Source organism: Gorilla gorilla, chromosome 1, assembly GCF_029281585.2.
Source record: "Gorilla gorilla gorilla isolate KB3781 chromosome 1, NHGRI_mGorGor1-v2.1_pri, whole genome shotgun sequence".
NCBI classification, from domain to species: domain Eukaryota; kingdom Metazoa; phylum Chordata; class Mammalia; order Primates; family Hominidae; genus Gorilla; species Gorilla gorilla.
Window position 1 is genome coordinate 130,441,149 of NC_073224.2, and position 112,875 is coordinate 130,554,023.

General features: G+C 45.2%; 4 protein-coding genes and 2 non-coding genes across 13 annotated transcripts; 2 read left to right on the forward strand and 4 right to left on the reverse strand.

Annotated features, from left to right (window-relative positions):
• Positions 1-8,176: 8,176 nt before the first annotated feature.
• Positions 8,177-20,459, reverse strand: AMPD2 (adenosine monophosphate deaminase 2). Of its 4 annotated transcripts, none has more exons than XM_055353791.2 (18): positions 19,991-20,459; positions 14,837-14,967; positions 14,479-14,609; positions 14,044-14,112; positions 13,845-13,953; positions 13,360-13,546; positions 12,956-13,097; positions 12,754-12,843; positions 12,369-12,498; positions 11,995-12,189; positions 11,777-11,908; positions 11,466-11,629; positions 11,037-11,163; positions 10,782-10,945; positions 10,355-10,475; positions 9,865-10,038; positions 9,436-9,546; positions 8,177-9,285 (listed from the first exon to the last, which is right to left on the reverse strand). In XM_055353791.2, the coding sequence occupies exons 1-18, from the start codon at positions 19,998-20,000 to the stop codon at positions 9,076-9,078; spliced, it is 2,397 nt and encodes a 798-aa protein (XP_055209766.1). In that variant the 5' UTR covers positions 20,001-20,459; the 3' UTR covers positions 8,177-9,075. The 4 variants fall into 4 exon arrangements, with proteins under 4 accessions (XP_055209766.1, XP_004026322.1, XP_063552275.1 ...); XM_004026273.5 differs by lacking the exon at positions 19,991-20,459 and adding an exon at positions 19,003-19,955; XM_063696205.1 differs by lacking the exon at positions 19,991-20,459 and adding an exon at positions 17,917-18,792.
• Positions 20,357-37,596, forward strand: GNAT2 (G protein subunit alpha transducin 2). Of its 2 annotated transcripts, none has more exons than XM_004026275.5 (9): positions 20,357-20,785; positions 27,645-27,815; positions 30,033-30,075; positions 30,359-30,500; positions 31,757-31,914; positions 34,123-34,251; positions 34,460-34,589; positions 36,458-36,611; positions 37,018-37,596. In XM_004026275.5, the coding sequence occupies exons 2-9, from the start codon at positions 27,698-27,700 to the stop codon at positions 37,206-37,208; spliced, it is 1,065 nt and encodes a 354-aa protein (XP_004026324.1). In that variant the 5' UTR covers positions 20,357-20,785; positions 27,645-27,697; the 3' UTR covers positions 37,209-37,596. The 2 variants fall into 2 exon arrangements, with proteins under 2 accessions (XP_004026324.1, XP_055209960.1); XM_055353985.2 differs by having other exon boundaries at positions 20,357-20,693.
• A 4,009-nt stretch (positions 37,597-41,605) lies between these two features.
• MIR197 (microRNA mir-197) lies at positions 41,606-41,715 on the reverse strand. The gene has a single exon (NR_106393.1). It is a non-coding gene; the product is annotated as a microRNA mir-197 (primary transcript).
• A 5,377-nt stretch (positions 41,716-47,092) lies between these two features.
• On the reverse strand, positions 47,093-93,457 carry GNAI3 (G protein subunit alpha i3). Its single transcript, XM_004026271.5, has 9 exons — positions 91,750-93,457; positions 66,809-66,851; positions 66,551-66,692; positions 61,265-61,422; positions 58,066-58,194; positions 54,260-54,389; positions 53,722-53,875; positions 48,346-48,558; positions 47,093-48,256 (listed from the first exon to the last, which is right to left on the reverse strand). The coding sequence occupies exons 1-8, from the start codon at positions 91,865-91,867 to the stop codon at positions 48,368-48,370; spliced, it is 1,065 nt and encodes a 354-aa protein (XP_004026320.1). The 5' UTR covers positions 91,868-93,457; the 3' UTR covers positions 47,093-48,256; positions 48,346-48,367.
• Positions 48,962-49,068, forward strand: LOC115932125 (U6 spliceosomal RNA). Its single transcript, XR_004068454.1, has one exon. It is a non-coding gene; the product is annotated as a U6 spliceosomal RNA (small nuclear RNA).
• Positions 93,325-100,713, reverse strand: GPR61 (G protein-coupled receptor 61). 4 transcript variants are annotated; one of them, XR_008669241.2, is made up of 4 exons: positions 100,632-100,713; positions 95,943-98,160; positions 95,213-95,275; positions 93,325-93,858 (listed from the first exon to the last, which is right to left on the reverse strand). XR_008669241.2 is itself a non-coding variant. In XM_063696206.1 (1 exon), exon 1 carries the CDS (start codon positions 97,557-97,559, stop codon positions 96,204-96,206), a length of 1,356 nt encoding a protein of 451 aa, XP_063552276.1. In that variant the 5' UTR covers positions 97,560-98,127; the 3' UTR covers positions 95,271-96,203. The 4 variants fall into 4 exon arrangements, 1 of the variants encoding a protein (XP_063552276.1); XR_010130131.1 differs by lacking the exon at positions 100,632-100,713 and adding an exon at positions 100,518-100,623 and having other exon boundaries at positions 93,327-93,858; positions 95,197-95,275; XR_010130132.1 differs by having other exon boundaries at positions 93,328-93,858; positions 94,906-95,275; positions 100,518-100,713.
• Between the last annotated feature and the right edge of the window lie 12,162 nt (positions 100,714-112,875).

The following is a 112,875-nucleotide window of genomic DNA, read 5'->3' on the forward strand; positions in this document are numbered from 1 at the left end:
AAGGCTCACCTTTTCCTAACTCACACAAAGGTGGCATGAGGGTGTTTCAGCTCTGGGTTTGTGCATGACCCCCGGGCTCAAGCAGCCCAGCAGGGTATCTGGTGCACAGGGAGAGGATGTGACAGAGGGAAAGGAGAGAGCCGTGCACTGGGCTTCTTCAGGGTGGGGCTCTGGCCGGCCACTCTGGGGACACTGAGGCATGAATATGCACACTCCCATGGCAACCCGAGGTGATTGGCAGCTCTGTGGGCACTGAGAAGTATTCAGCTGCAGGACACAACTGGGTGGAGTGGGGGCTGCTGGAGCTTCAGTTGATTTACAGACTCATGTAGGATGCTGTCTGGAACGTTCAGACCTGGATAGGTGACATCCTCCAAGAGTAGGCACAAGAACTAGTGGCATCAGTGAGAATGCAGCTACACGTGCACCCTCAGGCTGTGGGAGCTCCAGAGACCCCCAGCCAGGCTGACACAGATGTCAGGTGGGTTACATGCTGCGCGAGAGCCTCTGGGTGATCAGAGACTGCAAGCCAGCCTGTGCTCTGCTGGCCAAGCTGTGCTCCCCATCAGGAGGCTGTGTCTACCCAAGGAAGGGGCATCTTTTTCTAAACCCACAAAGGCACTTTCTGAGCAGAAGGGCTCTGCTCAAGTGCACATGGGTGCAGAGGAGAAGGAGGCCCAGGGCTGACCCAGACTCTTCAAAACCCTGGTTCCAATATATTGCTCATCAAGCCACTTCTGGTTGACTTTTTAAAAAAATCCTGTGCTTGTTGTTTTGAGTCTTTATTGTAAGCTGATAAGTAGCTTATCAGCTCCTGTGTGCTGGGTTAGAGGGAGTTGGTTTCTATGGGCAGTCACATTTGCATGAGGGAACGGAGTGAGGGCCTGACCAGTGGCCTCCTGAACACCAGCTGCTGGTCCATCTTGCATATGTCCACCCAGGGCCTTCGATGAACACCATGGAGCAGCCTCTCCTCCTCTCGCCCCTCCTCCTTCCACCTCGCCCCAGCACCTGCTTCTCTCCCAACCAACTTCCATCCTGACTCCAGGCTCTGAGGAAAGAGCTGCAAGGAAAGGCGAGGCACCTGCAGCAGGTATTGGCCTCCTGGCCAGCTGGGGAGAAGGAAGAGGTGGGTAGAGAGAGGGAGGCAGCGAGGAAGCCATCAGGAAGGCAGGAGGACCAGCTAGGAGCAGGCTCACCCACGCTATGAGGCAAGGAATATTCCCCAACAAGGGAGCAGTTGGTGGGCCGCTGGATATTGTCCCAGGTTCCCCTGCTACCCTGTGACAAAACCCGAAGGCCACTCATCTCAGCCGTATCCTGGCTGGATGTCGCTGTGTCTCAGCTGATGTGAGATTCAGATGCTCTGAGACAGCCTGGTCATGCAGGATTCTGGAGGTTGCCAGTCCACTGGAGAAGATATGCCATAATGGCTCCGCTTGGAATCTGGAGTCAGATGGGCCTGGGGCTGAGTCCTGGCTCTACCTGATGCCCGCTGAGTGACCAGAGCTGATTACTTAATTTCTTTGTGCATTAGGATAACCATCTGTGAAATATGGATAATGCTAATACATACTGCACAGTGCTGCTGTGAGAGTTTAAAAAGAACAGTTATTCAGGGAAAGAAATGAGATAAATGGGAGTTAGCTGATGGGGCCAGGAGCAGAAGAGCAGGAGCAGGTGCGAAAGAGCCTGAGATGAGGGTGGGGCGCCGAGCCTCCACAGCTGCCCAGGAGGTGCACTGGGATTCAGAGCCAGCAGGGGCTCTCCCAGAGGGTGCGCAGGCCCAAGGTGGTAGGAGAAGTGAGAGGGAGCTCAGCGGAGTTAAACAGACACACATGGGGCCAGGCGCAGTGGCTCATGCCTGTAATCCCAGCACTTCGGGAGGCCAAGGCGGGCGAATCACCTGAGGTCAGGAGTTCGAGACCAGCCTGGCCAACATGATGAAACCCCATCTCTACTAAAAATACAAAAATTAGCCAAGCGTGGTGGTGGGCACCTGTAATCCCAGCTACTTTGGGAGGCTGAAGCAGGAGAATCGCTTGAACCCGGGAGGCAGAGGTTGCAGTGAGCCGAGATCATGCCACCGCACTCCAGCCTGGGCGACAAGAGCGAGACTCCGTCTCAAAAAATTAAAACATAAATAAATAAATAAACAAACAAACAAACACATGGGCACTTGCCTTTGAAAGTCTTGGCCAGGCACGGTGGCTCACGCCTGTAATCCCAGCACTTTGGGAGGCTGAGGCAGGCAGATCACCTGAGGTTGGGAGTTCGAGACCAGCCTGACCAACATGGAGAAACCCCGTGTCTACTAAAAATACAAAATTAACTGAGCGTGGTGGCACATGCCTGTAATCCCAGCTACTTGGGAGGCTGAGGCAGGAGAATTGCTTGAACCCGGGAGCAGAGGTTGCAGTGAGCAGAGATCGTGCCATTGCCCTCCAGCCTGGGCAACAAGAGTAAAACTCTATCTCAAAAATAAATAAATAAATAAATAAATAAAAAACCAGTCTTAGTGACCCCATCAAGGCCCAGACCTCACACCCTGTTCCACCCTCGCCATCCCCACCTCAGCTTCACGGTCACCTGGAGCCATCCTCCCACCCCCAATTAACCCCCTGGCCAGGCTCTGACTCAAATCTCCAGCAGGTCCCAAAGGGAGCTCAAAATAAGAGCACTGGGCTGGGAGTCCAGCACCAGGTCCTCACTCCACTCTCCACCTCCTATCCCTGTGACCAGGCAAAGTATGGGACTCTCTGACTTTCAGTACCATTATCCATTATGGACTTGTAACATTTTATAACTTTTGTTTAGCTCACACCTGGTTCCAAAAGGATTTGAGGCTGCTAGGAGGAATAATCACACTCTTGACCAACTCAAAAGGCTGTTGCAAAAACTAAATGTGGAAAATTATAAAGCACAAAGCAAGCATGGTATTATTGCTATTTTCTCCAAAAAGGAATTAGCCCACCCTTCTCTGTCCCCCCAGTGGAGTTTCTGACCTAGCTCCATAGTTGTTCAAGTCCCCTGTCCTTGAACTCTGCCTTATAAACAGCATTTAATCTCCATAGCAAACCAATACACGTGGACCCCGATATCCTCATTTGATAGATCAGAGAACTAAAGCTCAGAGTTCCTAGAAATTTTCAGGATCTTATGGCTAATAAGTGACAGCTGTGCCGTGGGATAGAGCCCGGGGATCACAAACCCAGTACCTCTCTGGCAGTCTATGGACTGTGATGGGTATAAGGTAACCGGGAGGGGTCAGGCTAGTGGCCGCCTCAGAGCATTCACATTCTCGATCTCATATCAGGCTGTGCCAGCCAATCACAATCCTGTGGCCACCTCTGCCACCTCTGTCTTAACTACTGGTCTTAGCAGCCTCCCCACAAAAGCTCCTCTCCACCCACACTGCCACCAGCCAGGTCCTTGTCAATCACACCCGGGATGTGGCAGGAGCCTCCTCCATGACCCTTCTGCCTCTAGACTCACCCACACTGATCCGTCTGCTCATCAGAGCCTGACCCTGTCCCTTCCCTGAGCACCCCACTCCTAGAGGGACCCCCTCAACCAGACACATACCCCAGGGACCATGATAGAGTAGGAGGAACAAAGACTTTGCAGCCTGACAGTTCTGGGGTCAAATCCCAGCTCTGGCACTCATTAGCTGAGTCATCCTGGATAAGTTACATAACCTCCCGAACCTCATTCTTCCTGTTGACGCGAGGGAATATGGTGATAGATATCATGCAGAGTTCTAGGAGCTGGAAGTACATTCACACTTACAAAGAGTTCAGCCCAATGCCAGGTGCTCATAGGTATTTTACCCCACCATGGCAAATGCATAGTAGACACACCAGCATACCCCAGCAGTAGCTTGGGACCCTGGCTGGGAATGGATTGGTAGCCACTCCCCTTTGCATATCTCCTCCAGGCCTGGGAAGTCAGGGAGGAGGGCTGACTTGCCCAGCTAATAAACAGAACACTCAGGTTTAAACCCAGGTCAGTCTCTCATCTGCAAAGGGGAGACAGAAATTCCAGCTGTGCGTATCTGTTGCACAGATTCAGAGAAGATGCCAGTGGCAGCAGTAGCTGCTCCAAATCTGCCCAGACTATTTAGGGAGGCAGGAGAGTTGAAGGTGACGGCAAGACCAATATCTGAGCCAACCCCCCTGGCCCAGAGTGGGACTGCGGGGCTGAGCCATTTTAAGTAAGTCCTTTACAGACCCTGCATCTGATTCTTGGAGGCCCCACCCTCAGCTGCATTTAAAATGCACCCACACCCCCTCATTAAATATAACTGCTTTGCTTTAAAGGGGTTTTTATAAATTTGCTTTTGAAATTACTTGACTATGAGTAACTCATTTAATTTACTATTGGCTATGATTTCTCTTTAATCATATTGCATATTCTGGAACTCTTGTCAAAAATCCAACTTACAAATTGTTTTCAAATATAATGGCATGTGACTTAACAAATATTGAAGTTGACATGCTACTTTCTGAAGGCATTTCATTAAACATTTGTCAATTTCAACTTTTTTTTTCCATATTTTGCAGCCCTCAAAGGTTTTCTTTCAGCTCTCCCATGTTGCCAGGGGGTGGGGGTGACATTGAGGATCTGCCAGGAGAAGACAGGTATGCGCACAAAATCAACGCACTTGGATCGCCCCCATTTCTAGACTTGCAGGCTGCCTGCTTCAGGTCCAGCTGCGGAAACCACCCACCCCAGATTGCCCCGGGCATCCTAATTTGGGCAATTTCACTCTCATTTTGAAAATAAAGTGATTTCTCAAACATTGGATTAAATCTGAGTTAAGGCTTAAGCCTTTATTGGAATTTCATATGAATACATTCATAAGTGAGGCAGTACTTTGATAGGGTAAATGTTCTGATGTAGGGTTTAGAAATCAGGATTATTGTCACCCTAACCAAACACCCTTAACCCATCCTCTACCCCAGCCTGGGGGCCCAGAAAGCTCCCCACTTGCTCCCCTCCACTCCCCCAGGAGTGGACACGGAGAGGTGACCCCGCGCAGGGCATGTGAGATGTGGCCTGGCACACAGCCCTCATACTTCCCAGTCTGAAAGCTTTAGGGACAGATGAGGGACAGTCCCCCAGGGTCGACTTCACTCAGGACAGGTCCCAAATATTGGAAGGAGACAGGTTGGGTTGCCTATTTTATTTACTCCCTCTGCCACCCACCCTCCTTCCCCCTCACCCCCCATTCCATGTAAGATCTGGCCCCTGACCAGGAAGAAGATGCAGGCTCCTTCACACACGCAGGCACACACAGCAGGTCGAGAGGAAGGGCAGGGGGTGGGGCTCCAAAAGAGGAGAGGAGGTGGCGGGCTGGCATGGAAGGTGCAGGCAAGGTCGAGGGCAAGGAAATGACTTTATTTCTGCTCACATACTTTGATTCATTTCTATCAAGAACAGTAAAAAAAAATTCTACCTTGGACCTGGTGATTTAACTCAGGGCATCTAGACTAAGGGAATAATCTGGAGAGATTTAGGCAAAGATAATAATAGCTAATATTTACTGAGTTCTTGCTTAGTGCTTTATATCCAGTGGCTGAATGAATTCAAAATCAACCCGTGAGAAAAGTGCTATTATTATCCCCATGAAATGGGTGAGGACCTGGAGGCACAGCGAGGGGAAGTAACTTGCCTAAGGTCACACAGCCTGAAAGTGGTGGAAACAAAAGTCAAACCCAGAGTGCACACTGTTGGTCACATTAGGCCACAGTTATTCTTAACAGAGGAGAGCTGTAATCATAAACCATGGGAGGCTCACCAGGGGGTGGTGCACAGTAGTTCACATTCATATTTGCAGAGTATTTTAATGACATGTGGAAAGACGTATGTTAAAATAATTTTTAAAATAGGCCGGGGTCAGGCACGGTGGCTCACACCTGTAATCCCAGCACTTTGGGAGGCTGACGTGGATCACCTGAGGTCAGGAGTTCGAGACCAGCCTGACCAACATGGTGAAACCCCGTCTCTACTAAAAATACAAAAAATTAGCCAGGTGTGGTGTCACGCACCTGTAATTCCAGCTACTTGGGAAGCTGAGGCAGAAGAATCACTTGAATCCAGGAGGCAAAAGTTACAGTGAGCCAAGACTGCACCACTGCACTCCAGCCTGGGCGACACAGTGAGACTCCGTCTCAAAAATAATAATAATAATAAAAAATTTTAAAAAGCCTAAATCATTCTTGTGATCTCAACTTAAAAATAGCATTTTAAAAAGAACTGAAAAGAATACATAAATATGCACAGATATATATTAAAATATCTACATATATCTCAGGCATGCAGCAAATATTTGGTGAAACTGGTAGATTATGAGTGGGCTTTTACTTCTTCCTATTTTTCTATATTTTCCAAACTTTTTTTTAATGAAAATGATTTTCTTTTCAAATAGGAAGAAGTATTAAGGGCTTTTAAGATTATTTTCTCTTGATAAATATTTGAAAGAGAAATTTCTGAGAAACTAAGAAACCAGAGGCAAGTTGTTTAAAAAATAAATTGTGGGTTGGGTGCGGTGGCTCACGCCTGTAATCCCAGCACTTTGAACCCAGGAGTTCAGGACCAGCCTGCACAGCATGGTGAAACCCCGTCTACAGGTGGCACGTGCCTGTAGTCCCAGCTACTCATGAGGCTGGGGTGGGAGGATCACTTGAGCCCAGGAGGTCACTGCAGCCTGGACAATAGAGCAAGACCTCGTTTCAAAAATAAACCGTGAAGAGGCTGCTAAGGAACTTTAAATTAGTAATATTCTTAGAGCTAAGCCTCAACACACACTAAGAAAAACAGGAGACAAGAAAGTGAACTGAAGGATTCTATTAAATGACAAATTCAACAAGTAAATATGGAGTCCTAAGTGCTGGCAGACAGGACAGGCAGTTCTTGCCTCCAAAAGACCTTCTAGAAAGATCTTTTAATCCTGCTTCCTTGTTAAAACAAAGACAAGACACAGCTCACTTGTGTTATTAAATTATTCACCTACTTGAAAAGTGAGTTCCCCTCACCCTTCTAAGGGGGATCCTTGGGCAGCCGAGGCCCAGCATGGGTGAAGGAGCCCTGGACTCACCACCTCCCACCCTCATCGGGCTCCAATGTTCAATTCTGTGACATGTAAGTGGCCAGGATGAATTGGCAAGGGGTGTCTTCTGAACTGAAGGGCCTTGGGTCTTGACCAGGAGAGGGCTTGGCCAATGGGAAGTGGAGAGGGATGAGAGCTTCTTCCCGGGGCACCCACTGGGAGACCCAGGGCCAGGTGCAGACCTGCTTGCTGAAAGAGGCTGGGGTGGGGGAGAGCAGTTGACAAGAAGGGAGGAGGAAGCCAGCGGCCTCCCAGCCTCCCCCTCCTGCTCCAGCTGCTCTGGCTCTGGGCAGGCCCTCAATTAAACAGGCTCATGCTGTTCCAGGGCTAATTGCTTCTGAGGCAGCCAGCCAGGGGAGGACAGGCCTCCCCAGCCAGCAGCAGGGGCAGCGACAGGCTTCTCTCTGCCCACCCAGGACCCTGCACAGCCCAGGGCACATTCCACTTTCCTTCTTTACCTGGGGAACAGACTCCAGCAACCTCTGTGCCAGGGAGGTGCTCCAGAAATTGTGTATTAAACATGGGACAGAGGCTGAGGTGGGATTGGGGCGGCGGGGGGGCGGCTGGAATCTGAATGCACAGGCTTGTTCCAACCTCTTGCAATACAATCTGCCCAAGAGTTTGCAGATATCTGTGCCACACCTTCTGCCTATTGAATCAGAATCTCTGAGAGTATGGCCTGGAGAGGGCCATCTAAACAAGACCCCCCCAGAAGACCCTGGTCTCAGGTTTGTCTGTAGGTGCATATTTCCCATCTACCAGGCCATCCCCTCAGAGGCTGGAAGAGGGGAGGTAGTACAAGGTGGGAAACAGACACCAGCCCCCAAGCTGGTGTGACAGGGATGTGCCACAGACCCGGGGCTAGGTATTCCCCTCACAGGGGACAGGCTGGATGAGGGTTGGATGGGCATCTCCTCTCTCCCACAGCTTCTTTTGTCAGTTTCCACATGCACAACATACACATCACCCAAGCCTAGTCCCTCCCCTCAGAATGCACGGTGCCTCCATCCACAGCCACCTCCCGCCACGGCGTTCCCTCTCCCAACAGAAACCCCACCTGCCTCATTACTTAAATAATCTTTATTTCTCATGCACTAGGAAAGATGGGTCGTATGAAACACTGCAGTTCACAGCAAAGGCCTCAGTCCAGAACACAACATAGGGGCCAGCTGGGATCACGATCTGGTCAAAGCTCTGGGAGCCACACTGGGAACACCACTCCTGGGGTTGAGTGGCAGATCCAGGACCTTGCAGCAACCGCGGCCCCAGACATAACACAAGGCAGCTGCCCTCTCCCACAGAGGCACAGGAAGCTGACACCCAAGGAGCACGTGGGCTGGGGACAGGACGGAGAAGGCTGCTGGGCAGTGACTTGGCGGAGATGTGGTCCAGCACCTCTGCCGCCTGCGTCTACCCACTCAGGCCAGGAAGCCCAGGGCTGTGACTGAGCTCTAGGCCCAGCTCTACCCAGTGCGGAGCTGCTGGAGTTCCACAGACCCTCAGCAGCCCCGTGCCCACAGCAGAGGTGTAGAGGTCCCCCGCCTGCCCCTCGGCTACATGAACAAGACAGGGGCCTAAACTTCGGCCCTGGCCAACGCTTAGATTTGCCCAGGAAGGACCTGAAAGGCTAGAGGGGCCAGCCCCCCACAACCATCCCAAGCCCCTGTGGACACTGGAGAAGCCCATAGGACAGTCAGACTTCTGAGGATCCCAGGACAGGGCCACCAGCAGAGGAGGCCCTCAATACCTGGGCCATCAGGCTCAATACCTGAGCCCAAACAACAATGAGCAGATTCCCAGGCTTTGCTTTCACTGGGTGGCCCAGGGACAGTGACATGGTCGGAGACATGCAAGACAGAGACAGAGAAGAATGGAGACATGCAGAGACCACACAGCATGGGAGGGGTCTGAGGACAAAACGTGGTAAAAGTGCTGCGATGTGGTGGGCACTTCATGGACCAGGCTCACTGAGGCCCCGGGCTCATGGCGATACCCGCCTCCTCTGGAATGGTCTCCAGCATCTCACTCTGGACTGCCTGCGTGATGAGCGCCAGCTCCTGGCACAGGGTCTCGTAGCGGTAGCCCACGCGGATGTCTGGCACATTGGTCCGGCGGATGTCATTCCCCTCAGGGCCTTCCTTGGTATAGTTGGGTCCCAGCCAGTGGCTCTTTACCTGCAAGGAGCAGGGGTAATGGGCAGGGCTGCAGCCAGTGCTGAGGGGTCATGCCCCACCCCAAGCCATCCCAGGGACAGGTCAGGACCCCAAATGCAGAGGAGGGGAGGAGTGATGCCATGCCAAGGTCCAGGCAGGCGCTGTTAGTACCTTGTGCGAGAAGCCGCTCATGAGCACGCTGTTGCGGGCCAGCTCACACATATCGCAGGAGCTGAGCTTCCACACCTGGGTGGCGATGCTGTACTCCTCCATCAGCGGCTCCTGCACGGGCCAGGTTCCCTCAGACGAGTGCGTCCTGGCCAGCTGCCACTGCCTCCCTTCCGCAGCCTCCTCCGTCGCTCTCCCCACCCCCGCCCCCCCATCCCCCCAACCCCCCAATCGCCCAACCCCTCAACTCCATAAGACTTGCCAATTGGCCAGCTATGCTCTACCAGCAGGGGGCAGCACCAACCCGAGAGACACCCCCCCCCGCCCCACCCCCGCCTCCGCCTCCGCCTCCACCAACCCGCCCCCCACCCAACCCGAAAGACCCCAGCGTCCTGGGACGCCCGCCCGCCTGGCTGCCTGCTGGGCTCTGACCTTGGTGAAGTGGAACTGCAAGGGATCATCAGTGGACAGGGAGACCATGAGGCCGCGGGACAGGTACTCCGGTAGCGGATTCCGGTGATAGCTGAGGAAGAGGCTGTTGTTGCTGAGCGGGGACATGGCGATGCCGATCTGGGCCAGGTAGTACAGGTACTGCAGGACGGGGGCCTGGGCAGGCAACAGGGAGGGAGGGCCTGTCAGGTGGCCCCGAGGCTGGGCAGGGCACAGTGGTTCTGGGGGTCCAGGCCACAGCAGAGGGCAGGGGGAGGGGAATCCAGGCTTGGCCTGATGTGCAAAGGGTGAATTAGTCAAAATCCAAGTTGGGGCCCCAGGCTGAAGGCTGGGGTGGGGAAGGGTAGTTACATTGGGAAGGCAGAATCCAGTCTGAGGGCTGGGTGGGAGGAGGATCGGTTGCTGAAGGGGCCCGAATGGTTCAGAGGAAGGTGAACAATTGGGAGGGAAGGCTAGGGGTGCAGATCCTGACCTTGCGCAGAAGGAGCCCGTGGGAAATGTTCTCAGCCAGCATGAAGGCTGACACCAGGTGGTGGATGGGCCCAGCCTCCCCACAGTGTGGCCTCAGCACAAACGTGTGGAAGCCCCTCTGCCTGGGGGACATGAAGACAGTGTCAGCTCCTGAGCCTGGGATCACCTGGGCTCACCGGAGCCCCTGACCCCCCACCCAGCACGCATATGTCCTCCAGCCAATAACTATGCAGGCCTGGGATAAGGGGGACAGGGGTAGGTTACTGGCTGTGAGGGGTGACAGATGTAGCTCCAAGGGCAGAGAAAGAACCCATCCAGTCCAGGCAACAGGTGGGTCAGAGGTCTAGTGGCCCTGGCCCAAGGTGCCAAGAGTGAGGTTTGTTGGGCAAGAGATGGCATAGCAAGCAGACACAGGGTGGTGCAGGCACCTGCGCAGGTGGTTCAACATGGCCATGTTGGCAAAGGTGTAGTACAGGTAGTAGGCATAGGGTGGGTTGTCCTCCTCCACCCATGCCTCAGGCAGGGGGCTCTCCAGGTTGAAGACATGGTTTTCAGGCTTGGACTCATCATCCACGCTGTCAAAACCATCCACCTAATACAGAACTCTGGGGTCAGAACCAGAGCTGCAGCTGGATGTGAAGCCGGCTGCCCTCCCCATACCCAGCTCTGTGCTGCCTGCTCACGTGCTCTAAGAAGAGATGCAGTTCCGGGTGGCTGGCAGGGTGCACAGTGGCCTCGAACAGTGGCAGGAAGATGTTCTCCAGCATCTCCTGGAAGTTGGCCAGCTGGCCCTTGGTACGGTACACATCACTGCAGGTGAGACAACATGCAGGTATGTGCAAGTCAGGGCCAGTGGGAGGAAACCCAGCGGGCCAGCAAGGGTCAGAGCTTGGCCCAAGAGCGCAGGGGCGCATCTGAACCATACTGGGAAAGCAAGGATACCCAGGTGGGCCAGGCTGGACAGACCATGGATGGGACCAGGAAGCCCTTCCTTGCACTCAGAGGGGTTGGCAGGGACAAGGGAAGCTCAGCCATCCTAGGAGGGCAGGAGGCAGGCCCTGACCCCTTGAATATGACCCCGCAGGTTCCCCTCCCACTCCAGGGACACTCACAAGAGGCGGGGCACCTGCACCAGCCAGCGCACGTTGGGGGAGTGCACGCGGTGCATGACGGCCCAGCGCGCCAGCTTGTCCCACTCATCCCTCGAGCGCCCGTAAATGGAGAGCCGCAGCTCTGCATTCTGGTATTTGCTCTCCTCCAGGTCTGACATCACCTCCTAGACATGAGGTGAGCTGAGTCAGACATGAGGTGAGCTGAGTCAGAGCTCTTCAGGGGGTCATCTGCCCACCCTCCTTGAGTCTCACCCCCTAAAAGCCCCCAGATCCTCAGGCTCGAGGCTTGGCAGGGAAGGCTGCCTCCTTACCTTGATGATGTGAGCAAAGTACTTCCCAGATACCCTGTTGTCCGTCTTGATGAAGATCTCTCGGAGGACGGACTCCCCAATAGGGTTGTATTTGGCATTAAACTTGTCAAAGCGATGGAAAGTGTTCCTGTCCTGGGGGACATGGGAAGGCTCAGGTCACCCGTGACTCCTGGTCCCCTGACTGACTCAGTCCCACAGCCCACGCCACTGGCACAGACCGCATGCACATCCAGCGTGTCCACACTCAGGTCGTAGGCCGTGAGATTCATGCTCTCAAAGACCTCCCGCAGCGTCTGTTCACGGCCCTGCTCCACGTGCACGATCTCCTCCAGGTGCCGCTTCATTGCCCGCTTGATGAAGCGCAGCAGATGCTTCTGGTTCATGCAGGACGAGGCATGGATGTGGGTGTCCACCTGGAATGGAACAGGGCACTGCTGATCCACCAGAGGCCAGGAAGGTCTGGGGCCTGGGGCAGTGCAATGGGAAAGGACCCTCTGTACTGGATGCTGTGTAGGGGGCCTGGCCCTTGAAGGGGAGGCTGGGCAGAGGTGTGGGATGAGGACATGCAGACGGCCACGGGGTGAGGGCCCACCTTACGGATGTTGTAGAAATCTCGGTGTGGCACTTTCTTCTGGGCGGCCAGCTCCTTCATCTCATTGAGTAGCACGTGCATCTGGAACTTGGAGCTCAGGTACTGCAGCCGGCGGTAGCAGAATGACTTTCTGGGCATGAGGAGAACAAGGCAGGGACTAAGGCCCTGAAGGGAGGCACCTGGGGAGGGCTTGGGTAGCAGATCAGAGGGAGCAGGTGGGAGGGTAAGGATGGAGGCTGCCAAGAGGGAAGTAGACTGCGGGGAAGTCGAGGGCTCAGCAACTAGGAAGGGCAAGACACCAGGTGATGGGAGTCTGGGGCAGAACTGGGGCTGGAGAATCTGGGCTGGGAGGCAAGCTAAGTGTCTGGGATGGCAGGGGACTCACATGGGGCCATTGATAATCAGGGCCATCAGCACATTGACGTCAGCTACAAATTCCTGCAGGTCAGGGTATGGCAGCTCCACCTCTGAGCAACTGGCATGGAGGGGAGCTTGGGTGAGGAGAGCAAGCCGAGCCCTGTGGCCTCTCCCAAGCCAATGCAACCTCCCACGCTGCATCCCCCCAACACGCACCACACCCCTCTTACTGCTCGTCGGGTTCCCTGCGGGTGTAGACGTGCACCACACCCCGCACCATGCGCAGACCCAAGCCCAGGTCCCCAGGCATGGTGCTTGGCTCACAGTGCTCATACGGGTGCTGCTCCAGCGCAGGGGGGTGCACCGGGGCATCTGCAGGGGTGAGGAGGGTAAAGTCAGAGCAGGGCTCTTCCAAGCCACCCACTGCCCAACCCAAAGGCCCCACAGAGGGCAAGAGATGTTGAAGACCCAGTAGGTCAGACAGCTGCTGCCCAACCTCCACCCCTGTACACCAAGAGGTTGGAATGAGCCTGGGTTGTAGGGAGAGGCAGGCAGGGCAGAGGTGCCCAGGCACCAGGCTGAGAAGCCCAGGAGGCTAGGGCACATGGCATGGGGCAGAGATGGGGAGTCCCACCAGCAGACACAGGGGTGTCGGGGCCCTGTTCATAGGTCCGGGTCTCCAGAGGCTTTTCAGCCAGCTGCTGCAGGTAGCGGCGGGTGGTGGGGCAGAAGCTCTGCAGGGACAGGGCCATGTACTTCTCCCGGATGAAGAGCGCCCGCACCACACTCTTGGCTGCATCCAGCAGGTCTGTGAATGGCACCTGGAGATGAGGATATGCGATCACTCTCCTCAGTCTTGGACTCAGAGACCTCCTCCCTAAGGCCTTATCTTAGAACCCAAACTATCCCCACCTCCCACAGGCCCTGACCCCCAGGAACACTCAGATCACCCTGGTCCAGCACATCAAGTGGCTCCCAGGCAGCCCCTCTGCCCCTCCGCCCCTCCAGCTGCTGGAAAGAGAAACGCCCTTTCCAGCCCCCACCCCCAGCTCTCCAGGCTGGGGGAACCCACTAAGACATAGGTGATGGCGACTCACCCAACATACACCCCATACTTACCCCACACTTCTCCTCCCCAGAGATGGTGACCCGCTGAAACTCCCGTTCCAGCACATCACGCTCCCGCAGGCTCCGGTCACCCTGCCCCTCACCCTGTTCCTTGTAGAGCCTGCAGGGGGTGCATTCAAGGGAGGGGTTTAGAGGCGGCAGAAGGGCAGGCTCCAGCTCCGCATCCCCTGTGCCCCTCTGCCCTCCTCACTGTAGGTCCGAGTCACTGTCCGTCTTCAGGAAATCTTGCTTGGCCCGAAGCAGGATGTCTGGCTCCAGCCTAGAGGCAAGAGGGGTGAGAAGTCAGGCAGATCCCGAGGGACGGCCCTTGCTCCCAGGTCCCAGCACCGCACTAGGTGCTGTGCACATGTTGTCACATGTGATCCTCAAAGGCAGAGCTGCAGAACCCTGTGCTGTTCTCACTCACTTTAGAGATGAGAAAGCACACCCATAAGTTAAGCAACATGACCCAGCCACACCGGCGGCTAGAAGACAGAACAGAACCCAGCAGCCCGACTCCAAAGCCCACTCTATGCTCCCTGTGCAGACCTCCAAGTCAGGGTGTGAGGGAAAGAGGCAGAAAAGGGGCTCTGAAAGGGTCTGGAAGGGTATGGAGGGAGACTAAGCAGCTGCCTGCCGGGCTCACTTGACATCCTGGCTGATCTGCCGCTCCAGCCGCTGCCGCCGCTCCTCCAGCTGTTCAATGGGGCTCTCCTCGGGGAACTCATACGGGGCACTACGGAGCTCGCTCTCAGCCAGTGAGCGGGTGAACAGCTCCTGCGGGGAGGGAAGGAAGGTCAGCATGGCTGGCCCTCCGCCCTCGGGCACTCTCCTACAGAGTCTGGGGATGGGGTGAGGGCAGCAGGACCAGGGGTACCTGGGAGAGGCTGAGGATCAGGAGACAGCCAAGCGTGAGGTGAGGGGACAGCTGAGGTGAGGGGTGTGGGGAGCAGAGGCAGGGCATGGAGACACGGGGTGAGGGTGCGGGTGGTGCCAGGTGATACCTCGGCGATCTCCTTGCATTTGCCATCCATAGACGTGCGCAGGTCGAGCGGGAAGTGCTTGAGGCAGGGGGCGGGGCCCGGCAGGGATCGGGCAGACTGCAGCGGAGGGGCCCCCAGACCACCCCGAGCCTCTGCAGAGACAGTGATGCCAGGGTCAAAGGGTGGAGGGGCAGCCCCTGAAAGCCCTGGGCCCCTGCCCTGCCTAGGCCAGCTCCCGAGAGAGCCCAGGGTTGGGAAAGAGGGCAGTCCCTCCTCAGTAGCTGAGGAGTAGGCCTGTGTGTGTGGCTCCCAAAGGGCTCACCCTCACCTCTAATGCAGGGACCCCTCACCCATTCCAGGCTCGGGGTGGGGATTCTGAGTCTGCCCCTAGAACAAGTAGATTCATTACCTCCACAAATGAGACTAGAGCCTGATCCCTCAGGCCATGAGAATCTCCACGTGACTACCTCCCAGAGGCAGGTGCACGTGTGTACATGTGCGCACACATGCACGTACGCACACAGACACCCTCAGAGACACACACCAGGTGCTTGGTAAGGACCAGGCGGCCACACCAGGGACCCCCAGCCTGCAGCTCCCAGGGCAGGCAACCCAGGATCAGACCCGCCCCTGGACTAGCAGATTCTCCACTCAAAGGGGCAGGGCCCTGTGCCTGACATCCTAGACCTGTGCAGCACAAGAGAAGCCGCAGCTGCTGCTCAGCTCTGACCTAGGGACGAGCCCTCAAGGGAAGAGGAGAGGAAGTGGAGGACCTGGTTGGCAAGGGAACCCTACCTCCTCCCTGGAGGCCTGCCCTGTCCCCCAGGGCCCCAGGGCTGCCAAAATGTGGCCTGGCCTCAGCCTGCCCCTCCAAAAGGAGCTGCCACAAACAGTCTATGCCACTCAGGCCCCAGGATCTGGACTGGGGGCACCACAGAGGGCCCTGGGGAAGGGAGTGTCAGAAGCCAGGGGTCTTTCTTCATCAAGACTAGACTTTCCATCTGTACCACGAGGAGGCTGGCATCAGAGGGCCGTGAAGCTGCTGGTCTATGGGGGCTGCCAAGGCTTCCAGCCTACCCCGAAGGACCCTCCCTGGGCTCAGCAGCCCCAGCTCCTCAGTGAGAAGCTTTCCACACCCAAACTGCCTCTCTCAGCCGGCCGTAAGGAGTGCTCCCCTCCAGCACCCTCCACCCTGGCTTAGGGAAGGATTACAGGATCTGCCTAGGTAGCCGGCCTTAAAGTCTCTGCGCCCATTTCCCAATACTCCAGGACTGGTCCCAAAGCTGGACAAAGGGAAGAGGGAGGGGCCTGCCCCAGATCCAGGACCCCGTCCCCTGCGCACCCTGGGCCCTGCCTGAACCCTACCTGCAGAGTGCAGGCAGCTCCGGCCAGCAGCCCTGTGCCCCTTGCCCGCCTGTTTGCCAGTGAAGCTGCAGCCGGTCCCTCAGGGGCTGGCACAGGCTGTACCAAGTGCAGCTGCAAGCAGGGGAGACCCTGAGATGGCCGTGAGCACAGAGCTAGGGGAGTTCAAGGGAGCCCAGAAACCAAGGGAAGGAGCATCAGAGTTGGGAGATAAGACGAACTCCAGAACTGAAGAGGGCCTCCACCTCTACAGTGCTAGGGAAGACCCAGCCAGATGTGAGGCTCCTAAGGGGGAGCAGCAGGGTAGGCTGACTTGGGCAGGGCAGGCCGACAGGGAGGAGCCAAGCCTCCTTAAAATCCACTGCCCTAGGGGACAGTGAGTGGGCAGGGCCTGGCTGGCCAAAGAGTAAGAGGGGAGAAAAAGGAGGGGAATAGCGCTCTTCATCACACCCACAGCCCCAGGTTGGCCTCTTCTGGCAGTGGCCTTGTTGCTCACCACTGTCCTCTGGGTCCTGATTATGGCGTCCCTCAGGAAAGACAGGGCCTTTGCTGCGGTAGGAGCTGGCTGGCAGCTGGGGAAATGGCCCAGTCTAGGTAGGGGCCAGTCACTGAGGCTTCCCCGCTGCCCAGCTGCTCAGGGGGCTGGTTCGTAGGCCCCTAGACCTGCAACCCCTGATCCAAGCCTATCATCAGGGACAGGACAAACTGTCCAGAATAAGTTTGGGAGAAAGGGGGCTAGAATTTGGAGGACATGGATCTGATTCTGTTCCTGCTTCCGGGCATGTCTCTACCTACCTCTGGGAGGCTTTGGGTCCTCATCTACAAGTGGGGCGATAAGTGGTCCCTTCCCTGCCTAGCCACAACTGCCATAAGGCTCACAGAGATAATGGCTCTGCAAGTGTTCTGCAAAACACCAGGCTCTGTGTTGAGGCAAGGCCTGCAATTATGAACTCCTGGGACCCTCAAAATACATTCTACTTGTAGCCCCGCCCATTGAGGACAGTGGGAGGTTCCCTGGGCCCAGTGCAGGGCAAAGGCAATAGACCAGTAAAGGGCAGTGAAGTGAACTTGGCAGGAGTGGAGATGGGGTGACTCTATCTCTTACTTGGAAAAGGACAAAGTAGGAAGAGGAAGAAAAGAGGGGAACCTGCCTCACCCCTAGAGTGTAAGATCTTTTCTTGCCCTAGAACCCTGATTTTACAAACCTCCTCCCTACATATGGCCCCAGACCACTTCTAACTCCATCTAGGGGAGGCCGACCACAGACCTCCATGGCTGGTTCATACTGGGTCAGCAGGAGTTGAGTCAAAGGCTCAAATCTCAACCCCCTCTCCTAGCAGGGGGGTCTCAGGCTCCACAGCAATCCTGGGGTGAGCAGGACAGATTCCAACAGCCAGCGCCATCCCCCCAGCCTGCCAGGCCACTCTCCAGGGCTGCCGCAGGCTCACTGAAGGTGACACACGGGCAGTAACCTCTACGTTCTCAGAGGCCAGGCCTAGAAGACTCAGCTGCCTACTGGTCCTTTCTCTAGGGGCCAGCACCACACACATACACCCACACTTACGGAGAAGTCAAGCAAAAGCCAGAGTGGGCTGCTCCAGAGCCACTCCCACCAACTCTGAGATTCTGAGCACCCCATCTCCCCTCTCGACCGGGAGCCCCTCACACACTGCCACGACTGCCTCAGTAGGCACAGGGGTGTCCACGGCTTTGACCCCACAAGTATCAGATGCTCTTACCATCTGACCACCGAAGGGTCTCCAGCTCTGGGCTAGATCCGTATCAGTTGCCCTATTGCTGAACCAAACAGGGCCAGGAAGGGCCCCACCAAGGGGACACCCTTTCTGGATGGCACAGACCTGGGCACGAGAACACCCTCAGGACAGTAGAGACCTTGCACCAGTCATCTTCAATGAAACAAGAAAATATAGGAGGTTGATACTTGGGCTATAGCTACAGACAGCTGCAAGGGTGGGGGCAGTCAGCATGATCTGGTCATCAAAATCAGGGTGGGTCTTTCCTTAGCCACAAGGCCTGGGAGCAGACAGCAGGCAGACATCCCTCTGCAAGCACAGAGCCAGGCAGCCAAGCTCTCACTGAGACAGGCGCTGCCGCACCTCACTGCCTGCTCCAAATGATGCAGAGATGCTTACTAGAGTGAGAGACGAACCAAAGGGTGCAGAAGCACACTCAGTGCGGGCAGCAGCCCCAGCCTGAACCCTGCACAGACCTGACCAAGGACACCCCATACTCCTAAGGAGGCTCACAATATAGACCAGGAATGAGCAAATAGCAAACGATAGATACAGTCAAGCCCCCAGTTGTGGGATGCCAGCCAGCAATGGTTGTGCCCAGATGTCAGACCCCCAGTGAGGGGGATCTAGATGTGGGGTCCTAAAAAGTGGAACTAGCCACAGAACAGCCTAAGCCTGCCTGGTAAAGGCACAGGCGCCAGTCAGAGTGGCCAGTCCACAAAACAGTCAGTCCCACACACCCCCACTCCATTCACACATGCTTCACACGCAGTCTTAGCACATGCACACGCTGACACGTGTGCATACACACCTCTTGCTGCACCCACACCATGCCCACTCCTTGTGACAGAGGACAGCATCCCTGGCACAGATATCTCAGATCCACCCCCCACCCCCCACCACCCCTCACCCCACCTTCCAAGCCGGCTGTCCCTGGGACTGAGGTTGAGGGGCACCACCACAGAGAGGATGCCGGAGGAGATGGCCCCCTCTGAGGGGACCAGCAGCTTGGGCGAGAGGTGGCAAGACAGAGCCCAGCATCTATCCTGAGGCCAGGAAGCACACACTCACCTGGAGCTGCAGTGGAGGCCTGCAGGCTGGCCCGCTTCTTAAAGGGATATTTGGCCTTGGGCTTGCCAGAGCCAGGTGGATAGGATGCCATGGCTGGGACCACGGCGGCGACAGCGGGGGAGTCTGAGCGGCACCGGCTGGGGCCTGGCTCTGCCACATCCAACCCCTTCCTCCGCCCCGCCCCCAGCGGGAGTGACTGATGCAGGAAGCAGCGGCTCCGCAGGCGGAAGAGGCCCTGGCCACGATTTCTCATGTTGTCTAGGCAACCTCGGGGAGTGGGGCCTGCATCTCTGCCCCTTATCCCTCCCCTGCCTCCTCAGTCCCAGGAGTGACGTGACTGATGGTGGCTGGGCCTGGCGGGGGGCGGGGAGGGGGTGGGTAGAAAAGAAGATGGGGAAGGGCCAGACCCCAGCTCTCCACTAACCCACCAAGAGCCCTCACCCCATCATGCCAGGGCTCCCGGGCAAAGAAGCCAAAGTCCAGGCTAGCTGGTCCTTCCAGCTAGCTTGGAAGAAAAAAGAATAACAAACAGGAATTCAGCAGCGAGCGAGTCCAAGCTCAAACACAGTCCTCCCGGGGCAGGGCAGGCATACTCCGTGAAAACCCAGCACCCACTTTCCTTCCACATCTGACCCTCAGCTCCCGGGGTAGCCCAGCTCTGGGAGGAGGGGGAAGAACCGAGAATCCCAGCCCAGGAGGGAGGGGCCTGTCCTGGGAAAATTCCACCGTCGCCAAATAGCTACCTCCCAGGAAGGCAGGAAGGCCAGGAGACTCCCTTGTCTGGGGGTCTGGGACAGAGACCCTAGCCTCTTCGGATTTTTCCTCTGTCTCTACACACTCTGGCTCTGCTCCCCAGGCCCTCCTGGGAGGAGCTGACCGCCTTCCCTAGGTCCTGCTGCTGTGCTGTGACTCCCACCCTCTTGTCACCCTGGCCACAGCACTTCTCTGTCCCAGAGACTCTCCCTCCAACACACGTACACACACTCACCTGAGGCCATGATGCCCGAGTTCCGAGGGGAGGCTGCCCACGAGGGTCTGTACCGCAGAAAGCCCGGGTCCTGAGGGACGGCAGGGGGATCGGGCCACAGACCCCAGCCAAGTCACTCCAAGGGCCCCTGCCCTGGCACTGAGATGGGGAAAGTAAGGCAGTCTTTCAAAATTGCCAGCTGGCCGGAGGTGGACTCCCGCAGACCTCGGCAGCCGGACTGGCCTCAAGGCGACCCCGGTGTCGCGACCACCCAACCCCGCAATCGAGAGGCTGGTAGGCCACGTGCTCTCAAGGGAGCGGGACCCGAAACTCGTCCAGATTTCTCTCAACACTCCCTGGGCATTCAGGGTCGGACTCCCGCGGCCGGACGGTGGGGGAGTCACGCAACAGGTGCGACCCCACCAAAATCTCGCCGGCTCCGCGCCAGGCTCTGCGGCCCTTGGCCCCGCCCCCGCCTGGCCCCGCCTCCGCCTGCCGACCCCGCCTCGCCATTTTTTTCTCTTCCTGGGCGCCACGTGGGCAGCCACCACACCGCGGTAGGGCTGGCCTGAGCCGACCCTGGGTCTTGGGCCAGTTCCGTGCGTCAGCTTCCTCATCAGTAAGATGGGGTAATGACAGTACCTCACTCAAAGGGGTTACTGTGAAGATTAAACGTAAAGTCCCTTTACACAGTGCCTGGCACGAAGTGAGGGCCCAGTGAAAGGTAGCTGTTATTATTGTCCCAGGATTCATTTTAAGCAGAAGTCCTGCCCCTGCAATCTCACTTGGTCGTCTATTTTCTTCCGGCCGGCGTAGGTAGGAGGCTGTGCCCTGCAATTCTGGCTCCCCTTCCCACATTTCTGTATTTGGTGGTTAAGAGCTTTAACTCTAGCCAGAATGCCTGGGTTCAAATCCAGATTTCACCTACTTCCTGACTGATACTGGGCAAGTTACCTAACCTCTCTGTGCTTCTATTTCGTCTGTAAAATGAGTGTAAGAGTACCTGCTTTATATGGTGGTTAAGATAAATGAGTTAATATAAGTTAACTGCTTAGAACTGTGCCTGGCCTGTCGTTAGTACTCAATATTCATGTATTACCATTGCTTTAGCCTTGGCCTTGGTTCTCTATTGACACTCACAGGTTGATTCACTTGCAGCCGTTCTGGGGTCTATCTAACAAGCATCCCCACTGCCAAGGGGTAGATAATCCGACCTAAAGGGAACTTGTGGAGGGAAGTCCCTAAGACTTCACTGAATATAATTAAATGCATTAGCAGGAATTAATCTCTTCCCTATTTTCCCTCTTGTGGGAGGCCTTTGCCCCCCACACCCAGTTATTCTAATGCTGTTTGTCTGGCTCCTCCCAGTTCTTACCACTCCCACAGCAGAGATCCTTCCCAAACTCTGCCTCCCTCTTCTCTCCCCACGCTGGATTCTGGACCCTGAACCCTTTTCTCCACCTGCATCTGGTGCCACTTCCATTGATCCCTGGCTACTGTTCCCTGAACAAACTTAAAAAAAACTTGGCCTCTTCACCTCACACAGAATCCATAAAACTAAAAAGAGAACAGAGATAACCAGGTTTACCTAATCAAAATAGAAAAGACTAAAAAACAAAAAACCAAAAAATAAACGCTAATGCAGGTTGGCAAGGGTATAGTGAGATGGGAGACACACACACATGTACATGTGCACAAACACATTACTGGTGGCCTTGAACACTGATACAATCTTTCTGAAAGCCATCTGGTAATATAGAATCAAAATTTTCAAAAAGTTCTTATTATTTGACCCAGTAATCAACTTTCTGGAAGTTGTTTTTCTAAAAAGAGCTGCCAGAAAAATATGTATGCAAAAATTTGTTCAGCACCACAATGTGTATTGCATAGAAAAGTTAGATACTTTAAATGTCGAACAATAGGGGAATGTTTATGTAATATTCATACCATGAAATACAGCCATTAAAAATTGTTCTTGGAGAAATGTTTAATGATGTGGAAATGTTTACAATATAAAGTTAGGTAAAAGAATGGATGCAAAACACTATACACAGTATGGTCCTACTTATGTGATATACATGGGTAGAAAAACACACCAACAAGTTTACCAATGATTATCTGTAGTGATGGAATTATGGGTTATATTTATTTTCTTTATATTTATTTGCATTTTAGAAATTATAATACATACCCATAACTTTTATAATCAAGGGGATAGAAATCAACAAAAATCTGTAAAAATCTGTAATTGCCTCCACAGTCCCCCCAACCCAGCCTTCCCTGGGTCTTAACCCCAGACTTAAGCTATTCTGTTGACATTTATGGCCCACTGAATTGGTCTTGGGGCGCTTAGGGATTTTGAGGCTGATGGACTCTCAAGAATGAATAAAATGAATCTCAAAAATCAAGCACCATGTAACTACATAGAATGTCATGTATCTTCTGATAAGATGCAAATGTTGACATAGTTTTAAAGATAGTATCTTGCATTGGGCCAGGTCTCTTGAGCATCCTGCTTAATGCAGACCTACCTACCTCAGCAGCCAATAGGTGGCAATCCTTGCCCTCCACCCAGCCCAGGCAAACCAGTTCATTAGTCCCTTTATGCTAGTCCCCTAGTCCCATCTGCAACACACCCTTCACTCTACAACCCTCCCCTATTTCCAGGTCATCTGGTGTATTGTTGCTGCTAGGAAGTCGGCCCTGATTATAGTTAGGCATCAATCCCTCCACCCACTCCATACCAGCAAGAATCTCAGTGAGGTTTCATTGTCTATGCAGAACAGAGCTTGGGAAATAAAGGAGTGAGTCATCCTATGGCCTGGGCTTTTTTCACACTGAGGCCTTAACATTCATTGCCTTTGAGCCTCTGAGATCTTCCCTAGCTCCAAACACAGCTTCCTCCCCTCCTAGCCTGTTCCCCACATGGCTCCTTAACTGGCCCTCCTGGAATCCCAGCTCCCTAAAGACAGTGCACTCCTGTTTCTCTGAAGAAGTGCTTTTCTTTGCTTCTGGACTTCAGCTCACTTGTGATGTCCGCCTCCCTAGCTAGGCCAGAACAATCTTCACAGATACTAAACTTGGGAGAGAATATCTGCAGCTCCAAAAAGGTCCTTGGCCAAGGCAATTTCCCAAACCATACCTTATGCCTAGGCCCTTCTAGAAACAAGCTGTTCAGCTCTGGTTTCTCAGCTTCTCCCAGCAGCCAGCTCCCTCTCCCCCTCACCTCAGTCACCCAGCATTGTGTTTATAGCACCATACAGCCGTTTCCATCTATACTTGTTTATAAGACCCCAGTGGATTTTAGTCAAACCCCTTGCCATTGCAGGCGCTTCACTGGCTGGCTCCAATTTCCCTTTCTTGTCTTCATCTTCACCTCCCAACCCTCCACTCCATGCACCTTTCACTCCAGTCCAGTCACATCAAAGTCCCAGTCTTCTCTGAGCACACCTTGTACCTTGTGCCTCTACCTCTTTTTTCATGCTCTTTTCTTTCCCCAAAATGCGTATCTCCCACTTCCACTGTTATTCTGCTTCTCTGTGGAAAGTCTATTCATTTCACAATCACCCTTTTCTTTCTTCTGCCGTAGAACTTTGTCAGTCTGACAGTCAGATGTGTGTTTGATTGCCTTTTCTACCAGGGGTGAATGCTAGGTCTTAAACAGCTCTGAATTTCCCAGCACTACTGCAGTATCCCTTTAACTCATTTGGTTTTCTGTGAATTTCCCCCACCTCTGCCTGTGGACTGGAAGGTCCTGAAAGTAGTTCCTCATCCTTCATGTCCTCCCACTCCATCTGGGACAAGTCTTTACCCACAATTCACTTAAGACAAGGCTTACCACGGATGTCAGACAGATCCGTTAACTCAGGAAACATGCCCAAATCACTAAGAAACAGTGATTTACTTTTCATTCAAAATGATAATGGTTATAAAGGGCTGTGAATCAAAACACCTGAGCTCTGACTTGGCTTCTGATACCAACTTGCTTATTAATGTGAGGATCACTTTTCTGTACTTCAGTTCACTCACCTCCAAAATGGAACTAGCACTACATACCTTATTTACTTCATCAGGAAACTGTCCGTAAATGTGATCATAAAGTGGGACAGCCAGAGGAAAGGCACAGGAACTGACGATAGAGGCAGAGGCAGGAGGTCACAGACATTAGGATGATGTATGCACAGTAATGGATCTGTACTCTCAGGCCAGGCGAGGGCTAGCAGTTCCCTCTCTCAGCTTAGCAGTGAGAATGGGGAACTTCGATCCAGTAAGTTAGGGAACAAAGCAGAAGCAGCACAGAAGTTTGCAGAGGTAGTAGCAGAAAAAGGAACAAGCCCACTTTCCCTGTGTGTGAAACAACTTAGTGGTTCCTTTAACAAGGGCTGCTGTTATCGAGTTCATGCATTTGTCCATGCTTTATCTCTCTGGCTACTTATGTGGAAGTAATAGAAAGAAGGATCACCGGTTTGTCTGTTTACTAGGCCATATAACTTTGTTTTTTTGTTTTTGAAACAGAGTCTCACTCTGTCACCCAGGTTGGAGTGCAGTGGCGCAATCTCGGCTTACTGCAACCTCCACCTCCCGGGTTCAAGCGATTCTCATGCCTCTGTCTCCCAAGTAGCTGGGTGCATGCCACCATGCTGGGCTTTTTCTTTTCTTTTCTTTTTTTTTTGAGACGGAATCTTGCTGTGTTGCCCAGGCTGGAGTGCAGTGCCTCCCGGGTTCAAGTGATTCTCCTGCCTCAGCCTCCCAAGTAGCTGGGATTACAGGTGCCTGCCACCATGCCTGGCTAATTTTTGTATTTTTTTTAAGTAGAGACAGGGTTTCACCATGTTGACCAGGCTGTCTCGAACTCCTGACATCAGATGATCTGCCCATTTTGGCCTCCCAAAGTGTTGGGATTACAGGCGTGAGCCACCACGCCCGGCCTAATTTTTGTATTTTTAGTGGATACGGGATTTCTCCATGTTGGCCAGGAACTCCTGACCTCAGGTGATCCACTCACCTCAGCCTCCCAAAGTGCTGGGATTACAGGCATGCGCCACTGTGCCCAGCTGACTTTAAATGAGTTACTTAACTCTCAAGTCTCAGTTAATCTAGTCTGTAAATTGGGGACAATAGCAGTTATTGTGATAATTAACTGGTATGAGCCACTTACATTGTTCAGCAGTTATTAATTATAATAACATAATAATAATAATAATTATTATTATTATTATTTTTTTTTTTTGAGACGGAGTCTCGCTTTGTCACCCAGGCTGGAGTGCAGTGGCGCAATCTCGGCTCACTGCAAGCTCCGCCTCCCAGGTTCACGCCATTCTCCTGCCTCAGCCTCCCGAGTAGCTGGGACTACAGGCGCCCGCCACCACGCCCGGCTAATTTTTTGTATTTTTAGTAGAGACGGGGTTTCACCGTGTTAGCCAGGATGGTCTCGATCTCTTGACCTCGTGATCCGCCCGCCTCGGCCTCCCAAAGTGCTGGGATTACAGGCGTGAGCCACCGCGCCCGGCCACATAATAATTATTAATAGTTCCGGGCAGCCCCTTGAACAGTGTAGCCTTCAGCATGGCTCTGGCCTCAGTGTGAGTTACCAGTATTGTGAGTACACTAGAGCAGGGCTAGCAGTGGGGTATAATTACTGAAACCTTATAACCAAGATTCCAAGATAGTCACAATTTCAAAGAGACTCTCCTGTTTTCCCTTAAGTCAATAAGGACTTGCCAATTTGATTGGGAAAACATGGCTACCATGGAAAGCACCTCAGCAGCTGCATATTTCTCCATCAGCCCCTACAGTCACCGAAAGGTGGTGAGAAGGAGGAAGATAATTAGCTACGGCTCAGGGTACCTGATAGGCGGGGAGACCTAGATTCTACTCCTGACCTTCCCAGTCCCAACTGGCCACTGCTGCACAAGTCCAGCTCTAAAATGAAAGAGCAAATTACATCCTTCGACCTCAGTAGTTCTCCACCTTGGCTGTACACTAGAATCAGCTGGGGACGTTTTTAAATCCTTGTGCCTGGACTGCACTCCAGACCAATTAAATCAGTATTTTTTAAAAAGCTCTCCAGGTAAATGCCACTGTACACTAAAAGTTGAGAACTGTTTCAGGCCAGGGTTTTTCAAACTTCACAGACGTGATAACTACCTGTATTAGCTTAAAATATTTTCTCTGGCTCTGGAGTTTGATTCTAACATACCATTTAAAAACATACACTATTTTAACATCTCGGAAAGCAGGGTAATCTTCTAGTCAGTGGCACCTAAGACTTGAGGAAACACAGAAACCAGCAACCCAGGTGATTCTTAGGATTAGGCAAGTTTAGCGGAAAACAGGTCCCTAGGGCAGTGCTTCCCAATCTTTAATGTCTTTAGAGTCACCTGAGATCTTGTTAAACTGCGGATTCTGAATCAGAAGTTCTGGATTAAAGCCTGAGATTCTGCATGTCTAATGAGCTTCCGGGTGATCTGATGTTGCTGGCTCTTGATCCACATTTTGGGCAACAAAATTCTAAAACATTTCCACCTGAGGAGGCTCCACCAGCAACACTCATTTAAGTAAACTGAAATAATTGGCATAGAGGAGTACAACCTGTGGAGTCCTAAATGTCTGTGAGGCAGTTGCTAGACTGCACCCTCATTTTTCCCCCAGGAAAGGGCAGCTGGGATGAGAGCCAGAAGGAGAGAGAGCTGCCCCAACCTTTGAGAAGCCAGAGTCTGGAGTCCAATTTCCCAAAGAAGCAGAGTTTGTTGTGTGAGGCAGCACAAACCCCACACTGAATACCAGCAAAGTTCATTTATGAAGTGAAGTTGGGACTCAGCTGGCTTTAGTGGGCCAAAGGGAAGCAACCCCATTCTCTTCACCATACACCCTTTTCCTGCATTTATTCATTCACCAAACCTTTTGATCCACAAATAAACTACAAGTTCTGAGAGGTTCAAAGATGAGTCAGATTTGGTCCGTTGAGCTCCAGGGGGAGAAATGCAGTGAGGGAAAAGATTTGTAAAACGACGTACAATATGAAGTGATAAGTGCTAATAACAGAAGTACAAAGAGAGGGGCCAATGCAAAGGAACAATGCTAGTAGCTTCCTGGAGCAGCAGTCACTGCGGGAGCTGAAACATTCCTAATCTTCCCAAGGAAGGGCACCACCCAAAACAAATTTCCTGGCCAGGACCAGCCTATGGTAAACGAGTATGCTTTGATACCCTGAAGCCCTTGAAACCAAGACCTTATAATCTGGAGGCTCAACATAAGGAATGCTTTCTCCATATGTGCCCGTAATCTCTAGCTCTATGATGCAAATAAATCTAAGGAAGCAAGAGACTTTCAGGGGATGAACCCCTTAAAGGATGGAAGTAGTCGTGCATCCTATCCTTCCGTCAGAACCCAGCAGATCATTTCCCTAGTTATAGAAACATTTTAGTCCTTACCCCTTGCCATATTGACAAAGCTCTTAATTGGCTTGACCTATCACATTGCTAGATATAAAGGCTACAATCCCTAGACTAAGAAGTAGGTCTCCAGCTGAAGTAGGGAGTCTCAGTCAATGTAGGCAGAGTACAAGACCCTACAGCCTGCTCTCTCACCTGGCATCGTACAGACCAGCTTTTAGGGGAGCCAAGTTGGGATACTCAATCCCAACTTTTTTCCTTCTCTTCCATCTCACATACAGGAAACCTTACGAGAGAGGATTAGGGGCCTGAAAAAGCTGACAAGACGGCAAATATGGGAAGTGGAGCCAGTGCTGAGGACAAAGAACTGGCCAAGAGGTCCAAGGAGCTAGAAAAGAAGCTGCAGGAGGATGCTGATAGGGAAGCCAAGACTGTCAAGCTGCTACTGCTGGGTGAGTGAGATGGGAAGATGAGCCAGAGAAGGCAGGGGTCCTTCCTGCTTTCCTGAAGGGTTGGTGGGTTCTACCTCTCCCCATGGGAAGGAAGGGTGGCAGGTCATTTTTCGTCTCCTCTACACAGTCTGGCTAGGGGATCAGGAGATCTAGAGCTGAGTTAATATGGGGCCTAAACAGCCACCCCAAGGGGATCCAGAATGCCAAGGCTATTCCAGAGTTTTTCTACTCTTGAGCGAGGAATAGTGCAAGGGCCACCATGAACCCACCCATTTCCAAATCTAACCAAACCTAACACATCCTTTTGGCTTCAAGGACCCTGGACTTGCAGACTGTACCCAATCTGCAGAGAACTCTAAGCCAAGAAATCAGAAGAGAACAGGACCTTCCCTCACCAACAGGCTCACAAGTCCCACCATACAGTCAGTGCCAACAGTCCCAGAGATAGTCCCACTGGTTTTTGCCAAGTATAGTGGTTCCTTCTTGCTTTCAGTAAAAATTTTGGAAGTAGGGGGCCCTGAGGAAGGAGGAATGGTGTCTTTATATACAGCAGTCCCTTCCTGGCTCTCTATTCAATAGCTGCCTGCAAAGCCCCTGCCAGATGGAAGGTTCATCAACTTGATGAGCTCCTAAGCAGATCACTGGTCTGTGCTGAGAAAATAAAAGCACCTCAGTTTGTCAGGGAAATTGATCACGGCTGTAAATAAAACCAAGACAAGAACATTTGAGACACCTGGCTTAGGAAAACAAACCACTGGTACCACAGAAGTAGGGTAGCTGGAGCAGGTAGGGTCTACGTAGCAGAAGATTAGATGCCTGAGATGGGTTTCCAAGCCCCCATAAGGGATCTGGGAGCTGACGCACTAGGCTAAGGCGCCTTCTTTTCCCCCAGCTGATCTGTGGCACAGTCGTAAGGACACACTAAAGGAGCATATCTTTGTAAGCTGGACCAGACTCTAAGGAGCCCATGAGGTTACGCAGGGGGAAACAGAGATGGTGGGGCCACTGAGAGATCTTTTAAGCCTAAGCAGATTTCTTCTAGATTCACGATAAGCTGCTTAGAGGGAACAAGCACAAGCGAAACAGGAGGAGGTCGAGGCATTAGGGTAGTATAAACTCAGTACTAGAAGGTATGAGTTTTTGATGGGGAGAGCAGAGTGTGAATGAGGACATTAGGACACGTTAGTCAATAAAGGGAACCCACTTAGCCCCATCCAAGACCAGGTTGAGCAACATGGTGAAAACCTGCCTCTACGGGGTGGGGGGAAATGGCCGGATGCAGTGGTGCACGCCTGTAATCCCAGTGCTTTGGGAGGCCAAGACGGGTGGATCTACCTGAGGTCAGGAGTTTGAGACCAGCCTGGCCAACATAGTGAAACCCAGTCAGGCATGGTGGCATGCGCCTGTAGAGTCCCAGCTACTCAGGAGGCTGAGGCAGAAGAATTGCTTAAAACCCAGGAGGCAGAGGTTGCAGTGAGCCAAGATAGCAACACTGCACTCCAGCCTGGGAGACAGAGCCAGACTGTCTCAAAAAAAAAAAAAAAAAAAGTAGTCGGGCATGATGTCGCACACCTGGAATCCCAACTACTCAGGAGACTGAGGTGGGAGGATCACTTGAGCCTGGGAAGTCAAGGCTGCAGTAAGCCGAGATCGTGCCATTACACTCCAGCCTGGGCTACAAACCTGAGACCCTGTCTCAAAAAAAAAAAAAGGGAACCAGCAAGGTGATGAAAATATAGTTATTTTGGTGAAATGATCCAGCTCTCTCCAATCCTACCCCAAGATCACTCTCCTGAGTCAAAAATAGGCAGAGAGGAGAAATGTTAAAGGACTCCCCCTGAATGTTAGTGGTTTTCAACAGGAAGATTTTGACTGCCAGTGGTCATTTGGAAATGTCTGGAGACACTTTTGGTTGTCATAACTAGGGAAGTGGGATGCTATTGGCCTCTAGTGGGTAGAGGCCAGGAATGCTGCTGAACATCCTACCATGCATGAGACAGCCCAAACTAAATAGTACTGAAGTTAAGAAACTGCTCTAAATCCAGGTTGAATGGCCTGAGCTCAAGCCTGCCAGAAATTGAGGGCAGCAGTCATCCCTATGTGTTCTCCCCTAACAAGACCCCCAAGCAAGCAGTGGCTCTGACTTCTCCCAGGCCATCTCCTGGAAGGCTGAGGAGAACTGGTGGAAATCGAAAGCATAAGCATTTTTCCTTCCAGGTGCTGGGGAGTCAGGAAAGAGCACCATCGTCAAACAGATGAAGTGAGTAGAAACAAAGCCCCAAAAGACGAGATAGGGTGAAGAAGTCAGTACAGCCAGTGGAGGTATTCAAAGTGAAAGGCTCTTTAGCCTCAAGGAGCCCAGGTATAAAGGATCTGATTCCAATGCCCCTCATCTGTACCCCTTGTCCCTCACCCTCCACTTTGAGAAAGCAGTAGCAACAGAGAGATAGGATTCTTATGATCCTTTAAATACCCCCAAATTCCTAATCCCTTAGGTCTGGTTACTCAGGTCCAGCTAAAGACAGAGTGTCTGCCCCTTGCAGGATCATTCACCAGGATGGCTATTCACCAGAAGAATGCCTGGAGTTCAAGGCTATCATCTATGGAAATGTGCTGCAGTCCATCCTGGCTATCATCCGGGCCATGACCACACTGGGCATCGATTATGCTGAACCAAGCTGTGCGGTATGTGATTACTATTATGTGGTTAAGGGTGGAAGCAGAAAGGCTAGCAAGAAGAAACATACCAGAGGCCAACAAACTATATGGAAAGATGGGTAAGAAAAATAGTAACTAAAATCCCACCTGCTGGGTGGGATCTCACTGCTAGGTGTACTGTGTATACCATCTCAAGGCCCTTTACCCATCTACGCAGTAAGACCTTAAGGTGGACGGTACCTTTCTAATTAGCCTCATTTTACACATGGAAAAACTGAAGTTCAGAGAAGTTAATTAACTGCCCAAGGTCATGTAGATAAATAGCAGAGACTGCATTTGCATTGGGCTGCTTGACTACAAAGCTGAATATTTTTCATAATACACCACAATTATGCAGTCCTGGAGAAGTAAGCAACATCCACCCTTATTTTTACTGGGACAGAGTCTTCCTCTCTTACCCAGGCTGGAATGCAGTGGTGTGATCATGGCTCACTGCAATCTCACCCTCCCAGGCTTAAGTGATTCTCCCACCTCAGCCCCAGTAGGTGGGACCACAGGTGTGCACCACCACACCCAGCTATTTTTTAAAATTTTTTTGTAGAGAAGGGGTCTTGCCATCTTGTCTAGGCTGGTGTCAAACTCCTGGCCTTAAGCAATCCTCCTGCCTCAGACTCCCAAAGTGTTGAGATTACAGGTGTGAGCCACCGTGCCTGTCCTCAAGCCCTACTTTATAACAAATATTTACAAAATAAAGCTGCTCACAGCTTCCTCTGCTTTTTTACTTTATTTTGCCATTTAAATTGCTACCCTTGGGTTCCTGGCCATGGAACTTTTGTAAGTGAAATCCCTACTTCTAGTACTGGACTTTTTCTAGCTTTCGATCGCTGAAGAACAAAGGTGATGGGTCCCTGTCTTCTATCTTGTCTATTTCATGGTCAATCTGGCCTTTACATTTTCAGTCTCTCTGCAGCAGAGGACCCACGTTTTGTGGCGGTAAACTTTCAGACTAAGGATGGAAGCCAGAAATTCCAGAGAGGAAATACCTAGGACCCCTGCCCCGCTTTAGACACACCCCAGGGCTGGGTATAGTGCCACCCTCTGCATCTGGGGAGCATACTCAAAAATTCAACAGTATGTTTTCTTACATAGAATCTTCACTGGATACTGCTTCCATCTTAGGTCTTCGTAGTAATGTAAAATGATTTCCATTCAGCAGTATTCCCAGAAGCCTCCTGGAAAGCTATTACTCCTGTGAAGTTCTTAACCAGGTTTCTGCATTACAGGATGACGGGCGACAGCTCAACAACCTGGCTGACTCCATTGAGGAGGGAACCATGCCTCCTGAGCTTGTGGAGGTCATTAGGAGGTTGTGGAAGGATGGTGGGGTGCAAGCCTGCTTCGAGAGAGCTGCAGAATACCAGCTTAATGACTCCGCATCTTAGTAAGACTCTGACTGGGGAGAGGGTGGGTTGATGCTTAAGCAATCTTCTAGCCAGTCTTCTCTCTGGTTGGGAGAAATCTCACCCAACCCAAAATTTCAGGCATTGAAAGCTGGAGACCCAGACTGAATTCAGCCTGTGGATCTGTTTTGTTAGGCTTCAGCAATGTTTTGAATTTAATGCTATGGGGAGATCTGCCACAGTTGTCATGATTTTATATTGCTTTACACTGGCTCACTACAGCCTACAAGGCTGAAGATGCAAAATTCAAAAGACGTGTTCTGCCTAGTAGCCCTCAGCCCTGTTCTCTTAATTGAGGTGTACACTAAGCCTCTCCTTCCAGAACCCTAAGATAGCCCTGCAGTTCTGTCATACACTCTCGCAGGAGTAATGTGATTCATGATGGCTCTTTCAGGGCAGAATTTTCTATCTGGTAATCTAGGATCTACTTAGGCCACTAAGCAGAAATGAGTCTCCTACACCTAGAGCATCTTATGTCACGATGCCAAGGCAGGGGACACAAACTACAAGGGCAAACCAAGGGAAGGTGGTCAGGAATTAGTACCATCATTGCAAAGCTGCTTCCAAAAAGCTAAGGGACATAATTTATCAATCCTACCTCAGACAGTATGGGATCATAGACAAGTATGGGCTTCAAAGTCAAACCTGAGTTTATTTAACCTAACCATCTGTCTCCTAATCTTGTAATAATGCTATCACTTACTGTTCCCGGAGCACTCAAAGCCCAGTCACTGCTAGGTGTACTGTGTATACCATCTCAAGGCCCTTTACCCATTTACGCAGTAAGACCTTAAGGTAGACGGTACCTTTCTAATTAGCCTCATTTTACACATGGAAAAACTGAAGTTCAGAGAAGTTAATTAACTGCCCAAGGTCATGTAGATAAATAGCAGAGACTGCATTTGCATTGGGCTGCTTGACTACAAAGCTGAATATTTTTCATAATACACCACAATTTTTCTTGACCCTAGCCAAGTATTTAACTCTTCTGAATTTCTCCATCTGTAAAATGGGGATATGAAACTTGATGGCTTAGGAGTTTAAGCGAGAATCTGAACATTAAAATGCCTGGCATACAATAGGCACTTGTGTTACTTGTACTTCCCTCCTCCTCTCAGTCATCTCAGTTCACATCTGCCTTCCTCTTGCCTTTTTTTTTTTTTTTTTTTGGAGACGGAGTCTCGCCTTGTCACCTAGGCTGGAGTGCAGTGGCGCGATCTCGGCTGCCAGCTTTGCCTCCTGGGTTCACGCCATTCTCCTGCCTCAGCCTCCCCAGTAGCTGGGGATACTGGCGCCCGCCACCATGCCCAGCTAATTTTTTGTATTTTTAGTAGAGACGGGGTTTCACCGTGTTAGCCAGGATGGTTTCGATCTCCTGACCTTGTGATCTGCCCGCCTCGGCCTCCCAAAGTGCTGGGATTATAGGCGCGAGCCACCGTGCCCGGCCACCTTTTTTTTAAAAAAAAAAAATAACTTTTTCTTTTTTAAGGTAACTTTCAAACATACAAAAGTAGAAATAATACAATGAATTACCTTCAACAGTTATCAACTCATGGCCAATCTTACTTCTTTTTACCTCCATTCCCTACTGGATTATTTTGAAGCAAATTCCAGGTATCATTTCATCCTAAAAATGTCATTATGGATCTCTAAAATATTGACCCTTTTTATAAAAAGAATATAATCACACCCAAATAGTTAACAATTCCTTAATAGCATCAAATATCACCAAGTCGGTGTTCAAATTTCCCCAGTTATCTCAAATGTTTCCTCCACAGTTTGATTCAGGGTATAAACAAAGTCCATGTGTTGCATTGGTTCATGTCTTTAAAGTCTCTTTCAATTTACTGCCTCTTGATGGAACTTTTAGCACCCATTGAAACCACTAAATCTCATTCAAAAATCTACAAAAGCTTGCAGTCAGGGCAAACCCAAGGAAAACTTATCTAACTTGATTTAAATGCGCTGGAACTCCAGCCTCAAATGGGCTTGTCCCTCAGTCCATCCCCCATTTCCTCTAGTTAATGACATATGAAGGTTTAAAGGAAAGAATCCTAAATTTAACAATATGGCTTCTAGTCCTGATTTCTATCACCAAATTAGCTGTGTGACTTTGGGTAAGATACCTTTTACGTCTCTTAGCCTCGTCTGTGGAAAATTTGTCATTGATGCTAATCACTTTTCTCTAGCTACCTGAACCAATTAGAACGAATTACAGACCCTGAGTACCTCCCTAGTGAGCAAGATGTGCTCCGATCCAGAGTCAAAACCACGGGCATCATTGAAACCAAGTTTTCCGTCAAAGACTTGAATTTCAGGTAAGTGCATGGTTCCCTAGGGCATCTTGGATACACGTGTGGAATCCTGAAAAGGGGCACAGGCAGGCTTCTTGGCCTTTGGTGAAGCCTAATCTAAATTACTGTTCTGCTTCTCCCCCTTTTCCTCTCCCACTTCACGGGGTGACCATCAAAGGCATATAGGTCGTATGTTGGGCATACCTATGAAAATAGCTGCTTCTTCCCTCAGGATGTTTGATGTGGGAGGGCAGAGATCCGAGAGAAAGAAGTGGATCCACTGCTTCGAGGGAGTCACCTGCATCATTTTCTGTGCAGCCCTCAGTGCCTATGATATGGTGCTGGTGGAAGATGACGAAGTGGTGAGTGGCCTTTGCATCAAGCAGCTTTGGTAGAACAAGTTCTCCCCATGACCCTTTCTCTAAGCCTTGTGTCACTCTACTGCCCCAACTTAGGTAATTTCAGTCTAGCAGCCCTCCAGCAGACCAATCAATGTCTCATGCAAATAATTCTAAAAAACAACTTCTTCTGCAGGTTCTAGATTAGCATTTTAGAGCTCCAAATTTACTGAGAGTGAGCTCGGTCTCAAATTAGACATCTGAGTATCACTTGGACATCACAAAGCTCATAAGAGGAATTGAGTGCAAAGAGATAAGGGACCATCAACTAGGCAAAGCAAAGGAGTTACACTTAGTACTCTCCCAAACTGCCTAAGGAAGGAGATGAAAATGACTGAACAGAGAAAATAACATATGATATGAATCTTCATTGCAACATAATAGAAGGGTTGAACTAGTAACCCCACTTAGGAGGCTAAAAATGTACTGTCCATAGGAGTAAGGAGAGACTGGCAGACCAGCTTTCTCTCATGCCAATTAAATTGGCAGCTGGAAGACTACCCAAGAGTGGTTCTCTTTAGCCTGTAGAATTCTGTAGGACAGGAGTTCTATAGGACAAGTGTTAGAGCCCAGCCAGTTTCTGAATTTGGGAAAGGTTAGAGGTGAGAAAAACGTTAATTTCACCCAAGCATCTGCTTTCTGAATTTGGGAAAAGTTAGAGGCATGAAAAACGTTAATTTCACCCAAGCATCTGCTCACAAATGGAGGTCCACACCTTGCTGATGACCTCTGAATTTGGGAAAGGTTAGAGGCGTGAAAAATGTTAATTTCACCCAAGCATCTGCTTATAAATGGAGGTCCACAGCTTGCTGATGAAAGGGATACTCCTATCCCTTGCCACAGCTTGTTCTCTTCCTTTCCCTTTGGTAGTTTTAACTTCACATTAGAGCACTCTGAATATCGTCTAATCAAAATGTCTTACAGAGCTATTCACTTCCCATCTTTAAGCCTAAAGATTACAGTCTCTGAGACTTTCCATCTTTAACCCTAAAGTCTATGAGTCTATGAGGTTTATTAAAGTCTATGAGACATTAATAAAACAAGTCTATGAGACCTTAAAGGGTTGTACAGGAGTATTATGGGGAAAAAGCCACAAATGGGATTGTTCTTGCTTTATTAGATAAGTAGACTGAACGCAAGTCAGCTGATAGTATACTTCAAAACCCTAAAGACCTGCTCCCTAAAAGCAAGCCGGGCTGGGGCAATGGGCAGCCTCTGCAGATATGCAGCACGACTTCTCGCTAAGTAGCAATCAGAGAAGGAAATGAGAGAGCAGAAATGCTTGTGGTATGGCACTGGGAAATTCTCTAACCCTCACTATGTGGCAGCAGGACCAAAGTAGCCCAAACTGAGATCCGGGACCCCATGAAAGAAGCCTATCAAAATCATCCTGGAGATGCATATGGGCACATGCTAACTTGGGCCTGTTTCAACCCATTATCAGCACTACTTATAAAATGTCAAGTTCTCAGTTGCATCCTGGCTGCTAAAGATCTGCATAACATATTATAGACCTATATGCCAGCCACTATCATGGACAATATACATACACAATCTCATTTAGCTTTCACTATAACCCTATAAGATAGGAAAACAGACTCAGAAAAAGCTCAGTAATTTTCCACAAGTCACACAGCTATTAGAAAGATAGGGAACTAGAATGATCCCACATCTCTCTGGCTTTACTCTGGTACATTAAAAAGAGATAAGCTGTTCTCTGTCTTGCTTTTTACATTTGGAGCACTGGTCTCTCCAAGGGGAACAAGAGCAGGAAGTAGGTAGATATTCTATAAGCCAAATCTGATATTTCCAATGGTGTTTCCTCTTACTAGAATCGTATGCATGAGTCTTTGCATCTGTTCAACAGCATATGTAACCACAAATTCTTTGCGGCTACTTCCATTGTCCTCTTTCTCAACAAGAAGGACCTCTTTGAGGAAAAAATCAAGAAAGTCCATCTCAGCATTTGTTTTCCAGAGTATGATGGTAAGTGTCAGGGGCTGGAAATAATAATAATGCCTTTTAGTAGAGACTGGCAATTGTCTCATTTTTTAGGCCAAGGTGACACAAAGGAACTTAAGGGAGAACCTTGGGCACAGTTACAGGGTTTAAATTCAGATACTCTGGAATACAGCAGGCATTAGATGCAGGAGAGCCACTGACTTCATATGATACCTACTGAAAACCAAAGGTGGAGAGACACCTCTCCTCAATTTCTTTTCAACTAAAGTGAGAAACACTGGAGTGCAATAGAGAATCTTCCCTCCAAAAATAGGCCCCCAACTGCTGTTGTCTAACAACATTTCAAGGATCAAGTCAATCACCTAAAGTGAGTCAGCAACTAACAAGGGTTCATTTATTCTACTTTTTCACTATTTTTCTGGAAAACCAGGTAACAACTCCTATGATGATGCGGGGAATTACATAAAGAGCCAGTTCCTTGACCTCAATATGCGAAAAGATGTCAAAGAAATCTACAGTCACATGACCTGTGCTACAGATACACAGAATGTCAAATTTGTGTTCGATGCAGTTACAGATATTATCATCAAAGAAAACCTCAAGGACTGCGGCCTCTTCTAATCCTCACCATTCCTCAGGTATAAGTTCTATAAACAGGCTTGGAATCTGGGTAATTAAAAACAGAAAATTATAGTCAATATACCATGACATGAAGAATGAATCCATTCTTTGGAGATGGAGTATACATGACTGCAACTGTATTTCATACATTCTTTTCAAAGTGGGATAGCTATTGCAGCTTAAAGAGCACAGGCCAGTAGTTAGAAGACCCCCCCCAGGTTCCAGTACTGGTTTTCCAACTTAATACAAAACTGTGAATACTTTATTTCTGAGTCTTGAGTCTTTCAACTGTAAAATGAAGATGACTTCCCTACCTACTTTACAGGGTTATTCTGAGGAGCACGAACATAACTGAAGGGAAGGCACATAAAAACTGCTTGTGCAGGCCGGGCACAGTGGCTCACGTTTGTAATCCCAGCACTTTGGGAGGCCGAGGTGGGCAGATCACGAGATCAGGAATTTGAGACCAGCCTGGCCAACACAGTGAAACCCTGTCTCTACCAAAAATACAAAAATTAGCTGGGCATGGTGGCGGGCGCCTGTAATCCCAGCTGCTCGGGAGGCTGAGGCAAGAGAATCGCTTGAACCCGGGAGGCAGAGGTTGTAGTGAGCCAAGATCACGCCACTGCACTCTAACCTGGGCAACAGAACTGTCTCAAAAAAAAAAAAAAAAAAAAAAAAAAAGCCTGCTTGTGCTTAGGGTCACAGAAATAAATCCTATATAAAAGCTGCCATATATTAAATTCAACACCTGGTTTTTTAGAATAAACTATTGCAACAAACTATTCCAAGCAAAATAGCAAGGCTTCCTATAGTCTGTAAAAAACTAGTATTAACCAAACCTAAATAAACCTGCCATTCCCTTTTTACTAACAGACCTCTATGTGCCTTAGCTCAGAGATCTGGATCACTGGATAGGAGATGCGAGTTTGTTAGTTTCTAAGGCACATCCCAAAACGATCATCTTTATTAAGCAAACATTATCCCTCTGCCCCCAGGCCATCAAACAGACCTTTATCTCTACAAATGTTTCTTAGCTACATAAGATACTTCCTGAATAAACTTAGAGGACATCAAATACTCTCATTTAGAGTATTAATGAATGTATTGCTGCCGCTTCTCTATCATAGAATTTGGAACAAGTGAACAATTCTAAACTTTTCAACTGCTACATGTTTCAGAAGAACCAAGACAGGTGAGCTTGTTTTAGGCACTGAAAATCTTTGCAGTTGGGTCCATGTGATGGTGGATGAAAACAACATCTCCCCAAACACGCCAACAAGTTTTCCTTTGAACTCCTTTGAGGGGAAATGAAGTTTGCATTTATCTTGACAGAAGGGGATGAAGTTAAGTATATAGATTTAGCATTTACAACTACCAGTGAGGAAAGCTCTTGGCATCCAAGATTTAGTACATAGAAGAAAATGTCAATTAAAATGGAAATTGCTCCTTGCCAGAAACACCCACTCACACTTAGGCTGCTACTAGCAATATTAATACTAGAGAGCCATATGAGCTTGAAATACACTTAAGAATAAATGTGTAGCTATAAAAGTTAAACTCATTTAATAGTCTTTCTGATTCCCTAAAAAGAAAGCAGCTTGGGAGAATTATCCGAGAAACTACTCTGGCTACTGCTGATGAAAAAACTCAAGCCAAAGAACAAACCTGGCTGGGCACGGTGGCTCACACCTGTAATCCTAGCACTTTGGGAGGCCGAGGCAGGTGGATCACCTGAGGTCAGGGGTTTGAGACCAGCCTGGCCAACAGGGCAAAACCCCGTCTCTACTAAAAATACAAAAATTAGCCAGGCGTTGTGGTGCCTGCCTGTAATCCCAGCTATTCAGGAGGCTGAGGCAGGAGAATCACCTGAACCCAGGAGGCGTTTGCAGTGAGCCAAGATCATGCCACTGCACTTCCAGCCTGGGCAACAGAGTGAGATTCCATCTCAAACAAAACAAAACAAAACAAAACAAAAAACCTGGGAAAGACTTCTCATATTCAAGAGCTGTTCAGGAACTACTCTGAATATCATGCTCCAACCATTACTAACCTGTTCACTTTAACTCAACATACAGGAGTTCTGAATCTGTTTTGTATCATGGATCCTTCCGGCAGTCTGATGAAACCATGTACCTCTTTTCATCATCATATTTTTAAACACATAAAATTAAATTCAGAGAAATACAAAGAAAACTAGCGTATCAAATAGTCTCTCTGTAGACTCTCTGGAGCTCTGAAAACCCAGGTTAAGAACCCTTACTATACAAGCTATGATCTTGTCTATTCAGGCCCCAAACATAATTTATCCCATTTATTCCATCTCCGTATAGGATAGCCCTACTTTCCCTCAAATAGTACCAGATTGTTGATTATTTTATTAACTTTTCCTTGGTCTTTCAATCTAGGTATAAATTGGTTACTGACCAAACTATAAGTCTAACTCAGGATCCTTGGTTATTAATGTTCACACAGAACCTGCCTTATAGTACTAGTACAGAAGCAGAGCCAGTGGGATAGGTCTTCTGACAGGTCTTATGTCAGAACACAAGCCTCTAGCAGACTAAAACATGGTTGTATTTAGTCCTCTTCTTTTGGGATAGCTGGGGGATATCCCAACTTTTAACTGGTTTATAAACAAACTCACACAAGCCACCTTGTACAAACATTATGTAAAGTGTTCATCTTGGAGGATAGAGCAACATTCTATAGCTGTTTTTTTACTGAGGTTGGGATCTGCCTATATTCATCTTATGATGTTTTCAAGCTAAAACTCTTCTGGCAAGTCTACATGAAATGCAACAGGGGCCCTTGAGCACCCATTCACCTATTACCTTAGAACAAAGTCAAAATAATTTTCTGAAACTCTTGGTCCAGAATGGGCTCTCCCATGATTAAAGGTAAGAGGACTTCACCTCGATGCTCTTGATAGGCTTCCAGAAAAGGCATTCACCCTTACCCTAGCTCAACTGTTTGTCAGGCCCAACAACTGTTCCCAAACCTTACATGTTAGAGCTGCAGAAAAAGTGCATTTGTACTTTTCCTGCACAATTAGCTTATTTTTATCTCATGGACATTTTGATTGTATTCATGAAAAGTTCTTATATAAAACAGCTATAAGAAAGATTAAAATAAAAATTAAGTCATATATTCTGCTGTCATTATCTTTCTTTTGCCTCACTTTAAATTTACACCGTACTGTTGAATTTTTATTTACTTTAAGCCATCAAGTTTTTTTTTTTTTTGTAACCAGATCAGAAACAAATATTTAACCCTATTTTCTGGCACTGCAACCTTAATTCTTAAGACTGCTAAAGTTAGAACAAACTTAAAAATAGTCCAGCCCCATCACTAGCAATTTATAGATCAAAAACTGAAGCCCAGGAAGGAAGAGTATCTTCATCAAGATCACAGCACTAGGCAGTAGCAGAACTAGAACTCCAAAACAGTTCTTCTCAATCCAAAGCCTGTGATGATGTCCAGCTACCAACAGACCACCATACACTATAAAATCAAAGCCAATTTCTTGTTCTTCTAAGCTCCTCCCATTCCCAACCAAATTCTTGGTCATTTTTTCATTATGCCATCTCTAAATCATGGACATTTAACAAAACCACCTCCAAGCTAAGACAAATAGATCTCAAAATAGAATATGAAAATAGCATACAATCACAAAAATATAACTAAGTTTGCTTGTTTGTTGAAGGTAAAATTTCCTCTTCATATTCTTAGAGGGAGAGACCATAATGTACTTCCCTAGCATAGCATGATTAAAGAGACATTACTAACAATAAATCAAATGTAAATTACGTTACATTTCACATACATCTGATAGTTTTCCTTTTTTAGACAAAAATACAATATGATTGACACAAAAGGACAAATACTATGATTCCACTTATATGAGGTATCTAAAATAGTCAAATTCATAGAGACAAAGGAAAATGCTGGTTACCAGGGGCTGAAAGAAGGTGGGGCATGGGGAGTTACTGTTTAACAGGTACAGAGTTTCAGTTCAGGAAGATGAAAACAAGTTCTGGAAATGGATGGTGGTGATGGCTGTGCAACAGTGTGAATGTACTTAATGCCACTGAACTGTACACTTAAGATGGCAAATTTTGTTATATATGCTTTATCACAATTTTAAAAATAGAAAAAATATACTATAATTAGAAATTTGTATTTCTGTGGATAAAAGGAAGAATGGATAAAAGCGGCAAAAAAGTTGTCTTAAAAGCAACATAAAAGACACATTAACTTGAAACAGTTCCTACTCTGATAATAAAATCCACTCACATGTACCTCCAAATAGTCCAAAACAGAGTATTCCTTCCCATCCCCACGGTGAGACATAACAGCATTCAAAACCCACTCTATACTTGGAGATGTGCCGTAGACCAAAGTGTGCCGGCCATGCTGGGTGGAGAAGGTGGTGAAGGGTGAAGAGCTCTTACCTCCCACTGCCCTCTCTACCCGGCACAGCCCCCAGAGCACAGATTCCAGCAGGATTTCGGTGTTGGGCCAGGGACTGCAAGTGTGACAGAGCCTCTGGTGGTCCTGCTAGGTAAAAGCATGAAGACATTTCTGTGAGGTCAGAAGACAATGGAGACTGCAGAAGGGAACTTTTCTGTCTTTTTGCCATGAAAAAGCACTAGTATAAGCAGAAAATAGACAGCTGGATTTCAATGTAAAACAAAGCAAAGACCTTTTCACCCTGCTTCACGAATTTTAGAGCAATTTATATAGTTCAACTTCATTTCAGGTCTTCAAAATGAATATGGGCAAAGTAATGCTGTAAAAGACCACCCACTACGTTGAATACCTTTGTTGGTGCTGCCTTAGGATTTTTTTTTTTTTCTGTGCAGTATAATCCTGAGTATCATAACATTTACAAAGCATTTTCAAATATGTTATTTCTATCTGATGAGAACCACAGAATATCACAGCAGGAAGGAATAATTTAGTCCATCTTTAGATAACAGATGAGTAATTTAAGACTGAAAGAATACACAAGATTCCATAGCTAGTTGGAAGCAGAGACAAGACCAGAACCCAGCATTCCAAACAACTCTCCAACCTCGTAAGATTCTGAGAGGTCTCAGGACCTTTATCCTACATGAGCAAGAATAAACAGAACAGGTAATTTCTTGTGTTTTGTTATATCTACTGGAAATCTCTCTTACATGTAAATAAGCATCTTAGTAAAAATGTCTGGATAACCTAAGGAGAATTTTGGGGGTAGGGAGAGGTAAAAGATAAGAGGAGACAGATAAACCAGGTTGTTCATAATTTAATATTCCTGCTGTCAAAGATTTTATAGCTTAGTGAATGCTGGTACACTGAGATACTTCTATCCCGGCAGTGTATTAATATTTATTAATATTTGATTATTTCTGGTACCTTGTGATTCTCACTAGATTTCAGGAAAACACTAGCACTGGGCATACAAAGGTATTACATGTGACTCAATCATTCCCCTTATATACCCCCGTACCGATTTCAAAATGACTTTCATTCTAGTTTAGAGCTAGCTAGCTTTGCTTTCTCTACCAAGTGTAAATAAATATTCATGTTATTACATATACTGTTATCTGTCACAGGGTTTTATCTTTAATTTGGTGTATCTTTCAATTTTCACTGCATAAATAAATGCAGTAAAATAAATGAAATTAATGTTTGGACATCCTAGGTTTCTTGTTGTCTTAATTTTGTATAAAACTAAATACTCTGTATCCAAAATGTAGGAATGTTATGTGACCCAACAGTTTTCAATAATTTTCTTGGTGGAAGGCACTTTAAGTCATGTACAAATGGTACTTCTTATTGGCAAAAAATAGATCACTCACTAGTGATTTTGAGCTTATTTGTGCACTGAAGTTGCTTATTTTCAATGTTTGTGTTGACTTAAAAAAAAAAAAAAAACAGTCTCACCGTCGCCCAGGCTGGAATTCAGTGGTGCGATCTCGGCTCACTGCAACCTCCGCCTCCCAGGTTCAAGCGATTCTCCTGCCTCAGCCTCCCAAGTAGCTAGGATTACAGGCACCCACCACCATGTCTGGCTAATTTTTGTATTTTTAGTAAAGACGGGGTTTCACCATGTTGGCCAAGCTGGTCTCAAACTCCTGACCTCAAGTGATCTGCTTACCTCGGCCTCCCAAAGTGCTGGGATTACAGACATGAGCCACTGTGCTCAGCCTGTGTTGATCTTTAATATAGACTGAGCATTTCAAATCTGAAAATCCAAAATCTAAAATGCTCCAAAATCAAAAGCTTTTTGGGTAACAACATAACACTCAAAGGAAGCACACACTGGGGCATTTTGGATTTCAGATTTTTGGATTTGGAATCCCGAACCAATAAGTATATAATGCAAATATTTCAAAACCTCACAAAAATCTGAACTCTCAAACACTTCTGGTCCCAAGAGATTTGGATAAGGGCTATTCAACCTGTATTAGGTCCTACTCAGTTGTCCCCAAATGTTGGCCCAGATTGGCTACATCAAAATCACCTGAGGAATGTATTAAAAACATGTATATTCCCATGACCTGGCTCAGACATTTTAATTTAGTAGGGTTTAGCCAAAGAATCTGCTAAATCAAATTAACCATGTACCCCAGGTAACTACTGCTGTTTAACATTCCTTCTTACTTCTTATTCCTGAGAAGATTTGAGTCAGCCCAGGCCAAGGCCTGATATGGTATCAGAAAAAAAATTAACCTGAGCGGGTGGAGTGGTTCACATCTGTAATCTCAGCACTTTGGGAGGCCAAGGCAGGCAAATCACTTGAGGTCAGGAGTTTGAGACCAGCCTGGCTAACGTGGTGAAACCCTGTCTCTACTAGAAATACAAAAGTTAGCCAGGTGTGGTGGCACATGCCTGTAATCACAGCTACTTGGGAGGCTGAGGCACAAGAATCGCTTGAACCTAAGAGGCAAAGGTTGCAGTGAGCAGCGATCGTGCCACTGTACTCCAGCCTGGGCAACAGAGCAAGACTGTCTCAAAAAAAGAAAAAAGAAAAACAAGAAAAAACTGCCCTATCCTGACATGTTCTGAAATACGTTGTTCTCAGCAGAACTAACTCAAAAATGTTGAGAAAACTGGGGGGAAAGGAGGGAGAGAAATGATCTTAAAAACTAAAAGATAAAGGCATAAAGACCTTGATCATCATTAAAGTTAGTTCTCCAGTGCCTGAAAAAGGCTTTCTTTTACTCCCTGATAGTTGTCAGCAAAATCAACTTTCAACTTGAGGTCTCTAGGAAGCCTGCCTTTTTCTCTTGTGCTTGTTGGGAGCAATACAACAAAGTATGATGATCATAAAGCTATGTAAAGAGCTGAGGCTGATCCAGGTCAGATCCCTGATTTGCACTACGAAGCCTAAAGTAGAACACACTAATTACCTGGCACTGGCAAACTAAGATCATTGCTCTTAAAATCAGTATTACACATGAAAAGGAAAGATCCCACAAGTACTAACGCTCAAGGAAAACAGTGACGTTTTAGGTTTATACAAATGAGTAGAGGGTTGCTGATTTTTTTTTTTTTTGAACATGTAAAAAGGGAAAATAATCAATGGTAGGTTTTTAATAGGAACAAGAGACTGACTTTACCTTATATATGACTGCAATACAGCAAGGAGTTCTGCAACAGGAAATTCCAGAACTATGTCACACATGCTAAGCAAATAAATAAATTATATTAAGTAACTAATCAGGCCAGGCAAGCAATGTCCAAAAAATGTCACAGCTATAAATGAGAGAATAATGAGCAGAATATAAGAATATAGGGTGAATGAATGAATTACAAAAACCAGCTGTTATTTTAAAATAGTCTAATGTGTATATAAACAAATAGAATATATATGAAAATTAAAAAAACAAGGCAAGAAATTTTTAAAAAAATTTTGGTCCATCTAGTCTTACATTGTAAGAATGTAGTACCTTGTGAAAAATAACGATCCATCAGTAAAAATTTAAAAAACGATTCACTATGAACTAGAGATTTAGAATTCAAACTGTCCAAGATGAAAATGTCATCTCAAGATCCACTTACGAATAATTGTTAAAGTTTTTGGAATTTTCATGCTAGGAGGTGAAATCTGTTGCAAAGCTGAATTTATAAGGTTAGGGGGGACTGTCCATTAAGAATACTTCTTCTTTACACAGAGACTAATGGCTTCTTAGATGGTCCAAAGCATAGGCACCTGAATTCTGAAACATTATACATCACAAATCTCCAGCATTCTTCAGAGGAAACACACAAGGCAACTTTCAGCTTCTTTGATTACAAATGCCAAAGTTTTTTTTCAGGCCAGTAGATTTAATGTTTCATCCCACATTTTAGCCCTGCTACAAGAAAATATCTTTTATTTCAATACAAACCAGTGATTTGCAAGCCTGGCTGGTAATCAGAATCACCTTTTAAAAATTATAAATTGCCAGCCAGGTGCGGTGGCTCACGCCTGTAATCCCAGCACTTTGGGAGGCTGAGGCAGGCGGATCACGAGGTCAGGGGATCAAGACCATCCTGGCTAACACGGTGACACCCTGTCTCTACTAAAACATACAAAAAAATTAGCTGGGCGTGGTGGCAGGCACCTGGTAGTCCCAGCAGGAGAATAGCATAAACCCGGGAGGCAGAGCTTACAATAAGCCGAGATCGTGCCACTGCACTCCAGCCTGGGCAACAGAGCGAGACTCCGTCTCAATTAAAAAAAAAAAAAAAAAAAAAAAAAAATTATCAATTGCCAGCCCACCAGCCAAAAGTCAATCCCTTAGATGGGTCCAAGTGATTTTTACTTAAGTCATATTAAAAACTACTGACTTAAATTGTCTCCCTGTGTCCTCAAGGAATGTGCATTTAGATAAGTTATTTGGGATGGTGAAATAAGAGTGATCTTCATGTTAACAAACAGAGAGCAAATGTAAATGGTACAGAGGCAGAAAAATGGGGACCTGCTATTTTTCTTTAACAGAAGGGCTAAAAATTTAACATATCAGATAGATATTCAAATGAAAATACAAATTCAAAGTAAAATGAACTTTTTTGGATTATTGGTTATTTTAGATTATCAACAACACCATTTCATTAGTCCACAGTATAGAAAGACTACAGTTGAAAATAATATTCCACCAGGTCTCATTTCCAGATGATCCTATATTACAGAATACAGTAAGGAAAAGGTATATTCAAAATGAGTAAGAACTACCAACCCTGTTTACATTGTGGGCACTGAATCAATCGCCAATTGAAGCTGATAATTTTCTTTCAGATCAAGTTTTCCCACACCTAAAGAAAATTTCATTATATATAATACAGTTATACCATCTGTAAGCTATGATTTTCCAAAAAGAATCACAAAAAAAGTTAAAAACTACCAACAAAGGCACTGAACTGCTATGACTTGCTTTTTTTGTTGACCACCAACCTTTTTTTTGTAGACTAGTGAAAGGTCACATCAAAAGATGAAATAGAATCCAATCCAAAAAGATTGGACCCCAAAAGGCACTGCCCAAACTACTGATTTGAAATGCTCAAAATGCATTCTCTTCATTTGTCTTCCCCCAATAGAGCATTCAATATTTAATGACATTTGCTGTACATTATACAAAAGGGTCTGTAGGTTGAAGTGAATGTAACTTTCCACACAAGCAAAATGTAAATCTGCAAAATGAATCTTGATCACATATCACTCATATGCAGATATAACATAAAACCTAAGGTTCAACAATACTATTACACCAAAAGACTAGACCTTCAGGAAACCCTTCTACCTAAACCCATTCTCAGACAAAGGCTAAATAAAGCACATTCTGCAAAGGCAAAAGGAAACAGAAGACAGTATTTCCAGAAAAGACTAGTTACAAACAGGAGCAAACCTGGGCTCTTTACTCACCATTTTAATACTGCCGCCAACTATAACAGATTAAAAATGTACACATGACAAAGTGGAAAAAAGTCCCAAAATGCAACAGTTTCAGCAAAAGAACATACTGACTAAGGATTACTACAGTTAACATCGGTACAGTAAAAACGATGGCAAACAGGGATTTGGCACCACATTTACAAAGTAAAAGCATGCACTGTTAATACACTTTAGATGTTTCTCAACAGAAAAGGCCATGAAGATGGAAAACAAGAGGCACCGTGTACAAAACTCCCTATAACTGAGACAAACAAGCAAGAATCAAAGTGGTCAATTTAGTAAATATGTAGCAGCAAAGTCACTGGTTCTGTTTGGAATTTAGCAATTTGCATTTCTGATTGGCAGCTGCCCTGGGTATGTCTGCATCCAAGAAGCTGACTTTATCATACTACATCAGCAGTAATTTGGTAATCTGCACAAACAAGGTTAACCTTCAACCATAAGCTTAAAGAAAAGAGAGAACTAGAATCTTATTGCAGAACTTTCCAATGTAATTACCATGTGGAAACCATAATGGTACTTTGAGCAGGATAATAACATAAATTTCATTTAAAAAGTTGTATTTATAGCCCCAGTAACTGGAAAGAATTATAAGTAATTATGGAAGTATTATATTCTGACCATACCAAGAGTTAAAAACAAAGAGTTCCTACTAAAGAGGAATATTTTCAAGATGATCTGGTCACATCATGTGCATAGTTAAGATTGTTTGTGTTTTAATAAAGATTCTTTTGCAAATAAAGAAATAAAATTTAGTAAAGTTATTCTCTTGATGAAAAAACCTTAAAAATGAACCACTGGTGGTTTAAGAAGGGGGGAAAAAAAGAGTAAGCTACATATTGAAGTTCTAGAATGCAGCACCTCAACTTCACATCTTCCATAAGCATTTAAGATTAAGAAATCCAAGTGATGTCTTGACGATCGAATCACACTTTATAGTTCTTCCAATTCCAATGTCTGACTTTAGCATCTCATGTCAATTAAAAGTTCCCTAATACAAAATATTGTGCTAAAGAGTGCTAAGATTCTGCATGCTGCTGCCATTCCCTGGTCCCGTTCATGCTTGTAGCTGCCCCATGAGACAGCAAAAGGTGTCTGGTCTCAACACTCCACACTGTAGTAACTAGAAGAGAAGAATATTCTTAATTAGAAAAAGTTTAAAAACCAAGAGACATCACTGTAGCACTATAACTACCTTGTAAGAAACTTTACCTTTCACTAACATCCATGCTTTTCAATAAAGTCCACATTCCTTTAAGTTGTTTTTAATGATGACATCTGTAACAGCATCAAAAACAAACTGCACATTCTTCGTGTCTGTGGCACAGGTGAAGTGAGTATAGATCTCCTTGGTATCTTTTCTTCTGTTCAGATCTTCAAACTGGCACTGAATATAGGCAGCTGCCTCTTCATATGTATTGGAACCTAAAACGGACACCCAGTCCTCTCAGTTCAAATTGTAACAGCTGCCTGAACTCAACTAAGTCAGACCATTACCATTTACTTATGGAGAGGGAACATAACCCAATTAAATATGAGTAGAATTCTCTATTTCTATAATCATTAGGTGTTTCTATAATTAGGTTCTTCGTGAGAGTGGACTCTCATGGTAACAAAAATAAAATCATCAAACACAAAGATTGAGGAAAACATAACGTTTAATTTCTCTTTACCTTTTCATTTAGACTTTTCAGCTAAAAAAATCTAGAAAGTATAAAAGGAAACTAGGAAAGTAGGAAGTTGCATTTCTAGGGAACACAATTGCTTAAAAGGTCTGAGAGAGGCTGTGTTCCTTGGAGTGATCTTGGGATAAAAATTCAACAGGGTAGTGCTTGCTTTGGTAGCACATGTACTAAAATTGGAACAATACAGAGAAGATTAGCATGGTCCCCGCGCAAGGATGACACGCAAATTCGTGAAGCGTTCCATATTTTTTAAAACAACTGGGTCGGATCATGCTAAAAGGAGATAATATTACTCTGCTACAAAGTGTCTCCAACTAGAAAGGATCAATGAAGTGAGAAATTGTTGAGAAGGATACAGTTTGCTTTTAGATGTCCTTTTTCCAATATGAACATTCATTCATAGTGTTTTGATTACCCTTATGTTACTACAAGATGGCAATAAACGCTATGGGATTGTTTGTATTAAAACAAACAAAAAAAAAGGAATTCAACAACGTAAATTGTTCTTTTCAAAATCATTCCACAGTTTTAAAGAGGTTTAGCTTCAAAGCCTTAAGGTAATAATTTAAATAAGGAAAAGCAATACACTTTAAAAGAGTGAATTTTAGGGTTTCCCAATTATATCTCAATGAAGCTCTTATTTTTTACAAAAAGAAAGGTGACAGGAACCAAAAGTAAAGCCTGTCTCAACAATATTTGTAATTAATACCCTTAAATCACCTGCTTTTTACACCATCTTGCCTACTTATAGAACCTTTAGAGTAGCCTTAGAAACTGGCTATAAAGCCAGGGAAACGCAACAAAGACAATTCATTATTCCAATAAACTACAGGCTATTTTCAGTAACGTGAAGCATAACAAAAATATCAATAACAAAGATATAAAGAAGACCAGATAACAAAATGGAGCTTAAGAAAAAAGGAGCTGGGTGCGGTGGCTCACATCTGTAATCCCTGCACTTTGGGGGCCGCAGCAGGTGGATCGCTTGAGGTCAGGAGTTCAACACCAGCCTGGCTAACATAGTGAAACCCCATCTCTACTAAAAATCAAAAAATCATTAGCTAGGCCTGGTGGTGGGCACCTGTAGTAGAGCTGAGGCACAAGAAGCACTTGAATCTGGGAGGTGGAGGTTGCAGTGAGCCGAGATCATGCCACTGCATTTCTGTCTGGGAGACAGAGCAAGACACTGTCTCAAAAAAAAAAAAAAAAAAAAAGGAAAGGAAAAGAATATTAATTAAAATATTTAAAGAACTGAAGGAAAACAGCTTTGTAGGTGCTTGAAGCAGGTTCTTAAAATCTGGAAAACAACCTCTGTAAATTAAAGGAGGCAGATGAGTGAAAAGTGAATTTTGTCTGCTAGGAACAAATAATAGCTGGCAAATAAGGACTAAGAATCTGTACACAGAATGAAGACAATGGAGGATAGGCTTGGAAGTTAACAACAACAAAGAAAATGGAAATGATATTAAAGGTTCTTTGCTTTGTGTGAAGACTCTAAGCTGGGCCTTCAACATTAATGTCAATTCTTTTACTTGTCTTACATATCTCTCCCCCAATCCTAAAACTTGGTTGCTTTCTATAAACTCACCTTATTCTCACCTCCCTCTGTTCTTTACTCTGAACAGGTAACCACATTTCCAACTTCCTTGAGAAAACAGAGGCCATGAGGATTAAACTACATCTCAACTTTTTGGCCTACCACCTCACTCAAAATGTTACATATCTGCACTTATTTGTACTTCTGGTCTTAGAGGTGTCTTACTTCTTGCTCAAAAATCAATTGCTCTATAGACCTATACTCTTTTAAAAAAATTATTGAGGAAAATTAACATAATAGATATTTAACCATTTTAAAGTGTACAATTCTGTGGCACTTAGTGTATTCACAATGTTATGCAATCACCACCTCTCTCTAGTGACAAAACTTTTTCAACACCCTATTCCCATTAAGTAATCACTCCCTTTTCTTCCCATTCTCCCAGTTCTCATAACCACTAATATGCTTTCTGTCTCTATGGACAGAAAGTGGCCTATTTTGGATATATCATATAATAGAAGTATTGGCCTCTTTTACTTAGCACAGCGTTTTGAGTTTCATACAAGTTGCACCATCTATTATTATTCCTTTTCTTGGGTAAGTAATATTCATTGTATGTATATAACACAATTTGTTTATCCATTTATCCTACCTAGACTCTTAATTCCTTTTTTCCCACCTGCTTGCAAATCTTGCTCCTTCAATTACATCTGTTTTTTAATGTATCTCTTTTGCTTATAGGATCTTAGCCCTCAGCCTATAAACATTCTTAAATCTCTCCTTTCCCTTTAAACCCACGTTGCTCAAGAGTAGTCTACACTTGTCTTCTTTCTTCACTTTCCATTCTGTAACTCACTGTACTCAACTTTCCACTGACACTGCTCTCAACAGCAGGTCAACGACCTCCTAACTGTTAACTCCAAAGGCTCTTTTTCAGTATGTATCTTACTTATCTGCAGATAACACTGTTGGCTGAAATATTTAATCAACTCACTTTTTAACCTCTCCTTTTGGTTATGATATCTTTCTTCCTCTCCTGCCAATAGAGGCTGCTATTCTCTCTCATTCTACCTGTGGTCCTTTTTTTCTCCTCATTCTATAATATTATCTCCATAGGTCATTTCACCCATTTCCATGTTTTCATTACTGATGATCTCAAACCCCAACCTCTCCTCAACCTCGAATATAACTGTCCATGAGATATTATTTCAATGTTCTATAAATAATTAAAAATCAACATTCCTATACATGAATTCAGGTCACAGCACCAGCATCCAAGACAGAAACCTGGGAGTACCTCTGACTCTTTCCACTTCCTTACCCTTGCTTTACCCCTTCACTTTATTGATTGATTGACTGATTGATGGAGTCTCACTCTGTCACCAGGCTGGAGTGCAGTGGTGCGATCTCGGCTCACTGCAACCTCCGCCTCCCGGGTTCAAGTGATTCTCCTGCCTCAGCCTCCCGAGTAGCTGGGATTACAGGCGCACACCACCATGCCCAGCTAATTTTTCTATTTTTAGTAGAGACAGGGTTTCACCATGTTGGTCAGGATGGTCTCGATCTCTTGACCTCATGATCCACCTGCCACGGCCTCCCAAAGTGCTGGGATTACAGGCATGAGCCACTGCACCCAGCCTCCTTTATTATAGAAAGCATTTACAGTGTCTCTGCTAATAAGAGTTCCCCTTCTCTGGAAATACCTGATTCTGATCTATAAGTTTCATAGTGATCCATCCCTGGCAGTTACATTTGTGCCCCTGACCTCAACTGATTGGCCTACAGATATTTCTGCCTGACTTAACTACGGCCAGAATCTCTCTCCTTGGAATTTGAAACCAAGGCCAAGCAATCCCAGTCTAGTCTGATCTTTTTTCTTCTTTGCTCAGTCGCCCAGGCTGGAGTACAGTGGCGCAATCTCGGCTCACTGCAAGCTCTGCCTCCTGGGTTCATGCCATTCTCCTGCCTCAGCCTCCTGAGTAGCTGGGACTACAGGCGCCTGCCACCAAGCCCAACTAATTTTTTTTGTATTTTTAGTAGAGACGGGGTTTCACTGTGTTAGCCAGGATGGTCTCGATCTCCTAACTTCATGATTCACCCGCCTCGGCCTCCCAAAGTGCTGGGATTACAGGCGTGAGCCACTGCGCCCAGCCTAGTCTGATGTTTTTACCAGAGATACAGAAACTGTGACTAGGCTGTTATCACATAAACTGAATAGCAGAGAAAGCTGGTAAGGAAAGAAAGAATAATAAAAAAGATACACAGAGAGGAGAGAAAAAAGATGGGGATAAAGAGTGCTTCCAGGGTTCCTGACAATTATTTCCTAGTTCTAATTCCATTCTAAGACCTGTCCATTCTTGCCCTTGGGTTCTATGATATATCCCTTAATCCCCATCAAAAGTTTTTATTTCCATCCTGAGTTCTTACTAATTCAAATCCCCTACTATCTTTATTATTTATTGCATAATCTTTCTAAAGCACAGTTTCTTCTATATCATGTACCCCATGATATGGATCATGGTAGGATATTAAACCTTTAACTGATCATCGTCTCAGCATGAGATATAAGGCCCTCCATGAGTTGATCTCTGACCGTCTCTCCAACCACTTCTTCCCTGCCACTGTAAACTCTAGTAATACCAAATTCCTTCTGGGTTCCACAACTGGTCATACCATTTTCCTACCTCCATATTCTCATATATGCAATTCCTCTTTTCTAAAATGCTTTTATTCCCCTGTCTGCCTGATGATTTCTATTTCATCCTCTTAGTAGCTCTAGAAAAAGACTACAATGACCCCATCAGAAGTAACCACTTCTATTTCACTTCTATTAATGCATATTTTACACTACAATAAAATTATTTATGTGCAATTAAACACTATAATAAAATTATTTATGTCTCTCTGCAACTACATGTCAGTCTCTTGGGCACAATGATTAAAATTTACCCTTGTATTTTCTTCAACATATACCAAATTTTACTTTATTTTTTGTGAGGCAGGGGGGTGTCACTATGTTGCCTAGACTGATCTCAAACTCTTGGGCTCAAATGATCCTCCTGCCTCAACCTTCCAAGTAGCTGGAATTATAGCCACCATGCCCAGCTCCCAAATTTACTTTTTCTCCTTTTTTATTTTCCTCAAAAAATGAAGATAGAAATTTAAAATAAACACAAAACTCAATTGTGTCTGATATGGCACTCTTGACTTAGGGGGTTTTAATCACAGGCTTAATGCCAATGCCACTACCACTGAATACTCTCCCAATCAATCATTTAAAAAAAAAAAGGCAGTTTTATGAATGCCACCAAAGTGTTGATCTAAGTAAGATGTGTACCTCCAATAAAATCTTTCAAAACCCCTTACCTGTGTATTCTGGATAACAGATAGTTAACGGACTCCTCTTTATTTTTTCCTCAAAAAGGTCTTTCTTGTTAAGGAAGAGAATGATTGAAGTTTCTGTAAACCATTTGTTATTACAAATGCTGTCAAACAGTTTCATGCTTTCATGCATTCGGTTCTGAAAAAGAAATAAAGGATGATAGGTCAGTAGCAAATAGTAAAAGTGGATTAAGTTAATGAAAAAGACAAACCAACAAGTTTTGCAGCACTAAATGGCATTCACGGAAATAAGTCAAACACCAATAAAGATAAAGTTGAGTGTCAGTTCTCATTTTTGTAATTTTTGGGGGAGAGGAGGTAGGAGGAAGGGCTGGCTAACATCCTTTCCACATACACAAGGTGGCTATAACATCTTTTTTAGAGTAATAGGGCACAGATCAAAAAAATTAAAGATACTAAGTTTTGGTTGAATGAGGAAATGGATGCAGACAATCTTCCTAATAAGTTATTTTCCATTTCCTGGCTACATTAGACAGGCTTTTTACCAGAAGCTCCAACATACCATCTCCTCGTCCTCAGCCAGAACAAGGTCATAATCACTGAGGGCCACACAGAAGATAATTGCTGTCACTCCCTCAAAACAGTGAATCCACTTTTTTCGTTCCGATCTTTGGCCACCTACATCAAACATCCTGCGCAAGGGGAAAGAAAGCAAATTCAGCAAGGTCACACATACACCTTTCCCTAAACTGAAATGATTAGGAAACTTCCCACTATTACATATTCAAAACTTCATTTATAATAGAATAAAAAGAATAGATTAAATGCAGTCAAAATAATTATCCTGGCTAAAAGTACAAGACAACAACATGAGAAAATAAAATTTGTGAATAATCTAGATTCTCATTTTAGATAGTTGATCCTCCTCTCTATCAAAGCTTGTACCAGATGTGTGAAAAGTCAGCAGAATAAGCACTGAAATGGATTAAAGGAAGGAGGGGAAAAGACAGGAAAAGCAAAGAGCTAAATAATACAGTTTGAGATAATAATAATAATGGTATATTTATTGAGTGCTTACCATGGTGCCAGACACTACTACTAAACATCTTAACTCATTTTGCCCTTGTAACACTCCTAGAAGTACTATTATTATTATCCCAATTATACAGATAAAGAAATTGAGGCACATTCAATGTTAAATGATTTGCTCAAAGGTACACTACTAACAAACAGGGACTGGGGATCTGAACCTAGGCACTCTTAACTCCAGCACCCATGTTCTGACTCTCAAAATGGTTTGCCTCTAAATGCCCTATTTGCACTCAGCTTCCATAACTTCTCCCTATTAAGTTTGTTTTCCTTACCTTAAAAAAAAAATGGAGATTAATTGTAAAAACAAATAAATTATATTTTTATGGTAGGATTCTATGAACCCAATAACTAAAAAACAGCCTTGACCAATATTTCCAAACTCCGAGTCTTACTTAAACCTAATTAATAAAAACAAAGTCTCAACTGTTCACAAACTTTATGTTACACTCCATATTAGTTTTAGTCCAATACTACCTTCTGGGTGACTTACTTGGTATTCTGAGTCAACTGCTGAACTTCTATCAACAGCATCCTCAACTACCTCCTATAGTAAAAAGAAGATCTGCACTGCTTTGTGTTTTAGCTGATACTTAGGTCTAATGACGTACATATGCAAATTGTTACTTGTGATCGGTGTTTGAAGAAAATGATACAATTTTTAAAGGCTAAACTCTGCCAAACTGGTTTAATGTATAAGATCTATAGTGACTAGAGGCCTACATTTCCAGAGATGTTTTCCCCCAGAAATTGAAAGAAATAAGACACAGTTGGTGATTTCTCAATGTATGCTTGAAAGGAATTATCTCTTTATGACCCAACTCTTCCTTTGGGTTGATCTTGCACAATTCTTTTTGACCTTTGGTCATGACACCTGAAATGATGTAATCACAAGTTGGCTTTAATATAGGGTCACAATACAGGTTTTAGGAAGGCTAACATCATATATTTCACCATGGAGGTCTCAAGGGGAGACACACCAGCAACTTCAATTTACTCCCCCATTTTCTTCTACAAAGTCTATATAACACTGTGACGTTCCAAGGTGGGCTTTTAGCACATATTAACATTTACAATATCATTCACTAAGAGATCAACATTTTATAAACATTACCTCATTAACTGAGAGGCAAGTAAGCAATTACACAATGCCTTGCATATGGTAGATGCTCAATAAATGTTTGAATAAATGGATAGTAGTTTTGCCTAGAGAGAAGAGGAAAAGGAAGAAATGATAGTACTTCATAACAAGATATCTACATGCCAACAATCAAGTAGGTGTGGCAGCTTAATTAGATCTGGCTATTGACCACGGCATAAAAAGACAGGACAGTTAGGATTTGCCTAACTGAAGACTGATCTATATAACAACACCAATAAGAAAGTTTCCAACACTAAATAATGATCACAACTTTTAATTATAAGTAGATTACAAACCTTATACAAAGAAATCTCATTCTTATGGTCTCACGAGTGATAATCCATGTGGTCTTTGCTGCTCTTGCTAAATAAATTCATCAGTACTAAAGATAAGCAGCAAGTCTATTCTAAAAGCATTCATAGCTGAACTGCTATTTTCCTGCACCAGGAAAAAATCTAGTTTGGTGTATTAGGATTTCAAGACCCCAACTGATATCTAGTAATATGTAAACCCTATGTGGATTTCACAAATCCTGTGGAACAGTTGTTTTCAGAGAAAAAACTGAGAGGATTTGAGGTAGTAGTTACATCTGTATGCAATAATACCAAACATCACATTCTACATATAAGCATAATGCCATAACTAAAGAACACATGGTATATTGAAGGGGAAAAGTTTACTCCTAATCTCAAAGGTCACAAAAGAAGAAAATGGGAACCAAAAAAACATTTCTAATATTTATAAAAGACCATTAACACAGAGACAAGCTGAGGCTTGTTTTAGAATTACTAATGTTGCTGGGTGTGGTGGCTCACACCTGTAATCCCAGCACTTTGGGAGGCCAAGGTGGGCGGATCACGAGGTCAGGAGATAGAGACCATCCTGGCTAACACGGTAAAAGCCCATCTCTACTAAAAGTACAAAAAAAAAAAAAAAAAATTAGCCCGGCGTGGTGCAACGTGCCTGTACTCCCAGCTACTCAGGAGGCTGAGGCAGGAGAATCACTTGAACCCGGGAGGCAGAGGTTGCAACGAGCCGAGATCGCACCACTGCACTCCAGCCTGGCGACAGAGCAAGACTCCGTCTCAAAAAAAAAAAAGAATTACTAATGCTAATGAGAAAGTTATTTGTATTAGAATACTAGAATTTTCTCTCTCTAAATCACAGTTGGGCTGGGCACGGTGGCTCACACCTGCAATTCCAGCACTTTGAGAGGCTGAGGCGGGAGAATAGCCCGAGCCTGGAGAATAGCCTGAGCCCAGGAGTTTGAGACCAGCCTGGGCAATAAAGAGAGATCCTGTCTCTACATAAAATTTTTTTAAAACATTAGCCAGGCACAGTGGCATGAGCCTATAGTCCCAGCTACTTGGAAGGCTGAGGCAGAAGGATCACTTGAGCCCAGGAGGTCAAGGCTGCAGTGGGCTGTGATCACACTACTCCACTCTAGCTTGGACGACAGAGTACGACCCTGTCTCTAAAAAAATAAAATTTTAAAAACAAACCAAAAAAATCACTGTTTATATGTCATCTTACCAACCCAAAATACCTCTATCCCCAAGTCTATTTTCCATTCTGCACTGTATTAAGAAGTTAATTGTACATGACACTATGCACAAATTACTTCAAGAGCCATGACAATACTTGCTCCATTCCATTCAACTTGAAGGGAAATTCAAACCAATAAGAAATGACACTGGTGAGAAAAGCATTTCTATTTTAAATCAAAATGGCAAAACAAAACCATGTAACTAACCAAAAAAAAAACTGGTTTTCATAAGTTTAATATTGTTATCCTATTAAACATTCAATATCTGTTTTGGTGAGTCTAACAAAAAAGCAGCTGAAAATAATAAAATTAAAACAAACCAGTTATCACAGGAAAAATTTTACTGGGAGGCAAGTTAAATTTATTTTTGAATTTAAATTCCTCTAAAAGGACACAAACATTTGACGCTATTTGGAGAAACAAGAGATGTTTGGGCCCCCATTCAGTTAAAATATTCAAACAATGCTGATAAATATGTTAAGTTTAAACCGAGGAATACTGCCCAGAGAAATTTTACCCTGATTAAGAGATGGTAAACTAAAATGAAAGATACTTGTATTTGGCACACCTAGCAAAAAGGCTAATGACTTACTTGAAGTATAGGTCTTTGAAGGTGAAATGTGTTTCTACAATGCCTGTGGTCTTCACTCTCGTCCGAAGAACATCTTGCTGAGTTGGAATGTAGTTAGACTGGGATATTCTATCCAGATCATTTAGATAACTAAATAAAAGACACGTTTACTTTTACTTGGTGAAGCCAACCATGTGCATAGCAAATGAACAGACTAAATTAGTTCCTATTTTAAACCTGTTACTAGTTACTAAGTGGCGAAACAGAATCAGATCTTCAGTATCATAGAAATGATAAGCCAGGCATGGTGGCTCACACCTGTAATCCCAACACTCTGGGAGGCCAAGGCAGGAAGGTCGCTTGAGGCCAGGAGTTCAAGACCAGCCTGGGCAACATAAAGAAACCCATCTTTACAAAATATTTTAAAAATTAGCTAAGCATGGTGGTGCATGCCTGTAGTCCTAGCTAATCCTCCTACCCTTGAGTGAAGCAGGAGGATCACTTGAACCCAAGAGGTCAAGGCTGCAGAGTGCCACCGTACACCAGCCTGAGTGACAGAGTGAGACCCCCGTCTCTTAAAAAAAGAAAGAAATAATAAGAAAAAATATGAATCCAACATAGGACAATTAAAGTATAGAGTCTATATACATAACAAAAGTAGGTTTTTTTGTTTTGTTTTGTTTTGTTTTGAGACAGAGTCTTACTCTGTCACCCGGGCTGCAGTGCAGTGGTGCGAACTCGGCTCACTGCAACTTCCGCCTCCTGGGTTCAAATGATTCTCCTGCCTCAGCCTCCTGAACAGCTGGGATTACAGGTGCCCGCCACTACACCCAGCTAATTTTTTGTATTTTTAGTAGAGATGGGGTTTCACCATGTTGGCCAGGCTGGTCTCAAACTCCTGACCTCAGGTGATTCGTCTGTCTCGGCCTCCCAAAGTGCTGGGATTACAGGCGTGAGCAACCGCGCCCGGACACAAAAGTAGTTTTAATTCTACAGAATTAAATTGTGAAGGCCAATTTAAAAAATTAAAACAATAGGAACAGGAAATGTTCTTATTAAAGAAAAATTCCTGAAATGTAATACTAAATCAACTGTGTACTGTATAATACCAAAACCAAACTATACCAAAAGTCCTCAGACAATTAAACTCAATAGGTCATGCATGTTTAACCATTTGACAGGACATTAGAGAATGGTGTTTGATTAACTAAAATTAAGAGAACTATAGTGAGTAAGAATATTTTCTGTTTTCTTTCAGTAAACAGAAGAGCTGGGGAGGTCTGGGGTTTTTTTTTTTAATCTAAATAAAAAACAAATTGTAAATACCTCCAAAAAAATTAATTTGTTCAGGGAAATAATTAAAAGACTGCTTCAAAACTGTATTCTTTGCTGATTCCAGGCTAGAGAACTGATGAGCAGATGGCACCAATGTAAGTGAATCATTAATGATCTATAAAACCAAATACTATCACTAATGTAAAGAGGCAAGCTTAGATCAACAGTTATGAAAATCTCTATAAGCACATGTAGTTAGAGGATTCAGAGCTTTCTGAATGAATGATGAAAAAAAGCAATTATAATCTACCTTTGATGACCACTGGTAGAATTATTTAAGCTATCAATACTTGCAACTAAGATGTTATTAAAAGGTAGGCAAGAATCCTGAAACGTTTCTAAAGCCAAGTTCTCACTGAAAGAATAAGCAAGTTTTCAAATACAGTCATGTGCTGCATAACAATGTTTTGGTCAACAACAGACTGCATAAATGTATGCTAGTGATCCTGTAAGATTATAATGGAGCTGAAACACTCCTAGCCCCAGTGACATCATAGCCATTGCATTACCCTTTTATATGTTTAGAGATGTTGAGATACACAAATACTTACCATTATGTTACAATTGCCTACAGTATTTAGTACAATAACATGCTGTACAGGTTCATAGCCTAGGAGCAACAGGCTATACCATATAGCTTAGGTGTGTAGTAGGCTATACCATCTAATTCTGTGTACGCATACTCTACAATGTTCACACAATGACAAATCACCTAATGATGCATTTTTCAGAATGTATCCCTGTCCTTATGCACAGCCTGACTATATCATTTAATTTCTTCTTGTAACAATTTAAGCTAGAATCATAACGTGAAAAGTAGGAAAACAGTAATACTGGAGAAAAAACTTTAATGCTTAAAAGTGCCCTCATCCAGTACAGAGAGAAATACAGATAACAAGTGCTCACCAGGCCCCGCAAAAGTTCATTAAAAAAAAATACATTCTGGACCAGGCACGGTGGCTCAGGCCTGTAATCCCAGCACTTTGGGAGGCAGAGGTGGGTGGATCACAAGGTCAGGAGATCGAGACCATCCTGGCTAACACGTTGAAACCCCATCTCTACTAAAAATACAAATTAGCCGGGCATGGTGGCGGGCGCCTGTAGTCCCAGTCACTCGGGAGACTGAGGCAGGAGAATGGTGTGAACCTGGGAGGTGGAGCTTGCAGTGAGCGGAGATCGCGCCACTGCACTCCAGTCTGGGCGACAGAGCAAGACTCCGTCTCAAAAAAAAAAAAAAAAATACATTCTGAATCTAGGTTTCATAAATAAGTATATGTAAAAGAGGTAAAACAGGATCACATGTAATAGCTTAATATAAGTATTCATTACAAATTCTCTAAAACTATATTAACATTCAAGATAATATCCTTGACAAAAAGATACTTCAACTTCATTCCATGACTCAGCCTTCTCTTTCTATACAAAGTCTACTATTGTGATCTGGCAAAAGAGTTACTAGTGAAATCCATAGTGCGGCCCAGACACAGAGAGCTGGCTGCATAAAAAGGAATACCATTATTCTAATTTCCCTCTCTAGCTGGCTATCAGTGCCAAGCCCTTACACAGAGGGAACTTATGAGTTGGAACAGATTCAGAACCCAGCCACAACAGATGTCTCTCCTCCTTCACTTGCTTATAATAAAATGCCATGGAACTAATTTTGTGGTGCCAAGTCTCCCATTTACATTCCAAGAGGGAACTTTTTTCTCCAAATCATACAAATGACCAAGGGCTCTATAATCCTAAACTTAGACAATTTTTATAAAGTATCCTATAAACTTCTAAGAGTGTCTATTACTTAAACATTTCCTTAAGTGGGGACTAAAATTTCTGTAGTGTCACCAAGTTATTCTCTGTTATAGTTTCACAGAGAAAAATTACTTACTATGAAGCAGAATCATTGAGCTGATATTCCCTGGATCTGCTGAAGCAAGCTTGTACCCCACCATCTCGCCATAACCGTTTAATCACTCCTGCTAGTTCTGGAGTCATGACTCCTTCTTCAGCACTGCCAGCTAAAACAAATAATTGCCGGGCATCATCCTGAAGAAAGCAGTTAAGAAAGAGACAGATGACTCTCCATTTCTTTAAGACTTGGTGACAGTCTCTTTAAAATATAGACACATTACATGTTATGTTAAAAGAGGTGTTGTTACAGAGACCTTTTCTGACAGGCCAGCATGACAGAATTTATAATTAAGTCTTTCCTTATTCTCATTTCACTACAGTTTTAAGTCCAGAACTGAGCTGAGGAATGATTTTACTTCCCCACCACTCCTCCACACACCACCATCCCCAGAAAAGATCATTTCTGGCCAGCCCACAAATCTCCATCCAGATTGCTAATAATTTTTGAGAGAAAAAAACTGGTTTATGAGACAGGATTATGTAAAACATTCCCGTTCTACTAAAGGAAGCCTACACTAAAAATAGAAATAAAAAGACTAGCACATAAGAGGTAAAGTCTAAACACCTCAAAGGGACTAAAACATTAATCAAGTTTAAGAAAAAAGTATTCTCTTCTTTGCCTTCAGCCCAGACAGTAGAACAGGAAGAGGAGATGGAGGCACTTAAGGAGTCTAGAAGCCTAATGGGGGAAATAAATCCCTCAGGGAAAGATTCAAACAGTCCCTAGATTTCCCTAAAGGAATAAGGAATAATAATAATGTTCTGAGAGAGGGAAAGGAAGGGAGCAGGAGGAAAAGAAAGTAACCATAACTTCATGAGTCATGGCCATAGTTTTCTTCTTTTTTTTTGAGACGGAGTTTCGCTCTTGTCACTCAGGCTGGAGTGCAATGGTGTGATCTCGGCTCCTTGTAACCTCCGCCTCCTGGGTTCTAGCGATTCTCCTGCCTCAGCCTCCCAAGTAGCTGGGATTACAGGCATCTGCCACCATGCCCAGCTAATTTTTCTATTTTTAGTAGAGAGAGGTTTCGCCATGTTGGCCAGGCTGGTCTCAAACACCTGACCTCAGGTGATCCACTCGCCTCGGCCTCCCAAAGTGCTGGGATTACAGGTGTGAGCCACTGGGCCCAGACATAGCCATAGTTTTCTAGGTGGTTATAGTTTTTAAACATAAAATATGTGAGGGAGAGGACAGAAATGGATTATGAGATTTTTATTGTTTTGCTTTATTCTATCCATCCCTACTTGTTGGTTTAAAAATAAACACAGGTCTCACGGGATGATTTTCCCATCCACATCTAATATTTATCTACCTTGAGAGATTCCAAATAACTATAAAAATAAAAAATTTAAAAAGTGTGTAACATGTAAAGAAAAAGTAAAGGAGAAAGGGGAGCAATCATTTGTATCTTAAGTAGTCATCAAGACAAATAAACTAACAAGCAAAAGTCATTTCAGACCACAGGTGAACTCACAACCTAAAACTCCAAAGACTCATGAATTACCAGAACTTGTGCATCCACCTTAGCAAAACAAAACCATCCACGGTGCACTCAAATTATTTTTGCCAAACTCTGGGTCTCCAGCTCTAATGGCTTTTACCTAGTAATATTTCCTCCTTTATGATCCTTTCCTGTATTCTTTCTAGTAATATTTAGGCTCAACCCACTCTCATTTAGCTTCTGAGATCAGGCGCATTCAGGGTGGCACGGCGGTAGACTAGGCTCAACTCTAAGAAACCTTAGCTGGTCGGGCACAGTGGCTCACACCTATAATCCCAGCATTTTGGGAGGCCGAGGCGGGTGGATCACAAGGTCAAGAGATTGAGACCATCCTGGCCAACATGGTGAAACCCCATCTCCACTAAAAATACAAAAATTAGCTGGGCATGGTGGCATGTGCCTGTAGTCCCAGCTACTCGGGAGGTTGAGGCAGGAGAATTGCTTGAACCCAGGAGGCAGAGGTTACAGTGAGCTGAGATGGTGCCATTGCACTCTAGCCTGGGCGACAGAGCAAAACTCCATCTCAAAAAAAAAAAAAAAACAAAAAAACACCTTAGCTAAGATCTATATGCCCCCTCCCTTTCTTTTCAAAGATAAAATTTTAAACAAATGAATGAGAAAAGTTGAAATATTAGACAAATTGGCAAACATACTCAGCAGTGAGCATGTCCTTCTACATATGCAAGGTATGGTGCTTTATCTAACATTTGAAGTCTTCATAATCCCCTGGTTCTGAAATTTGACCTATACCCATGCACGTATTCAAATAACCTTATTAAGCACTACTTAAAAAACAAAAAAAAACAAAAAAAAACCATGACTCTAATTTTAGAAACTTCAAAAGAGAGGGAATTATTACTACTTTTTTTGCTGTCCTGACTCTATAAATATTCTTTTAGGAGCAAACACTTTTTTCTTATCACTTAATTTCTTCCACTGACCTGCTCTTGCTTCCCCACAATAAACCCTCTCTGAAGGTCTATAAAGAGGTGCCTCTTGGCCGGGCATGGTGGCTCACGCCTGTAATCCCAATACTTTGGGCAGCCAAGGCAGATGGATCACCTGAAGTCAGGAGTTCCAGACCAACCTGACCAACATGGAGAAACCCCCGTCTCTACTAAAAATACAAAAAAATTAGGCGGGCATGGTGGTGCATGCCTATAATCCCAGCTACTCGGGAGGCTGAGGCAGGAGAATCGCTTGAACCCAGGAGGCAGAGGTTGCGGTGAGCCAAGGTCACACCATTGCACTCCAGCCTGGGCAACAAGAGTGAAACTCTGTCTCAAAAAAAACAAAACAAAACAAAACAAAAAACAGAAGAGGCCCCTCTTTACAATAAACTTCACACCTCCACACTTAAGCAGATGTGAAAAAGGAACCTATTCCACACTCAGCTCTATTTTTTTTCCATTCACACTCTCTAACCGACTATAAAAAACTAGAGTAGAGGCCGGGCACAGTGGCTCACACCTGTAATCCCAGCACTTGGGGAGGCCAAGGCAAGTGGATCACCTGAGGTCAGGAATTCAAGACCAACCTGGCCAACATGACGAAACCCCATCTCTACTAAAAATACAAAAATTAGTCAGGCGTGGTGGCGGGCGCCTGTAATCCCAGCTCCTTGGGAGGCTGAGGTAGAAGAATCACTTGAATCCAGGAGGCAGAGGTTGCAGTGAGCCGAGATCGTACCATTACACTCCAGCCTGGGTGACAAGAGCAAAACTCCGCCTCAAAAAACAAACAAACAAAAACACTAGAAGACAATAAGAGAGAAGCTATAAACATAAAACCTTACACACAGAAGGAAAAAAAAAAAAGCAATGTTTAAAAATTATAATATAGGATTACAGATTAGGTTGTGTGGACACCAGAAAGCTGGATGATTTAGGAGGCCTGAGAGGGACTAATGATGTCAACTGCATCTGGTGACACAAGACTATTAGGATACAAAGATTAATGACAATTGATTTGATAATGGAAAGAAATGGGGCCGGGTGCGGTGGCTCACGCCTGTAATCCCAGCACTTTGGGAGGCCGAGGTGGGCGGATCACAAGGTCAGGAGTTCGAGACCAGCCTGGCCAACATGGTGAAACTCCATCTCTACTAAAAATACAAAAATTAGCTGGGTGTGGAGGTGCGCGCCTGTAATCTCAGATACTCAGGAGGCTGAGGCAGGAGAATCGCTTGAACCTGGGAGGCAGAGGCTGCAGCGAGCCATTGCATTCCAGCCTGGGCGACAGGGCAAGAGTCTGTCTCCAAAAAAAAAAAAAAAGAAAAAAAGAAATGAAAGGTTAGGGAGATAAATAAAGGAAGACAGACGGCGGGGAATAAAATTAAAGAGGGAAAGAGAAAAGGGACAAACTAAAAGAATAAATAACTGAGACAGAGAAAAAACCAACACAGAGAAGGAAGAGAATAAATACAGTACTACTGACCAGTTACCAGATACAACAAATACAACAGAGAAGTAGAGTTAGGTGATAGGGAGAAATGAGAAAAGGGAGGAAGAAAAAACAAGACCACAGATAGAGCTGGTATAAAGAAGAAAAAGAGGAAAAGAAGGAAACAAAAGCAGGGGATGAGAGAAGGAATAGGAAAAGGTAAGACAAGGATAAAGGCTTTATTTTTGCTTGACTGCTCAGATGCATAGAAAAATAGTCTCTATGTGATATATTTCACAAAAATATAAAAGTCACATTCACATATTTTCTTATTTTTTGATACAAGTCTCTCATTTCACAATCCCTAATCCAGCTCCTCTTCCTTTATGCCATTTCTAAGACACTTTCTAGTCTAACACTATCCAACTGTGACTACCCTTTCAGTATTTCCCCTCAACAATTTCCTATCTTTTTATCAAATATAAATTCGCATTTGATAAGTTGGGAGTGGCTTATAAGAGTTCCTAAGCAACTTCATAGACATATAGGTTTTGCCTTTCCAGGCGGACCTCCCAAATCATTTCCTTTTATTTCGCCATGGCACGTAAGTATGACACTCTGAACACAGCCAGTGAGTCCCTTAGATGTAGGAAATAATTCTATAATTTCCCAGCCTTCTCTGGATTTTAGCTGAAATATCAAAGATCTCCTGCCTTCATATTGGCACCCTCCCCAATGGCATAAAACATCCTAATTACACATGCTCTAATTTTATAAACTAGATCTTCAGGGTCCACTAAGTATTATTATAATAATACAACTTTTTAAATAGCTGACATGTGCAAGGCATTAAAGAATTATATTAGGGCATGTTATACTCCAATTCTATAGCCTTAGGTTCCATGTAGTATACAGTATTCTTGAATATCTGACTTAGATATTCAAGAATTTGGACTTAGTGCTCATGTCCTTACAGAATTTATTCTGGGAGACTGATTTTGGCCTTTAATCTGTACACCTCAGAAAGCAGAGCTACATATCATGGCAACCTTTCTCTTAGATTATTTTAATGTACTATTATCTACTACTATAAAAGTCAACAGTGCTGTTAAAAAAAAAAAAAAAAGCAATTGAATAGAACAGTTATCCCAGAAACCTACCGTGCACCCACAGAATCCCATTTCCTAGGCTCCTCTTGGGGTGGTTATATCTAACACCTGCTAAAGTAGATTGCTAACATTTCTCAAGTGAGCACAAAGTACTTTGCTACATTTTATCTTGTTGCTTAAATTCATTTCCCTAAAATATGAAGCAAAAATTTTGCTTAACTTAACTGTATCTGCTGAATAAAAGCAAGTGAAGAGGAAATGAGAAACACTTACTGCCCTGGCAGCTTCCCCAAAGTCAATCTTTAGCCGTCCCATGGCTCTTATGATTGCAATGATGGACTGTATAGTATTGCTGTAGACAACGACTTTATATTGTTTACATTCATCCTCTGAATAGCCATCCTCATGAATGATTCTTTAAAACAAAGAAAACCACAAGTCAATACCATGGACCTAAAATGAAAAGATACTATGGACTTTATATGCATTAGGAGAAATCCTAGTCTAACAAAATGCTACATTCCAACTTACTTCATCTGTTTCACAATGGTGCTTTTACCAGATTCTCCAGCACCTGTAAGAAAAGAAAACCAGACTTTGAATTTCTCGGTAATCAACATAAAAGTATAATATCAACATGAATGATAACTCTAGATTGATGAAAACCACAGGTCCTAGGGAAAATTTTGGTGAGGCTTTCATGTCTATCAAGAAAATGTATGGAGCTTCTCCACTACAGCATTTTGCTTTCTTTACATAACTCAGCAACCAAGTATAATTTATTGAAAGTGTCCTAGGGCTTGCTTGGTATCATTTGTGTAAAATAGGCATATCCAAGGACAGATGGCAACATAAACTTTTGGAGGAACTCATTCACTACATAAAACATGATATAAACACTGAACATGGGCAAAAATGAAATCATTATTTTTTGGTCTATTCATTTTTATTAATTCCTCTGTTGCTGCCTGCCTATACCACAGAAATGTTCTGAGAGCAATACTACCAGTCACAGGACTAAAGATGTTTCAAATAGAAGCAGAGAAGGCATTGTTCCTATCAATTTCTCACCATATGTCATCTCAAGACCACCCTGCCCTCCTTAGCCAGCTGGAATCACTTTAAACAAATGACCACAAATGTCAAGCTAGCCTTCTGACCTCCTTGACAAATCCACCTGCTAGATCTCCCCTAGTCAACTCATTTTCCTATCTTCCAAGATGCCTATATCACACCACCTCCTCTCTCTCAAATTTTATAAACCCCCTCCCACTTCTGACTCTCAACTGATGATCCTGCCCTACTTTTCCATAAAAATTAAAGCAATCAGAAAAAACTACATTTTCCCACAACGACATCTACCAGTCTATCTGTACCTCCATTAATATTCTCTACCTTCATCAATGGATGAAAAGTCTCTGCCAATGTTTTAAAATCAACTTCTCCCCTTATGCACCTTCATTTTACCTACTCAAGGTCATGGCTGCTGCAATTTCCTATGATATTTCCCACATCTCAAATATGATCAGTTTTTTGTTTCCACTGGGTCATTCTCATCAGCATGCAAACTTACTATACTATTTTCCATCTTTAAATCAACACACATACACACCCCTAACTTTCCTTGACCCCACACATTTTCTTCTAGCTACCACACCATTTTCTCTATCCCTCTTTGCAGCAAAACTCCTCTAATGTGCCATCTATACTCAGTGCCTCCAATTTCGTACATCCAATTCTGTCCTTCAGCTATGCTAATCAGGCTTTCATCCCCACCACTCTACTGAAACTACTTCTCAAGGTCTCCAAAAACTTCCGTCTTGACAAACCCAGTTGGTCAATTCTTGGTGCTCATCTTAGCCTCTCAAGCAGAATTTGTCTAAGTTGAAATATTTTCTTCACTAGGCAGGCTTCTAGCCAACATACCCTTCAGGTTTGATTCCTACTTCACTCCTCAATCTCCTCTCTCCAGTTTCTGAATTATTATTATTATTATTTTTTTTTTTTGAGATGGAGTCCCACTCTGTAGCCCAGGCTGGAGTGCAATGGTACAATCTTGGCTCACCGCAACCTCCGCCTCCCAGGTTCAAGCAATTCTCCTGCCTCAGCCTCCTGAGTAGCTGAGATTACAGGCACCCGCCACAACACCCAGCTAATTTTTTGTATTTTTAGTAGAGACAGGGTTTTTCGCCATATTAGCCAGGCTGGTCACAAACTCCTGACCTCAGGTGATCTGCCCACCTCAGCCTCCTAAAGTGCTAGTATTACAGGCGTGAGCCACCGCACCCAGGCCAGTTTCTGAATTCTAAAGGTTATATTGCTTCAGGGCTCCCTCCTTGGCCCTTTTCCCTACCTAAACTCATTCTCTAAGTTATCTAATCTCACGGTCTTTATTTTTTGGAGACAGACTCTTGCTCTGTCACCCAGGCTGGAGTGCAGTGGCGCAATCTTGGCTCACTGCAACATCTGCCTCCCAGGTTCAAGTGATTCTCCTGCCTCAGCCTCCTGAGTAGCTGGGACTACAGGCACGCGCCACCACACCTGGCTAATTTTTGTATTTTTAGTAGAGACGGGGTTTCACCATGTTCGCCAGGCTGCTCTCGAACTCCCGGGCTCAAGCGATCCACCTGCCTCGGCCTCCCAAAATGCTGGGATTACAGAAGTGAGCAATCGCACCCGGCCCTAATCTCATGGCTTAAACACTATTCAAAAACTGATCCTAACAGTTAACATCTAGTGAGTACCCTCGGCGACACTGTTCTAACCACTTTGTTTGTAATAACTAATTTAATCCTCACAATAACCCTATGAGGTAGACATTATTACCCCCATTTTACAGATGAGATAAATGATGCAGACAGATGTCAAGTAACTTGCCTACAATTACACAGTTAGTAAGTGGCAGAACTGAAATTTGCATTCACAGTTTGGCTCCAAAGCTGGTGTATACTGCCTCTATACTAATGATTTCCAAATTTAGATCTCTAATCTTGGCTCCAGATTCATATATCTAAACCATCTACCTGATATTAGATTTCTAGTAGGTATTTAGATTTCACAAACCTAAAATGCTCAAAACTGAGATACTGATTCCCCAAACTCACTCTCACCTCAAAACAAACCCTGCTCCTCCCTCAGTCTTCTCATTCCAGTAAATGGCACCAACATTTACCAGTCGCTCAAGCCAAAAATGTTAAGTGACATGTGACTAACGTGCAGATAAGACAAGGATGCCAGTGCCAATCTGTATATTAAATATTAGTAAAGCTTAATTTTTTTAAATAAAGCAATATACATAGTTAATATAATAGTTTTAACAGTTTGTTCCTGCACATTGGAAACCATAGGCCTAGATCACTGCAAAAGCTTCCTAAATAGTTCAGTGCTTCAGACCTTGCCTTTTCTAAAGCCAGTTTGCCAGTCAATAGGTGGAATAAACTTTGCAAAATGTAAATTAGATCTTGTCACACGATCTTCAATTATACTCAAAATCCATGGGCATTATGGTGCAATACACTCTGGCCCCTGCCTACCTCTTCACTCTCATCTCTTGTTACTCTCCACTTTGTCCTCACAGCTCTTGTCAGACCAGCATTCTTGCTTTTCCTCCAACATACCAAACCGGTTCTTACTGAGTTAGGTCCTGACTCTGTCTTTGCTGTCTTTGCATTTACTGTTACCTGAAATAAGTTTTGCAAGATTTTCTTCCTCACAGGAACAGCCTTTTCTGACTAATCTATCTAAATAGCTCCCACCCCGTCACAGTCTCTCCCCTTATTCTGTGTTATATTTTTTCACAGCATTTACCACTTCTTCACATGACAGATTAGCTCATTTCTTATCTTCCCCACTAAAATATAAGCTCCATGAAGGCTTATTCCATCCCTGCATTCCCAGGGCCTTAAACTGGTCATGACATAAATTACCTACTCAAATAAATATTACTAAACAATGAATAATATTTAGTAACCATGATTCTTTACTAAATATTTCTCAACTTTACTAACCAAAAGTTAATTAAAATCCAAATATAAAAATTCTAGACAACTACATTCTTACAGAATCAAAAGGTACATTTATATATGATCTTGTCTTATTACATAATCGATAATCAGGGGTAGTACTAAATAGTTAATATTCAAGGAGCACATAGTGACTTTCTTAGGATGCTGTTATAAAAAGGTGAATCCTCTCATTCATATCTAAAAAATCCAATGATTCTACTCTGGGAAGAAAATACAAATGCATACCAGTTATATTTTAAATTGCTTAAAAGACAGAATTCCCAGATTATCCATAGTAACAAGAGCTACTAAATTAAGAAAAGTTGAGATTAATGAATTAATGTGTACCATTCTTTTATATGTTGAAAACCACATTTCCATCATTCATGTGAGATTATCTTGAATGAAATAATAAATCCATTAATCTCAGAATCAATTTCTACCTATCTCATTAATCCTACCCTATGGATGCGCTGATTAAAAAAAAAAAAAAAAAAACCCTCTGTTGCCCTACCTCTCACATTTTTTCCAAGGCTCCCTGAGAAAATGTCAGTTTGCCTTTCCCTTTATTGTCACACTAATATCTTCTCCCGAGCTTCCAGTTCCATCTCAGGGGCACTATTTTTAAAACCATCAGTTTATCTAATAATTCTCCAAATTATTGAAACACTTTCTATAACCCTTTCTTATTCGGTTTGGGCTCTTCACTTTTACCTCAACTCTCTGTGCTCCATTGTTCTAGCAGTAAGCTCCCTTTTCATAACATCTCATTGTTGCGTTTTCCCCAAGCTGCTTCCTATGTTCCATCTCCCTACCCCACAACACATGTGGTGTTCGGAACTTCCTAATTTTATCTGCATCTTTTATCTATCTTTTTTCAAAAATGTATCACAAGTTTAAGGAGAGATTCAGTTGCCCATCTTCAATACACCAGGGAAGTAATAGTTGAAATACAAAGAATGGGAAGATGCAAAGGATACTGCAAAGACAGCATCTATGGCTTGGAAAGGGAGGAACTGAAGAGGACTCTGTATGCAGAAGGGATGGAACTATGCAGGGGGTTAGGATATACACGGGAGAAAAAGTTGGAAAGGTCCCAGAAACAGGAGGGAATAGGATCCGTTCAACATAGAAGCTTTATCCTTTAAAGGATATCCTATATAAGTAGGAGAAAAGGATGAGAGGTGAAGTCACGGAGATTTTTGAGAATAAAAGGAGGAAGGAAGCCATGTTAGTCTCATTCTCAATAAAAGAGGCAAGGCAATCTGCAGAGAATAAAGGGAAGGATTAATTTAGAAAACTATCTGGGGACAGGGAATGGTTGGTTCACACCTATAATCCCATCACTCTGGGAGGCCAAGGCAGGAGGATCACTTGAGGCCATGAGTTCAAGACCAGCCTAGGCAACATAGGCAAACCTCATCTCTACCAAAAAAAAACAAACAACAAGAATAACACAAAAAATCAGCTGGGCCTGGTAGCACACACCTGTAATCCCAGCTACTTGGGAAAATCTCTTGAGCCCAGGAGTTCAAGGTTGCAGTGAGTTACAACTGTGCTACTGCACTCAAACCTGGGCACAGAGCAAGACCTTGTCCTGGCAAAAAGAAAAAGAAAATCATCTGTGTTTATCTACAGTTTGGATACATAATCATCAACACTGTTAGACCAAAAAAAAAATTCACCAATATGTACTCTAATGTAGAATCACTGTATTTACCTAAACATGGGGTTTTGTTTGTTTGTTTGTTTGTTTGTTTGTTTGTTTTTTGAGACAGAGTCTTGCTCTGTCACCCAGGCTGGAGCATAGTGGCGTAATCACAGCTCACTGCAGTCTCAATCTCCCGGGCTCAAGCAATCCTCCTCACTCAGCCTCCTGAGTAGCTGGAAGTAGCTGGGACTACAGGTGCACACCACCATGCCTGGCTAATTTTTTTTTATTTTTAGTAGAGATGAAGTCTCACTATGTTGCCCAGGCTGGGCTCAAACTCCTGAGATCAAGCAATCCGCCCGCCTCACCTCCCAAAGTGCTGGGATTACAGGGGCGAGCCACTGCACCCAGCCACATGTTCTTAATTGTATTTTTAAAAAGATCTCTGAGCAGGTACCAGAGCATATGCTCTCCACCCCTCAATAACATATATTACATTATGGGTATGCAAAGTGAGAGATGGTGATAATTTCTTTGCAAGATAATTTTTAAACAAGGCCCCAAGTGATTGGAATTTGGAACTGCTAAAACAAATAAACCATTACCACATATGAGCAAACTCATTCAGCTCACATACAGACTGATTTTAAAAATTAACCCTGACAGATGGCTAATTCTCAAAAAAAAAACACTATCCCCTGAGTCCTTCTCTTTTTTCTCTTTCATTTGACTAAAGCCAGACCAAAGAAGGTACGTGAGTATACTATGTGAATTTCTATTTCTGTGCCTTCAAGCACAATGAATTTCCTCATCTGAATGGGGGTCAATAAAAAATGCTTAAAACAGTGCCTGGCACATAGTAAATGTTCCATAAATGTTAGCTAGCTATTATTTATGAATGCCATTTCCAATGTTGAGAATATCACCAAGTAACGTTAAGGCCTCGCAAAGTTTCATTTAGTAATAACAACTTGGATACTGATGTTGGTTCAAAATTCCAGTAAAAATGGTGTAACTATTTAGCAGTGGTTTCATAATAATAAAATCCTAGATAGAATCTGAATTCACACACTTAAACTGCAACTTATAACCTAAAAGTTACAGCAAACTATAATATATCAGAGCATTAGTCGTTTTCTTCACCCTATCCTGAAGAACAAAAATATTCTCTTCCTTAAATGTATTTTCAGCCCCAGATATTCCTGTCTACTATCGCCTCTCCTTTTCATCCATTTATACCTCTATAGCTTTTCCTTGAACCTTCCTCACAGGTCTCTCTGCACCACTACCACCTGAGATAGCAGTTATTCCAGGGGTACCTGAAACAACTCCTCTTCCTTTTAAATACTGGTTTCTATACAGAAATCTTAAAATTTTTAATAACAGGATTATAATTAGAGTATAGTCCCTCTTCCAGAGGTCTGGACAGCCAAGTCCCGGTATGGCACTATTTTTAGATAACCTTCTAGTCAGTGCTAGACCAAGACTGTCTCTTCTACGGGCCCCCATTATCAGACATATAGGAACATATGACCAGAATAGGCACAGACCCTCCCTCATGGCAGGCTGAAAGCTTGATCAGCAAATAAAATTGATTTTTTTGCTAACTTATTCTCACCTTTCATTTACAACAGGAAAGAAAAAAAGAATTGTGAGTATCTACAACTAAAGATCATAGGAGTAAGTCCATTCTATTTCCAATAGGAGTACCTACTGCTCCCGGTTGATTCCTTTTAGGTAACTCTAAAAATTCAGAGTAAGGTTATAAATGACATTTCAGGCCAGGTGCGGTGGCTCATGCCTGTAATCCCAGCACCTTGGGAGGCCGAGGCGGGTGGATCACCCGAGGTCAGGAGTTCAAGACCAGCCTGGCCAACATAGTGAAACCTCGCCTCTATTAAAAATACAAAAAATTAGCCAGGTATGGTGGCGGGCACCTGTAATCTCAGCTATTCAGGAGGCTGAGGCAGGAGAATCGCTTGAATCCAGGAGGTGGAGGTTGCAGTGAGCCAAGACCGCGCCATTGCACTCCGGCCTGGGCAACAAGAGCAAACTCCATCTCGAACAAACAAAAAAGAATGACATTTCATTCAAACGGCTTTTCCAGGTACTATACTTAATTAAAAAACCAGTTGCTTCTTAGTTCAATAAAAGAAAAGGCTAGAAGAATAATAGATAGGAAAAACATCACTGAGCAAATAAAAAAATTTTTTTTCAACAAACATGTCTCCTACATGCCTGAAAATGCTGAATATGGTGACTTCAAATACAAATAAGTTTATGGACTTTATGGTCTGGTGGGAGAAGTTACAGATCTATTTTTCTTGTGAAATTACTAAGTTTCCTTAGCCTACAATCTCAAAATAGTTTTTCAGCCAGCCCACTATCCCTCTAAACATGACAAGCCTCTACATATGCTACACGCATCCGTGAAACCCCTATTCAACTCAGACTTCGACTCCTTGCTGAAGCCCTCCTCATTCATTCTGAACAGTTATCACTTCCACCCTGGTGGCTGGCATAGATTATTCCCTTTGACCATCAGTTCAAGAGGTTAATTTCCAAAACTAGCCCCCAAACTGTCCTTTCCAGCCACCTCACTTCATTTTATCTCTAGCCAGCTCTGGCTACTGTAAAAAAATTATTTGACTATATTCCTAGCTCCTAATCTCCTTGCTTCTCATAAGCTGCTAATTGGTTTTCTTGACTTTGATTAAAATAGTAATGAAACCCTTTCTGCCACAACCTGAAAACCCTTCCATATCTATGTAATTCTCCCTCAAGGGCACCCTGACCAGGCTCAACCTGGCTTTACAGGGTAATGTCATACACTGTTACATTAGTACTTGGTCAAATGATTGTAATTATTCGGGTTTGTGCCTGTTTAGGACTCCACTAGCCCTAAGCTCAAAGCACAATCCTTGAAAGCACAAAATTGCGATTTCTTTTTGTGCACCCCCCGCCAATCTAGAGCAAAATCTAGGACAGATTAGGCACTTAATGACTATCTGTGAAATGAATGGCTTGAGTTTCTATAATATTCAGTGGTTGCTTAATAACATTAATCACAATGCCAGATGCAATGGATGGAATCTTCAACGTAGGTAGTTAACAGAAACGGAAGATTTCCATTCCTATGCTATCTTTATTCAGCCTCACACCCACTCTTGGCCCTTCAACTCTCATCCCATGACTATACTGACAATAAATTTGGACTCACTCACTAGCCTCACTCCCTTCTAACCTTACTCTCAAACCCTTGTCCTAGCTCCCCTGCACTCATCATCTCATTCTATCCCTAACACCTAGAAGAGTATATAAAACATAGTGAGCACTCATTTATTATTTGTTCAGTGAGATTACGAATGAATTATCTTTTTTTTTTTTTTTTTTGAGAGGGAGTCTCACTCTGTCACCCAGCGGCACAATCTCAGCTCACTGCAACTTCTGCTGCCCGGGTTCAAGTGATTCTCTGTCTCAGCCTCCCAAGTAGCTGGGATTACAGATGCCTGCCACCACGCCAGGTGGATTTTTTTTGTAGTTTTAGTAGAGACGGGGTTTCACCATCTTGGCCAGGCTGGTCTTGAACTCTTGACCTCATGATCCACCAGCCTCGGCCTCCCAAAGTGCTAGGATTACAAGCATGAGCCACCGCGCCTGGCTATGAATGAATATCTTAAGGATAAAAGAAGGCAGTGAGTTGTAACTGGAAGAGAGCTAATGGTTTTTCTTTGAAAAAGATTCTTCTAGGAAGCAATCACATACCGATTACCAAAAAGGCTTAAAGGGCACATAAGAAAATTTTGATAAAACTTAATTGACATATTAGAATTTCAGAACATCCGCCTGCCCATAATCTCTTCTATAAAAATCCCTACTTCGCTACCTCAGTGGGGAATGGCCCACACGATCTAGGCCACATCCTTTCCAGTGACCGAATCGAGGGTAAATACCTAACACAGGAGTCACCTAGTCACAGGCTGTTGGTGGCCTATGTGACCTAGCTCTAAAAGATGAGCAGGACCAACTGGATTATCTGAGGAATCTGCACTAGGAGATACATGTGGAAAAAAACCTAGGCTACCATTATAGAGCTTCGTGCACAACAAGGTCACAAAGGAAAAGATTCAGAGGAAGGTTGGTCTGGAGAGAAGAGAATAGACAAATATGCAGTGAGACTTAAAGGAGAGAGCTCACAAAAAAAGAGACATCAAGTAAGTGAGGAAACAGAATGAATGGGGGAAGGGCACCTTTGTTTTACAACAAAGGTTGTTGCCCCAGTTTAAAAAACAAAAAAAAACAACAAAAAAAAAAACAAACGGATGGGACCAAGGAAACAGAGAAAGAGACAGGGGAACAAGCAAAGGTAAGAAAGCAAAAAAAATAAATAAATAAAATAAAGGCAGAAATAGTGAAGCCAGCAAGAGGCAGAAACAGACAAAAAAGAGAAAACAGTCTGGCCAGTCTCAGAGCTGCATCAGTTCTTGCGGCCTGATTCTCCAACTCTTCCTGTATTCCCACAAACACCTTTCTATATTCTAACAATAACCTATCAACCCACCAACTTTTGGTCCTAGTTTGAATGAGTTTTCTTTTCCTTGCCACCAAAAAAAAAAAACACACAAAAACTGAATGGAATAGGCTTTAAGGACATGAGAATTACCTTTTTTGCCTTTAAAACTTTAGGTTGTTTTTTATTAAATAAATATTGGATATATAAAAGAGAATACTTATAGCATATGTGTAACAAAAAATCTGTGTACCTATTGTCCAGCATAAAAAATTAAACATTACCATTTATCTTTGAAGCAACCTGTTTGTCCCTCCCAAAATCAGTTACTGTTTCATTAAACATTTCCAGAGGGTAAAACATGTAATGACAGAGGGGGAGACGTTTTTTAAAAGCCCTAACAACTAAAATATGTCCATAACTTACATGGCACTATATGGTTTGTTCTGAGTTTCACATCCTTCACCAATTACATACATGGACAACAATCCTATCATTTTACAAGCATCATAAACCATAAAGCAGAAAGTTAACAAGCATTTTACATTCATAAATCATCTAAGCAAGGGTTGGCTTGAGTTTTTTTAAAAAAAGGCAGCTCACTCAGCTAAGCAGCTCTCCTCAAAATGTTATCACTTAAAGGGGGAGAAGTACATAGAGTTCCTTCCTTGCCTTTGATTGCTTAAGGCAGCAGTCATTTGTGAGCAAGGACAGGGATCATCCTCTGGCTGCCTCAACGTTTTTTGTTTGTTTGTTTGTCTTCTGAGACAGTGTCTTGCTCTGTCACCCAGGCTGGAGTGCAGTGGCACGATCTCAGCTCACTGCAACCTCTGCCCCGCCCCAGGGCTCAAGCGATCCTTCCCCCTCAGCCTCTGGAGTAACTGGGACCACAGGTGCACATCACCACACCGGCTAATTTTTATATTTTTAGTAGAGACGGAGTTTCACCACGTTGCCCAGGCTAGTCTCGAACTCCTGAGCTCAAGTGATCCCAAGGTGCTGAGATAACAGGCGTGAGCCACTGTGCCCAGTCTCAGTGTTCTAATTTTGGCCTTTGGTAAGTTTCCTTCTCCTTATTTGAAAGCAGGGCAGCAAAAAGCCATTTTGATGCTAACATTAAATTACATAGTATTTATATATGACATGGCTGAAAACTATATTTATTTAGAGTAAAAGGGAACAGAACTGACACAAGCAACTGTAACCCACAAATAATCCAAATATTTCATTTTAACCCATAAAAATAATTATTCATTATACTGCAGATGTCCTCCAAAGTTAACTGCAATGCTAAATCATTTATCAAAGCACCTATATCCCAAAATTGTACAATTTTGGGATTTAAAATGTTGAAATCATATTCCTCCCTACCTAGGGCCCTCTAACATCGATAGCAGCATAGGGCACGTTTCTACAGGTGTATTTAATCCAATGTAAATCAAACTACACTTTTAAAATTCACCAACAGCAAACACTACAAACTGAGTTGCCAGATAAGGATGCCTACAATTTCAATTTCCTTTACTATAATAAATGCTCACCAAAGCTGTTCAGCCAAAACCCAAAACAGTCTGGATTTCACATATGTATTTACTTCTACTTAACCTTTTGTTACAGCATGAATTAGTGGTCGAATGGCAAAAAAAATAAAAAGGCAGGTAATAAGAAGGAGAACAATGCAGTCTCTGGATGAGTTCCCCTAAATTTTATACACACACACATACCTTGGTATCCGCAGGGGATTGGTTCCAGGAACCCCCTAGGATACCAAAATCCACCAATGCTCAAGTCCCTTACATAAAATGGTGTAGTATTTTCATATAACCTACACACATTCTGCTGTACAGTTTAAATCCTCTCTAGATTACTTATAATACCTAATAAAATGTAAATACTATGTAAATAGTTATACTTTTTTTGTATTATTTTTGTCATATAATTTTATTTTTCCCAATATTTTTGATCTGCCATTGGTTAAATCCAGATGCAGAACCTACTCCATACGTGTCCATACATATTTTGTGTATGTATATATACACACATATATTCATATATACACATACATACATAATACAGCTTAAAATACAGCTACTAAAAAACTTCACATAAACACTCTCCAAATCCTCTGCATACCTTTTCAGGCTCACCTTCTACACTCTTGTACCAACCCTTCATTTCAATCAAATCTATTTGCCCACTCATGTTCTGAGTCTTTGTGCTTACTATTCCCTTTGTCTGGATATGCTTCTCTCCAGCCTCTGCCTTAAGAGTTCCTATCTAACTTTCATCCCAGCTTCTCGCTTAGTAAAATATTCTAAAAGGAAGAAACTTAAAAAAAAAAGTTGCTATTTAATTTTCAAAGCCCATTTCAAATGTCACCTCCTCTGGGAGGGCTTCCCTGACGTAAATGTCTCTCTGTCTCTTCCTCCTTAGAAAATTGGCTATTCCTTCTGTAATCACATTTTATTACCATAGTTTACTTGCATATCTTCCCTACTTGAACTGCTTAAGAATTCTGTATATTTCTCATTTCTAATTCCAGGCTAGAAACTAAGTTAATAAATGAGCCTCCCACTGAACAGTGCAACAATGAAAACCAAAAAGCTTAATAAAAAGTAGCCTTGACTAAATGCAATGGTGTATCCTGGATCGGATCCTGGAGCAGAAAATTAGTGGGAAAACTGCTGAAATCTAAATAAAATGTGAAGTTTAGTTAACATTAAGGCACCAATATTAATCTGAGTGTTTACAAATGTACTATAGCTATGTAAGATATCAACATTAAGGAAAAATAGGTGTAAAGCATATAGGGACTCTGTACTATCTGCAACTTCTCTGTAAATCTAAAATTTTCCCAAAATTAAAACTTTATTTTTAAAAAATTGAGTAGTCTAGAAAAAGTTGAAAGAACTACTTCAACTTTTGCTGGGGACATGAATGTGGATTTTAATTACAAACATAATAACAAAAAATAGAGTAAGAAATATGCTTTTCTTCTTAGAAGCAGGAGAAAAGAAGCAAATTATTTTCAATACCCTGGAATGAACCAAAATTAAGACTGCACTATCCTAACACATACCTCAGGACTACATTACCTACATAAGTCATGGTCGTAGTTTTATCATTACATCAAACAAAGCCCTGTTTTGAAGTTAATGATTCCCAAGTTCTAACTTCAAGAAATACAGGAGAAAATGTTCTGTTAAAGATATGTCACTTTAAAACAACCCTTCAATAACTTATAAGATCCTAGGCAAAACTCACTTTCACATCAGCTCTTTAAGAGCAGTGAATCAGGTCAGATGCAGTGGCTCACACCTGTAATCCCAACACTTTGGGAGGCTGAGTTGAGAGGATCACTTGAGCCCAGGAGTTAAAGACTACCCCAGGCACTGTAGAGAGACCTCATGTCTACCAAAAATTTAAATTAGCCTAGCATAGTGGTGCATGTCTGTAGTCCCAGCCACTCAGGAGGCTGACACAGGAGGATCACAAGAGCACTGAATACAGAGGACTTTTGCTGTTTCTCAAATGATTTTTTTTTAAGAGACAGGATCTCACTCTGTCAAATTTTTTGTAGAGACAAGGTCTTGCCATCTTGCCCAGGCTAGTCCTCCGGCCTCAACTTCCCAAAGTCCTGGGATTACAGGACTTTGCCCAGCCAGTACAATTAAAATATATAGAGTGCATGTTTTGATCACGGCAAGGCAAGCCTGACTCAACAGCTACTACAGCTAGAAAAAATTCAGATTATTATACTGAGCAGCAAAATAATAATTATCATTATTATGACTTAGAATACTATCTACTTCCAAGGTAAGCAATAAGAATTCTTTGAGATGTAAAATACTAACATTATTCAAGAAACAGATGTTTTGTATTAACATTAAAAACATTTATCCATCTGAAAACATGACTTGGCAACAAAAAGAAGCCCTAACAGCAATTAGTAATGGATCAACAAACACAGTAACATCTCAGCTAATCCTTAACAATCTTTCTTAAAACTTTTAGGTATCTAAGTCTAACTTGGAAATCAAAGGAAGTTCAGATCTGAAGACTAGCTCTTCCTGAAACTTGTTTCTAACATCACTAGACCACTATTCAGGTATAAGTCAAACAAATTTAGTCTTTTAGGTATCTTTCTTCTTAGCTTAGTTCACATCAGACACATGAATTTGTTACAACTTAACAGAAAGTCATGAAAAATAGGATATTTCACTTACATAAAGCGCTGTATCTATCAAAACTAGAACAATTAAACAGTGATCCTAACACTATGTTATTCAGTTCAAACAGCTTGAATTACAGAAATGATACAGCTGATTACTAAGCCGGTAACAGGATCACCTGGACAAGATAAATGTTTAAAGATAACTTTAACTTGCTAAACACCGAAAAAGAATTATACCAAAAGACAATTAAAATTGGAGGGGAAGTCAAATACTGAGTGATTTCTTTGTATTTTCTTTTGAACATGTACATTAGGGGTACTTCATGAATTTATGTTTTTCAGGTTTTTAACTTCAGTTTTTAACTATCTTTCTAACCAGCTTTATGATGTTAAGCTAACTTCAATCAAACTCAAGAATAAGAGACATAACACAAAAATAGTTATCTTTATAACTTGCTGAAATATTCCATCTGGCTAATAATATTAAGTTCACAGACAAAGGACCCCTGAGGTTCAATTTAAATCCCTCAGTGGTAAAAAGAAAGGAAAATGAAGCTCAGTGATAAGGACTAATCTCTCAGTTTTCATTCTCTTTGCCCTGTATTAATTGCATGGTATCTCCTATTTCTGATGTGAGTTACCAGTTCAAAGAGATGTGTTTTATTATTGCTAGTCTACTGTATTTTATTGGCTAGAAAACAAATTTTTAAAATGAACTTCAGTAACGTGAACAAATTTAGTGCAGACTGCTCTAGACATTTTTTCTTTTTCTTTTCTTTTTTTTTTTCTTTTGAGACAGAGTCTCGCTCTGTCACCCAGGCTGGATGGAGTACAGTGCCACAATCTCAGCTCACTGCAACCCCTGCCTCCTGGGTTCAAGCAATTCTCCTGCCTCAGCCTCCTAAGTAGCTGGGATTACAGGTGCACATCACCATGCCCAGCTAATTTTTTGTATTTTTAGTAGAGATGGAGTTTCACCATGCTGGCCAGGCTGATCTCGAACTCCTGACCTAGTGATCTGCCTGCCTCGGCCTCCCAAAGTGCTGGGATTACAGGTGTGAGATACTGCACCTGGCCGACATTTCTTTTTATGAAGACCTGCATCCCTTCTTTCCCACTCCCTTCAACAAGTCCTATTCCCCCGCCATAAAACTAAACTAAAGGTAAAAACAAAGCATGGATAGCTAAACTCTATGAGCAATCTACTTTGCCAAACGTTTTTACCTACTCTCTAACAAAAACTTAGAAGCAAAATTATTAATAAGGAGCAAAAACAGTGTTTTATTTCTTCTCTTAGCTTTGGACAATTTTCTGGTACTCATAAAAGTAGTAAGAGGAAAAACTAGCACAAAAAAAAAGCCAGGGTGATGATGAAGCACAGACCCTGAGCTGGTTACATGCATTTTAAAAAATTCATTCCTAAATTAAAATCAAAGGTAATTAAATTCAGGTTACATTAACTATTCTGAGTTCAATGTGTTGATAATGGGATTTTAAAATCCTGTACCCTACTTCAATTTAATTTTAAATTTTGTTTTTATTTTTGTTGAGACAGAGTCTCATTCTGTCGCCCAGGCTAGAGTGCAGTCATGCCACCTCAGCTGACTGCAACGTCCACCTCCCAGGTTCAAGCGATTCTCATGCCTCAGCCTCCCAAGTAGCTGGGATTACAGGTGTGCGCCATCACGCCTGGCTAATTTTCGTATTTTCAGAAAAGACGGGGCTTCACCATGTTGGCCAGGCTGGTCTGGAACTCCTGACCTCAGGTGATCTGCCCACCTCAGCCTCCCAAAGTGCTGGGATTACAAGCATGAGCCACCATGCCTGGCCTAATTTTAAATCTGAATTTAAGTTCTCTCTCCCAACTATACAAGATGGTAATATTGACAATGAGCAGGCATGTTCTCATGAACTAACGAGAAAGTAAAGCAGTGATATGTTTAGTTCCTCAATATTCCCATGTCATTCCATTATGTTCAACTTATATTTAGTGAGTGCCTACTAGGTGTCAGGCACTGTCATCTCTTTATTAAACATTAACTCTCTGGCCATGCCTTTAATAGAGAATTTGACCTACTCCAGTCCTTGAAAGGGTCACCTTATAAAACTCATGATATTCCATCAACTCTGCTATACCCAACCATACATGACTGGATTGTGGTTGGCAGATGACAAGGCTGGGCCAATCTGATACTCTTTACCAGGAACCGGGAATGGGATCCTGGGAGCCTGCATCAGATAACATGAAGCACTTGAACTACTGGGTCAGGCGGTGCGTGAGCCACAGAAGATGTCAGAGTAAACAAAAGTTGAAGACTCGGGGGAGGCCATTCTGCTCTAGGAGAAATAGGGGAGAGGGTGGGGGTTGGGTATCACAGTCCATGTACATACAACCTACCTGTATTTCATTTCTTAGCTATTCTTGAATGTCTAACACCTATGAAGTTGCCTACTTTGTCCTTTCAATATACCTCTCTTTTACTTGTGACTTGTATTTGAGTGGTGTTCCTATTCCTTATGGGCAAAAACACTTTAGCATTCTATTAAGTCCTGCAACAGACACAAAGATGAGAAATACTTAGTCCTCCTGCCCTAAAAGACCATATGGTTAGGACCAGGTAAGTATATAAATAACCATATATAAGGCAGACTATAAGTGGCCTAAAAAGTACTATGAGGTTTCTAAAAGAGAGGATCATATCATATCCAATTCAGAACATCAAAACAGTTTCACCAATGGCGAGGCATGGTGACTCACACCTGTAATCCCAGCCTTTGGGAGGTCGAGGCGGGTAGATCACTTTAGGCCAGAAGTTTGAGACCAGCCTGGCCAACATGGTGAAACCCCGTCTCTACTAAAAATACAAAAAATAGCTGGGCACGGTGGTGCACACCTGTACTCTCAGCTACTCAGAAGGCTGAGGCATGAGAATTGCTCGAACCTGGGAGGCAGAGGTTGCAGTGATCCAAGATCATGTCACTACACTCCAGTCTGGGCAACAGAGTGAGACTGTCTCAGGAGGAAAGAGAACTAAATAGTAATCATAACAGACAGTAGTCTGAGATTTTTAAAATGTATTTACAAAGAAAAATATTAAAATCCTAGGTCAGTCTACCAAAAAGAAGTTTTTAAAAATTTTTCTGGTCCTTAAAGTCCAAAAATCTGGAATCTAGTAATGACTGAGTCATAGGACTTCGCAACTGACTGGTTGTAAGAGATGAGAGTAACAGAGGAGTTAAAAACAACTGCAGTTTTCAGCCTAGATTATGTTGAGAATGCTGGTACTGAAACAGAAAAGTTCCCAACAGGTGGATTTGGGGGTGAGGAGTGAAGGCAAGTTCTATACTGGATAAACTGACTTGAGGTAAGTAGCAGGATATAGTTCATTAATACACTGGGGGAAGAGCAGAAAGAGAAGCCATCTCAAGTAGAGAAAACAGATTTTTCAAAAATTCCAAGTAAAAAATTGTCCTCTAAAAAAGGAACCAAAAGACTCTTCACAATGTCTCAGTTTTTTCTTCCGCATTTTGAACATTCCATTTTTGCACAGCTACTGATTTTCCTGCCATCTGTCTCTCTATATTGTTTTTTCCTGGTTACAGATGAGCGACTTTTAAGAATGGAAGTTAGAGGCCTATAATCTCAGTCTATAATCTCAACACTTTGGGAGGCTGAGGTGGGCAAATCACTTGAACCCAGAAGTTCAAGGCCAGCCTGGGCAACATGGCAAAACCCCACCTCTACAAAAAATTAGCCAACGGTGGTGGCATTAGCCTGCAGTCCAAGGTACTCAGGAGGCCGAGATAGGAGGATCGTTTGAGCCTGGGAGACAGAGGTTGCAGTGACGTTGCAGAGGTTGCATTGAGATTGCACCACTGCACTCCAGCCTGGGTGACAGAGCAAGACTCTGTCTCAAAAAAAAAAAAAAAAAAGAAAAAGAATGGAAGTTAATGGAAGGACCTGATGAAACACACACAAACACACACACACACACACACACACACACACACACACATGCACGCACTCCTTTCCCCAGGAGAAAGTATGCTGTAGAAGAAACCAGGGAAGGATGAGAGACAGGATAGGAAAAAAGGAAGTATCTGCAGAGGCCTAACAACTCCCTTTTCCTTCCCAAGAAGCTAGAGGATGCAGAAGCTCAGCACCACGGGGGAGGAACAGCATAGTGCTTCAGGTTTTACTAACCATCTCTAAAAGATCTCTAGACTACGAATCACTTTTATTAGAGACAACTGCCTAAAAACTAAAAGACTTTTTTGTAATAATGCATATAAGTTTAGTATGCTAAAAATTATTTTTTAAAGAAACGTAGTAGCAGCACTTATTAGAACCTTACATGCCCTGTGAAATCTAGTATTAAGCACCCTACTCTATGGCCATCAGTGTACTACAGGAATAGCGTAGTCAGGGAAGATTACATTATTTTAATTCCTGAAAAGGGCCGTATTTTCCGACTGCAAAAGTGATTAATGCTTCTACATGTGGCTTGTCAATTATCCCAGCACCATTTGTGGAATAGGGTGTCCTTTCGCCACTTCATATTTTTGTTTCTTTGTCGAAGATTAGTTGACTGGAAGTTATTTGGCTTTATTTCTGGGCTCTCTATTCTGTTCCATTAGTCTATATGCCTGTTTTTACACCAGTACCATGATGTTTTGGTGATTATGGCCTTACAGTATAGTTCGAAGTCAGGTAATCTAATGCCTCTAGGTTTGTTCTTTTTGCTGAGTCTTGCTTTGGCTATACGGGCTCTTTTTTGGGTCCACATGAATTTTAGGATTGTTTTTTCTAGTTCTGTGAAGAATGATGGTGGTACTTTAATGGGAATTGCACTGAATTTGTAGATTTGCTTTTGGCAGTATGGTCATTTTCACAATATTGATTCTACCCATCCATGAGCATGGGACGTGTTTCCATTTGTTTGTATCATCTATGATTTCTGTCAGCCGTGTTTTGTAGTTTTCCTTGTAGAGGTGTTTCACCTTCTTGGTCAAGTATATTCCTAAGTATTGTTTGTTTGTTTGTTTTTTGTTTGCAGCTACTGTAAAAGGTTGAGTTCTTGATTTGATTCTCAGCTTGGTTGCTGTTGGTGTATAGGGCTACTGACTTAAATCTAAGACCCAAAACCATAAAAATTCTAGAAGATAACATTGGAAAAACCCTTCTAGCCACTGGCTTAGGCAAAGACTTCACAACCATGAACCCAAAAGCAAACGCAAAGACAAAAATAAAAATAAATAAATGGGACTGAACTAAACTAAAAAGCTTCTGAGCAACAAAAGAAATCAGCAGAGTACAGACAACCCAGAGTGGGAGAAAATCTTCACAATCTATACATCTGACAAAGGACTAATATCCAGAATCTACAAGGAAATCAAATCAGCACGAAAAAAACAATCCCATCAAAAAGTGGGCTAAGGACATGAATAGACAATTCTCACAAGATATACAAATGGCCAGCAAATTTACGAAAACATGCTCAACATCACTAATTATCAGGGAACTACAAATCAAAACCACAATGTGATACCACCTTACTCCTGCAATAATGGCCATAATAAAAAAAAAAATAGATGTTGGCGTGGATGTGATGAAAAGGGAACACCTTCACACTGTTGGTGGGAATGTAAACTAGTACAACCACTACGGGAAACAGTGTGTAGGTTCCTTAAAGAACTAAAAGTATATCTACCATTTGATTAACCAATCTCACTCCTGGGTATCTACCCTGAGGAAAGAAGCCATTATACAAAAAAGATACTTGCATACGCATGTTTATAGCAGCACAATTCACAATGGCAAAAATATGGAACCAGCCCAAATGCCCATCAATCAACTAGTGGATAAAGAAAATGTGATATACACACACACACACACACCCCTCTGCACCCATGGAACACTACTCAGCCATAAAAAGGAATGAAATAATGGCATCTGCAGCAACCTGGATGGAACTGGAGACGATTACTCTAAGTGAAGTAACTCAGGAATGGAAAACCAAACATCGTATGTTCTCACTCGTAAGTGGATGCTAAGCTATGATGATGCAAAGGCCTAAGAATGATACAACGGACTTTGGGGACTCGGGGAAAGGGTGGGAAGGCGGTGAGGGATAAAGGACTATACATTGGGTACAGTGTAGACTGCTCAGGTGATGGGTGCACCAAAATCTCAGAAATCGCCGCTAAACTTATTCACGTAACCAAACATAACCTGTTCCCCAAAAACCTATCGAAATGTTAAAAAAGTGACTAATGCATTTAAATAAAAGACACAAAGAATGATACGTGCTTATAAAACACAAAGCTTTTTGTCCCCAAAATACAAGATACATCCTCACATGAAATGTAACTGGCCATGAACCTTATCCCCAGCAAATGGCAAACATAATAAAGGGTATAATCCCATAGGAGGATATAATGTAATGGCATGTTTACCAAAGGGCAGTCTTATTCTCAATAATAAGCATATTCAGCCAATAATATGCAGCAATTTAAATATAATTAACTGTATAATATAGAGTTTAAGTAAATTAGATGATTCCAGTTCTCTGCATGCAACTGGCTTTTTGCCATACTACCACCAGCAAATCCCAAAGAACAAAGCTTTTTTTTATGTTTACTCAGAACCTGCTAAAGGAAACTATCAAGAAACAGAAATACAGAGAGCAGATCATTCAATAACTTACAAAACTAAGTATCTTCATTAGCACAGGGATGAGTAAAAAAAAAATGGACTAACATTTAATTCCTTTCACCACAAAAGGATATTAAAATTCTTTGAAGATCTTTGAAAATAGTACATTAATATGAAAAATAATAAAACAGCTGTCTGAAAAACCTCTGAAAAAAGTAGCTAAAATGGTAATTCTCACGATCATCATCATCAATAGAAGTGACCACTTACTATTTTTTATTTGCTAGGCACTAATGTGAAGCATTTTACATGCATTATCTCATTTCATATTATGAAACATCATCTCTGCTTTACATATGTAAAAATTATTATTCTTATGGTTAAGTTACTTGCTCTGGGTCTCAGAGCTAATAAACGGAGGTAGAACTTAAATTCAGTTTTGTGTGAATCCAAAAGCAGTGCTCTTATCCATTATACCAGTGCTTCCCAACCTTTGTCACATGATGGCACACATTAAAAATATTTGTAAGGCTCATTGGGGTGAGCTGAAAGAGCTTGGTGAAAAAAAATTTTCTTGCTTGCCCTGGGGTCAAAAAAAAAACAAAAACAAAACCCACACACACAAAATTTCCTTTTATTATGAAATTATGGCATGAAAAAATACAACGTATTACAGATGATATTAAATATTAAATTGGTATAAATTTAGTATTTATACCAAATAAAATTTTTTCAAATTACCAAATTCATGGTAGGGTAGGCACAGTGGCTCACACTAGTAATCCCAGCACTTTGGGAGGCTGAGATGGGAGAATCACATGAGGGCAAGCATTTGAGACCAGCCTGGGCAACATAATGAGACCCCCATCTCTACTTTTTTAAATAGTAAATAACCAAATTACCAAATTCATGAATTATACAAGAGGAAATCATACCAAAGATGTTCAAATGTAATTTCAACTGTTGTAAAAGTTTGAACTTACAAAAATGATTTAAAATTTCAATGCTATAAAAAATTTGTAAACAGCACACCTATATGCCATCCTAAGCACTGGAACATTGGTTGGGAAGCTTTGCATAGTATTTTTTCAATAGAATGTCATAATTAAACACTAATTTGATATACCAAGATCTTTCCAAGAACACCTTTTTTTTTTTTTTTTGAGACAAAGAGTCTCACTTTGTCACCCAGGCTAGAGTGCAGTGGCGCCATCTCTGCTCACTGCAACCTCCACCTCCCGGGTTCAAGCGATTCTCCTGCCTCAGCCTCCCAAGTAGCTGGGACTACAGGTGCACACCACCACGCCCGGCTAATTTTTGTACTTTTAGTAGAGATGGGGTTTTGCCATGTTGGCCAGGCTGGTCTCGAACTCCTGACCTCAGGTGATCCACCAGCCTCGGCCTCCCAAAGTGATGGGATTACAGGCAGGAGCCACCACGCCCAGCCCTTTCCAAGAACATCTAAACGAAATTCAAACCAAAGGTTATCAAAGGAAGAATTACAATACTGAAGTGTCTGTAAATAATCTGGCCCACACTAGCTGCTTAATTTGGTATAATTTCCATAATACCTACAATCTGTAACATTCATTTTGACTTAATAAGAATAGCTAATCTTCATGGAGCTAGTACTATGTGCCAAGCTGTGTTTCTGCTTTACATTATTACCATATTTAATCCTCACAGCAATCCTAGAAGTAGCTCTATTTTCTACATTTTAAAGATAAGAAAACTGAGGCCAAAAGAAATTAACTTTCCCAAGGCTATAACTAGTAAATGGGAATTAGGATTTAAAGCAGTCTGACTTCAGGACCCATGCTATTAATCACCATGTTAAACTACACCCCCATAAGAAAGAAAATATATCATGTGTCAGGAGACACAAGGGTAAGTAGATAGATCTCAACTTAAACTAAGTTCCATAGTGATAAAGTAAAAATGACTTGCATCTACAGCAAACGAGATATTATCCAGGAAAAAGAAAATTGTATACTGTTTTGGGTACATTTTGCTTATAGAAATAGCATAGAAGATAATTTTAATTTCCTATGTGTGTTATGATATGGTTCAAGCAAGAACATATGTTTCTGCAACCTATTTGAATTTGTGGATTTAACTTGCTCAAGAATATTTTAAAAATCTTACTTAAAAAAGAATGAAGTTGGTAAAAATTAAAAGCAAGTATGTTTAGTACTTTGATTTTTACTTACTGGTTTTCAAGTTCCCTAAGTCAAGTGTCTAATTTTGTTTTTAACTAAATGCACTACAGATAAAATCCTGAACAAAAATTCTTCTAGACATCTGGACAAGTCCCGCCTATCCAAATTCTGCCTGCCTAATCCTGCATTTTGGAAGAAAGTCTCAAAGTTTCCAACTACATTACAATAAACTGATGTCCTAAGGGTATCTCTGTTGGTCAGTGTAAATCAAATCACTCACAGAAGATGAGAATACATCTTTACTTTCATAACCAATTGATCAATAAAGAAAATGTTGGCCAGGCACGGTGGCTCACGCCTATAATCCCAGCACTTTGGGAGGCCAAGGCGGGTGGATCACAAGGTCAGGAGATCGAGACCATCCTGGCTAACACGGTGAAACCCCGTCTCTACTAAAAATACAAAAAATTAGCCAGGCGTGGTGGCGGGCGCCTGTAGTCCCAGCTACTTGGGAGGCTGAGGCAGGAGAATGGCGTGAACCCGAGAGGTGGAGGTTGCAGTGAGACGAGATCGCGCCACTGCACTCCAGCCTGGGCAACAGAGGAAGACTCCGTCTCAAAAAAAAAAAAAAAGTTAACGCCCTGAATGTTACAGTTTATATCAAATTTCTCAAAGGCCCCAAGGACCAGTGTTCAACATTTGCTGGCTCAGGCTGGTTAACAGTAAATATTTAAAGAGCACCTACTAGGTACCAGGGACCATGCATATCCACCTGTTATACAGACAGTCGCAGTCTAGAACTACAATTTGAACTCGCATCTTCTGAAAGTTCAGGTATACAAACCGGAACCTTAAGCTCCAATACATAACTTTCCCTTTATAGTATATCCAAAAAAGCTATTACCAGAGCTTCTGCAATCTACAACCAACCAAATATGTTCACACGAAGAGACTAACAGGGGCACTTAGAATGTACAAAATAAGTCTTGGGTTACAGTGTACATTCTGTTCTCTGGAGCTTTATACAATGAAAATTTAGCATTTCTCCTAAAGTGACTCCTTTTCCTCAAAAATCAATTGTTTTAAAAAGTAAATTTCTATTGCTTACAGAAACCCCTACTCCTACTTATTCTTCTCTAATGGAAATACTACCCTAGAAAATATTGGAAAATAATGGAAATACTACCCTAGAAAATCTTCACTAATAATGAAGAAATGTGGCTTGATTTACTAGTAAGCTAATGCCAGGATTCTTTGTATGATTTACTGAGCCTCTCAAAAATTGTGAAACTCACGTTGAGTAAAACACATCCGACTGTGTTTAAAAAAAGCCAATTAAAACGACTATCAGATAACATAAACAGTAATTCCTGAAGTCAATGGTTTTGCTTTGAAGAGGCCAAAAAGGATAAAACAGCCACCAGAAGTCTACCATAGTCTTTACAGTGAATATGTCCAACTCTGTAACTTATCCTAAGATAACTATTCCAACTACACTTCATCTATAGCAACTGTTCAGCACCCTCCAATGTGTAATCTCTTGTTCACTAGATCTTCTGCTACAAACCTCAAAGAAATCATTCTTTAAATTTCTTCAGCTCACACCATTTCCCATCCTTTTATAAAAACAGAAGAAGACATTATAAAACTTTGAAAATAAAAATGATAGAAAACGGTGGAAAAGTAGAGATGGCCTCTGCACCCAAGCTCTTTTCCTTTATACCTGATAACTTGTCATTTATCTCACCTACCTACCTTCATGTTCCTGGATAATCCAGGGTTCTTCCAACAGTTCAAATGGCTCTCTCACTAACAAATGTCAACGTCCTCATGTGACCATTCTGTTCCAGTCTCTGTACCATCCATTCAAGCCTGCTAGCTTTATCCTGCCAAAGAACCACGACGCTCCAAACTCACAAACCATTATACAAGCCCAACATATACTCTATGCCGTTCTCGTTACCAACACGCTCCAACCCAATATAAAACCTTCCTAGTATCAACTCTTCCTTTATGAGCTTTTCCCATATTCCTACTCCCTCAACATCTACCGGCCCATACTCCCAAGTCTCTCTGCTAAACGCAATTCCAGCCCGGAGTCACACCCTCTACAGCCTAATTCCCGCAACCCCAAAACCCCACCCCCCTCATCACGCCCTCTGGGGCCTCAGCTAGGAACCCCAACACCCCGCCCCACGCCCGGCACGCCCTCCAGATCCCTTTAGGGTCCTTTCCGTCGGCCCGACCAGACCCCGTTCAGGCCTTCCAAGCGCCTAGGCTCTTCCGACCACCACTCAGTCCCCGCCTCCAGCCCCTTACCGAGTAGCAGCAGCTTCACTTCTTTGGCCGCTTTTTCCCCGTCCTCCCGTAAGTTGCGGTCGATCATCTTGCTTCGCTCCACTGCCGCCTTGTCTTCGGCGCTCAACGTGCAGCCCATGGCGGCGGCGGGAGAGGGGACACGGGCCCGGACTCACTCACACCACGGAAACTGCGGCTCGGCAGGCTGAGGCACCGTCTATTGCTGGGCGGTGGCCCTCTCCGTCAGCTCCCTTAGCGCCCAGAAGAACCGGATATCCGACGTTTACGACACTTCCGGCGACGCCCCGCAGCCTTCACAGTTTAAACCACTCTCCTCGGGGAGAGGAGTTGAGACCGAAAGCGGAAGTCACAGGGACCTGGCGGCTGGGTTGGGCGGCGGATCTGCAGAGTTTCGAGGTTCTGTCAAGTTCGCTGCCCGCCGCCCAACTTGAAGCCTCATTTACCTTTCGGCTACCTGATTTGGATAAATGGAGAAAAACCGGGGCCTCTAACTCATAATGCCCTCCCGCGTTCAAGATGCCAGTTTTGGAGCGGAGATTTTTAAATTAAAGCCTACATCCCGCGCGGGAATTTCTGCTGGTAATTTCTCGCCTGCCAGAAAACCCCTTTGATCTCTGGCTGTGGAGACTCGGGACCCCTACCCAAGTATGGGACACTGCCTCCGTTGGGGTTATCTCAGATCAATGGAATGGGAACAAGCTATCCGGCTTGGGCGCCGTTCACGTCTCACATCTGAGATCGTAACAGCGACTGTGCTTAGGACCTCAGCAATAACTTTTTGCCGTCTCTGGCCCACTGACTCCTCTCAAAATGTCCCCTGGTCCTTTTGCTATTCACGTATTTCTGTGGGCTTGAGATTTGCTTAACTCCTATGTTGGCAAAAGGCCACTTGAAATCGCTAGCAGATACTCGATAACCTGAAAGGTAAGCCTGTAGTTCCTCCATAAAATTTCCATGCTGCCCTTCTCTCCAGTATAATTCAGATCTTCCTACCTTAGGGTCTTAGAACTAAAACCAAGATAAGTCAACTTCAATTCCACACCCCGAAACAAACCAGTGCATCCTGTGAATCTCCTACTAAAATTTCCTGTTGCGATAACATGCAAAAGGAGAAGTTCTGGTAAAATTTGCCTCTCAGCCCTAGTATCATCTGAAACTTAAGTCCACTGTGAAAGCCCCAGGCAGATAGCATCTTTCACTAATGACCCTGGATACTGCGTGAAGGTAGTCCTAAATCAACTTTTCAGGCAAATAAGCCCACAATTACTATACATTCTAGCGAGGGGAACTCAGTCCCTAAAACCTTTCCCTGTGATTGTAAATTTCTTTCTCTAATAGAATCTGAACTTGAGAAAGTAAAGTCCCAACAGAGAGGTTTATATAGTGATGATTCATGAATTAGAAGGATTTAATTAGAGGATTAGAGCCACCTTAAAAAGCCTCGTCCACCGTAACTCTTAGCAATGCCAATTCTTCAAGGTTTGAAAAGTCCCCCAGTCATTCCCAAATGACTGGTAAGAATGAAAGGGACTGCTTTTCCATTATCAATACTTTTGGGGAAAAAGGGCAAGAGGAAAGGGAAGTAAAACCAGTATTTATTGAGTACCTATTTGCCACATACGGCTAGGTGCTCCCACATCCCATCTCTTAATCCTCACAACAACCCTGTGAGGTAGGTAATAATGATCCCCATTTTTACAGGTGAGGAAGTAGGCTCAGAGAAATTAAGCAGCTTTCCCAACTTCACACAGTGAGTAAGTACATCTATCTGACCCCAGAGTTACCCTTTTCTATCATGCCCCTGTAGGATATTGCCTGGGGACACCTGACAACAGAAAGTCTAAGGTTTTCATCTAGGATTGGGAGTTACCCCAACACCAGCAGGATGCAGGAAAAAGTAACTGACCGGATGGTTGCCTCAATCTGTTGATTCTTCAGTGAGTTAGCTCAGATTTTGTCCAGGAACAGCTTTCAGAGCCAAAGATTACATATTGAACTTTACCAAGGCATCTGGTGACTAGAAAACTCCTGGAAGGTGGTCATAGTAGAAATTGTTGGGAAAGTTCTCAGCATAATAAAAGAAATTTTTATTTCCTTCATGATCCACTCCTACAGGGAAAAATAAATGGCAAATGAACCCATGTATGTCAAACTCTGTAATAAACACCATTGAGATCACAGTGTCAGGAAATTTCAGCCTGAATTAAAGATACCCTTGCTCTTAAAACTTTCTTCTTTGATGTATGTGAAGGAAGGGCTGGAGGGCAAAGTCAAAGGAAAAGGCAAAATAAATTAACAAAATGGCTGCCAGGCAATGTTTAATGCCCTCCCCTTCCTCCTCCCACCACATACACTCGCCTTTCCTCCTTCCATTGGACTCACACTGCCACCTGCTGGCAATTCTTTGGATCTAATAGCTGATCAGTGGTGTTTGAAAGAAGAGTTTTTTCCCTGTCTAGGAATGATTGATTCCTCTGTATGCATTTATTTTAATAGGGAGGAGAGGTGAACATGTTTTTCAGTCACAAAGGACTTTCCTCCCTATATATACTATGTTTTTAGGGAACTTCCACAATGTAATAGGCACTAGACTTGTATAATAATCTAGTGGTAGGAAGACAACCTAGAAATTTTCCTAGAACAAAGGGGGAAAGCTGTTTGCCCAGTTTCATTTAATTTTTTTTCTTCATTAGAGAGTTTCATTTACAACCCCTATGCTTTCCACAATCTGCAGGAAGCTTCAAGGTATGCATCTTGCTGCCACGGGCTGAACTCTCAGAAGGTAGAGCCATGGACATATTCTCCAATATATTTCTCAAGCACATTCTGTAGTGCTTTATCAAATCAAAGTGCTTTGTGAAAATATAAGGTATCTCATCAACTTAGACTATGAACTCCTTAAAAGCAATGACCACACACCCTGTGTGGGTCCCAGGGACTAGTGGGTGTTCAACTATTATGCACTGAATTGAACTAAAGGAGTCAATGTTGATATCAGTGTAACCTTTTATCATAAAAATTATTTATTAGCTGTTTAAATGGGAGACTATCCCACTCCCACCAGCCCATTTCCCCTTTTGATGCTCAGTGAGCCAGGAATTTGTTCAAATACAGACCACACCACCCTCTGGCCCTGCCTTGACCCGTTAGTGTTACCTGATTCAATTGAGGGAAGTAGGATGGACAGGTGGTCCCAGATGGGTGTCCTGTCCAGTTTGCAGTTATTCCCTGTTTCTTGAAAATACCACCACCAATACCAACCAACACAGTTCCTACAGTCTCAATCAATGAACAGCCAAGACCAACTCCCATGCCCTCTCTCCAACCCATTGCTGCAGATAGGAGAGAGATTTAAGTCTTTGTCACTGAAGCTAATTTTGAGAGCGATGAATGGGAGTAGGAAGGCATTTAATGGATCATGGAAGCCCCGCCCTTCCCATGCCCAACCTTAAGTCTCTTGTACCCGATTGTCCAGGGGACTGGAGATGGGTCGCTGCCATGAGGAGAGAGATCAGGGAGGCCAGTCCTGGAAAGAAAAGATTCGCAGTATTATTGATCAGGCTGATTACCTGGCCTCTCTGTTTCCAGCTACTTTACCAATTCAAATGCTAACCTCCACCCTTGCCCATCTGATCCCCAGTCATTCTAATTCTTCCTCCTAAAAGAGAGGAAAGCCATCCTGCCTTATTCTTGTCTCTGCTAAGATCAGGCTCTACCATTGATCTCCTGTGTGCAGGAGAGAGACAGAAAAATAGAACAGAAGGGCTTTTCCTGAAGAGTGGGAGAGAGCTGCAGTCAGCTTTCCTATCTTCTACTCCATGTACCCTAATTTCTATTTTGCCTTGTTTCTGGCCAAACTCAGTAAAGGAATACACCCTACTGGTCCTCTCATTTTAAGGAAATCTCAGGTATAAAACCAGAAAAATGATCTATTAACTCAAGTGGAAACACTTGGCTATACTTTAGTTCTTTTTAAACCTAGCAAGGAAATGAGAAAACATGGGTCATTTTCTTACCTTGCTTGGGTGCAATTACTGCCCTGGACAATTACACTGAAAAATAAAATATCCCAAATGGCCCCTAGAATAACTCCAAACCTGGCCTGCTGCCCTGTATCCTCCAACTCCTACCCTTAGAGAATTCTCTGCTTCTGGAAGCATGGAAATTTCACCAATTGAGAGGCTTCACCTCACCTTTGTGACCCTTTTCTCTCGTCACCGTCTCACCATACCCAGGTTCCCTCCCCTAGCAGTCAAAGATCACAGCCAAGTCCAAGGTTTTTGCACACGTTCATCCTGTTGGCTCTGTTCCTGACCCAGGAAACACTAAGCAAAAGCTGTGTGCAGAGACCCCAGCCTCAGCCCTAGCCAGCTGGGAAAAGGTGATCCCACAAGGTGGTCCTTGCAATCATAACTGGCCCCAGCCCCATATCCCTCCGAGTGTCCAGCGGCCCATCATGACTCCAGCCGGGGTGAGGCGGCAGGACGGAGGTAGCTGTCTGACATGATGATGTCGCTGGTGAGTTGCTGCTCCAGGAACTCAGAGGTCTCCTCAGCTATCTGGCCTGGGATTCGAAAGTCAACAGCAGGTAGCTCCTGCTTGGGGCTGGGTAGGGGTCGGGAAACCCAGGACTCAGAAGGACAGCCAGTCCCCTGAAGGAACTGCAGGAAGTTCTCCTCAATGGAGCCCTCCCGGCTAGGCAGCCTCAGCTCCTCCTCTGGACCTGGCTTGAAGAAGCAGACAAACTGCTTGCTGAGCTCCCCCCGGATCTGCCGGTTGAGACATCCATAGAAGAAAGGGTTGGAAGTGAAGCAAAAGTAGCCAATCCAGGTGACCACACTCTCCACCTGCCCAGTTGAAATGGGCTGAGCACTCAGGGCAACATAGAGGTGGAAAGAGAAGTAGGGCAACCAACAGAGCAGGAACTGTCCCCCCACAGCCAGGAGAACCACTGCTGCTTTCCCTCCCCCAAACGTCCGGTGTGGGGTGGTCTGGGGGGCCCCCGAGCTGGTGACCATCGTGGAGCGGCTGCTGAGAGATTCGGAGCGTTGCCGGGGTGTCTCCATCCACGTGGGCAGCGGCCCGTGCTGCATGGCAGCCACGCGGGCCACTCGGAACATGCTGCAGTAGACCACAAGGATGAGGAGCAGGGGCAACAGAAAGTAAAGGACAGCAAAGACCACCACAAAAAGCTGGCAGTAGGCACTGTGGCTCCATTGGAGTGAACAGCCTGGGGGGACACTGGGAGCTCCTTCCTCCCAGGAGACCCTTCCCAACACTGGCACAGAAGCCATGGCCAAGGCCTTCACCCACACACCCACCAGCACAGAGGCCACCAGCCCCAGCGTCATGCGCACCTCGTAGCGCATGGGGTGGACCACGTAATAGTAGCGCTCCACATTGATGGCTGACACCGAGAGGATGGCCAGGCTGACAAAGCACACGCTCAGAAACAAGTAGAGGCGGCAGGCCACCTCCCCAAAGAGGGCGTGGTCAAAGAGGGCGGAGCTGGAGAGCATGGCCAGGGGCATGAGGGTCAGGGCAGCCAGCAGGTCCACCAGGCAGAGGTGGAAGACGAAGACAAATTTTCGGAGGGCAGGCGTCTTGGCGATCACAGCCATCACAGCGGCATTGCCAGCCACAGCAGTCAAGTCCAGCAGGAGCATGAAGAAGAGAGCCACAGATTCCGAAGCAACATCCCGTAGCCCCACCTCCGGGACCCCACTGGCAGTAGAGGGACCTGGGGTTTGAGGGACCCTCCCCAAAGTGGAAGAGTTCCCTGATGACTGGGGGATGGGTGAGGACTCCATGGGGCCGAAAGAGGGCACCCAGGGTACCTCCTGTCACAGGCCCATCCCCCATCCTAGTCCAGCGACCCTGGGATGGCGAGCCCAGGCCCAGGCTTCCTGGTTTCGTAGGGGGCACCTCCCACTGGAGCCTCTTGGGCAGGTTTGTCTGCGTACAGAGCGCCAGGCCAGGCAGCTGAAGGATCAGAAGCTCATCCCCTTTCTGACCGGAGGTAGCTCCAGGGTCTGCCTTGGTGACTGCTAAGAAGCAGGAGACGTGAGAGGTGCAGGAGCCTGACCCACTCAACACTCCGCTTTCGGAATGGCCTTCACCTCTTCCTTTTCCATCTCCTTTCTGCCATTCTTGTTTTCCATACCCTTCTACCCTTTCCAGAACTGTTAGCCGGGGATTCTAAATCCTGTTTCTCCTTCCCAGGGTCCTGCTGATCTCTGGGATAGTGCCTCAGTTTTAGGGTTCCTTATGTAAATTTCCTGATTTCTTGTCTCCTCAGAATGGCAAGAGCTGCTGGGGAGTAGAAGGAGCACAAAATTTAGTTTCTAGTCCCAGTTCTGGGCATTACTAACTCTGTGAATCTTCTGAATTTCAGTTTCCTCATAAATCCATCTGTAAAATGAAAGGAAGAACACTTGCTTCACAACTGTGTTTCTGGATCCTGCGTGATTTGTTAATAATAATATTAATGACAAGCAGTAGCATTGATACGGCGTTTTCCACATGCCAGACCCTGTTCTCAGCACTCTACCTATATTAACTCATTTTATTCCTCACACAACCCTATGAAGTAGATAATATTTTTATCTCCATTTTGCAAGAGATGAAACTGAGGTCTAGAAAGGTTAAGTAACTTACCCAAGGTCGCACAGCTAGTAAGCGGCAAGGGCTGGGCACCTACCTGGGCAGTCTGGCCCCAGGTCCAGTACTCTTGCCCACTGTGCCATGCCATATGTGAAGGTGCCCTCCGTGCCGGCTGGACTATAATAGGCATCCAGTAAATAGTTGTTGAATTTCAGCTGTCTCTAAAAATGTCTCTTGCTGCCCTAGGGTTATCATCTGAAAAGGGGAGCTGTGCTTTAGGCTCTTTTCACATCATTACTCCCAGCACAAAGAGCTGCCACTTTGGGAATGTTGAGTAGGAGCAGTGAAAACAAAATGTCCCATCTGGAAGGAAACTGGGAGGCCAGCTCATCCAGCCTCCACTGCTCCCAAAGCCAGAAGTTGCTTTCAAGCTGCCCTTCTCCACCCACTGATGAACTCTTCAAGGCCACTGTGCCCCTCTTGTGGGAAAGGAGCTGCTGCCAATCTCCTGCTCCCCAGATCCCCAAATCTCTGATCTCTGGAGCTGACCCTTGGAGGATCCCTGACCAAGAGCTGCATTGGTTCTAGACTGTTACTACAGTCACAGAACAAGAAGTAGGGAGGAGACACTGAGGTTGCTCAGTTTAAAAACCCATCATTTCTATGGCTGCAATAAAGAGGACCACATGGCAAGATGGGCCCCACTCTCCTCCACAGTTATAGCCTTACAGTCACCTTTGGTTTTTGGTGTTTCCATAAACCTTACACCAATCCAACTTCTAACATGCTATGCATGCAATAGGTGCTGGATACAATTTTGTGAATTGAATCAAACTCAAATTGGTAGTTGAATCCCTGCCCCCTAGGACAAACTCCAAGAACACTCAGTCAGCCAGCTGTGTGCCAGCCAAGGGACTCTCTTGTGGAAAGGGTAGCTGGGGTTCCTGGACTTGAGGAAGCCCTAACTTTGGGCAACTGCCTAGAGACGTGCCTCTCTCTAGGGACACAGAAAGCTCATTTCACAGTTAAGATGCCCACAGAGACTTAGAGTCTGCAGAGAAGTTGAAGAGCGGGCACAAAAGTGAGACATCAGCTTCTCATTAGAGTCTACCAGGAAAAATGCCTGAAAGAAATGCTAGGAGAAGCATCCTTCCTCCTTACTCTCCATGCTGTGATTTACCTATCCCTTCTGTCTGTGAGTGAGGCCCAGATGATGTGGTTCAGAGTCCCTCCCTGGTGGCTGAAGGAGGAGAGGCCCACCATGTCTGGATGGACATCAAGAGTCCCAGACGGAGGGAAGCAGACGTGGTTTCCACGTGGAGCTGGAGGGATGCCACGAAGCCATGATGGAGCCCTGAGCAAGAAGGCATTGGACATTGCTCTTTTTCATAGCTCCCTCAAGCTTGCCAGTGTCCCCAAAGTGACTCCTAAATGCCAGGATTCCAATTTACGTCTTAACAGACAGATCAGTGTATCTGGCTAATGGGCACTCCCTCACTAATGGACTGGGGTTATTGAGGGGAGGGCTGTGGTGTAACAGTTTCATAGGTGAAACCCAGGGAGCCTCACTCCTCTCCCAGGTCATATCATTATGCCTACTCCCCCAACAGATGCTTTCCTTCCCCCACTACTTACTTCCAACAGCACCCCTCTTACCTCCAGGACCTTCAGTACCTAGAAGGCTTTGCCACTAGGGCCTGAGCTCTGGGCCTCTAGCAGGGGGATGGTCAAGTTACAGGATGCAAGATGTGCATAAGTGCCCAGCCCAAGGCCACAGAGGTATTGGGATTCAAATGCACCTGTTTTCCAGATCCAGAGCTTCCATCCCAAAGACCTGAGCCTGGCCTTCCTTCAGACAAGAGCATGCCCCTCCTAAGCTAGGGAAGATTTCCAGGGAGCTACAACACCTCTCCTCAGCAGAGTTGCCCACGCCCAGGACACGGTTGCCCATCAGCCTGTATGCTGAAGGGCCCATTCCTAGAATGTGGGAGACCCATGTCCATGACATGGAGCAAGACAGATGGAGAATGCTGTTTGTCTGCAGGATGTGGGTACTCCTGCCGGCAGGAGATGATCAACCCCCCAGCTCTGGGCTTCAGAGATGCCCACACCCCAATACCGCCTTTGGGATACCTGAGAGCCCATCTCCTGATCAAACTGCTCACCAGAATGTAGGCAGGGCTGGTCCTTGGAAAGCCACCCTTCTGTGGCTATACCTTGGCACTCACCACCAGGCCCTGGGTCTGGCCCCCATTCCTGGCCTAGTCGGCAACTCCTACCTTTGCTGAGCAGTCCCGGCTCCCATGTGATAGCTCCTCTCAGCTGATGCTTCTCCAAGGCTGCTGAAGCCTGAAGCACTGCAGTGAGCAGTGAGAGGCAGCCGGCAAAGCAGAGTGCTCCGAGAGCCTCTGGGTCCTAATGGCCTCCTGCTTCCCACCCAGCCCTTCAGAGTCACTTCTGGAGCAAAAAGATGGGCACCAATGCCCCAGGCAAGGTGCCTGGCAGTGAGCTCAACTCCTCTCACTTCTCTCAGGCTGCTGGATTGCGTCTCAAAAATTTCGTGGGGCCAGGAAATGATAGGTAGGGGAGACCCTCCTGACCAGCCTGATGAAGTTAAAAAAAAAGTACATGGAGTCAGAAAATCCAGGTTTAAGGCCTGGCTATGGCACTTACTAGCCGTGTGACCTTGGGCAAGTTGCATTTTGGCCTTGATTTCTTAGCAGTTTAAAGAGAAGATAGGAGAGATGCATGGTTCTGTGTGACATCAGAAGCAAGGTGCTGATGCAGGCAGGTCAGCGCAGACCCAGGGCCCCAAGGCTTAGGCCAGGGAGGCGGCTGAGGCTCCAGGGGATGGTCCAAGGTTTGGCCCCTTTGGAAGCTGCCTAATGCGTATGGGGGACAGGTTTAGGAGCAGCACTCAGGTTTGAAGGGCAGCTGAAGGCCTTGTCTTAACCCTGCCCTTGCCTCCCAAAAGCACATTATTATTATTTGCTTAGATTGTATGTTTATTGGAACTGGGGCTGTGAGGGCTGATGGAGATTGGCAGGGAGGGGGCGGGAGGATCTAACATCCCTCCGAGCCACCATGGGAATCACCACAACACTGCTTCCTGAAGGAGACAGAGTGGGAGCCAGGGACTCAGGAATGCTCACACTGATCTGGATTTGTGGGACTGGACAGAGCTAGGTAGCATCAGCCACTGAGCATCGCCCATCTGTGGCATGATGGGCCTTCAGAGACACAATGAAGGGGCATGGCCTCCCTCTAGCTATGAAGAAAATGATCATTTACCCGGGTACATGACTGATACCCAAGGATAGAATCCTAACATTGCAAAGCTGTAGGACATCCTACAGGCCAAGGTATCCATGTTTCTGAGACCCAGAGAGATAAAGAGATTGCTCAAAGCCACATAGCTCCACATGGCAGAGCCGTGAGTCTAAACAGGGAATTCAGGCATGATCCCCTACTCCAGAGCCTTCTTCCCTGAGACTTGCCTATCTAGGGACTCCTTCTGCCTCTAAGAAGGAAAAAGGGAATTCTGGAATTGTTTACCAGACCCAACCCAAAGAGCCATAAGAACAATGAGTTACCCAAGGACCTCACTGGGACAAGTTGGCTGCCCCAAGCCCTAGGTCAAAAACAGAGGCCACTGACAAACCAAGAGCCGATGCAGCAAGTGCCACTGTCACCAGCCACCACTTTTTGAGCTGTTATGAGTGTCAGGCCCTTTACATACAGTTTCTTTGATCCCCACACCAATCTATGAGGCAGCCATGACTTGCCCTATTTTATAAGTGAGGAACCGGGTGCTGGAGGAGAAGTGACTTTCCCCAAATCACACAGCTAATAAGTGCAAGAGCTGATATTTGATCCCAGATCTGTTTGAAGTCCAAGTATTTCCTCCTCCTTCTCCCTTCGTTCCGTGGCCTCTCCAGTGGCCTGACACAAGACTGTGGACTACAGCCCTAAAAGCTATCTTCATAGAAGTAGTCACTGCCTTCCAGAAAGCCTAAAACAGACCTCAAAACTAGGCATACCTGAGTACAAGAAATTCAAATGGAAATACCAAATTGAAAACCTGTAGACAGCAAAGTGATTTTTAGGAAGCCCTTTGCTGTTGTGTTGGCAAGATTAATTTGGCATCAAGCAGATTGTCTGGGATTAGGTAAAGCTTGTCCCTGCTCAGCACCCACATTCTTCCTGCAGGGCCCCAGCCCAGACTGGCATGGCCCCTTCCAAGGGATTCAATAAGAACTGGAGCAGACCTGGGCCCACTGGAACAGGATTTTAGAAAGAGCGCTAGACTGGAGTCAGAAAACCTTGGTTCCAGTTTGGCGCCATTCTATTGGTTGGTGGTAAGACCTTGACCTGTGAGTTGGTTGTCTGTGAAAATGGGCAAAATTCTTCACTTCCAAGCTTATCTAATAGTGGTAGGGAGCCTGCAAAACAAACATAGCCTACCTCTCCAGCTTCAGGGAGCTAGCACAGGTAATCACAGCTCATGTGGTGGCCAGCAGGCAAGGCGTCCGTGTCCTGAAGCCCCTCCCAGAGAGCTATTGGGAAAGGCAGTACCAAAGAGGCAGCATGTTCCAGCTGTTGGAACCATCTTGGCTCAGGAGGTCGGCGGGGGGAACTGCTTATTCTAGCCTGTGGGCAAATAATAAATAATAATAATAATCATGCTGGCTGGGCACATTGGCTCACGCCTGTAATTCCAGCACTTTGGGAGGCTGAGGCGGGCAGATCATTTGAGATCAGGAATTCAAGACCAGCCTGGCCAACATGGCGAAACCCCGTCTCTACTAAAAATACAAAAATTAGCTAGGCATGGTGGCATATGCCTGTAATCCCAGCTACTCAGGAGGCTGAGGCAGGAGAATCGCTTGAACCCAGGAGGCGGAGGTTGCAGTAATCTGAGATCGCACCATTGCACTCCAGCCTGGGCAATAAGAGTGAGACTCTGTCTCAAAAAAAAAAATAATAAATAATAATAATAATAATGCTACTAGTTCTTGAAGGCCCACTTTGGGAGGCACTTCTTATGCTGTATCTTATTAAATGATCTCAGTCAGGGTGTGGAGTAGCTACTGACGGCACACCCCCAACCCCACCTGCCAGTCCCTCCTTTTAGTAAAGCTTAGCACAATGGAGGGAGCAAGAAGACCAAGATGGAGAAACTGAGTGTGATCCCCCAAACCGCATAAGAGATCCATGGCTCACTATGCTGTGCACACACCCAGGAAGGGAATCCTGTTACAGGACGGGGACCAGACCCTGTTTCCAACAGTGGCACCCCTTCCCTTGGTATCATGGCAGGGCCCTTGCTGCTGAGGACTGATCTTTGCATCCTAGACTTGTTCCCTGGTACAGTTTTACCCAACCCTTGTGCACCAGCACCTCGTGACAGGGTCGTGTCTGCCCATCCACCCTTTTCTGCCCCAGGATGAGACCTGGAAGCCAATCAAGTTTATCTTTCATTCATCCATCCACTTCTTCAATAAACATTGAAGGCTTCTTATGTTGTCACTGCCCCCTCCCTAGAGCCCCTTGCCTGCTCAGTGGCACCCACTACCCTCCTTCTCTGCCTTCTCTGCCTTGTGTCAGAATCAGCTCTCAGGAAAGAGGTTGATAAACCCATTTGCACTGATAGCAGCTTAATGTGTTCTCTCCCAGGAATATTAACAATTTAGCAGGGAACAAAGAGAAGAAGCAGAACGTTGGGATTCCAGCATCGACCAGGGATGTCCCTGAGATCCCACAACATAGCCTGCCTGTCAGCCGCCTACTCCCTAGCCAGGCCTCCCCCGCCAAGCTGCTGGCATTGTGTCCTCTTGGCATCCACCTCCATCCGCATGGGCACCCAACCCCCCCGCCCCTGCCACCCAGACAGCAGGCTTACAGCTGGGACCTCCCCACCACAGCTCAGTTCCTGGCTTCCTGGAGCCCCCCTGTACCAGCACCAGCCATGCCTGCTTTCCAGGCACCCACCTCACCCTGCCCACCATCTGGGAGCCAGGCCGAGGGGCCGAGGAGGGAGGCAGAGGAAAGCAGAGGTGAGAGCCCTTCCATTCTCTTTATTCCCCCACTGTCTGGCCTACACCCCCTGCCAGGAGCTGAGATCCAATGGTATATTCAGCCTGCAGCTGCCACTGGTCATGTGAGCCCATTGCTAGGTTACAGGGACCCAAAAATAAATCCTTCCCAACCAGATTAGAAACTGGGGGCCTCGGATGAACCAGGCTCAAAAGAGTGGCAGGAACACCCACAGTGCATGTTTAGGCCAGGCCTGCTATGGACCAGGGCCCTTCCCATGCTGCCCACCTCCTGTCCATCAGCAGGGGCTCAATGCTGGAACCCCACAGAAAAGTCCAAGAGAGCTCCTGGGTCTCCTATTTATTAATAACACAATAAATAGGTCTACAGGCTGAGTGGCCCTTCCTCACTAGCAATCAGGGTAATATCCTCTGCATGTTCTTCCCATCCAACCTTCCCATCATCAGCCTGTCCCTCCACAGGCCCTGCCCCACACCCAGTGCATGGGCAAAGCAGAATTAGTCATTTGCCCTGTGGCCTGGGGGCCATCTGCCCTAACGGTCCTTTTCCAGACTCGGGAAGGGAGCTCTGGCAGTAGGCACAGCACTAGGCGTATTCGTGTGAGTAGTCTTACACAATCTTTTCTGTTAGTCTCAATGATTCCATTTACAGATATGGACACTGGGGCTTAGAGAGGTTAAGTGACTTTTGCAGAGCCACACAGTTGAGCAACTGGGGTTCAAACCCCAGATCTATACTATGGGGATGAGGCAAGGAAGAAGACAGGGAAGCACAGTTATGGAAAGGGGAGTTCCCCAAAACCCTTCCCTGGGGCCTGAAAACTTGACACTTTAATTGCTCTGAATTGGAGGGGAGTTATCTCCCCCTGGAACTTCTTTCACATCCTCCAAGCCAGGACGCAGCTTACCCAGGCCACGTACCTCCTTCCCCATGGCTTTGGGCTCTGTCCCCTTCTCTGGGAAATACTGTCCAGGACCTGGGTGGGGTCATCCCCAGTGCTGAAGCCTGGGGAGGCAGACACAAATCCCCACTGCTCAGCACAACCCTGCTTCAGAAGCTTGACATAGGGCCAGAGTAGCAAAGCTGAAAGGATCACAGGAGGTCAGGTGTCTAAATCCTGATTTTACAGATGAACAGGCCTAGAGTGGAAAGGGAACTTGCCCAGGGCTAGGCTACACAGCTAGAGGGTAAAGGAGGTGCAACCAGAACCCAAGCCTCTGGAGTCCTGCTCCTTTTTTCAGCTTGTCATTAATGGTGCACATTTGGGTTCCTGGGGCCCTTCCTCAACCCACCATATCCCTAGGACCTCCCAGCTGTCTGTTTCCTTCAGCTCCTCCTCCCCAGCAAGGTTCTGAGAAGGCCCAGACACCCCACTTACCTCTGTACTGTCCTTGTCTCCCCATTTTGAGTACATTCCTATGGTCTCCTGAAGCCTGGGAGCACCCTATTCCCACCTCCTTCAGCTCCTAGCAGCCCAAACTGCAGGCTCTATGTCACTCCATTCAAGACATGTTTATTGAGCAACTACTATATGCAAAGCTCTGTATAGGAAGTGAGGAAGAGGGATACAAAGATTAAACAAATACAGACTTGCCTTCTTGGTGCTTATGTCTAGGATGGGGACAATGCAGGCTGTAAGTGTCAAGGGATGGTGAAATTGCTGGGGAGATTCAAAGGAAAAAGTGAACTTACTTCCTCATGAAATCTAGGAAGACTTCATGAAGGAACTGGCATGGGTCTTAAAGGAGGAGTAGGATTTTAACTGTGAGTAACTGAAAGAGGCTGAGGACAGTAGTCTAGATGGAAAAAGAAGGCCTACCAAAAATATGGAAATAGCAAGTTTAGGAAATATTAGGGCACTGTGAGTTCTCCAATTTGACTGAAAAATAATCTGGATGTAGGGAAGAAGTGAGAATAGAAAGGTAGATTTATGGGACTGTGCCCCCTGCAAGCCAGGCTGAGAAACCAGACTGAGAAGTCAACATAGCAAAATGTCTTGAGCAGGGAAACATAAGGCCACAGATGTGCCCATCTCCTATCTTTTTTTTTTTTTTTTAAAGATAGAGTCTCTTTCTGAAACCCAGGCTGGAGTGTGCAGTGGCGCAGACATGGCTCACTGCAGTCTCGACCTCCCAGGCTCAAGTGATCCTCCTGCCTCGGCCTCCCGAGTAGCTGGGACCACAGGTGTGCCACCACACCCAGCTAATTTTTTATTTTTATTTTATTTTATCTTATTATTTTATTTTTGAGATGGAGTCTCGCTTTATCGCCCAGGCTGGAGTGCACTGGCGTGATCTTGGCTCACTGCAAGCCCTGCCTCCTGGGTTCACGCCATTCCCCGGCCTCAGCCTCCCGAGTAGCTGGGACTACAGGCGCCCACCACCACACGTGGCTAATTTTTTTTTTTTTTTTTTTAGTAGAGACGGGGTTTTGCCATGTTAGCCAGGACAGTCTCAATCTCCTGACCTCGTGATCTGCCCGCCTATAGTGATGGGAGTCTCGCCATGTTGCCCAGGCTGGTCTCGAACTCCTGGGCTCAAGCAATCCTCCCACCTTGGCCTCCCAAAATGCTGGGATTCCAGGCCCAGCCTCCTGTCTTTTGGTGGGTCCTTTGATAAGTATTTACTGAACCCACAAGTTCCAGAGCAAGGGGCTGAATCAGAGACGAGGGATTTTCCTTGTCATTCAGGCCCAGAGGGAGAAATAAAAATCCATATAGGTCATCAAGGAGATAGTGCATGTGAATGTGTGACAGAGTGCACTCAGGAGAAAGGGGAGGTCACAGATGAAGTGATACAGCATCAAATGACTCTCATGTTTCTTAGGTGGGGCTCTGAGGATCTTTGGCCCAGGTACTCATGAGTGACCATGTCCATTCTTTGGAGAGGAGGGGAAAAGGTGGAGTGGTAATTTGAATGCCAGGAAATTCTCACTATAGAGTAATGATATCATAAGAAGCTGTCCAGCCTGTCCTGAGAGGACATGGCATCTGGACTATCGGCTGGTCCTTCCACCCTGGAACGCCCAGTTCAAGTCCTACTTCTTTGGCCCTGGCCTGAAAACAAAGAACTGGGCTGGGTTTCCCAACTGAGAGCTCCACAGAGCACTCCCAGCAGTGCCTGGTGTCTGACTCTGGGGGGCACCCCTGCTCTATGTCTCTGGGTCAGTCGCCCCTAACCATCTCATCCTCAGCCAAGCCAACCCCTGCTGAGCCCAAGGGAACCTGACTCTTCCCTGTCCAGCCTGGACACCACTGAGCACAATGATACTAGTCCTGTGACCTCTTTCCCAGACATCTCCTTCCCTCCAAAGTCCTCTCCCGGCGTTCCTGCCCCACCTAAAAATAGCAACCCCCCCCCCGACTCTTATGCCCATTGGTTGAAGGGAGGGCCAGACTTCCAGACCTAGAACTCTCAGGGACTCCTTGGGGATCCAGAGATAGCTTGTGAGTGGCCCCTGGGGTTTCTGGGCGCCCGGGAGGTGGTCAGCCCTCACCCACATGCTTGGGGACCCTACTGCAGAATGGCAAGTGGAAGCTCAGTCTCCTGGATGGCCTCCCCTGGAGGGGTATCCCTGGAGGATGTAAATCAGCATCGAACGAGGCAGGGGTTCCTAGAGGGTGAGGTCCTGGGCGGGAAAGAGGACCCAAGCCGCTCCATTTCCGGCCCCCAGACTGCCTTGACAGCCAGCAACCACAAGGGGGCAGTGTTGGCCACAGAGCTGCAAAGAGTTGACTGCAGTCCCCGGGGACAGGCTTCTCCCCTCCCAACCGCCACCTGCCTTCTCCCTCCTGGGGACCGTGGTCCTATGGTGGTCCTGTGGACCCTGACCTTTTTACACCATCACAATCGGCTGGGAGGACCAGGCGAGAGGGCCCTGGCTCGTTAAATAAAATCCCTCCTACTCCTAAGAGCTTATGAGGAAGAGATGGGCCGACTGGTGTCCCAGAAGGAGGCCCGAACCGGCGGTCCAGCGTGCATCCACATTTAGTGGGCAGTACGCTTTGGGCTGCTCTCCCAGCTTTTCGGAGCCCCGGCTTTTCGGAGCCCCAGCTTCCAATGAGGGATTGGGCCACGATTTTAGGCATTCTCTAAGGTCCTTTTCCGCCCTAGAATTTGAGCGTCTGAGTCAGCAGCTGCTGTCCTTGAGTGGCTTCTCTCTCCAGGCCCCTGACAGCTTCAGAGGCTCAGTCTGGGTGGGTGGAGGGATGCAGGAAACAGCAGTGGGCATTTCTGATCTCTACAAACCAGGCCATTCTTCTGGAAACCACAGTCATGAAGAGGTGCAGTCCTAGGACTGGGAAAAGACTGAGAAAGGAATGACCAGGGTCAGCTGGATCTCAGGAAGACCCCTCTCAGGGGCTCCATCTGACTGATTTGTGTGATTGTGTGAATGGCAGGATGGCTGGAAGCTGGCTGAAGAATGCCCTGTCCGAGGCCGTGGAGCTATGTTGAGCTTCCTTGAAGTAGAGGCTGCAGGAAGCCTAGACGTCCCTCCCTTCCGGCCCTCCTTACTCCCAAATCCCCACAACAGTCCCCTTCTCTCCTCCCCGCATTGCTGACACCTGCTTCTAGCTCCCTGCCTGAACCTGAACCTCCACCCACAGAGAGCGGAGCCCACAGCCACAGTTCTAGGAGGGGATCCCTGCCTGGCCTTCCTATCCCTAGCCTGTCCTGCCCAGCCCTGTCCCTCCAGACCAGCCTCTGCTCACACCCACATAGCCCTGCTCCTGTGCCTCTGAGGCACTCTCTCCCAACTCCTGTAATTTCACACCAGGCCCCTGGACAGTGTGTGTCCAGCACCTCCGCTTCCCTGATCAGACATCTGATCCAGCACCTGGGGCCTGACCCCCACAAGCACAGGGTGTGTCCTGGTTCTTCTATCTCATCTCCTTTCTTCCTTGATGGCCCCATTTTCTCACTTTTCCTGTCTCCCTTATTTGGTTTCTCTTCTTTGATCTGTCGTCTGCTCTCTGCATCCTGTTCTCAGAACTCTCTAAGTCCTGGAGCCTCTTGGCCATGGGCCTCTGCTCCTTGACCTCTCTGTTTCTTTGCCTCAATGTACACCTTTCCCCCTTCCCTTTCCATCTCTCTCTCCATCTTCACTTCCTCCTCTGCAGTGCATACACTGAGTATCGGATCCATCTCTCCCTGGACTGAGGGTATAAATAGCAGAGGGAGGCTGGGCTAGAAGCCAATTGTGCTACCAGCCTCTTCCTTGCAGTCCTGGGCTTAGCATTCAGGACCAGTAGTGGGAAGGGTCCTGGGCAGGGCTTCAGGGGTAGGGAGTTGGAGGGTTGCAGTTGAAGGCCACTGGATGAGTGACAGACCCAGGCAGAGAGAGGGGTGCTACCGCAGCTGGAGGGAGTCCTGAGCTTCACGTGCAGGCCAGGCTCCCCACCTAATGTGCGTATGAAGTCGCTACTTCTGCTGCTGGAAAAGGAGCTCTGGGTCAAATGACCCTCCCAAGGGCCGCTGGAGGGCCCTGTCTGCTCCTCTGGTACGTAGATGCATGGGCCCAGGTGGCTGCCAACAGACAGCAGCTGGGGACTGGAGTAGAAGTGGTGCCCTCAAGAAACAGGCCACACTCTCGCTCCAGCCAGCTCCCTGGCCTAATTAGAGACCGGAACGGCATTGATCGTCCCTGAGCTCATTATGTCACAGCTGGGGAACAGCTGGCCAGTTTTTTCCAGGCCATTAGCTGCGCCATGAAGTGGAGAGTGTTGGGGAGAGGGGGGTGGCGTGCGAGCAGGATCAATACCCCGTCTGTCTGGGGGAAAGCAGCCCAGTGGCTGCCTTCTCTGGCACTCTGGCTGTGCTTCTCTCCAGCGCTGCTACACTAGCTGAGCTCCTTGGAGTTCACACACAAAAGCTCTACTCCTTCAATCCTGGAGCCCAGAGAGATGGACTCATGGCTTCTGGGCTGGCCCTGACCTGGCTGGAAGAGACCCTCGGAGCCTTCTCTCAGAGAATTAAGAAGGGCAAGAAAGAGGCTCAAATTACCTAGCTGGTCTCAGAGGGGACCTCAAAAGTGCAGCTCCTCTCCACCCCCATGGCAAGATGACACCTAAGGCAGCTGTTTCTGTTGGCCCTGGGCCCACCTCTCTGTGCCCCTGGGCTCTGCCGGGTTTGGTTTCCTGTGGGGTGGAGAGATGGCAGGGGATCCTCTGGCGCTTGGGGAGTGTGGGATACTGGAAGGAGGTAGGGAAGAGACAATAGTTCTGTCTTTCTCCCGCTCCCTGTCCCGGGCCTGGGCAAGCAGCAGCTTAGCTGGGCAGCACCCGAGCAGGGGCAAGGCTCTCCACACGGTCTGACCTGCTGTGTGGAGGGAGAAGGACAGCAGAGAGGCCTGCTGTCAGAGGGGAGTTCAGTAGTACCTAATGAGCTGGATTCTTACTTACAGGGTTATAAAGTGTGAAGGCTAGAAAAGACCTCCAAAATATCTCGAGCCTCACTCCTCATTTTACAGAGGGAGAAAGCAAGCTCTAATAAGCCTTAAGCTCTGCTATGCCTGGCTGATTCTGCTATCGAGGGCTTCATTTTAGTTCTCTCTGTGTTTCTCCCATTTATTCCACATTGAGGGTTTTTTGGAGTGGGGGGGTGGTTGTTTTGTGCATGTGTGTGTGTGGTTTTTTTTTTTGTTTTTTTTTGAGACGGTCTCGTTCTGTTGCCCAGGCTGGAGTGCAGTGGCACAATTATGGCTCACTGCAACCTCCACCTCCCAGATTTAAGCGATTCTCATGCCTCAGCCTCCCAAGTAGCTGGTACCACGCCTGGCTAATTTTTATATTTTTAGTAGAGATAGGGTTTTCCATGTTGGCCAAGCTGGTCTCGAACTCCTGACCTCAAGGAATCTGCCTGCCTTGACCTCCCCAAGTGCTGGGATTACAGGTGTGAGCCACCACTCCCAGCCCCACATTGAGTTCTAATGTAGCTCCAAGGTGTCCTGGGCACATGTCCTCAGGCCACTGGTGGAGGCTTCACTCTCCAGGAGAGGTGTGGGGACTGCCGGGCTCCCTTCCATCCTACCTCCACTCTCCAGCCCTGCACCCTCACCCTCCAGCACCACCATGGGAACAGCACCAATCACTGGAAGTCCTATTGGGTCCAGCTAGCTGCTGGGTTTCTGGGCAGTTTCCTACCCACTGGACAGAGGCCAGGCTATGCATAGCACCGGCCGCTCCCCAGACTTCCCACCATGGCCTCCATTCCCAGAATCAGTGGTGAATAGAACACAGAGGTCAGAAGGCCTGAATTCCAGATGTGAGCTCTTTCTAGGCCCAGGCCCAGGTCCAGCCCCTGCCCTGAAGAGCTGGTAGACTCATACATCCAGAGGTGTACAAAGGGCAGAAGGGCCCTTACAGCAGCACAGCATATTCCTCATGTTACAGATGAGGAAGCTGTGTCCTAGGGAGCAGAAGGATTTGCTCAGGGACATCGAGCTGGTTAGAGGCAGGTTTCAGATGAGGTTTCCCAAATTACAGATAGTCAGCGTTGGTTCCATTCCACCACAGGGCTTCGCCTCCAAGTTCTGAAAGCCACTGATTAAGGTCTAGTGGATCACCCTTGACTCATTTAACATGCTCAGCAAACCCAACAAACACTCCTCACAAGCCCAGGGTGCACTCTCTTCCTCAGGACTCTCGGAACAGTGAAGACAGCTGGGGCCATCAGAATGCACATCGGGCACACCACTGCCACCAGAAGGAGGCTCCTCTCGGGTGAGCCTGTCAGTTTAGGAGCAGCTGCTACCCAAAGCATGGAGCAGAGACCCCTGGGCTCTGCTGTGCCTGATGTTGATCCATCTGTCTGTCTGGATCCAAGAGGTGCTTAGAGCGGAAGGAGCCTAATGGTAACTTGGCATTGCTGGAACTTCCTCAGGCCTGATTCACAGGGGTAGAGTGAGTTGGAAGAAACCAAGTACCTGCTCTTGCTGCTGGCATTGTGAGGAAAGGGAACGTGTGCCTGGGCTAGAAGATGACATGGCAATCGGACTGGGGATAGAGAGGGCACTCAAGTGAGTTCCCAGGGCCAGCTTTCCGAGGCCATGGGCTGGGTAGCCTCTTCCTTGTTTTCTTCTCTCTTGGCTCCAGAACAGGGGCTAAGATGCCAAACCCCTGTGACTCCAGCTAGAATGTGGGGGCAGGGGGGAAGGAGTTGTTGGACAGTCTGGAGAGGCAACCCTAGCATAGGGTGCTTCATGGGCCAGAAATCTGGGAGTGGAGATCAGTGTGGCTGACATAGGAGAGGAGAGCCCTGAGGAGCCAAGGACATAGGAAACAGAACCCAGAGGCAGAGGAAAAGGGCCCTGGAAAGGGAGGTGAGGGAGGTGCCGTGACAAACCATATCCTGTGTCAAAATGTCCATGGGAGGGAGGGGCATCGTGAAAGTCCTGACTTTATGTCCCGTGGGTGCCATTTATTAGCTCTGAGGATGGGCAAGTCCAGATCCATGAGCAATGCAGAGA

Coding starts and splice junctions, on each gene's coding strand:
- AMPD2 (XM_004026273.5), bottom strand. CDS start 19,255: ATGAGAAATCGTGGCCAGGGCCTCTTCCGCCTGCGGAGCCGCTGCTTC. Junction 14,968..19,002: donor GGCCTCCACTGCAGCTCCAG/GTGAGTGTGTGC, acceptor CTGTCTCTGCAG/AGGCTCGGGGTGGTCTGGGG. Junction 14,610..14,836: donor AATGCAAGGAGATCGCCGAG/GTATCACCTGGC, acceptor CCCTCCCCGCAG/GAGCTGTTCACCCGCTCACT.
- GNAT2 (XM_004026275.5), top strand. CDS start 27,698: ATGGGAAGTGGAGCCAGTGCTGAGGACAAAGAACTGGCCAAGAGGTCC. Junction 30,076..30,358: donor ACCATCGTCAAACAGATGAA/GTGAGTAGAAAC, acceptor TGCCCCTTGCAG/GATCATTCACCAGGATGGCT. Junction 34,252..34,459: donor GTCAAAGACTTGAATTTCAG/GTAAGTGCATGG, acceptor TTCTTCCCTCAG/GATGTTTGATGTGGGAGGGC.
- GNAI3 (XM_004026271.5), bottom strand. CDS start 91,867: ATGGGCTGCACGTTGAGCGCCGAAGACAAGGCGGCAGTGGAGCGAAGC. Junction 58,195..61,264: donor CTCAATGATTCTGCTTCATA/GTAAGTAATTTT, acceptor TCTTTTATTTAG/TTATCTAAATGATCTGGATA. Junction 54,390..58,065: donor TTCAAAGACCTATACTTCAA/GTAAGTCATTAG, acceptor CCCCTTGCGCAG/GATGTTTGATGTAGGTGGCC.
- GPR61 (XM_063696206.1), bottom strand. CDS start 97,559: ATGGAGTCCTCACCCATCCCCCAGTCATCAGGGAACTCTTCCACTTTG.